Raw genomic sequence first — 144,179 nt, 5'->3', positions numbered from 1 at the left:
TGAATAAAATTTTCTGCAAAACGTTTGAAATGGCTAAATGGCTTTTGTAGCTGATAGCATAGCTTCAGTAGCAGGACTGGGCCAGATGTCCCTGTTTTGCTTTTGGTAGGGCCTAGGGTACTGGGCCCTGAAGACATGAACTGAGGGGGGATGTAGAAGTGGTGCTGGGGCACAAACATTTCCAGGTAGGTGCTTTTAAAGTTTGCAGCAATATTCCTGAATTCCTGTTTTGACTGTTGCCTATAGATATTGATGAAAAGCTCCTTTCATGACAAAGGCAGGAAGCTTTTAACATGAAAATGGTCAAACTGTTGTCACAATTCAAAGCAAATATAAGGCCTGGATAGAAACACAATATAAACATTCCCAGGAGAGCTTCTTGAGACTTGTTATGCAGAGCAATGTTGGCACAGTGTCCCATTTGCAAGGCTAAAAATCAATTTTCTTTTTTTTTTGTAGTTTTTACAATATTCAAGTGACATTTTATTTGTTTTAAGAATCAGTTGCTGACGCACAAGGTTTCTCTGTCCACTGACTCACATCAGATGAACACTTTTAGCAGTCACAAGTATCTGCTCAGCAGACTTGTGTTTGCAATTGAAAAATCAATAATTCATTCATGGTCAAGATAAAGAGCTCAAACCCATTATAAGATTACAACCACCATCAAGACTTTCAATTGTATTCATACTAAAAGAGGAGGAGACAGAGAGTGTTTGCTCCTTGTAGTTTGGTCTACTACCTTTTTTTGACTTTTGGTTTTTTTGGTTTTTTTTTTCCCTAAAGTGCCTCAACAGGCTATCTAAGTAACAACAAACTGGTCACTCAAGTGTTACACTAAGTATTACTTTCAAGATAACTTAGTATAATGAAAATGAAACTTGTTTTGATGGTGATAAAAATGTTTGTTCAATAATGTCTACCATAATTTCCGAGTGCACAAGCAGCCCATGAGTTCATGAAGTAATGTCATTAATTGTTATTTAAAACCATCTCACACATGAAAACCACAAATCCCTCTCTGATTGATTTCATTAATTTATCTGCAAGAGGAATCCCTTAAGGGCAAGGCATACGCAAGAGTTCAGAATAAAATTAGCAAATGTTTAAGATTAAAGGGGAGGCAATCAACTTTGAATAGGATTACAAATGAACAAGTCTCTGTATTTACAATATACTGTAGATATAACGAAAATAGGCCCAAAATGTCAAGTATTTGTCTATTTTGTCATTCTTTTATGAACTTTTTACCTGTTGCTGCCATCACAGATGTTACTGTCTCTTAAATCATAGGTCACCCATAGCATTTTGATCTTTGCCCCCATGCATAACTGAGAGGCTATCAGAAAAATAGTTATTGTTAGCTCCCACTGAGGTGAACCTGTTGAGTGTGTGAAAGGCCACAGCTTTAGGCCTGGTATTTTCTGCAGCCCGATACTCTGACTGCAGAGCTGTCAGCAACCACTGGGCTGTGTTTTCATTTACAGTTTCTTCAGAGTCAAACCTGGTTCTTTTCTTCTCCCTCCTGCCTGATGCACACAGGTTGTGCTGTGCCCGCTCCCTCACCAGGGTGACTGTGCTCTAACCCAGCCTTCTGAAATGATCCAATTAAAAAGACTGCATAAAAAGTTTTTTGCTTTTGGGGTGTTTTGCTTTGTTTGTTTGTTAGAGGGTTTGGTTTTGTTTGTTTTGTTTTTTCTTGGGGTGGGTGGTTTGATTGTATGTTTTTTTAAATAAATTGGAATTTCTCAGGCGAAGGGCATGGCATAGCTCTGGCTTGGTTTGCCTGGGCTCAGCACAGTTGTGTTTATGACATCTTCAGCACTGCTCTGATCATAGCTTGCTGCATGGCTCATGGTGAGGTTTAGGTCTGATCAGCAATATGCAGAGTCCAAAAGGAATAAGAATAAATGCGGTGCTGGTATTAGACCTCTTCATGTTTCAGAAAACACTGTATAGGGAAGATCTCTGGGAATGTCACCACAAAGCTGTCACATTAATTTAATAAATTCCTGTGTTTCCTCTGGTACTTCATAAACTTGCAACTTTTAAAACTCTTCAGTTATGAGGAACACCTGATTGCTTTTTATTGTACTTCAGTTTTCTCTGCTGACTTGTTACACAGTCTGAGCTTATAAAAGGAAACAAAAACAATCAAACAAAAAACCCCAAAGTGTTAAGAATAAATGTAAAGACAAGAGTTAACAAAGACACTTTCTTTATATCACAACCAGGTTATAATGTCATGAGTTTGAAGCCCTTCTGGTGTCCCAGAACTTGAGATCGTGGCTGGTTCTAGAACATTACCATATCAGGTTAGAGTAGATGTCTGTACAGCAGGTGAACTGTTGAAGAAGTACCTGTGGAATCTCTTCCAGGCTTCAGTGATTTGCCTGAATACTGTTGACTTTTTACAACAGTAAGTCTATTTTGCAAATGTCACTTTCCAGCCCCCCCAAAGTAGTGAAAAGTTTATTATAAATTCTTGATTGAAACTGCATGTGCATTGGACATTTAGCTTCCACAGATTTTTTTTGTGTGTGTGTGTGTTCCAGTCAGAAACATCTCCATATTTCAAACATTTTCTAAATTTTAATTAGGAAAACTTCTTGGTTCATACTGGGTACTCATATTTGAAGCCCATTTCCTCCATTACTTCCAGTGTGAAGAAAACCTGGCTGCTCAAACATTCACAAAGTGAACTCATTAGTATTAATAGATCAAACTTCTCAGAGTTTGAAGTGCAAAATTGAGAGGAAATTCCATAAGAAGGAATTAATAATTTTTCCTAAAGACCTTTTCCCTTGTTGGAGACAATCTAACCTCATATTTTAAACAACCTTTCTTAGTCTTCCATTTGATTAAACTTTTTAGCTTAGCTTTCTTGAATTTTCTTTAAAATGGAAGGAAAAGTACTATCTGGGAGATTTCTGAAATGCAGGGCTCCAGCTGCACGAATGTGGATCTGGAGAGCTAAGAATTAAGTGCAGTTCCTCAAAGAATCACTTCAGAAATGTGCGAGTAGACGTGCTCTGCAGCGTAGCAAATCTTAGTCACTTGTGCTTCAGCTTTTGCAATAGCCACGTGAAAAAGAAAGGGTTATTTTATTAAGAGCAGAACAGTTCCCTTTTAGTTCTGTAGCAATCATGTCTCTTTTTTTCCAGTCCATGGAAAGTGTTATCTCAGGCAGCTTTGCGCAGGAAGTTCTGTTTATCACTTCCTCACAGTTGCAGTTTGTCTAGGACTTAAATATATGATATCAGATTGCATCAAAATGTGGGCCTTTGTGTGCTTAACTCATCAAAGGAGTGGACCCTCAGGACTTGATATCGCTTCACTGCATATGCAGTCATGTAACAAAACAAAGTCTATCTAAACAGGACAGAACTATTTCTGTTGGTAGTGCAGCAAAGCTAGCAGAATTGGTGTAGTTTCAGGTATCTGCACTGTTTCACTTCTTGTTTTTAAATTTATCACTTTTTTTTTTAAAGTGACATGGTTTGCCTGATTTTACTATGTAAACTACGATGAAAACCAAAATAGGGCTTCAATAATCAAAAAACCCAAACCCAGCTGGGATTCACTTGTTGCACACTGCTGCGGTGCCTGCTTGTGTTACAAAAACTCTCAAATTTTGAATCCATGTGTTTTCAGCTGGCTATTGTTTGAGCAAATCTGAACTGGTAGATGGTTATCGAGATGACTGTGTCAAATAAGCTTAATGAGATGATGATAAATAGGAACAACACTTAATGTAGGATGTTGGTTACAGCTTATGAACTTGCTTTCCCACCTTTGTGGTCATGTTTCTATTTCTTGTACTGTTGATAAAGGAGTTCCCTCTTCAGTATAGCAGGCTGCATTGCCAGATGTTAGTTTTTCTGGGCAGCCACAGGAAGCCCATTCAAACTCTGTAGCAATGCTTCTGCTCTAAGCAACAGCTCCTCTATGCTGACTCTGGTTTTTAATACCACTCTCTCCCACACCCCTTGCAGTATCTTACTTAACTTTATTGGCACTTTTACTCAACACAAGTTGGTTTTGTGTTAGCTGATAAGTGTCCAGCCGTTTCAGAGCCTGATACCCGCTTGCCAGTCCGGGAAGCTGAAGCTCTGGGTCCATTTCTGCTCCTTCCCACATGCTTCTGGTGCATGTTTTAACTATGTGATAGAAGCAAAACTGAAGAGTATGAAGTTAAGCTGGTGTCCACTCTCAGATCCATGATGTAACATGCTGTTTACTAAAATCTGTGAGGACTATAAAAAGAAGAAAAAATTTGAAATTACTCAGCAGTAAAACGCAAAGTATAAATCTGTTCTCTCTGGAGGTTTCTTTTCTTATGAAATAAAACAAAACAAACCCAACAAAGTTACTAATAGAATGTGAAGAGAGACTGCTTAAATGTATGGGTTGATGAACCTGATTAAGAGATTACTCCAAATCCTATCAAGCAGCCACTGGGGGAGACAGTCAGGGATGTGACCCGAGCAGAGCCATCCTGCCTGAAGGAAGGGGCCCCAGAGCCCAAACCCATAGGGATGACTCAAGCTTCTGGCAGACCCTTTCCTGTCAATCCTTCAGAGCGAGTTGGGAAATAATCCAGTTTTCTAATTCCACAGTTTTCCACTGTGCCTTGCTATGCCAAGGAAACCCTGAAAGGCACTTTATTGTGTCTTCCTGCCTTCAGTTGCTGCCTCCCACCACTTTCCCCACAGGTGGGGTGGTGTGGACCCTAGCAATCATTCAGCAGAGCTGAGGAAAATTTTGAAAGGTGTAGGACATGCTGTTCTGGTTTTGAGAATTGTTGGTCCCTTGTGAGGGGGACACACTCACTGCTGGCCAGAAAACAGGAAACACTTAAAACCAAGGATTTTTTTTTTTTTTTTTTTTTTAAGAAGCTGAACTTTACTCCTCTGCTCTTTCAGTTTGATTACACAGCAAAAGTGAAAGTCAAAGTCAAGATACCACCTCAAAAACTGTCTTGCTGCTACAAACTAAATATCATCTAGTTTTGCTTTGAAAATTAGAAAGAATACTTTGCAGGAAGCAAATGCATGCTGTTGCCTTCTAAAGAATACTTCCATTTTCACTCTGTGTGTGGGAAAAACCTGCTTTTGTTAGTCACTATGGATAGTCACTGCTGTGAATCAAGTTTACAGGTACTAATTACCCATATGGTTTTTTGCATGCAAACAGTTGCACAGTGAAAACTGGAAGTTTTGTGTAGTTCTGCTTTGTGGATCCTCACACTACCCTAAATCTGCACTCTGTAACTCAACTGCCCCCTTTTTTTTTTGAGGAGGGACAGTGACAATAACAATTTGGCTGTTGCTATCTTGGTAATGTTGATCTCTTCTAGTGTTGCTAATTATATATGTTGCTGTTTTCTACATCAGTCAATACAATACTTTTTTTGTTGATATTTTTAAAGTATTAAATGTTCAAGTAGGTGACAGTATCCTATGTGACACTGAGGATGTCTAGTGGGCCCACCACTCCTGACAGTCTATAGCTTGGACTTTGTTGGGAATGGAAGGTCTAGTGAACTGAATTACTGGATTCGCTTCTCCAACTAATGTGTTGCTTTTAAATATAATTGCTTTAATTTCAAGTGTTTTTTTTTTTTTTAATTTGGTATTCCATGCTGTTTGTGGTTTTTTGTTTTTTTTTTTTTTTTTCTGTTGTTGTCATGTAATCATGTAAGATTGTGACAAGTCCTGCTTAAATCCAACCTAGGTTAACCAGGATGAAGAAGCACAAGCTTAATGATTTCTTGGTTTGAGGCTGCTGTAAGACTCCCAGAGATGCTAATGTCTGTTAATTTAAACATTTTATCACCACACTAGCGAGACCATTCACACATTTTCCAGAGACACCACAGGGTTTAGGCTGTTGTCCTAATTGCTATTGTTTAGGCTGCTAACTATTATATTTACCACAAGCTGTTTTCATCTTCTTGTTAGCTTGGTGCTAAACTGGAAGCCAGCACCTATTTTAGCAATTTGTTGGCTTCTGGAAGCTGAAGTAGTTACACTGTAGTATGCAGAGGGGCTTCCTTCTACACATTGTGAGCAAGGCTTTCGCTGTGGTTCCAATGGATGATTTTAAGAAATTTGCACCTGACAGAAATGCAAGGGTCCATTATATAAAGCACAGTATTCAATCTTTCTGTCTTTCTGTATTTTTTTTTCTATTGGGTTGATTTTCTTTTTTAACTTTAAGCAGAGCTGGTTAACCAAGATGTACATGATCATAGTTTTCATGCCTGATCAGGTCCGAACTTACCCTGCAGGGCAGTCTAATAGTGACTGCACAGCCTCAGTTTTTGTCTATTTAGCATCAATCACTTTATCAAAGATGGGTTTCTCTATACCATGGAAGTTTACGCTGCTCAGAATACCACAACATTTGTTCGTACGGTCATGGTGGTAACAAGTCTGAAAAAATACTTCAAGCAAGTGAGGGCTAAGGAGAGAGGCCCTTCCTATTCTCAGTCAAAAAGAAATGGCTGCCTTAATTTTTGACAAAATTTTTCTCATTTAATGTGATTTGGTGTTAGATTAACTTCGCTATTGCTGAAAAGTGCTGTCCCACTTTCTCTCTCTGGGCTCCTTACAATAGGAGCAGTGGCTGTCTGACCTGACAGACAGGCCACTTAAGAGAGTGTCAAAACAGAATAAAACTAAATCTATCAAGAAAACAAATCTGTTTTCTGCCATTCTCATCGCATGATCAAGTGCTGGAGGAAGTCAGGAAACTTGTAACCTGGTCAGTAGATCAAACATTTTGGGCAACAATTCTCTGCAAGTTTCAACTGCTCTTTTGGGCAGGGATACCTTCCACCAGACCCCATCCAACCTGGCCTTGAACACTTTTCTTAAAAGGAGCAGAGTAAGTTTATTCATCGCTCTGTGTGGCTCAAATGCTGTGGTGCTCAGAGCTGTTTGTGAACACAGAGGGGCTCTTTTAGAACAACAACAAAGTGCTGTCACATTTAAATAAACACAGGATTTGTTTTTGTTTCCCAAATGCTTATTGTTATTTTGTTTTAACCTGCTGGAGAACAAGCTGTTGTGTTTGTTTCTGGAGGTCATATTATCCCAGTCCTAAGCAGCTCTGTGTGCATCTGCTGTGGCAGTGTGGCTCCCAGCCAGCCAGCCTGGAATGGGGTGTGCTAGACAGCTCATCTTCTGTAGGGCTCTTACAGGGAGCTATTGAAGATGGACAGTTTTCAGTAAGGACTTCATAAAATGTTTCTTTTGGATTGGTTTTCTTTTAAAACCTAAAGGTCAGGAAATCTTGAGCAATAAACAGTTGCATGGCAGCATGACTTACTAGGCGGTACATTTATATACTATTTGTCTGGATTTATATTTAAGAAGGAAAGGAAGGATTTGACCTTAAGCTTAGAGCTCCTGGCTCTCTAGATCAACTCTTATCATCTCACATACTCTGTGTCTGATGACTCTGATACTCCTGCACATGCAGAACTGCATGGGTATGTACAGAGCCGTACAAGAGCATTATGTGTTTGAAAGATGGGACATAAATGACTGAGATATGAAAACTACACTTGCTGGGCTGGGGGATGGCAAATCAATTCAACTGTCAGTTTTAATGAAGGACTTTTTGCTCTCTAGATCCTTTATTTACAAAAGTGAATAGAGTAAGTGTAGCACAGAGTCAGGTATTGTTGAGGATTCCTCAGTGCTGTAAGAGTCCTCAGCTATTAAATCAAGACTACATCAAGGCCTATGGTCCTCCTTCAGTAAAAAGATACTGGGAGGCAATGATGTCACTTACCATACCATTATAGGTAATAGGTATGAATAGCAATTTATTAACACATTGCCTCTTTTCATGACTTGGCACTTGGATTATGCTGCAAGATTTCATGAGACAGTATTTTGAAGGGCCCAAATAAGTAAAAAAATGAAAATATTTAATCCTGAATGTGGTGTATGTACCATTAGTTGGAAATACAAAGCATACAAATAAAACTATTTGCAGCAAAATACTCAGCAAAGCAAATTGCAAAAGAAAGCCTTACAAATAATGAGATTATCAGGAGAAAAACAATCACAGCTGCCTCAGCAGCTGTCAGATGTCAATTCAAAAAAGACAAGTATTAAAGTCTATGAAAACATCATAAACTAATGGTTTACATATTAGCTCCTACACTGTGCTTAGTAGGAATCCAGACTTTTAAATTGTTCTCAAGCACATGACTAAGCTCTTCCTTAAATAGCTGCTGTACTCACAGGCAGTAATTTGTCTTTGCCATTTCACAATGAGTAAGCTGTCTTTTGAATGATAGCTATATACCTATGTCAGTATATTACCTTGATAAACATACTGTGCTATTCTATTTTTAATTATCTTTTTTTTCTTCTCTGCTTTTTAAATAAGTTGTCTTTGAAAAAACTGTCTACAAAAAGAAGGAACATCTGTATGCACATGTGAGATTAGATAGAATGAAGTTGAACTTAAAGGCATTTTCATCACTGTGTGCTCTAAGGGTGAATTAGAATCATTTGGGGTTGAAAGGAACTGATTACTTTGAACTTGAAGCCAATTCAACATACAAAATTAAGTATTTTTTGCTATAGATGCAAAAAGTGGAAACTGAAATGGTTGGTAGATGCTTCAGAAGTACTAAGAAATCCAAAAGTTGAGGAAGTTGAAGTAAGATGTGGCTTTCAGAACCTGGCACATTTATCATTCTCAGATGAATATTTGACAGGGGTAGGTATGGTTATTGGCTACTGTGATGTGAGGATGTGGAATATAATTGACAATAGACTTCTGAAAACATGTAACCTGTTACTTGGTATGACTGGATATGTTATGTAGGCAAGATTGTCTGAACAGTTACATTGGATTAACATAGTTGTGGATGAGATTCTAAGATTGTATTCAATATTGAGTATAAACCAACTTGAAGGAGTTCAAAATTAGTTGCACAGTTTAAAAAAGCTTGAGTAAGTTAATGTCTTTAGGTCCTTTCCTGGTGAACTATGTTTTTGATTTAGATAGGTCAGTTCTGTTTCAAAGGACTGATAGAAAATGTGGCGTTTTGTGCTACTAATTTCTGTGGGTAAACATACATATGTTCTCACACCATTCATTGCTTCAAAATCTGATTGTAAAGCTGTTTTGAGAGTTTGGGATAGGAGGTTGGTTTGGTTTTTGAGGGTTCTTCTCATGTTGGAGTAGATCTGTCTGCTTCCAGCTTGAGAGCAGGATGCTCCAGAGCCTGTAAAAGCCAGAGATCTGCTAAACACTCCCTCCTTTACAGCCTGTCTGGACCTCTAGAGACTGGGAGTGTCTAGTGACCTCTTACCTCTTACTACTTTAACAACTGGTGACTGAGTGTATGGGTATAGGGGCCTTGGTTAATCACATGCCACAGGGAAGGACAATTCACAATCTTCACCTCCAGATCCTTGGCACTAGTCAGTGAGTGGTTGACTCTTAAGTTAACCAGCCAGTGAAATGAGGAATGTGTTGCTGGGTTTGCTGTACCATTTGCAGAGGGTAAATACAAGTACTCCAGCTAGAAGGATGTGATTGTCTTTTGTTATACTTTATTATATCCTTTTATCTCTCCAGCTGTGAGATACCAGCTGTGCCCCTTTGCACAACTGTGCTCATATATGACATCAAAATAATCTAAATATGTCCATGGGTTAACTTTAAGGGACTCCAGCAGAATCAAATAATTCTGGTCTTGTCTAAAAGATGTCAGTTCTATGTACATATCCTATCCCATGTGTTAAACTCCACTGACTTCTAACCTGTAGAAGTTTTTAACGACATATACTTTAGTATATTTAAAAGCATATATAAACTTCAATTTTTGGAGTTTGTAACTTGTGATTCCATATACTGTCCTATATAGGGGAAGAGTTATGAAAACTATAAATGTAGAAATAATGATTTAATGAATTCTGGAAAATATGGAGCCTATTGGCATGACTTTATTATTGCTCGGACATTGCTGACTCAGACATAGTAAAACTAAGTGGAAAAACCTTTTCCTTTCAATTTTTTCTTTAAGAATTGTTATTAAAAAGAGGTAGTTAACCTAGGTTAATGTTTTTTTTGACACCATTTGTATCACTGGTATTATATATATTTTATCTTTCCTCTCTCTGCCCCATGGGCATCTCTCACTGTTGGGTGGGGAAATTTTAAATATTGCTCTGCAAACTTTTTTTTTTTTTTTTTCCATGTCTGAACTCTGCAATGTTTTTGAGGGAGGAAATCCCAGTTACTTTGTGTTAAGGACTTGGGAAAATTCTTGACCCAGTGGGATATTCAGGGGATATCCAGGGGATATGAGGGTGCATTGTCAGCAAATCCTTCCCACTTCACCCTTTGGGAAATAGTGCCTGTTGGTGGATCTCTGATTTTCTGATCCTTTGAAAATTTGCACTGGGCCAGTGGTCTCACCGTTGTCCTGGGTGCAGCTGGGTCTTGGGGTAGATCACAGAACCCACGATCATCTGTCTGCATCCATGTGGGTGAATCCAGGGACAAGGCACAAGTCTGTTCTATTGGCAGCTCTCAACAGTACCAACCAGTTATCTTCATTGCAATGCCTGACCATGTCTTGGGGCATGGCAGAAGCTGCTGCTTGGTTCACAGCAGTTCAAAAGAATGAGGCCATACTGTTATACCATGGGAAGTTGTCTTGATGGGTGGATGGGAGCTGTGCTGTTTGTGCACAGGGCCACAGAAAAGGGCTCATATGTGACTCATTTCTTAGTGTAAGTGCAGCCTCTGCCTTCCAGAAACAGAAGCCAACTGTACTCCATGAGGGAACCCAAAAATGCAAAAAATGGAGTTCCATAATTCACTTGCTGAAATCAGCAAATGTTAGAAACTATACTATGCATGTCTCTCTTCTTCTTCAAAATGTATACATACCTAAATGGTAAATTTGTACCTGGACTGCCCAGGTATGGTATGTTCATCCCGAAAAAAGTGCTGCAATGACCTCTGTAGATAAGGAAGGAGAACTGAAAGGCTCAGTAAAATGTGGTCCTGAGACTATCTCAAAGATGTTGACTGCCTGTGACATGGGACTTTAAAAGTCTTTAGTAATAAGTAGCTCTGGGTTATACTCAACTATTTAAAGTGATCTTGAAATGCTTGCTGTCTTGCAATCAAAAGGAACTGTGAAGTAAGAGGCAGAGAACCTGGGTCCCTCATTTTAATGGAAGTTTTGGAATTATCTGGGCTCTGACAAAGCAAATCCCACTGTGAATCATGAACACTCTCTAACTCTTCTTGAAAGGGCTCAGCCTAACACTAAGATCCTGTCTCTACCTTATGCTAAGATTTGCTGTGCTTCAGTCCACTCACAAACAAAACAAAACAAAACAACCCGACAACAAGTGAACTTTTCGAACTCTTTAAAAAAAACTAAAAATGTTCAAATTACGTTTTCAAACATTAAACTGGGTTTGAAGTAGCTACTTAGTGGCCAAAGGATTTTGTTTTTCTTTCTCATCTTTAATCTCATTGGTGCTGGAGCATTTTAAGCCGTATTGGCTAATGACTTTTCTTATTAGAACATCAAATAGTAATTTCCCTTCCTCTTCCCTATCTTCACCTCATGCTTTATATTTACTGAGAACAGCAGGTAGCAGGTCAAGTCTGGCATCCAGCCAAAAAGGTTTTTTAGCTAGTGATTCATTAGTGTGTATAAAAATAGCTAACCTTGTTTAAAGGCACTTCTTACACAAGAAGAAAGAGGCTCAATTACTGTATCTCAATTAAAGTGGAGATTAAACATCTTTACCAGGACAATGCACTAATCCTGTGAATCCTATTTATGTTGAAATGCAGTGATATTGGCAATAAACAGCAATTTGAGAAGTCATAACCCAAGAAAATAATTGTCAAGTGACTTTAGAGCTCCCTATAAATTTCTTCTTCGTGGCTTCAGCAGTGTTGTTTAACAGCAGAGTTAAATATTTGTACTAGACGCTCCTGCCTTTAACAGACTAATTAGAAAGATGGAATTCTTTGATTCTATCTTAAATCATTTTAGTTCTAATCTCTCTCAGGCAAAGCCAGCTCTATAAGTTGTGCTAAATGTATTTTTTTCTGAATAGAAACTTTACAGTGTAGCAATAAATTCAAGTACTGGGAAAGTAAACGCAACTGAAGTACTCTTAATGATGCTATTGTGTAGTTATGGTTATAATCCCATTACACAGATCTTTACCTTGAAGGCTATAAATTCTCTGAGAAATTATTCTAATGGAAGGGGCATTACTTAAAAGATTTTGTTTAAGTACAATGAAAAAAAGGGATAAATTACGTTTGAAAAAACAAGCCACACAAACTGAAGTAATAATAATGGGGAGAGGTTAAATTTTGCCTATCATGCAGACCTTCTAAATTTCTATTTCCTAAGAAACCACACAATGGAACCTCCCCACAGGTACTTTTGTTATCTGTATTACAGACATGTCAGGACCCCATTCTGCTCTACACCTGCAAACTTAAAAAATAGTACGGAACCCAGAGTTGTCATTCTGAAAATCTGACCTAAAACCCAGTGAAGTAAATGGGAGACTCTCAATTGATATTAATGATTCGATTCATGGGATAAGTAAGTTTTCCTAGGACAAAAATCAATATTGTCCCACAGAGGTAATGTTTTCATGTGCTTCTATTGATTCTTTTGTTATAGATTACAGGATACCTTGGCACTGTCAACACACGAGGTTTTAACAAAATTATTTGATTTATTAACACCATTTGTTTACCATCTGCAGTAGCAAGTATTTATCAAATGTCAGTAAACAAAAGTTCAGCACAAGGATCACCACAAAAAATTACTTGTTTCACAATCTGAGTTGAAGTTCAATAAGTATGAGCTTTCCTTACACCATTTTATTTCAGAGCCCTACACGATGTACTTAGAGTAAGTTGGGTGTTCCAGAACTTTTTTTTTTTTTCCACCAACTATATCATCAGGTCTAAGAAAAGGTCTTACATCTCCTGGACTACCTTAACTTACTTATCTTCTTTCATGACCATAGGGAAAAGAGCATTGCTGGGACACTATAGTTATAAAAATTATGCCAAACCTATCAAATTAAACTGAACTTACTTAGTCTGTAAGCATCATTCTATTTCAGAAATACACTGTGTTTATAGCATCTGACTTACAAATGCAGGCCCTGGTCCATCATCAACAGAACTGCTCGTGTGGGAAATATTGACAATGCGATTGCTCTGTTCACAGCCCTGTCGTTTGGCTTTGGCAGTTTTTAAAACCAACTAACAACATTCTGTTGTTTCTTGAGAATGACTCCTCAAAGTCTGTGCCTCTCATTAATACTGAATTTTCATACTGTTATTTGAAAAAATAATTCATACAAACAAGCAATTATATGGTACATATAGTACATATATAGTATATATGGTGTACAGCTTTCTTGCTACCTGACAATAATCTCCTATTTCAGTTATCAGACTCCATGTTATATTGTTTCTCAGTTTACTAATAGTCACAAGAAAAATTCCCAATTTTAAAATATAATTTCTTCCCTCTGGAAAGATCCTTTTTTTGCTGTAAGAATATTTGAAACCTTTCTCAGAACAATCCTGATCCAAAAGCAAAACTGCAAGTTATGTCTGGATCATCATCAGGATGCGTTACATTTGTTTCCAAAGCAATGTGAAGCTTAATTTGGTAATTGAATTTGTAATAATTTATCAAATGACCTGTTACAGTATGAACAGCTTCAACAGTTCAGTCAATCATAACAAAAATGTGGGTACCATGTAAATCTTATCAGGATCATGAAAATAATGGGACTTTTGTTTACAAGGTGTCGATTGGTTTTAGAAGCTTTGATAATGTCTCCAGACAGTCAATAAATACAGAGACTCTTACATTGCCAGTAGGAGCCAAACCAAACTATCTAATCTTTTTAAAATGACAGGCAACACAATGAACTTTGAACTTAATCCCCTCCAAACATTAAGGAGACAGTGTAGTGCTTAAAGTACTACTCAAACTCTACATTTAAAAAAAAGTCATTCAGTGTCTGATTTAAACACACAGGGAAATCCAGAGTTAGGGCTGGTTTTCTTTCCCATAGTGCCTGGGCAGTGGTCTGTGGTGGACTCCAAGGCTGCTGGTAGCTTGTCTTGGGCAAGGAACACACCTGTGTGCCTTTTGTAAGCAAGGGTTTTTTTGTTTTGGTTTGGGTTTGTTTGTTTGTTTGTTTGTTTGTTTAAAAAAAACCAAACCCAAAAAAAGCTGAAGCCTTTATTACTTTGTGTCTCTCTTGAGAAAATTTTCCTCTAGGTTTCGAAAGAGATATTGGGGGTATGTTATAGTCTGCATTTCAGGTGACCTCATTTACACTGCTGGGCTCGTAACCTCTGCGAATGACATGCGGTCTTTAAGAGGAAAAGGGAGCCATAAATGTGAAGTTTACATAACACTGAGAGATATAGGAGAAAGGTAGCAGGTAATGGCTAGCATACAAGTTTCTTGTGGGACAGCATTTTCAGGCATAATTAGTCACTAAGATTAATCAGGGAAGGCACGTTTGTCATTTATCTGAAATCTATGAAGCAAGCCAAGACTTCTACAAAATGGCACCTACCACAGTTAAACATTTCTCTCATGCCTGTTAGTAGAGAAGATATGTTTATCTTAAAATTACAAAAGAAAAATATATGAAAATATCAGTATATAGATATATTAAAACATGCTTCTTTTCAGCTTGGCGTGAATTGCATCTTTCTTTGGTTTGGCTTATAAATGTAAGGAATAGAGGAATTAATGCACTCTAACCTTTTCAGTGCATCCCTCTGCTACCTAATGTAACACCTGATGTGAATGATGCTTTGGTTTTGTTCTTGATGTGGCCTACATCTCTCTATTGTCTTTCCTGGGTAACTGGAAGTGACTTGTGTGAAGTCTCTGCTTTTGTTATCAGTTATTTCCACCGAGCAGATAATATTTCCTGAGTTCTTTTCAACACATATCTGAGGTAGATTGCAGGATGCAAAATGGAAAATATAATTTGAATCATCGTTTGGGCTTTAAAGAATAGTTTTCCAGTTATCAAAATCTGTTTACATGTTAAATGCATTTTTTTCCTGCAATCTTGTAAATTTTAATTGCTTAAGGTATCCTCACTGCCTTGGTAAATCACAGTATTTGCATGTGAATGGATTCTAATATTTTACATTATTAACAACTGATTCTGAAGTCAGAAATGTCTGAGGCTCCCACTATCTGTATTTTGCCATGATTAATTATTTAGGCTTGTCTTTTCTGCAGTGCTGGTTGGGCAGGCTATAGTTACATGTTGGCTGAGATGTTATTTGGATGAGTTACATTATCAGGACAGCCTAAATCTTTTAATGGATTGTTATTGAGATATGTAAGGTCTGTATTCTCATTAGATCAACTGGCAGAGGTGAGAAAACATTTATTTGGCATTGATGTCTGGCGTTTTAAAGCATTTTCTGAAATCTATTTTCATACTAATTGCACAAACTGTATCTCAGATTAGGCTCCCACTGTACTGATTTTGCTGATTTATCACAACTTTTCATAGAATCATAGAATATGCCAAGTTGGAAGGGACCCATCAGGATCATCAAGCCCTGTGCAGGGCAGCCCCAGAATCACACCATGTGCCTGAGAGTCATCCAAACTCTTTTTGAACTCAGGCAGGGTTGGTGCTATGACCACTTGCCTGGGGAGCTTGTTCCATTGGTCAATTGCTCTCTGGTTGAAAAAACTTTTCCTAATATCTAACCTAAACCTTCCCTGATTCAGCTTCCTATCATTTCCCTGACCACTGTCTTTTGTCACAGGAATGAAGAAATCAGTGCCAGTCCCACCTTTTCCCCTCACAAGGAAGCCACAGATTGCAATGAGGTCACCCCTCAGCCTCCTTTTCTCCAAACTGAACAATCCAAGTGACCTCAGCAGCTCCTCATAATTCATGCCTTCCAGGTCCTTCAGCATCCTTACTACTCTCCTTTGGATGCTCTCCAACATCATGATGTCTTTTCTATACTGCAGTGCCAAAAACTGCACACAGTACTCAAGGTGAGGCCATACCAGTGTAGAGTAGAGTGGGACAATCACCTCTCTTGATGGCTGGTGACCAGTACAATGTACTGGTACCCCAGTACACAGTTTGCTCTCCTGGCTGCCAGGGCACACACTGCTGGCTCATGTTCAGTTTGCCATCAACCAGGACCTCTAGGTCCCTCCCCGCTGCACTGCTCTCCAGCACTCATTCCCCAGTCTGTCCTTGACACCAGAATTGCCCTGTCCCAGGTGCAGAATTCAGCACTTACCCTTGTTGAACTTCATGTGGTTGGTGATTGCCCATCTCTGCAGCCTGTCGAGGTCTCTCTGCAGGGCCTGCCCTCCCTCAAGGGAGTTGACTGCTCCTCTCAATTTTGTGTCATCTGCAAATTTGCTTAAAATTCCTTCTGATCCTGTGTCCAAGTCATTGCTACAGATGTTGAAGAGAACTGGGCCAATGGTGGAGGCCTGTGGGACCCCACTAGTGACTGGTCACCAGTCTGATACTACCCCATTGACTGTCACTCTCTGTGCTTAGCCTGTAATCCAGTTGCTCACCCATTGTTTACCATGGCTGTCCAGCTGTATGCTGGACATTTTATCCAGGAGGATACTATGAGAGACAGTATCAAAAGCTTTCCTGAAGTCCAGGAATATATCCTCTGGTTAACTTGGTCAGCTAAGTGGGTTACCCTGTCATCAAAAGTTATTAAGCTTGACAGGCAGGATTCCACCATTCTGGATGTGACCAATGATTGTATTGTCTTCCAGGTGTTTTTCAGTATTTCTCAGAATGATATTTTCCATAATTTCAGCAGGAACTGAAATTAGACTAACTGGCCTGTGGTTTCCAGGATTCTCAAATATTCATACAACATTAGACAGCTTCCAGTCAATCTACTGGAATCTTTCCAGATTGCCAGGATGTCCCAAAAATAGTGGAGAGAGGCCTAGTGATGACATCAGCCCACTCTTTGAGGACTCCTGGATGAATGCCATCAGGCCCCATGGTAGGGCTTGTAGGGATCCAAGTGTTGCAGCAGATCCCATACAAGTTTGGGGTCAGCTAAGGGTTGATCCTTGTTGCAGTCGTCTTCCAGTTCTGGGCATTGAGACCCCTTGATTCATCATCAGTGCTGAAGGCAAAGGCAAAGAATGTATTAAATACCTCTGATTTGTCTTTATCCCTGTCGGTGAGGTGACTGTCCTTATTCTGTAAAGGACCAATGTTGTTTCTACACTGTTGTTTCTATGTTTCTTTTGCCATTGACATATTTGAAAACACTCTTTTTATTGCCCCTCACAGTTCTGGCCAGCTTCAGCTCCAGTTGAGCTTTGGCTGCTTGAATTTTTTCCCTACAGTATTTAGCAGTGTTTCTGTATTCTTCCCATGTCACCTCACCTTGCTCCCACTGGGTATTCCTTTTTTGCCTTATTTGCAGGAGAAGATCCCTGTTCAGCCAAGTTGATCTTCTGCCTCTTCTACTTGACTGCTGACATTTTAGGATTTCAAGAGGTTCTTAAGAAAAGTCTAAAAGTGCTTTCTTTAGAATCTTTTTTTAATAAATTTGACTGATGGGATTCTGATAAAATTTTTTTTCTTCTGGTAAAATTACTGGAATTCATGGCACTTTTCCTTTGCAGTAGTACATTTGCGTTATTGACTAATTAGTATTTCCAGAGTCAGAGAAGAGCTATGAGTTTTATAATGGCAAAAAAGAAAGATGCTGAGCCAAAACCTTGCAAGATGCTGTATTGAAAGAAAACCTGAAAATTCTAACTTACTTGAATTCAGGGTTTTTTTCTTTGTAATTTTTTTAAAGCTCATATTAGTCAATCTGATAAATATTGTTTCCTAAATCTGCTCCTCAAAATCACATTACAGAAAAGTCTGAGTTAAAGAGCTACACAACTGATTGCGAGTAACGTCTAATTGTTACCCAGCCAGAACAGAACCTACAATTGCCTGTAAAGTGTATTGCAGCATCTTTCACCCTCTCAGTCTCCTTTGTACATGGTCTGTCCCATCCTCTTTTCTCCATCACATGCTCCCAAATGCATTGTATTTGGGCAGTCCCATTACAGATCCAGTTATAACTAAGATAGTTTCAGGCATTTGTAATTTTTTGTGTATTTGTACCAGTGATAGCAATGAAAGAATTTAAGAAAGCTGAATGTCTCCTATTGGTACTGTGGGCAAAGCATCCTTGACATGTGGTGGATGCGACAGGACGTACAGGCTCACCACATTCACCTGCTGTTGGCTAGCAATATATATGATAATATATATATAAAGCAACCCCACCAACCCCTCCTTTCCCTGGCAGAGCAGCAGGGACCCTCTGGCTTCTCTGGCTTGCTTTGTAGGTGTAGTGGCTGTCTCCCTCTTAGGGCCAAGCTGTCATTGTGCTGTGGTGTGTGCCCTGGGAGCATGCCCAGGGCTAGCCAGGTGACATCTGTGTCCTGGGGTGCTGGATCTGTCCTGCTATGTTGGGTCTGCCTACAGTGATTCTTTCTCAATTTTTGAAGCATTGAGCTCCCCTGTATTGTGTAACAGCCTCCCAGCATGGTCCAAGTCCCTCATGCAACTCTGCTTTGGTGTCATGGAGGTGCTGGTATCCTGCTTTCTGGAATAAGTCCCATTGAGCTTCATACCAAGAAGGTAGTTTAAGGCACAGACATTTTTCCCTCTGATAATAATAGCACTTACTGTATCATTAATTCCCAGCTGTGCAGCAATTTCACAAAGAGTACTTACCAGCTTTCCAATTTTTTAATTGATCAGACCCTTCCCTTACTTTGCCAGACTGCATGTGTATTTATAGTTGTGTAACACTAAAACAGATCTGCCTTTGTTTTTGTGATTTATGTTTTTTTTTTCTTAAACAGGAAAGCATTCATTATCAAATGTTGTGAGAACAATACAGTAACTGGAGGTTATTTTATATGAAAATATTGTTGATTGTTCCTCCCCTAGAAATCTCTTGGCAGCTCACTTCCTGCCAAATGAATCAGCAAAAGCTGCTCATGAAAGTTGTTAATATGTAATACAATCATCCAGCACCGCACTTGTTCCTTATCTATAAAGTTCTTTTGTGATCAATGATTCACATCACCTTTTGATTATAGTCTCAGAGCACAAACAGTTTCTTAATATAAATTAATGGCCTTGGAATTTCTAAATAAACATTCCTTTTTGTTTAGCGTAATTTCCTATTTTCTTACCAAAACAGGGTCTTATTGTAATTGTTCAGTTTTCACTGGAAAAATGTTTGTGGACTGGAATGTTCTCAAAAACAAGCAGTTCCTCTCAGAGTTATTAGTGTTGATTTACAGCATCTGACCTGTTATGTCACTTGAATATAGCTAGGAAATATTACCAAAAAGCAGCTGCTATGGTGTAGTACTATAAGCAATGATTCCTGCCTTCATTTACTAGAATAAAAGGTACTCTCTTGAAGTATTCTTGGCAATTGTTTGGTTTTGTTTTTTTATCTTTCACAGTAATAACACCTAGGTTATCTAAGCAGGAGAAACTGTCAAGGCAGTTCCTCTAAATTTTCTTACCATTGTGAACAGTATTAAGTAGTTAGGCACAGGCTCTTCCTATAGACTTCCTCTTGCCAGGTCTGACCATTAGGATAATTAAAATACCAAGCATCATGCAGTGGTAAGGTAATGTTAATTGTGCCATCTTGCAAGCTTTAGTGAAGCATGAGTGGAGAATGTAGCATAAGCCTGACCTGCAAAGAACGGGTACAAAAATCTATCTGATAATATTCCTTCTTTTAAAGACAGAATTATTTCACTTAAGTCAATAAGGTGGAGTTCTAACTAAACTGAAATAAGAAACTGAGAGACTGAAAATTCCTATGGAGACATTTAGTTTAATTAGTTTCTAGCTAAAGGCATCTAAGTTTATATTCAGACAAGGGATTTTTTTCTCCCCAAAGCATTTAAAGAATATAGACCATAATGAAAATGATCAAACTTCAGCCTGGGTTATTCACATTGCTTTCCACTAAAGCATTTTATTTTGGAATCACGGCATCTGTCAGTCACTCTGGTCCAGCTGACCACGTGAATTTTTGACTTCTGACTTGCTTATACCCCTAACTAGAACAGGGCTGGTTTTCTCAAGAAAATTCTCCTGACTTATGTGAGGAATTTAGATGCTGTGGCTATTTAACACTAAATGTTCTTATTGGGGGGGTAGGGAGAGGAGGGAGGCGAAAGCCTTCCTGTTCCAGAAAATTAATGTCCTCCAGGGCAGCTTCTGTAATACAGCCTGTCACTGCCTGCAAGGAAGTGAAGCCCTTGGGCTCCTGGGGCATGTCCTTGACTCCACATCAGTTCCTTAAAAGCATTAGTAAGTAGAGAGAAAAATTTTGCATCGGTGTTTTGTTCTGCAGAATGATAAAGAAACCACTTTGTAAGGTAGTATCCAACATTATTAAGCCGTGTCACCTTCAAATCTGAAATTCAAATGCTGTGTTAAAATGTATTTTGTCGGAATTATTAATTATTTTATGCTTGTGCCCAGAGCTGGGGCTGACTATTATTTCATGGTTTGTAAGTCGCAATGAAAATTAAATTGTACTTGTTCCTCAGCGGCACTGAGAGTTATGCAAACATTTCCAGTGAGTGATTCTCCTCTCATTCCTGCTGCTATCAGACAGAAGAGCTTCTGTTCAGCCAGTAGTCTCGATGGTCTTATTGACTTTTACAAAGATAACATCAGCACCAGCTGAGGATCTCTCCTGATATTTTTAGGTACTTGTAAGATGTCAATGAAATGGCAAAAGTAGTTATTGATGCACTGGCCTCCTAAAAGGAAAGATGTGTACTGTTTTGAGTAACTTATAAAAATAACAGGTGTAAATGTGCAATAGAATGTTATTTCCTCAATTTTGTGGTGAAGGTTGTTTTATAAATGGCCTAATTCTTAAACCCAGTGTAATTAAAATAAAAAGCAATGTATTTTCAGGTTTTTACTACAATTCAGGAAGTATAATTCACTTCAATGCTCTGAAAGAAAACATCTGAAAAGTCATTTCCCTGCTGGTATGTAATATACTGACAGTATGAAGTGGTCAGGAAAGTAAAAAACCTTAAAAGAATACATTTTACCAGATGCTTGCTAGAGAGAATTTTAGTAATAATGCTTTGTAAAGAGACAGTAGTTCCAGAAAAGTCAGATTTTTAGGCATGATAGTGTTTGGACCACTAAAGCAATTTCTAATACATTTCCTTTGTCTTATGGTGTGTATATATGTTTATGTAATACCTAACAAAACATGTTACTTTTAAATAGAAATAACAGTTTTATATGCAATAACCTGAAGGACAGTTTGTCCTGCAAACCCTTATTATGAAGCACATTTAGGACAATTAAAAACATACATTTGCAACAAAAGGCTGTGAATTATACAGAGGCCTACTACCTAATCTGGGAAAGATTATTTTATAGTTTCTGAAGGTTAATATCAAATTTATTAATGTATCTGAGATGTATTTAATCTGAAAAACCAGTAGGTTATGAAGATCCAAGTTTAAGAAGTAGGTAACCACATTAAAAAGATTTATAACCTCTTTTTTCATACAAAATCGCATGGGTTTATCTCAAAAAAATTTAAAATTCCAAGAATAATTTTTTATGTATTATGAATGAAGAGGCCTAGGAAAGTACCAGAAGTCCTGTTTATAGAGAAAAGTTCAGTGTATTCAATGTGTTGCTACCAGCTCAATCTGATACTCTCTAAGTACTCCATTCAGCCCAGCCTACATTGTACATAGGTTATTCCAGCATAGATTACACTGAATTATCTGTTCTTGCTATATTTTCTTGGAAAAAGATGTTTGATTCTTGGTGGCATAATCTTGAGCACTATATTAATTTGTGCTTCCCGTTCCAGACTTTCAATGGTATATTTGAGAAGAACAACTTTATCCTGGTCAAACTGGCCAGGCTGAGCAACATGGAGCTGTAGTGGTGATGGTGAGGTACAGGTTAGTGCATGTTGGTGATTAGAGGTATTCTGAGAGGTAGAGAAAGGAGCAAGGAACAACATAGAGTTCCCTTTTTCTTCCTGGTAAATCTCTGCTGGCCGTATTCATCAAGAAGCTCAGGTGGTTATTCAAGTTACAGATTAAATAAAATGACATAAAGCACATCTGTACCAAGGCAAAAGATGGCAGTGGTAATTCTATCAGCTCCTTGTTTGCCTGTCCCTCCCAATAACCATTTAACAGGTTTATTACCATCGTGGTTCATCTGAGAGGCAAGCAGAAATGGGTTTGTCCACCAGAAAAGAAACAGGCACAAAGGGAAAAAGAGCAGCTGGTGCAGGTTCTAAGGAGAATTACCTGGCTTGCAAGAGTCCAGTTTGCGGATGAACTTGGGAAGAGAGGCAGCACCAGAGCAGAAGATGCCAGAGAAATTACTAACACCATTGTTGTCTTTGTGGATGGATGTAAAGAGAAAACATCTGGGCAATGACCAATGAAATAATTTGGATGGCACTGTATGTGAAAATTATCTATAGTAATTCCATTTGAGGGTGGATATTTTCTCCTTTCCCTCTTTCCATTAATCATTCAAAATAGATTTCAACTGGGAAAGAAAATTAAACAAATCTCCAATGAATTGATGTTACTAATCTTGCACTGGTAATTAAAAAAAAAAAAAAAGTAATTGACAATGAAATTACTTACTCAGTAGGCTTGACTCTGTACTATAGCACATGCTACTCTTTGTAATTGTCATGAGGGTAAACCAAATTTTTTAATTAACACAGGCAGTCTAGATTTAAAACAGCAGTTCTTGGTCCTTTGGCAACCCATGGGGGTTGGGAAAGAGCAGGAATTAGGGAAGGAGGCAATTTCCAACTTCCTTGGACAAGGCAGTTCCCTAAAGCATTTTTAGAGTGGCTTTGAACTCAGCTGAGGAAAGGAAAAGCTCATGTATGACTGAAAGAATTTGGGCATGTCTAACCAGCACTGAGGTTATAGAAGAAGTGGAGAGAGGCAGAAGACAAATGGAGAGGGGAGCAGGTTGGACAGACAGCATAGAGAAGAGGCAGGATTGTCTGCAGCAGAAAGGGGTTTGGGCAGGTGTTATAAGACACCTGCCTACAGATTTGGGGTCACCTACAGATCCACCACTGTATGCTAGGAGCCTTCTCCACATGTCATAGTCTTACATAGGTTCAGACTGGGTGTAAAACCACTCTGGATTGCCAAGCAACTTAGCCTGGTGTGATTTAGTTCAATTCTGTACAGCCAAGGCACCTCAGCACCCACTTCCAAACTAAAAGAGATGTAACACCAGCCTATTTCTTGATCATTCATCTTTGTATTTGCTTCATTTTACACATTTTTCTTTGTTATTAAATGTATTTATTTCCAGGCATCTGCGCTACGTACAACACTGGCAGAACAGATAATAACGCAAAATAATTTGCAAATAATGCAAAAGAAATTGTACCCAAAGCCTCTGTGATTATCAAAAATCACATCAGAACACCCACAATCATGGTCTGCACAAAGCATCATGTTCCCATCACTGCATCCTATTTTCTTCCAAGCTATCTTGTGTGATGGCTGGGTGTAGATGCCCAGGGTGTCTCTGATACACCTGTGCTCTCACACAGTGGCAACTTATGTACTTTCTTCTATCATGTGAATAAGCTTAAGCTTCACACTATTCAGTGCAGTAATTTTTGCAGTTTCACAGTTTCACCTCATAATTGATAAATTAATACTTAATCTGTTGAATCTGGTGTCTGTTAACAGACTAGACTGAAGTAGTCACGATACCCTTTCACCTGCATTTGTGTGACATCCAGTGGCTGGATGGGTCAATCACAGGCTCCTTTTTTTTTTCTTCTTTTTTTTGCGAAAGGTGTAAAAATGGCTCACAACTATGTTTGGAAAAAAAAAGCAGGGAATACACTGGATATTAATGCTAACAGAGCAATTGCTTAATTATGATTAAAAAATAAACAGGTATTTAAAGCAGCTTGTTCAGGGGAACACATTACAGATTTGTACGTAACTCATTGTAGCCTTTAGAGCTCTTTCCCATGTCTGGTCTTAGTGTTCCGGCTGGGCACTGAGAAATGAATAAACAATGTATCAACCTGGTCAGAAGCAAATTACTTCTCTGTTGCTGCGTGTAGCCCTGGACTGAAACAAATGTCGAAACTTCCATCAATTTTGTTACAAGCAGAACTGAGATAGGAGTCAAATTTTGGTTAAAATAGCCAAACAAGATGGCTGATTTAGAGCCACATAACACTGAGTTAAGCTTCTAAGAAGCTGTTTAAACTGGAAGATCTAGAACTCCGGTCTAGTGTTTGAAACCAATACCTGAAGTTGAAGTGATTGGTGGCAGTTGTGCAAAGCATTTTCTTTGTCATCATCATAATGGTGATAAATCAACAGTAGCATCGCTCTCAACATTTGCACTTTATCCATATTCTTTTCCTTCCATGCAGTTAATGAATTAGTAACAGTTTGTTTGTTGCAAACTCATATAAAAAACAGTTTCCCCAGAGTATTTATTGCCCTCTGTTATAAGCAGCATCTACTAATCCCCAAAATGAAAAGGACATGAACATAAAAGCTTCTCTGCTTTTCCAGTCTGCTTTACAAGGTCAAAAAACCTGCTTCATAAATCCAGGTAACTTACTGTGTGTGCAGGCTTTGCATACAGCAAAAGGAAAACTACATTTAAAAAAAAATAATTAAAATTTCATAATTAATTGAGCATTGATGTCTAGTGTCTAAACACTTGAAAACTGTGTTAGCATTTATTAGTAGTGAACTGTTACAAGGATGTAGAAATATTATTTTTGCCAGTACATTTCCTGTTAAGATAAATAAATTGGACACACACACAAGACTGTGCAGGCTTGGTACTGCACATGAGGCAAATGTTACCAGCAGAGACAGGAAAACAGCAGCTGTGCACCATTCTTGGACACAAAGTCCTCAGGAGTCACGAGGTTAGCGCAGAATCTGTTTTTTTCATGCTTGATTTTGCTGACTACAGAGCTACTTAGTCAACGATAGTAATCAGAAGTCCTTGTTAGACTTGTTTTATGCTAATCCATGGCAAGAAAAAGCAAGTCAAATCTGTCAGAACTGTGTCTAGAAGAAAAGAAAGTATATGAAAATGCCCTTGCTGAGATCGAGTCCTTTGAGCTGCCTCTTGGAACCACCCTAAGGTATGCATTATTTAGATAATATGATATTCTTCATGATGGATTTGTTCCATTCTAAAGCTGTTCTTTTAGCCAGCCCAATATAATAGAAATTTTATTTTCCCAACCCTGAAACCTACAGTAAAGTTGAAATTAATTTCAATGGGATTGGCCCTAACTGAAAAAATACAAACCAAGGTCACCAAGTGAGTTCTTTTCACAAGTACAAAGCTGTCTGTTGGTGAAGGCTGGCTACAGAGTCTCTGTGAAGAAGAAAATTACTCTTAAACATTAAATCCAGGGGAAAATAGCTCTTCTGGCCAGCAGTTTCTAGTTTGGTATTAACAGCTATACTTTAAAAAGACTGCTTCTTAGACTTTTAATAAATGCAACATTTTTAACCACTAAAGATAAAACTACACAAGGTTTTACTTAAGATTCTATTATTGATTTAATTTGCAACTGAAAAAATTTCCTTTGCACATTCATTCCTACAAAAAGAGTATTATATAAAAAAGATTATGATGTCATGTGTCTAAGTATATTGTAAGTATCTGTAGAAGAGTATTAAAAATAGCCTGCCATTGTAGGCATCAGGTTGCTGTGACTATCAGGCTAAAGAAAGCAAACTTAATTTATGCTAAAAAAGGTATTTGTCAATCAATTACTTCAGTCACTGGGTGGGAAATAAAGGCAACGTGGGAAGATTGTTACTGCAGTTGAGTGATTTCTTGAAGGAAATACTACTGCAGTAGAATTTTTCCTATTTTCTTTCTGCAGAGTGCACTATGTAGGCACTTATCTACATTTGGAATAGACCGTGTTGATTTAGTAGGTGTCATCAGTAAATTCTTCTGAATCAACACTAAATATGATACAACCACAAGCTTCAACAAGATATGCAGTCTGTGGTACCACTGATTAACTAACATCCAGGTGTTGCATCAGGGGCAGGAGAGATGATGCATCTGATTACTGTAACTGGAAGGGTGTCAAATACAATTGAAGCTGGCTAGACTTTGATGCATTTATAATTTAAAATGCTGTCAACTTCCTCACTAGAAAAGTACTTCACCCTGAAGTTTTACACTTCAGGTCTATTTCTTTACATTGGCTCCTCACTTGTGCAGAGATAACTTTTCCCAGAAAGCAGGTGTACCCCATCTGTTGAGCATGCAAAACTCAAAGAATAGCAAACTGCCATGTGCATAATTTAAACTGGAAAATGGACTACTCTTCCTTCATTGAAAAACAAAGCTTTGCTGTACCCATGCTGAAGGGTACTGGGAAGCAATATGCCAGTTCCTAGTGAAATGCATGGGGCAAGCACTTTTAACAGATGCACTTCTAGGTTATTCCATTTTTTCCCCAACCCTCAAATTTCTATCTCCTAAAGCAAGGAAGGGCACAAGTCAGTACAGAAGCCCCTGCAGAGCTTTCCTGTTCCGGGCTGGTGCTGGGGGCCGCCAGCCCCACCGCATGCTGCTGCCGCCCTGCAGGCACCAGCACGGCCTGCACATACGTGAGCGGGAGCAGTTAAAGGCAAACCAAATAAATCTAAACCAAACCAAACCAAAACCCACCAACAATCTCAGAAATAAACCACAACTAGTCCAGAGGAAAAGGCTGGGTTGACCCTACAAGTCCTCCAGACGTCTCTGCAGCGCAGTGCTACGGGACGTGGGAAGCGCAGCTGCTCCGTCCGTAGCGTAGCCGGGAGAAAGGTCGGATTTCGGGTGTCCCTCTGCTGTCGCAGGGCGCTGAGGGGGGCAAAGCGAGTGGTGCCAGGCAGGGGCAGCTGCCCGAGGTCCGGAGCGCCTCGAGATGCTCAAGGGCCGGAGGAACTTAGCAGGGATCCCAGGGCGCCCACCTCGCTTTTCTCCTGAAAAGGCCTGCGGGGTAGCGGCGAGCTGAGCCAAACCCGGGGAGCGCGGTCCCGTGCGACCTGCTTCTCTTCGCGTCCCTCCGCCCCCCCTCAAGCCTAGGCCGCTGTCCCCGCTCAGCGCCTGGAACCCGTCCCGAACGACTCCCGCTGCCCCTCACCCGGCTCGGCTGCGGCCTCCGCCCTCTGTCCCTCCCCGGCACCTCCCGCAGCGGCGCGGCCGCCGGGTCCCTCCCATCCAAGATGGCGGAGAGTCTACCCGAGCACGATCGAATCCTGCAGGAGATCGAGAGCACGGACACGGCCTGCGTGGGACCTACGCTGAGGTGAAGGGCTGCGGGGTCAATGCGCCGACGGCGGGCGAGGGTCCCCAACCTTCCCCGCCGCCCGAGGAGCCGCGGCGCGGCCCGGCCGCCCACTCTGACAGCTCCTCCCTAGAGAGACGCCGGGGTCCCCCGCAGCGCCTCCGGCGGGAGCGGCCTCTCCGGGCCCTGCGATGGATAGGCGCAGCCCCGGGGACGCTCTGCGGAGGCTCGACCGCAGCCTCCCGCCCTGGATCCCGGGGGTCCTTCCGCGGGGTGGTGAAGGGAGAAGGGGCCAGCGCCGTGCGGATAAGGAGTGGAGCTAGCGCGGGCGGTTGTCACCCCCGGACCGGCATCCTCAGGGGGAAGGGGGCTGAGCGGAGGGTCCGGCCGTGCCCCCGCCCCGGGGGTGGCCACTGTGTCCGCTGGGGAAGCGGGGCGCTGCCCGGCTTCCGACCGGGGTGGGGGTGGCGGGGCCTCGATTCGGGGACACCGCGGCCGGGCACAAAGGGGGCGGCCAGGCTGCGGGCTCCGGCCGTGACCCAGTGCCCGCTTCTCAGTGCAAGGAGGGTTTCTGTCCTACTCTTAAGACATCCGGCGACTCTCTGAAATGAGCCAGTCTGTACTGAGAAGGGGACCAAAACCGTGTTGTGGGTGGGTGTTTGCATCAGTAAGCGTAGGGCTTCTCTACATGCAACCTTTCTTAATGAAGTCCGAAACCTTCAGCCCCGGTCAGGCACCTTCTGCAAATGTGACTGTGTTCAGATCCATTTCTGCAATGCCATGATTTCAGTGGCTTTTTTTTTTTTACCTCCTTTGCCTCCAAATTTACATACTGCCAAATGGCATAGCCTGCCCGTTGAAGGCCCTTCAGTTTGGGTTTGGGAGAGAAGGGTAGGGCCTGGAGGGAGCAAATTGGGGTATGGACCAGGTGAACGGGTAAAGGAGATCTTCATCCTGGACCTGTGCTGGTGATTTTCTGGTTAGAGCTGTATGAAGGAAGTGAAAAACCATGGATGCTGGCCAAACTGGGGAAACAGAACTGTGAATTTGCATTTTATCTCTTTCTGGGAAGGTTCGTAGAGCCTTTATGTAGGGAACTATATGCAGAGAACTGGAAAAGTCAGTTTTCATGGCAGCATGCTGCAGGGGGATGAGCATGGCGCTACTGCCTTCCACTGACAGGAGATGGTGCCCACTGGAGAGCGTGGGCCCCTCGGGAGCCCAGTGCCAAGAACTGATGGAACAGAAATACACGTTGCATGTGAAATGGGTCGTTTTGCACTTTGCAGCAAATGATTTGGTGGTTGGCTGCTGTAGGTGAGGGTGTTTGGAGGTGGCAGTCTGGACAATAGAGCAAGGCTGGAGTTAATCAGTTCTCAAAGAGCCCGGACAGGGAGTGTGGAGTGGTGACCCAGCCATTTGCCAGGGGCTGCTTGTGGAGTGAGCCTGATCTTGGAGGCCAGTGTGGAGCAAACTGTTCTGTTCTCCCCCTACTGTTGTTTAAACACAGGCAGTATTGGGAGTACAACGGGGAGGTGTCAAAGCCGAGAGCTTAGCAAGAAGCTTCACCTGTGAGACTTTGTGAGCTCAGGCTGAAAGGAGGTAAGATACTTTCAGACTTGAGTTGTTCCTGGAGGCAGTTTAGCTGTGTTTCAGCTAACAAGCTGAGGCAGGTTGGAGCTGATGTCTGTGAAAATACAGACTAAAAAAGTGCAGCAACAAAATGCAAAATATAATTGCAGTGTCACTATAATCTCCAGCATAGAGTTTATATCAGAGGAACCTGCATAAAAGGCATATGGAGAATCAGGCTGCACAGTAGAAGAAGGTGTGTCTACAAGTGTGGATGGGGAGGGATGTAGAATGGGGAAGGGACAATATGAATCTCTTATCCATATTATACATTTGAAATGTGCCCAAGTTTTTATAAATACAAACATCTAGTTCCTCAATTTCTTTACATGGTTCTGTCTTTCTGTTCATATCTCATCTATCTTACCTATCTTGTTATCTTACTTTTCAGAAAGAGTTTTGCGTTGCAGACTTGCAGAATTTTTAGAAAAGTGCACAGTGTTCTGATTTAACCTATAGTGCTCATTTACAAATCAAAAAGAGGAGGCTAAAGAATGCTTATGCCTGGCTGAGTGTTTTGAAAGAACTCCAGCTGAGGTCACAGAAATATGCCGCTACTTTATAAGAACAGCAGTATTTAGAATTAGAAATGTAGCTATCTGTTCAGCTATGCCTGTTAAAATTTGTGAAATGCTGTGTAAAACTGAAAAGTCCGTAATTCCACATCCATTTGAATAAACAAAAGCATGAGCATAAAATGGAGCATTATTTTCTTCACAAGACCTGGATTTTACTTGCTAAACAATATAAATCAAAGGAATGAGCTGAATTGTTCTATGTGCAGTTACATAAGGCTACAACATAAAGTGATCTATTGATTTCCAGTTGTGGAAGCCACTGATACCAGTTCACATAATGGCTGAAATTACATTAATGAAATATTTTTGTAACCTGTGGTTTGTAGTGCTGGGAGAATGTTTACAACATAATGACATGCAATGAAGTGCCAATGAACTTACTTAAGTAGCAGAACAAAAGAGGCAGCTTCAGTTAAGCAGCATGAGGTAATACTAAATGCTGAAGATTTTAAGATATGCAAGATCTTACTTATCCTTAATTTTTCATAGTAGGACCTTAATATCTTCCTAATACATCCATGCTTCATGAAGGAAATGTAATTTTTTTTATTGCCATATGCAGATCCTATGGAAACCTGTTTCTGCTCTTGTTTTTCTTCTGTGTTTTGTTTGCTGGTTTGGTGTAGTGGTCTCTGCTAGGGTGCCATTTCCTACTCTGCTAAAGTACTCTGCTAGTACTCGTGCTTATGACAAAAAAATAATAGCATATATTAATGTATAATGCTTTTGTGTGTAATTTACATAAAAGGAACAACACACAGACTGATCCTGCAGTTCATTTTCTAGTGCTGAGATCCACTCATGTATAGGAATGTGAAGGGCAGGTAGTAGCACTACTTTATAGGAGTAATAAAGGAACAACTAGTACAATTGGAATTATTTACTATTAAGAATAATTTAGCTCCTTAAGAGTGCTTTTTATCTCAAGAAATATAACATTAAAAGATTATATTTTATTAAATTATTTTTCTTTTTAAATTTTAAGTGGATTGATATATTAATTTTAAAATGCTGATGTTCAACTTTTATCTTTAAAGGCAGTGACACTCACTGAGTAGATATAAAGGAGAGTTAAGTTAACTTAAGCCTTTCTTTAAATAGGCAGACTGTGTATATAGCAGGCAGGATTCATTTTTATTTCAGCAGACTGTGAAACTTTTATTTACATCTTTCTAGATTTAGTGGCTAACTAAATTAGAGTAATGACAAGACCTGTTAAAGGTTTGTCATTCTCACCTTTTTATATAACATGTTAATATCTTATAATTCATGCTATATATGTACTCTTGGGCTCTGCAAAACCAGAGACAGTTGTCATCAGATTTCTGATCTATAAAGGAAGAAGAAAAAAGACAAGAAGAAAGGCGATTCCCATATTCCTTTAAAAAAAATAGATGAATATATTAAAAAGTTAATTAAAAAAACCCTTTCACGCCCTCAGTGAAATCCATGGAAATAAGTATTAACAAAATTTCAGGAGTCAATTTTTAAGTGTCTTGACACTTCTTGGATACTCTATTGGATATGTCAGGGTAATTAATAAGACAAATTTAGTTCAGTAGAAAATAATTAACCTTATCTGCTAGTTGATTAATTTTATATTGGTCGAAATAGATACAAGTGGATTTCAATAGAGTAGATGATGTTGTTCAGCCAGTGTCCTGATATTGTACTTATATACTATAGCTAGGAGTCTCTGAGCATCTGTTAGAATGTCATATTTCAAAGTCTGTTTTCAAGAATAAATTAACTCCTAAATGCCAGCTTGAATTTGCAGTGTTCTGTGGTCCCTGTGCACAGTATTTCAGAGGAGTAGCTGCCCACAATCAGTTCATGCCCACAGTCCAGTCACTAGACAACTAATAAAAAAAAAAAAAAAAGGAGGACTTGATGATGGCAATTTTGTAGCTAAGATGAGGTTGAAAGGAGGTGTTATATCTATTGATATATTTGTTAGTGGAATGTACTTTGTGGCTTTGACCCACTGTTGCAGCTCAGAAGTGCTCCTCAAAAGTCAGTGTAAAAATGCTTTTAAGCAACTTCTCTGTTCCTCTGCTCATGAAATCTGTCTTAATCAAGCTATCACCTGGTAGATGTTAGAGCATCTTCTAGGTTGCTGTAAGTTGTGCTGGCCAAGAAACTTCTTTGCAGAGTTATTAGAGGGCCTCTGAGGAAGACTTCTCATTGGCCCTGGCTAGAGGAATCACACTGACAAGAGCTGCTAGGTTGATGCATTTCTGTCTGATGCTGAAATATGCTGTGGGTGACCTTCCACTGACCTAGAGCTGCATTGCACTGGTAAAGGCAGCACTTAACCAGCCAACTGCAAAGCAAAACCACTTCTGCACGGTGCTGCTTTTTCCTCATTTGGATGGAACAGAGTATGGGTGAAGTGTTAGAGGCAATTTAGAACCATTCATCCTGAACTTCTGTCCTTGAGTTGCAGAAAAGCTGAAGGTATAAAGCACACTTCAGTAAGGCATCATTAGATGAATAAATTGAGGAAGAGAAAGTAACAGTAGTGTTCCAAGCAAGACTGTTTCATCTCTTCCTGATTAAGATTTCTGAGAAAACTCAGAGGTAGAAATACAAAGCAAGAATCTAATTCTGCTACTTTTACTGAGCTATGGTACACTTTGCAAGTGCAAGTTCTTTGCCCAGACTGAGTCCCATAATTTGTATTTTGGAGATACTCCTGTATTCACTGAAGGGGTCTGTCCAAAGCCAAGTGATCAAAGTGCCTAAAATACCATTTGGAGTATGAAAGGATGCTCTGAAGCGTAAGCATAACTTGGTTTTACCAGAAGTATACAGTATTATTACTAGCAGGTATTATTTATGTGATTCTTTATCTTCAGTGGCATACTTAGTAAGCAGTAGCATAACAGTATGCATGGCTTCTCTAGATATGAGAAGATAGTACAGCATTAACACAGTTGCAAGCTGAGAAATATTTTTTTCTGAGCACTTGCTGATGGTCTGTTGGGATTTGTCGTGTGGTTATTCAATGGCAAAATGTGGTTGTCCTTATTTTTGCTCTGTGGTCTTGCTTGTCAGATATGATTGTCTAATGGCTTTTTTCTGTGTTGTCATTATTTTTCTTCTGGATTATGAGCCAGCAATTTGTGTTTTTGTTTGTAGCTCAGTCTTGTTTTATATGCAAAGCAAATATAAAATGTCTACTTCATTATGTGGGTCAAGACAGCATAAGAAGAGTGTGTGCTGTAGACTGATTAATCTGGCATTTATATATTCAGCAGCAGAACTTCAGTTCTGATTTTTCTGTAGGCTAGCCTAGTGTTTCAGGTAGGTTTGCCACTCATAATAAAATATATGTCAGAAGGAGATAAGGATTCACTTCCATTGCTGCAAGGTCCAATGTAATACTTCCCTACTTCTTATAAAGTCTGAAAGTGTTTGTGGATAATTGTATCTACATTGCATTTTTGTTGTTAAAAAATAATCTTTAGTTTCAATGTTAAGTTTGTCATGAAATATGTGTCTGCAAATCAGGTTATCGTGATCTTTTTCAGTGTTCATGCATCAGCTTCTGACTTGGGTCTTGCAGTATTTTCCAAAGGGGCAACTGCCAAGTAAAGCTTTAACCCTAACTAGTAACCTCTGTGAAGACCAGGTCTTGACATAGTTCTCTCTGGTTTCACAAGCATTATCAAAGAGCTTGAAATTGTTTCCATGTTTAGGAAGCATGTTTCAAACTACAATAAAGCATTTAAAATAGAGGAATCATCTGCTGAAATATCCAGAATGGAGTACTTGATAGGTGATGTGTGCAGTTTGCATCATGTCTCATTAAATTTAACCTTTGCAGCATTTTAGTGGATGAGAGAAAGGCTGTTAATGTAGTCTACCTGGACTTCAGTAAAGCCTTTGACACTGTCCCCCATAACATCCTCATGGAAAAGTTGGCTGCCCATGGCTTGGATGGGCAGGTTCTCTGCTGGGTCAGACACTGGCTGGGTGGCTGGGCCCAAAGAGTTGTGGTCAATGGAGTTAAATCCAGTTGGCAGCTCAGTCACGAGTGGTGTCCTCCAGGGCTCAGTGCTGGGGCCACTCCTGTTTAACACCTTTATCAATGATCTGGATGAGGGGATTGAATGCACCCTCAGTAAGTTTGCAGATGACACCAGGTTGGGAGGGAGTGTTGATCCACACCTCCAGTTGGGAGGATGGTAGAAAGGCTTTACAGAGGGACCTGGACAGACTGGATCTTTGGGCTGAGACCAACCATATGAAATTCAGTAAGTCTGAGTGTTGGGTTCTGCATTTTGGTCACAACAACCCCAGGCAGCACTAGAGGCTTGGAGTGGCTGGAGAGCTGCCTGGCAGAAAAAGGCCTCAGTGAATTGATTGATAGTCAGCTGAATATGAGCCAGCAATGTGGCCAGGTGGCCAAGAAGGCCAATGGCATTCTGGCTTATGTCAGAAATTGTGTGACCAGCAGGACTAGGGAAGTGATCCTGCCCCTGTACTTGGCACTGGGGAGGCCCCACCTTGAGTACTGTGTTCAGTTTTGGGCACCTCAGTACAAAAATGACATTGAGGTGTTGGAGCAGGTCCAAAGAAGGGCAACAAAGTTGGCGAAGGGTTTGGAAAACTTCCCTTATGAGGAGTGACTGAGGGTGTTGGGGCTGTTTAGTCTGGGGAAATGGAGGCTGAGGGGGAGACCCTATCACTCATTACAAATACCTGAAAGGAGGTTGTAGTCAGAGTGGGGTTGGTCTCTTCTCACTGGTGACAGATGACAGGACAAGGGGAAATAGCCTCAGGTTTCATCAGGGGAGATTCAGTTGGGGTATCAGGAGAAACTTCTTTACAGAAAGGGTTGTTAAGCACTGGAACAGGCTCCCTAGGGGGGTGGTTGAGACTCCATCCCTGAAAGCGTTTAAAAATCGCCTGGATGTGGTGCTTAGGGACATGGTTTAGTACTGGGTCATCTTAAAGATGAAATAGGGTAATAGGGGTAGGACAAGATTGGACTCAATGATCCTGAAGGTCCTTTCCAGCCTGAGCAATTCTATGATGCTCTGATCCTATGATTGGCTCATTAACTGTTACATCAGCTAAATTTGGGAAAGCCATTTGGTATTCATGGCATTTCATCATTGAATTTTCCTCAATCTTAATTTATTTTGTGTCTGTTGACACAGTTTTTGGACATGCCATAGGCACAGAAAATGCATACATTTTACATCCTTCACAACTACCAATCACCTGGGTACTTACTTTCTTGCAGATTTTTTTGGTAGCCAACAGTACATACACTGTACTCTAGCATTCTGTATGTGCTGATGAACCACTGCACTCAGACTTTGCAATTTCCTCAACACAGATACCTACCTGAGGAGTGTTACCATCATTTGGTTAAATATAAGCCTGGTTTTGACTTGTAAGTGCTAGAGTGTCTGCACATGCAAAGCTGAAATTACAGCAACTGCAAGTAAACAAGTTTTGTCATGTTGCATTTTATGTATTATACAAGTAAATTAAAATAATACAAGCTCATTAAAATCTATGAGGATTGATATTTCAAAAACATCAACATAGCTTTGCATCAGCATCAAGTAATCGTATTTGATTTTATCTTGCTGAAGGGCTTGCTATGGCTAGTTATAAAATCTGACTGTTGCCAGTCTTTTTGGCTATTACTTGACAGTGGTTAAAATGCCCTAAACTAATCCCTGTCACCACAGACTCTGATAAAACAATGACATCATACTCAGTTTTATGTTCAGCTTGAAGTAAGCTCAACAATGCATGTCTTCCTCAGCATGTCCATGTCTACCAAGGAATTACTTGGATGCCTGACAAACTCTATGCAGGAAGGAGTTAAAAATCTCTCCTGTAGCATGGCTGAAACCCTTTCTGTACCTCAACCTTTGCCAGTAATGCCGAACTAGTAGGGAGCTTAATACCTCCAACAGCAATTAAGAAGGAGAGAAGCAGGTTTTGAGTGTATGAGTCCTGATGGAAAGACTTCATGTTTGATGGAGAGGACCTGAAAGTTGTCTTGGAACAGTTCTGCACTAGGGACCTACAGAGTGGGCTGTGCCTTTGAAAATATCTTTATATAGCATCAGAAAAGTGTTCAGCTCTTAATATAGTGGGTGGGATTTTCACTACATCTCAGATAAAGTGGTTTGCTTGCAAAACTACAGTGAGTGTAACTCTTGCAGTTCTCCCATGAATCAGAGTAATACAAAATTAATAATTTATGTGCTGTAATACATTGTATCTAGGGGAGATTCTCTTGAGACATTTCAACTTCAAAAAGAAGTGTTTAAACTTTCGAGTATTGCATACTTCAGCATTAATACCCTATACTTTCTATTACAGAAGTTTAAATATTTCTCTTGGTAGTAGCTGTCCCTGGGACTTTCACAGTTTGCAGACCTCCTTATATTTAGGGTAACTTTGATGGGTCTCTACCCTACTGATCTCAGAGTTTTGTTTTTAGGTTAATTTCAACATACAAGCAACATAGCTGTTGCTGTTTTATACTGTATGTTTGTTTCATGTTACAAACTTAAAGAGCTGTAATCAGGTACAAAATAGGTGCTACTTTCTCTGAAAATGTTGAATTTCACTGGTATGCTGGACTCTCACTGTTACCAAAGGCATGAACGGATACTTTTTTTCTGACACTTTATCTATTTATTGAGCAGGTAGAGGACTGAAGTAAGGTAACAAGCATTAGTACAAGTCAATTTCTTCAACATTGTTAGTTGCCTCCCACAGAAAGAAATACTGTGGATTAGTTTTATTTGGGCTTTTGAATTTGTGTCCATGTCCAAGTGGAGGCCAGGGACAAGAGGAGTCCCTCAAGGATCAGTGTTGGGACCAGTCCTGTTTAATATCTTTGTTGGCAACATGGACAGTGGCACTGAGTACACCCTCAGCAAGTTTGCTGATGACACCAAGCTGTGTGGTGTGTCTGATATGCTGGAGGCAAGGGATTGCATCCAGAGGGAAGCAATGCCATCCAGAGGTACCTCGACAGGCTGGAGAGGTGGGCTTATGCCAACCTCATGAAATTCAACAAGACCAAGTGCAAGGTCTTGCATCTGGGTTGAGGCAATTCCAAGCACTGATATAGGCTGGGCAGTGACTGGCTTGAGAGCAGCCCTGAGGAAAAGGACTTGGGGATGCTGGTGGATGAGAAGTTCAACATGAGCCGTCACTGTACACTTGCAGCTCAGAAAGCCAACCAGATCCTTGGCTGCATCAAGAGAAGCATGGCCAGCAGGCTGAGGGAAGTGATTGTCCCCCTCTGTTCTGCTCTTGTGAGACCCCACCTGGAGTCCTGCATCCAGTTCTGGAGCCCCTTTTACAGGAGGGACATGGATGTGATGGAGTGTGTCCAGAGAAGGGCCATAAGGATGATCAGGAGGCTGGAGCACTTCTCCTGTGAAGACAGACTGAGAGAGTTGGGGTTATTCAGCCTGGAGAGAAGGCTCTGAGGAGACCTTATTGTAGCCTTGCAGTATCTGAAGGGGCCTACAAGAAAGGTGTCGATGGACTTTTTAGGATATGAGGTAGTGATAGGACTAGGGGGAATGGCTTCAAACTAGAGGAGGGTAAATTTAGATTGGATGCTAGGAAGAAGTTCTTCACCATGAGGTTGGTGGAACAGGAAGTTCCAAGGAAGTTGTGGCTGCCCCCTCTCTGGAAGTTTTTAAGGCCAGGCTGGACAGGGCTCTGAGCAACCTGATCCATGTAGTGTTGTTTTTCCAAGCCTATTGAAATAAGTAATGTTTGTGACACTGAATGTTCTCTTCTATTTTCCTATGTCTCATGAAGGCTCTACAGAAACAATTGGAATATATTTATCTTAAAGGTTATGTCTAAAGTGCCCTGGATAGGGAAGACAGATTAGCTATAGGTTGAACTAGACAGCTAATTATTTCTCACATGTGTAATAGACATCTGAGTAAACCTTTAAAAAGAACTTGAAAGCTCACTTTTTTCATTATTCCATTGCTCCTAAAATGGAACAATTTATGTTATAGTCTGTGGAAATAATAAGGAAGGATCAGAATATTGCTACATGGACTTCTGTTTCCTGTTTAAATTTCTATGAAATAACATAGGTTCCAACTGTCCAGTGCATCTCTTTAGGTATATGAAACAGATGGCTCACTTGGCATTTTGTTACATGGCGATAGCAGTATCAAAGTGATAGAAACTGGCATTTTCTTTGCTGTCTTTTTAGCAACTATTACAACACAAGATTAGAAAAAAAAAATAATAGTGCAGTACTTGTTTTTCAGTTTCTTGCTTCATGCATCAGTAAGTCACACAAAGGCTTAGCAGGAAGAGGCATCTCCTTGGTCAGCAGTGTAAAAACAGGAAGGAGGAAGTCTATTGCAAATCTGGGTTTACTGATTATCAGTTTATGTTTCTCTGCAGAGGATGTCCATTAACAGCCATCAGCGTGATCCATTGCTTATCCAGCACGAACAATGACTGCTGTAGTGCTGCTACTATAGAATATGGACCCTGCTTATAGGAAGTAATGTTAACTAACAAACTGTACTCAGCCCTTTCCTGCTCATAGAAACAGGATGCTATTAGTGAGAACAATGCAAAGAAATTGCACATCCAGGAAAATCAGGCAAGTAAAGCATAACAGCTAAAGATTAATAAATTTTTTCTGTGATTAGGCCATAGCATGAGTTCTCCTGCTCTGGCATTTTATACAATCTTTTAAGTAGAGCAGTGAGATGTAATTTTGAATACAGACAGCAGAACTGGACCCTAGGTAATGCCTGGCATAGAAAGGCTGCTTAGGTTTTAAGAAATTTGCTTAGTACCATAACTCCAGTTGAATTACAGGAAACACCTGGACATTATTTTATAAAGCTTTTTAGGGTGTATGCAGTAACCTATATGAAATTACTCCATGGAAAAATCTCTACAAAGTTTGTGGTTTGTGTAAACAGAAAGTATCTTTGTATACTGTAGGACAAAGGAAGTTTCTGCACTGTTTCCTGTGAAACTGAAGCGTAAAAGGAGTGTGTGATACAATATCGTGGTTAGCAATGCCATGGTCATAGTCAAAATGACAGGTCTGTTTTAATGGCAGAACCTTAATTTGCATGGTCTGTGTTTTGTGCTTGAATTGATCCCACTGAACTCATAATACAAATTTGAATTTAAAATATTATTTTATAAATATTATATATATATATAATTTTTATTTTTTTAAAATCAAATGAGAAATGGACAGAGATAGAGAACATCTGCTGTGTCACTACTTGCAGAGTGTTGAGAGCATCTCTATCCTCAGGATTTGGTTGCAAGATAAGAATTCTAAACCCATGATTTTCCACAAGTATAGCTTATGTATGTGTATGTTCTGTTTTAAGTATTACTTTGAAAAATTGAATGAAAAATTTATGCCTGAGGTTTTTTGTGGGACGTGGTTTAGCTGATCGAAGTCATCAGCGAAGAAATAATTGTTTTCCCACAATGCTAAATCTGAAGCTCTACAAATTACTGTTTTTCTCTTACATCCCTTAGAGTTCAGATGTTGCATGATCAGGCTTACAGTCCTTGTCAAACTTGTACGAGTGCAGATAGGTGTTAATTCCCACCGTCATCACAGCATTTGTAGAGATGTAACTGGCTGGCACTTACTAAGTGCCAGTACCCTGAAAGCAATGTGTGTATACAGTTTTTAATTGCTTCATAAGTCTTGTGTAATCAGGAAATGAAAGACTTTGTGGCAATGTAGTCAGGGGTGGAGAACCTGAAATTCACTCTTGAAATGGAACAGAACAGGATGGGTTGGGGTGAATGAAAATGGTGGAAGGTGCCATGTCATTGGTGAGGAGCTACTTTGTCCTGTAAAAAGATCAGTAGATTTTTCTTTATTGTCTGATATGGGGTTTTTTACCTTTTATTTTTCTTTTTTTCCAGACTATTTTAGTGGTGATATTTAATAGGCAGTTACTTATCTCAACCAGGAATTCATGTATCTTCTGAATTCTGATTTTCTTACAAATGTATGGAGATTTTATTTTTAAGTAAATACTTCAAGTTAATTTTTTCCTGAAACTTGCTTGTCGTTTATATGTAACAGTTATTGCCATAGATCTAAGGGGCAGAATTATTTTATTTCTCATTCTGATTACTCTTGCAATTTGTTTTTGCATTCTAAACTCCCACCAACTCATTTACAGTAGAAGTTGTGTTCAGCTTTCTGATTTTCTCCTTTTCTAGTAGGAAGGTGATGTAGGTATGAATAATGGGGATAGGAGAGAAAAGCAAATTTGGGTATTTGCTGAACTCTCAAAAATATGTTCAGGCTTTTCTCCTTCCACACTTACTAGTCTATGTGCACTTCCTTTGCCTGCCTTTCCAGTAGTCTGGTCAATATATGAAATGAAATTCTGGATTTATGATTTTTTCTCTGCCTGTATCTTTTTGTTTCCATTCCCCTTAGTGAAATGATTATTGTCTTTTAATCCTATTTGCATTTAATGGCAGTATCTTGGTTGCGTGCACTTAAAAAAATTATGAAATTACAGCAGAAATAAATTTTTGAAGCTGTACTGTAACCATTCTAAAAAGATCTGTGATAGTGTCATAATGCATATGTATGGAGTTGTCATTATATAATGGATCAGATTATTTGAGGATAATTGATTTTTTTAGATTATTATTATTTTGTAAAGGATTGGGTGGAATTCATGGCAGCTTAGGTTTTATGATTCTGGGCTGAATTTCTCTGGAGATCTGCCTTTTTCTTACTCAGTGGCTGGTGGCTGGTATTTTTGTGCATAGAATGGTGCCCTCTGGTGTTTCAACAGACTTTTGCATGTAAACACAAACTGTCAATAAGACCTATTAAAACCATATTTTTTCATTTTGTCTTTCAGTTTTGAAAATAAAATTTACAGATTTTTTGAAGGTATAAAGTAAGATTGTTTTATTTTCTTCAATTGGAAAATAGTTTCATATCTGAAAATTCTCCTTCATTTTCTATTGAGGCCTGAATTCAAATCTGTTTATATTTGTCTTTCTCCCTACATCCCAGCTCGTAAGAAAAGATCAAAGCAAAATTATCCCTGTTGCAGTAATACTGAGGCATTGACTGAGAGATCTTCCTCCTTTAGGTTTAGCTTTCTCTGACTATTCCTAGTTAATTTGTTTTCCTCTTTCAAGTAGTTTCTGTGCTATCTTGTAATTACCTAGACTGGCATTAATATGACTTATATTGTCCAGTTGTTGGGATGATTCAGAAAAAAAAAGTCTCCCCATCTATATACAGAGCTCTGAGAAATACAGACAATCCACAGCCATCCATCAGACAAATCCTTCAGCTCTGCTTGTGTTCATGCGTGCCCTGATTGCTCCGTCAATTAGGAATCAAAATATTACCTGCCCTGTTCCAGATTCACAGTACTGGTGTCTAAGTAGTTACTCAAGTTAATGTTCTCATTCCAAGTTGAAAATGAAGATGGTATGTTTTGCGTTTCATTCTGGGGATTTTTGGTGCCAAAATCAAGTAAAACCTTCTGTCTTCAACGTTAGTCATCTCTATTTTCTTTTTCTTTTTCTCCAGTTTGAAAACTCGTATTGAGAGAAAGCTTGTTCTTCAGACTTTCAGGGTGTGAATCACCCACTAGCAGTCTGTAGGTACTGTATAGATCACAGGTTGGCAGCAATTGTGATACAAACTGATCGTGTCTCAGTTTTGCTCAGTTCAGGTTTGTGCTCTATTTCAGACTACTGGCATCTTCTTCAGGGCCCCACAAAGCTGAAGGGGATCGATGAGGTTTTTCATTCAGAAATGTATATATATAAACAAAGATTAAAAGAACTATATATTACACATATAAAAGTACTTTTGACAGCCTATGCATGCTTTTGCCATTTTGTGACACTTCCCCCTGAGATAGGTGATGGAACTTGGAGATTTTAATGGTAGATGTAATTGTAATACTCATCTCCTCAAGACATGCATATGGAAGAGTTACCATTTTCTCACCTGTCCTCAACATAACTGGCTGTGTGTGTTGTAAATTCTGTTACTTTTTTGACTTGTAATTTAAAAGAATTAGATAAAGGATGCTTTCAGGATTCCATGTCACTCTCCAAGATACTGCAATATGGTCATTTCTCTGCCTGATAGTACTCTGAAAAGTGCAGAACTGCTATTGTGATTGCTTGCAGTGCTATCATCTGTTGAAATGTATGCCTTCAGATAATTTTTTAAAGGTAGCAGTTACTTTATTTAGGTAAGTGGAGGTAATTTTTGAAGTGTATGTATGGAAAATAATGTTCAGTATCAGAAATAAGCCATACTGTACTATGTGTGGTGTTCTATAATGGGGAAATCAGGCATGCATAACCTCAGTTGTGTTTGCAGTTTTGAGGAAAAGCCTAATTTCCATCTATGGCCAGAGATGGCATGGCTCTTTCAAGTACACATACAAAAAACAATGCTTTAGGTCAGGCTTCCTTCTGATGCCTCAGAAATACCATGTGTGTAGTGTCCCAAGACAAGTGTCCCAACCATCTTTAGAAAGTTAGTAAACATGTTTAGTTGTACTTCTACTTCTCATCTAGATCAGGGAGCTATGATACAAAGTGTGACTTTCTTTTAAATACTGTGATGGTTTATTTAATAAAAGTAGTTGTGTCTCAAGAGTTTTTCACTGGTATGTTGAAGAGGGTTGATTAGTTACTGTTTCCACAAGGTGGAGCTATCTACATAGTAATTAATATGGTGTTTACACTACAAGTGCAGCTTAAGGAGCTGTCAAAATACTGCTTTAGATCACGGATCACTGTTTTATTAGTAACCCTTCAGAAAACACTATAATGCAGGACATAAAAAAGTTACTCTTATTTGAATAAGGCATGGTATCTTGTGGTGAAGAGAGTGCGTTGGGATATACCCAGTATTGATTTCTCCCCTTCAGTTTTAAACATGTTTTCTGTATGATTTGAATTAAATATGGTGATAATACTGCTGACAATTACAAGTACTGTGTGCATGTGCTTCCCACTGGCAGGTGAGGGACACTTATGGTCTTCCAGCACAGCCCTTTAAACCTCAGTTGTCCTGGGCAACCTCGAGGAGTCCTTCTCAGGCACTCTGACATGAACCTTAGGAGGAGAGACTGACGTCCCACATTTACTCCTTCCATCTGTCTTTTCAGACTTGGGTGGTGGAATGGATGAGGGATATTTTTCCCTTAGTGAACCACTTTGTAGGTTAACAGCCTTGAGTTTTCCCCTTGTGCACTTCGGAGGAAAGAGCCTGCCTTTCTGTACTATAATCTTATTTACCTATAAATCATAAGCAAAAGGGGATATTCTAGAAGTATTTTATTGAATAGATTTTTCCCTGAGAAAATATGTATAGTAACCAGGTTATCAGGGATTTACTTTCTTCCTTTAGCTGTAGGACTGCTTATTGACTTTCTCATTCCTTTAACTTAAATTTTTATTCTGGGTGTATTGTCCAAGGTCAAAAGAACTCAAAAAGGATGTAGAATCTAGTTACAGTGATGTTTTCCATCTCTCCATTACCCTTTTCTTCCTTTGAAAGGTCACTTTCTTGTCAGACACTCATCTACAGTTCTGTTGAATAAGTGATGATGACTCCATGTCTTGGCATAGCTCAGCTGTCTGGTTAGGACAGAGGATTTTGAAGAATATGGAAAGTCATACTTCTCCAAGAAGACTGGGTGGGAAGTAGTTTCTGTTCAAGAGTTTTAGAGGCTTTGGCTCACTGTTTTCTCGGTCTTAAACATCAGGCTGCATTTCTATAAGCAACACAGAGACCACTGAAACTTCAGCCTTTCTTTTTTCTTTTCCCGAAGAAATCTTAAGATTAAAACATTTTCTTCCATTTTTAAAGCAGCTTCTCCTTATAAATTTCTGGATAAAACTTTGTAATTATGAAAGGAAATTAGACACTAAAAAAGCAATTTAAAGTTTTTTTTAATCTCCTGATTTTTTTTTAATGCTTGTAGGCTGCAGTACAAATATGTTTGTAAATGTATGACTGTGTCATTCTTGTATGGCCACTCTCATTCTATCTGAAAAGCTGCTTCAAAAATTATGTGTCTTTGCTGTTGTTGCTATATCAAGTTATTAATCAAATTTTGGAACTGCCTTTGCCTTACCTTTCTTGTGAGGCTTCACAACTTTGATTTCCAAATACCTCTTTTTGTAATACCTCTTTTCGTACTTCCTCTGCTAAATCTAAAGCATAAAGTTGCCTGCATTTCCTTGGCTCATTCTCATCCTTGAGAATTTTTTCCAAGCTATTTCTGACACAGGTCAACAAACCACACCACTAATTTCTCCTGGACTCAGTGTTTCCTTGTTTAGGTTTCTAAGTGCACTATTCAAAGAATTTGTAAAAAATAAACCAAAAAATCTAATTTTAACCATTCCTGAAAGTTAGATCCCATTGAGGCAGAAGCTTTAGGCATATGCATGTCATGGTTTTGCTTTAGGAGACATTGAGCATGCATAGGAGGCAGCAGGGAGTGGCTGGGATCCCATTCTGCCAGGGATCTGGCTGCACAGTGCTTTGGTCATTCTGGCTGGAAACATCCAGCCCTGATTTAGTTGGATAACTCTGATGCTAGGAGTACCAGAAAAGCAAATTTATATGTTTGCACTTATTTATACTTAGCAAAGAGTGGAATTTGATGGGAAAATGATCCATGCTATTGGAGGTGCTCAGAGAAACTGATTCTTTTGTACTCCTATTTGAGCATTAGGGCATGAGCAACAGACCAGTGAGACTCAGGTCAACCATAATGTAACTGGTTAAGCACCTGGATTAATGCCATAAGGGCTGGGTTCAGTTCTCAGTTTTGTGCCATCTCTTGTTGTTTTTTTTTAATGCTGATTTTGGTGTAGTGGATTACAAATGATGCCACTTTAACATCAAGTTTGCGTACTTTTATTTTTCTTGAAGAGAGAAATTTCGATAAAGATCCTTGCAGAGTATTTTAAGTGGGGGAAAAAGTAAACTTTGGTCTTATTTGTATTTAACAGGTCTGTATATGATGACCAACCAAACGCACATCAGAGGTTTATGGAAAAACTAGATGCCTGCATACGTAACCATGACAGGGAAATAGAAAAGATGTGCAATTTTCACCATCAGGGCTTTGTGGATGCTATTACAGAACTTCTTAAAGTTAGGGCTGATGCAGAAAAATTAAAGGTAAGGCAGTAGTTTTTCAAAGTTTCATGTATAATTGTATTTGATTTTAAAAGAAGGAACTTGACTCTTACTGAAGAATAAGAATTTAGTGATTATCACAGACTCTGGTGTTTGCAACAATTTTTAAGAAGAGGATTATTTAGGATTTGTTATTATAGCTGTGTTGCCTGGTGCAGTAACTTACATTTACAGAACAGAATGTTTTATGATCTCTACATCTTTTTTTTTTTGTTTTGTTTTGTTTTTTTTTTTTTGTTTTTTTGTTTTTTTTTTGTATGTTTTCCAAAAATGATACCAACGTTTTTTGCCTGTCTTAAGAGCTTTTTCAGAAGGTAAAGAACAAGTGATAAACTCCATACTTCTTACACAGGTCTTTTTTTAATCATGCCTTTATATGTAAGATCTTAGGGGAAAAAATTAAGATTTTTATTAGAAAAATAACAATATTACAATTATGCATAAGAAATAAGTTTTCTATCCTGTGAAAAGAGTAGGAGAGTAGGTGGAGTTAGTAGTTTTCATTAGAAATGAGAACTAAGATTCACTCCCAAATCAGAATGCTGAATAGTGAATTATGAGATCCATACCTTTTAGCTCTCTTTACACTTTTGAGAGCAAAATGTGCACACCAGACAGAATGAGCATAGTTCATCAGAGGTTATGATTAGAAGAGCATTATATAAAGGATATTCAGATAACAAGAGACCAAATACAGCGTCAATGAGGTCATTGAGCATCTTTGTTCAGAAATTAATGAGATTTTTAATAAACTAGAATGTGCTTCCTTATTACGATGACCTAATGAGTCACATACTATGTGGGAAAATCTGAGGTCGAGCTTTGCCTGCACCTGCAGCATTAAAATGTTGCTGTGGTTTGGAGATTTCCACGTTTGATGTTAATCAACCACCCAGTGTTTGCATTCAGCAAAGTATGAATGTTTAATTACCATAAAATGCAATCACCATTTCTTACAGACAATGAATGGCCCATAGAGCTCATTGAGGTTATCAAAAAGGGACCAGTGGTCAATTGGGTCAATGATTTGAATTGTTTGACAGACCTACAGAAACAAGGAAAGTTCAAAAATCCCAAGTAAATTTGAGAACTTTGCCACAGAATCTGTTAGAAAGAACTGTCATAAGTAATTGAAGTTAACAAAAGCCCTTTGCGATCAAAAGTTCAAGTTCAAGCTGTAGAGTTAATTTGAATTTGCATTTCTTTGTTCTAAGTTTCTCATGAAGCATGATCTGATTACAAGGGTGAGCAGTCACATCAGGGTAATATATGCATATTTGTCTAACAAAGATGAAATTATTTTTAAGGTCCAAGTTACTGATACCAACCGAAGGCTTCAGGATGCTGGGAAAGAGGTGAGAATATGGTGTTTCCTATGGGGGAATTATGAATATTTTCAACAAATTAAATTTATTTGCATAATTTAATTGTGATTTTTCTTCCCTTTTTAAGAATTTTTAATTTTTTTATTTTTATTTTTAAAATTTATTGTTTTTAATCTAAGGTGATTGCTCAAACAGAGGAAATCATCCGGTGTAGAGTTCAACAGCGGAATATTACAACAGTTGTGGAAAAACTACAGCTGTGTCTTCCAGGTAAGTGATCTACAGCTAAAAGTAATGGCAAATTAAGTAAAGTAAGTAAAAATTGCCAGAATGCAAAATAATTGTATTTTTTAAGTTGTGGTCCTGAAGCATCCAGTTTAACAAAAGAATTGATGGGTTTTAAAAAGATGCCCACCTGTAGATCCCATTTCTTCTGCAATATTTGACCTAAAACAATTATACCACTTAGCGAGAAGACAGCAAGATGCATCAGTAATGCAGACAATGCAGTCACATAGAGCTTTGAATTAATAATATTTTTAATAAGATGAACATCAAATTTGTTGCTTAAGAGGATGAGGTTTTGCTGTTTGAATTCTATAGATAATATTAGTGACTGTATTTCAACGTACTGTTAGTTCTGTCTCACTACAGGAGGTTTTTTCACAAACACATAAGGGCTCTAAATAATGTTTCAGAAAGGTAATATTGTAGGATTGCATGCAGGATTTTATATATAATATTAAATATTAGGGTTGCATAAAGATTTTATCCTGTTCATGATAAACACATGAAAAACATTTGAGAAGTTTTCTTTGTAATGTTTTGTTGTTGACTTCTTAGGAGTACAGTAGGTGGTACTGTTGTCATTTAATGGAGACAGGTCATGGACTGGTAATGCAGATAAAGTCACAGTATGTAGTAAGGGAATGAATATACTTGATATATATATAACGTCTATTGTTTCGTTTAATCTTAATTCTTTTTCATTTCAGAGCTGTTAAGAGTTCAGTGCTTTTTTCTTAGCTGGATTCTAGAATTTTTTTTAATTGTTAGTTACATCACATTTATGTTACAGTAAGAATTTGATAAGGTAAATTTAGCATATTTTTTTCTATGGTTTATTTTGTCCTTTACAGTATATAATTTCCTGTTTTGTTAACTAAAACCACAATAAGATCCATGGGTTAATTTACTTGTTTTTATGCAGTGCTGGAAATGTACAGCAAACTAAATGAACAGATGAATGTAAAAAGGTGAGTAAACTTATTTCTATGAGTAAAATACAACTTCTGTAAATAAACTGGTAGACTGATTGATTATCAAACACGAATGTTAACAAGCAAGTATTCTAAATCCTGTAGTTTGGTGTGTAAAATCTTATTTTCATAATACCTTGTCTGTGTTTCAGACTCTTAAAGTGAACAAACATATTAAATCTAAAAACTTACAGAAGTTCAGTGATTGCCATGAAAAATAATATTTACTTAAATAGCATGACATGTGAAATAGCATGCAGTGAAATTATTATTGTAAAATGTTAAAAAGAATGTAATTTTTCATACTTACACCAGACTAAAAAGCAAGAATAATGAAAACATTTGGGAATAAAGAACTTCTTAGTGTACATTAATATTTTATTAATCTATCATGATGTATTTTAACCAGATTAACAATACAAGAAAAAAGGATGTTCAACTCCATACACCTTTCTTGAAGCCTGTTATTTCTGTGCTAATCTTCTGTGTGCATGGGACTACAGGAATGCAGTGCAGAAAATGTGTTGTTTGTTTTTCTCTCCCTCTGTGACAAATTGACTTGTTAATAAAAAAAATAAATTTCTAGAATAATGGTTGATAACTGGTACCTGCCCAGTTGCTGCTTCCTCTGTTGTGTCTTCACTTTCCATGGTCTCAGAGAGCAACTCACTGCTGCTGTAACCCCTGCCTGTTCTCTCCCCATAGCAGGGTGGCTGCCCCTGCCCTCTGAAGCAGGAATACTACTACTGCTATTTTCTTCTTGATTTCTGCAGCATTATTGCCACCTTCATCCCTGCCTGCTTTTCATGCAGCTTCAGTCACCCCAGTTACTCTGTCTTCCCTCACTGGATTCATGATTGTTGTCATTGCTTATTTGTATGACTGGCATCACTGCACTGAGCTTCTGCTAAAATGTCTGCCAGAACCTGAGTGTCTGCACTTGGAACTAGCTCAGCATAGGCAGGTGTCTGCAGAGCTACTGTGCAATCTAGATTTCCTTTTGGACTGTTTTTCTGGAGTTTTGTTGTCTGGATAGCTACACTTCTTGCCATACCGCTGGACATCTTAGAATCTTCCACAGTGGCCTCTGCATATGGGCAAACTGGCTCTCGAGTTTGTGTGCAGATGTGTCCAAAATGGGTCAGATCTGCTGTACACGTCAGATCAATCAGCATTGCAGCAAATCTGATGCGTCTTTGACATTGGCACACATGGTATCTGTCAGGGTGAACCACTGTGGTAGATCTTATCAGCTAGACTATTGTACACTTGTTTCTCTGAAGAGGATACTGGGCTGACATCTGCTTAGAGTAGCTGGCAGCATGTTGTTGCAGTGCTCTTGCAGCTTCTCAGCAGAAAGATGTAAACAGTCCAGTGCACTCACTACTCTGGTTGGAGAACAGGCTTGCAGGGTGTGCTGTCTGAATCCCACTGCTTTCTTCTGCAATGTGGTCAGTAAAGTGTGCTATATTGCCTGTGGAAAATACAGAAATGCTGGGAGCAAGGCCTGCATTTTGCCATTTTCTTACTCTGTCAAGCAGAAAAAGCACTGTCCTAGTTTAAGGGTTGCAAGGAAAGTTATAGTGCCTAATGTAAACATAAAGGTCACTAAGGTCACTTAGGTAAGAAAAAATTGCAGGTGGCTTTTAGCATTTTGACTCCATGGTCATTAGTAATTTTGCAAAGTCCACTGATGGCTGATGCACTTTCAGATAAATTATTAGTACTCTTTAAATCTGAAACTACATTTCCATTGTTTAAGAAATTGAGGTCTGATAGTTATGGAAGGAGTTATCTGACAGGAAGTTTTAAAAGTCAAAAGAGGATGTACTGAATTGAGGGGTTTGGACATGTCATTGTCATACCATACAAAGATCTAAGGGAGAAGGGAGATGACATAGCTTTGATGTACTATACCTTGAAATCACATGGAGTGCAGAATGTTTAGTCTCTGCTGCAGGCTACTGCTCCACCTCAGGTATCTCTTTCATTAGCTGCACTACAGTTATTACTTTGCCTGTGACTCAACAGTTCCCTATAATACAACCTAGAAGTTGTCCTGTGGAACTTGCACAACAAATTAAAGGAGTGCATCCTAGCCTTTATCACTGTGGTTGGGCAATGGGCACAAGCTGGAACATAGGAAGCTCCATTTAAACATAAGAAAAAACAATTTTACTATGAGGGTGACAAGGCACTGGAACAGGCTTTCTAGAGAGGCTGTGGAATCCCCTTCTCTGGAGATATTCAAAACCTGCCTGGATTCTGTCCTGTGTAATGTGTTCTGGGTGATCCTGCTTTAGTGGGGAAGTTGGACTAGGTGATCTCCAGAGGTCCTTTCCAACTCTGACAGTTCTGTATTTCTCTGACATTCATAGTATCATAGCAAAAACCTGATAGCTGATATATGCGTTTACAAGGAGTTTCTAAACCGATCTTCCTAAGCTTGCTCTGAAGCTTTCCTGGAAAAGTCAGAGAAAGGAGCATCCACAGTCCCCGTCTTAACAAACAATGAGGAATGTTTATTTTAGGCAAAGATAATTTTTCTTATAAACTTTCACCAAGCTTTTTGTAACATTTTCATCATTCCATTCCCTTGCAGTCTTGCATTTTTAATGTTTAAAGGAAGGGAAGAAGAAAATGTGGACTTTATTTTTGTGGGGCAGTTGTTTCAGGAGAAAGATTGGAATTCCATTTCCTTTTCTCCATGGCAGACATCTTTTAAGATAATGTAGAATTTTTGATCGGGAATACATACTGGTTTATGCAGGTAGAATGAAACTTTACTGAGGAGTCCAAAAATCCATCTATTGATAGCAACTTTTGATCCCTACAAACATTTGAACTGATGACACAGAGGTGAAAGGCTCTGTATCCTATTTATCCGTCTCCTGAGCCATGCATAACACAAATTGACAAGAACCAAAGTTATGAGAGGAAGTAACCACAGAATCTGCTCTAAAAGACAGTTGGCTGGGAAGAGTTACGGAAAGTTTAAAGTCTGAGCTGAGAAAGCAGAAAGGGAGATGCGTGGATTCTCCACTGCCCTCCAAAACACCTGGTGGGGGCTGTGCATTTAGACTGGCTGCCTAGGTCTTTAATTTAGAAATAAGATCATCACACATTTTACACAGATCAGTTACTGCAGCCTGTGCATTTGGATTTTGATACGTGTCTCTGGAGAAAGTTCCCAGGTGCTTTAAGAGATTGTGGTCTAAGTGGGCATTGTTAGAACTGGTGTTTTTGCAAATCTTCTTCAATATTCAAAAATCTTCTACAATAGGTACACCAAACTTGCCATACAGTCGAAATAATTAAATAAATGAATCTGCCAAGGTTTTTTGCTGGATCTTCTTGGCTCTACCGTGAGAAGGACTAAAAAGAGAGTATGCTCTTTCAGAATGAGCTTTTTGCCCTGAAATATTTGCATTTGTTTTGTGGCATTACTATAATCTTTCTTCCTAACTGTTAAAAAGGAGTAATTAGTTAGTTAGTTAGTTTACTAAGTCTCATTGAGACAGCCATGAAACCTTACTCTGCTGCCCCATATTACATTCTGATATCTGAACTGGAACAATATGAATTTGATGGGTGGACCACTGGGAGGATAAGGAACTGATGGATGGTCTCACTCAAGGAGCTGTAGTCAGCGGCTCTGTGTCAAAATGGAGACCAGATGAGTGGCATTCTTCAAGGGTTGGTACTTTGGTGCTCTTTAACATCTTTGTCAGAGACATGAACAGTGGGATTGAGTGCACCCTCAGCAAGTTTGCTGATGACACCAAAGGTCAACACAGTGGAGGGAAGGGACACCATCCAGAGGGACCTCTGTTGTTGTTTCAAACTTGTCTTCAGCTTCAAAGCTTACATTATAAATTTTGTGTCAGGGAAAATATTCTTGCAAGATTAGCTCAGAAGAATAGAGGGAGGACTGTTATATTATGTATGTTATTTTAAAAATAGTAACACTGAAGATATTTCTCTAACTCATTTGTAGTCACATGGGCTACCTTCACCTTTTATGATTGATAATATATGATAGGAACTAATAGCGTTGTTGTCAGCATTGGGTTAAATCTATGGAATGTTTTTAAAGCAAGGTACACAAATATACAGTTCTGTTAAATATGGGAAACTTTTAAAATTTAAATCGTGACCTGCAGATGACCTTCAAATTAATAAGACTTCAGGGCTCTATCGGAACAGATGTTAAAAGGGCAAGGTCCTGAGCTCCATATATGTATATAATTAGTAAGGCACAGTAGAATGGATTTAAAATGGATTATGTTAATTGTGATCTTAGAGACAGCATTCAAAACCTTCCAGATGAACTAATAGAGTTCTGATAAGCTGATCCGTATAATCTAAAGAAAAAGCTTTTATACAATTTTGATGCTATTATGGTTTTCCCCAGAAGTCTCACCATGTGGCACTCCTGGTCATTTACTATTAAAAAAACCCCCAAAGCCCCTCATGTAAAACCCCCAGACTCCTTCTTATCTGCAACATTCCCGTTGCCTTATGTACATTTTCTATAAACCAAGTGTATAATAAAGAAAAGCTCCTAATTTACACTTGAAGCCTCTTTACTTGCAGTCTCCTGAAAGCAGTTCTGTTCTGGAATAAAAGAGAAGATTCTTCTCCTCCTCTAGCTATGCTGGATTGTTAGCTTAGAAATCAATGTCTTAATTATTGACAAAAATCAAAACAAAAAAAATGCTCTGACCTTAGTGCTTGTTCAAAGTAGTTGCTTTCTTGGTGGAATATACTGTGTTTTGCCTGGAGAGTAAATATATTAATGGCTTACAGCAAACTATGTTATACTGCTGGAAAAAATACTGCTTGAAATAAGTGTAGCCATGTCTTTTCCAGCTGAGGACAGTGGAAAGAGGCTGGGCTTGAATGGGTGTTCACATATACCTAAAGAAGGCAAATGCATACAGGCACACTTTTCTAAGATTTTTTTTCATTGCTTCTTACATATACTGCAATGTTAGGTGACTGGCAATTTGTGTTTCAGAAAAAAAAACTCATTTTCTTTCAATTTATTAGAACCCTAATAAATTCTGTCTAGAAGGGGAGATAATTGTTATGACTTCAGTGCTTCCGTTGTGCAGGATGCTCCTGTGTGGTTTTAGGACTCTGGTGATCAAAACAGCTAATACCAGAGGAGCCTCCCTAAACTTCTGACTTGGGTCACCCTGACAGTGCACTGCTTTTTTCCAAACTAAATTATTATATGAATGGCTGTCTGTTTCTTCTTTTTTCTTAGAACAGAGTAATTTAATTATATGTATATTGATTGCATGCATGATCTTGATATCCTATGTTTGATAAATAAATTATTTTATTCAAACTGTATACGAAGCTACATAATTTGATTTTTATCTATTTGTAGATACTATTCTGCTTTAAAAACAATGGAACAGCTAGAAAATCTGTACCTTCCCAGAGTTAGCCAATACCGGTTTTGCCAGATAATGATAGAAAATCTTCCAAAACTACGTGAAGAAATAAAGGAAATATCCATGTCAGATCTCAAGGATTTCTTAGAGAGCATTCGAAAGCATTCTGACAGAATTGGGGAAACTGCCATGAAGCAGGTAAGCCAGCCTAACAGGGCGACTTCAGTCCTGTTATCTTCTAAGAACAGTAGTGTCAGTAGTTTCAGATTAGCCCCGAAGATTTGTCTAAGCCTTCTGGTCATCACACAGACCTTTGAGTAAAGATGGAGAGCTGTGACATGCTCGCCAACATCTTGGGTAGCTTCTTCTCCTGGACATGAAGTTGTCAGTTCTATTGGTCCCCGGCTAACACAGGAAGCAGCACTGTGACACCTCAGTAGCATCAAACTTTCTTTCTAAATTTGTATCTGTGTCCTATAGGAGAGGTAGTGCCCCCCACCTCCTGGTAAAGAAAGGAAAAATGCTCAACTTGCAAAAAATTGTGAAATACTTGGAGCAGTCAACTCCTGGACAGTCTGTAACTTGGCAGATACCTCACCAAAACAAAGAGCAGCCTATCTGGCCAGCTGGCAAGGGTGAGACTAAAAGTAGTGTCTAGTTCTTTCTTAACTACTACTAATACAGAGGGCTGAGGTGAGAGCCAGGAGGAGACTGGGACAACTTGAGCCCTTGCCTGTGCCATCACGAAATAGTCTGATAGTGCTTCAAAGCACTGATATTGGGCAAGGTTTAAAGCAGTTAATAGTTTAGAGAAAGTAAAGTTTTCGTTTTAGATTTTCTTGGGCATAGTTCAGGTTGGGCTGGAATTTTGTAACCTAATGTTCCTGTAATATGCATCATGAAATGAACTTAAGGTTATATTGTAACCTTGTTGCATTTACTTCAGTGATGAGCATTTGCCTTTTGCTGCTGGCTGCTCACTAAGACTTAACTGAAGACAGCACACAAGCGGCTGGAAACTCTGTGATAACTGTACTTAATTGAAATATTGATTCTCTGTTTGCCAGTTATGATCAAGAGTATTACAGATTAATTTTTTCCCCCTACCTTTTAAATTGCATTCTGGGTATTAGGAAAAAATTATGCAGAAATTAGCTACTGAACTAATTTATTATCCCAAATCAATAAAGGACATCCTCATTGTTGTAGGCTGACAACACACATCTTGCAGTTGTACTGCTATGTGTAGAATGCCACCACATGTTTCATGTCATACCATATACTCGTTGGTGATGACATTTGCATTATACCCCTCTTTATTGCTACTACTTCTAAAACAGGCACAGCAGCAGAAAACTTTTAGCACCACTCTACAGAAGCAAAATAATGTGAGCTATGGTCGGAATATGCACTTAGGCAGAAGCAGAATTTTAGAATCAAAGAATGAAATTACATTGAAGCGAACGTTTGAAGAAGATGATGAGCATGAAGATGAGGTAACATTATACTAAATCATTATGTCTTATTTGAAGAGAATTTTGTTGTCTTACTGAACAATGTTAGTTCCCCACCTTCAGGGGACAACAGTCCAGATAACCATTTTAGGGGGAAAAACAGTGCCAGAATGTTAGGTGTGTTAATTCTAGCGTTAGCATCGTGTTTCAGTACATTCAGTTGGATAGAACTTGTAATTATTTTAGAATTCAGTGACACTTTACATTCTGCATTACCTGCCCACCATAAAGGTAACTCACTGGAATATTCTGCTATTGCTAAAGCCAGTATTTCTATATTGAGGATTTCAGCTTCTGTTAGAATTCTTTCAGCTATTAAATAGTCATTATCCATAAGTAGAATAAGCGCATATTTAGACCTTTAAATCTAGTAATTTAAACCCCAGTGAAAGGGCTCTGGACTTGTAACACAAATAAAATGTGGTATTGTGGGAAAAGGGTGGGGAGAGTCAAGTAATTAATTTACTTGTTTGTGATAGAACCCATCCATTTTTTGGTTCTTAATAAGAGGATGGGTTCTGTTTGTAATGTACTATATTTTGCAGATTGTATTGGTTTTATGCTTTATATACTTTTCTTTTTCCTTTCTTTCTTCAGGTTTTAACTGCCCAAGATCTTGTAGACTTTTCTCCAGTCTATAGGTGTTTGCACATCTATTCAGTTTTGGTATGTATTAAGGTGACCTCAAAAAGGTATTTTACTTTTTGATGCTGAATGTTCATTTTTGTATTTTTCATTTTGTATTTTTCATATTCTCAATAGTTCCCAAGCAAACAAGCAAGCATATTGCTCCTAGTAGTAGTAGTTCTGGATAAACCAGCTGAGATGGGTCAGCAGGTGTGGCTGCTCTGGGCACAATTGTATGTTTGGTTGAAATGTATGGTAAAGGACACAGTGCAAGACATTAATTACATAAGTATTCTTAAGAATATGTGTAAAATATGCATGTCTGCTTCAGGATTGGTATCAGCACCTCTGCAGTTCTTCCAGATTTTTGTAGGGATATGATCAATATTACAAAATATAGGAATAATCAGTTTGAATCTTGCAGAAATCAGAATAGTGAGGCAAAATAGCAAGCAAAAACTGGAGATAGTGACAGAGAGACTGGATTCAAAGGCAGAGATGTAATAACCCATTTTGGCTGCTGTAGAAGAGGTACAATGCACAAGCTAACAAGAATAAAAACTTTTTTGGAGCAAGTTGGTAAGAAATTATTTATTACTTTCTCATCTTTCATATGTCTCAGCTATTTTTGAAATGAGATTACTTACAGGCTAAGTATCAAGGGTGTGCAATATTTCTAAGTATTGCTAACTCTACAGTCTCAGCTGGACCTCCATTCAAGGATTCTGGCTTGGTTATCTTCTTTCTAAGGAATCTTGTGGCTGTGTAACATGAAAGATTCTATCTTGAATTAATGAGGACAGTGGCTATTTTTTACATTTCTATATCAAGGACATATCCCAGCAAATGTCACCTTCTTAGTGAATTCTCTGCAATGAAACTGTAGAAAATATTCTGATTTTACATACGAAAACATTTTTCAACTCTGCTCCTTCGTATTGAAGAGGAAATCAGGATTTTGTATATTTCAGAATACTGCATAGTTTGTGATTGCAGCTTAATCATAGCAAGAACCGTATGTGCCAAACCAAGACTGTTTTTATTGATTAACAACCTTGCTTTAGAAAGGTCTGATCAATATGAATAAAGAGGTGTAGGGTTTTTAGCCCACGTATTATGTGAGATGCTGTGTATTTTAATTTTACAGAAAACCTTAAACCTTTTGGCATGTAATTTTACCTTTTAACTAAATGCTGTATAGGAGTAGACACCAAGTGTGACTGCAGTGTGAAACAGCACTTGATATACGAGCAGTATTCCTAGAATTTATTACCCAATGTGAACTGATTTATTATTTGGATTGGTATGAGCTCATGAACTTTTGGAAGCTGGGCAAAACAAATGTATTGCTTCAGTATATTTTATCTTGCCTGTCCCTTGCTTATTCAGTGAGTGAATCACCAGAGCTGTTGCTGTATTTGCTGATTGGTTTATAACATCTGTTTACAATAATTGTTATGCTTCAGTTGCTTATCTTGATTGCATAGCATCATGGTCTATAAATAATCACAAGACATTTTACAGCTGCATTTTTGAATGGGGGTTTGAGAAAAACAGCTACATTTTTTCACTTGAGAAGCCTGTGCCAGGGCTGAATAGAGGTTTAGCAGTCAACACAGGATCCAGTACTGGCTTTATGCATGTGAAAACTGCATTGACTTATTTGGGCTGGGGGTCAGTGGCTGGGCTGTCTGATCAGTGTGTGTTAGTACAAATTATAGCAAGCTCTGTGAAGTTCTGCTGCAAAAGAAAGTGTTCTAGTAAATTTGGATTCTGATTGCACATGTGTTTTTGCTTCTAATCCAAATGTTCTTGTACTTTTGGATTTTGTTAGGTTAGTAGTATTTCTTAATATTAAATTTTAACTTTCTGTGTTGTATCTTATAATTAACTTACTATTATTGCTTACCAGTAAGTAATGCTGACTTACTGATACACAATCTCTGTCATAATTTGACTTGAAGATTTTTGGAAGTAATAGAATTCTAAATAGCTTTGGCCTGATAATAAACTAATGAAGTAAAAACAAATCTTAAAAATGCTACAATGCTTTATTCTGCTTGGATACAAATTACATTGCATTCAGTCGGTAGATGAGTCAATATAGCATGATTTTAAGTGGACAGATGGTTTCTACCGAATGATCATCTTAATGAGATGGGTAGGATGTCACTTGAATTCCTCACAATATAGTCATTAGGCACAGAGGGTATTGTATCTTTGAGCACCATGATAAGAGAAAAATCCAAATCCTGACATTATTTTTAGCAATTTCAGAGAGAATAAGCAAATATTAAGTAAAGCTCATGTGTTGATTTGTTTTTCTCAGGCAAAGCTAATCCAGGCATTGTTCAGACGTACCATATATTCAAAGAAACTTTGTTGTAACTTAACTTTACAATGCAATTAATTTCTTGAATAACCTAGGGTATTGTTTTATGAGATTATGAGTTTCAGTTGAAGAGTAGTAGGTTATACACATTGCTTACAAATATTAATACACTTTGAAGGCTGTAGTTTAAAACCATAAATATTGCTTTAAATGCAGTCATTTGTTTGTCATACATTCTGTATACTACTTTTTTTTTTTTTTTAAAAAGAATTTCTGCATATTTCAGGAATGTAAAACTTGTCTGGTGTCAGCTGGAGGTCTGCATGTGGAATAAATGCAAAATATGTAACTTAGTTGAAGAGAATGCTACCTTTAATTTAAGATGTGTCTCTTTCATACTGAAAGAGTATACTTTTATATTTCATATATTTCATATACTTTCATACTTTCATTCTTGTTCTGACTACTCTTGTCTTGTTTTAGGGTGATGGAGAAACATTTGAAAATTATTACAGAAAACAAAGAAGGAAACAAGCAAGATTAGTTCTGCAGCCACAGTCAAGCATGGTAACCAATACTTACGGTTTTGCATTGAGGTGTTTTGCATGGGATGTACCTAATACCTAATTTTTATTCTTAAACTTTTTTTTCTTTTTCACTGAAAGCATGAAACAGTAGAAGGCTATAGAAGATACTTCAGTCAAATTGTAGGGTAAGTTTTCTAAACAGAGATTTATTTCAGTTTTACTATCTTGATTATTAACTCACCTTCTGTTCTCCCGTTGTCCAAAAACTTTGTTCTGCAAGATTCAATTTCTGTACAAATCATGTAGATGGTTGTTGCTGGAAGGACATCCAATGCTTATCAGTACAGAACCCCACAATGACCCTTCAGCAGCCTGGAATCCAGCTGGTGTGAAACAAACTTTGCATTTTGACTTCATGCTGAGCAAAGCAGAACACCAAAACTAACAAAGTGTCACTGCTGAAGTGGAGAAGGGTTTGACTATGCTTGTGTGTGAAAGGGTAGAATGTGCTGTATTATTATAAAACAATAATTTAAACATGGTTTTGTTTTAGTTTCTTTGTAGTAGAAGACCACATTTTACATGTAACCCAAGGATTGGTAACTAGAACATACACTGATGAGCTCTGGAACATGGCCCTTTCCAAGATCATTGCTGTTCTTAGAACACATTCAGTAAGTGAGAAGTCTTGTGACTATTGCAGTTTCAGTCCTCTTACTTTAGAGCTTTGTATATTTAAAGCTGGGATAGTAACAAAGTGAAAAATTACACCTCTCTAATGTTTTCTTTTCCTTCTGATTAAAAATTGCTCAGATTTGGGAGGCAGCCTGCCAAGCTTTTGTTTTTCCCAACAGAATCAGGCTGTGATCCACAGCCGTGGGCTATTTGCATAATCCTCCACTGATTTACAACTCACTGGGCCTTCCAAACCTTGTTTTAGTCCAGCAGTTTAGAATATGCAGAGTTAATCTGCTGTTATTATTACAATCTTTCCTCATTAGTCTCAACTGACCTCTTCATTAGATCAGATTGAATAGTTCAGCTCTGAAAGCACCACCAGGAAATAGTTCCTAATTATCATTCCAAATGCTGTGTTTCCAAAATAAACTCCACCATTAAAACCCTTGGACTTATCTCTTCAGTTCTGTAGAAGTAATATGTTTATGTTAAGTAAAGGTATTAGAAAAATCTTCATGGACATTTGATTATAATTCTGGATCAGCAGAGTATTTTAGTACATTTAAAGTGTGTCCGTTAAACTTGTATTTCTACTTAGCTCCAATGATGCTGAATCTGCACACTATTTCTTATTCCTCTGTGAAAACCAGTGGATTGTCATTGTTCTCTCAGACTGATTGATAGTAAATTGCTTCAGTCTTTACTACTGGTTTTACTTTTATTATTGGAAAAAATCGAGGTGGGAACAAATAGAGGGGAGAAGTTCAGATTTTCATTATTTTGATCACAAGACATTTATTGATCAGTCATACATGAAACGGTCCCATACTTTTTAATTAATTTCTTGGGATAAAGTGACGTATGTTCGGTATTTTTTTAAGCTAAATACTTATTAAGTTAATTGGATGCATATGGATTTATACACCTATGTAAGAATATGGCAAATTAAGGAGTAGAAGTAATCAGTCTCTAAAGAACTCTTCAATGTCTCTTCATGTTGTTGTTCACTCTTTCTTGTTCAAAATGCATAACTCTCATACAAGCCAATTCTGTCACAATCTCTAACATCATCCTAGTATGGACTAATGTTTAGACAAGTGTATTGTGTCTTATGAGGTATTGTAAACCAAACCCTTACTTTATTAAAGTATGCTAAGACCAAAACCTAGAGAAAGGTGAAACAGGCATATATAGTCTCTAACCAATCCTACATTCTCATAGTGCTTTGAATCATTTAAATTTATTTTTTTTTACTTTATCCAATATTGCAGTATTACAAATAGTGAAGCTGAATAAAAGCCTTAGTTGTGTGACTCCATACCTCTGAAAATTGTATTTCAGCCATTTGGTAGAGTAAATAACTTAATGTCTTTACTTTTTACCATCTTATTTGTAATCTGAGCTTATGTAGAAAGTAGTTTACAGTGTTCTTCCCATACAGCTGGGAAACACTGCATAGTAAGTACTAGTTAGACCCAGGCTTAGTGTTCAAAAGAATGTACTGTAGAAACTTCGCTGATGTTGATTTAGCAAAGCATTTTGATGTGTGCTTTTGTTCCACTGAAATAAATGTAATTTGCTGATTTTGAAACTCATTACAACCTACTGATATTTATTGAGTCTCATATTTTTGTTTACTTTTTCTGAACTTTTGTACTACTGATAGTTCATAAAATTTAAACCAATACTTTTATGTAGTGAGACTAAAGAAGACAAGTTAGGGATTAGTTTCTTACTGAGGCAGTCAGATAAAGTGACAAGGCTGGAGAGTTTAATCTTTTTTGCTAAAATTCTTAGAAAATGTAAGTTCCATATTTTAAATCCTTTTAACAAAACCAGAATTTCTCACTTTCAGTCATATTGCAGTGATCCTGACCTTGTTCTAGAACTGAAGAATCTTATTGTAGTATTTGCTGATACTTTGCAGGTACGTATTATATTAGTAATTTAACTGAAATTCCTGGAGTCAAATTTTTCCTTCAGGTGAGTAAGTACAGTGCTTTGGTTTTTCCTGGTATCATATATATGAATCAAGTACAAAATTACACAACAATATTTTAAAAACATATGTATTCAGCTACTGTCCAGTTATTCATATCCATGCAAAATTAATGTTAGCTTTGTAATTGTGTAAGCTTTTGCCATTTGTAATTGCTTTACTTATGATTGTAACAGTAGCATTCCAGTTACCATTAGCTCTCTAGCTAGAAGACCAAATGAAAATGTTTGGCACATACTCTTGTAGTGTTTACCAGACTGATAAAGATTATTTGTATGAATAAATAGGAGGTTAAAATATTATAAAGAATTAAGACAAATTTCATCTTGAAAACCAAAAGCACAGCATTAAGTATTTGGTAAAAATTTGATACGTAATATTCTAATTGTAGAGGTGTGTTTAAAGTATCTTTTGCTTTATAGAAGTGACAATATTGATTATTAAGTCTCAACTTGAAGTCCTGAAGTGTTGTGGTAGGAACTGAGTGTGCTCTGTTTTCCTTTTCTACCTTAGGGCTATGGTTTTCCTGTAAATCGGCTATTTGATCTTTTGTTTGAGATTAGAGACCAGTACAATGAAACACTTCTTAAAAAGTGGTCTGGATTGTTCAGGTTAGTATTTCAAAATAATTGTATTTGTGTTATATGTGTTGGTTTTTTCTTATTAAAAGTTTTGGGATTTTTCTTTTTGTTTGGTTTGGTTTTGGCCTTTTGTTTTCAAAGGAGTTGTAATTCTGGAAGAATTTATTAACTCAGTATTTTATATGAATTGCAGATTGGGTAGGACTAAGGCATTAATCACATGTAACTAATAATCAGGAGAAGAGACATTGAGGATTGCTTCTGTAGTTAATGGAGAGAAGAAAGGTCTCCTAAGGGACGTTGTTGAAGAAACATCCAGGAGAGAAACACCTGTTTTTCCTCATTAGGAACCTATTTGCTCTAGGCTATTGCAATAGGACATTAGCTTCCTAATCTAGGTAATCTTAATTTTTACAGTTAGCTGCAATGTGTATCTCCCTGCCAGACTACTGACATGGACATCTTCATGTTTTTTTAATGCAGGTTGGTTTCCACCTGTTTCTTGTAATGAAGTAAATTGTAAAGCAAGGAATAGGGCAGCTTGGAAATGTACTCAAAAGCCTCTGTATAGATAGAGTATGATACATAAACGTGGAGATGTTGTTATATCGTATTATGGAAAACCTTAAAATTAGAGTGACCAGTTAAATCTCATGTTAAAGGTTCTCATGCTCTCTAGACTCATACTATAGTCAATGGACTAGTAGAGAAGTTCAGGGGGTACTTCAAAAAAGCTGTGGCCATGTGCCTGTTTGAAGTTACCTTAGTCATGGCCTTTCACTATATGCAGCTGTGGTATCTGAGTGAGATACTCTGAAAATCTGCTTTAGCACTGGCAAAGTGTAGGCTACCATAATTAACAAGTATCTCATTATGCTTTATGCTTATGCTCTACTGGAGTAAAGTAGTAGATCTGAAGTTCCTTTGCTTTCCTACAGTCTGAGTCATACTTATTAAAATGCTTTCAGCTTATTTTTCTCCATGATTAGACAGTTTATAAAGAGTAGGTACTTTCAAATTAATCTAGAAATAGTTTGAATGTCTGCAATGATAATGATTGGAGCTTGTAACTTTTTGAAGCTACAAGCTCAAGTGTGATAGTAAAACTCATGTTAATTTACATGTCTTAACATTTGAAAATACTGCAAATAAATTACGTGTCCTCATTTTTTTTCACTTTACTAACTAATTCACCAGGGATATTTTTGAAGCTGACAACTACAGCCCTATTCCTGTAGCAAATGAGGAGGAATACAAAATAGTTATAAGCAAATTTCCGTTTCAAGATCCAGAATTTGATAAGGTAAGGAAAAGTTTTATGTTAATAAAGTTTGCCAAAATCCAGTCAAGCACAGTAAGGACAATAATGATTGTTATAATTAAAAAGTAATTAAAATTTGAAGAGGTAGGTAGACTAAGAGCCTAAATCACCTTCTTTGTGTGTAATTATCCAGTTATAAATAAATATGAAAATTAAAGCTTTAGTAATTTGCTCTGATGCTGGAGTGAATAATGAAACCCATTGTTTTGTAAACAAATTAATAATACACTTTAATTGATACAGTCTTTATGAAATTATAGCACAATTTGTCCTTAATTAGTTAACTTAAATTTTGTTGCAACTCATTTGGGTTAGTAATTCACAGTATATTATATGCTCTAGTATTGCAAAAATACTTGTAAAACAGGGTTCAGTTAGAGACAGTAGCTTTTGTCTTTCACTTTTAAAATTAATTGTCCAGCAAATAAACATGAAAGAACTGTAACTAATTCTGTCATACTAGCATTGCAACAGGAGAATCTTTCATAGCCTCAGCCATTCTTTCACTACAAACTCCTTTCATAGAAAAGTGGTTGATATGTTCTGCTATTCAAATATGGTTTTTGGTTACACTGATGCAGAAATAATAGGCCCATGATGGAGTCTGTAGAGGAAAACTAAATCTAAGAACCACATGGCAGTAGGAGTAACTGCTGTAGTGAGAAAGCTGATTTATAACATCACTACAGATATCTGCAGAAAGTAAAAAGGTATTATAATTCTGTGATTCAGTGGGAATTTACCAGGCAACTGTAACAGCTGAATGTCATTAATACAGCATTGCAGTGAAGATGAAAAACTAAAGGTGGCTTTTAAGCTGATTTTTGAGAAGACTCCAGAGTGTTTGTGGGATGCTGTCCTCCATCAAATTACTTTACTTAGCCATTATAGTAGTAAAATAAGATAAACAGAATGGAAATCCCTTACAGTATTGTAAGTATCCTCCACGCTGGACACTATTTAGTATGACAAACGGTGCTAATAAATTGCAGAGATTATCAACTGGCATTAATACTTTCATCTGCTGGCCTCTCTCACTCTCTGCCTGATGTATCAGTGTGCGTGTATGGACGTCACTCGTGTAGACATGTGTAGTTACATATATGTATGATTAATACAAAAGTTTTGCTCTTATTTCACCAGAAGGGCAACATATTCTCTGTGCCCCACAAATTTAAGTTTTGTTTATCACACAGAGAGAATTTCTGTTTCACAGGAAGCAGTACATTTTGTAGGTATTTTGGGGGCAGAATCTTACCTACTTTTTGGGCTTGTTAGCTTGAGAGTACAGTTGGGAATCAGGTTGGGTTTTGTTTCCAGCTGCACTGGAAACGTCACTGACCAGCTGCATGGCACTGGTAAGTTGCTTCACATCACTCTGTCTCTGTTAATTCATCTGTAAAGCAGGGGTAATGTTTTCTACATATCTCTGAAAAGGCCTTTGAAACCTGGATGTAAAGTAGAACAATGTAATTAGAAAAAAGTCAGCCTGAGGTGCTTTTTTTGAGTCCTTAGCAACTTCTGAAGCAGTTTAGTTGACTTCAGTCAAATTTAGCAAAGAGGCAGAAATGTAAAAGATAATAAATTTTTGTCAACTAGGCAGTGGGGTAGAGGAGGAAGAATCATTGTGTGTCCCTGTGAATCATTGTGTAGAAAGACAGACTGCAGTGTTACCTTATGTGTAACTAGATAGCTGAGAATCCATGTGGAGGGGAAACATAAATGCTGCAATAGCTGTTGTATTCATTTATGATCCCATCCGTTTCACTTCTCTGTCTTGCCTCAAACAGTGGAAGATCCTATGGGGTGGGTTAATTTAACCTACATTTTGATGCTTAAAGAGAACACATACTCTAAACATAGATGTGTAAGTGCAGGCCAGTTGCTGGAGGAGCCTGTGTGGTTGGTAGAGGACTACTTTCATTTCATGTGTCTCCGTTGCCTTCTACAGATTAAGGGGAATTTCACCTTTGAAAATGTCTTTTTCACTCCATTTAGTGTAAAAAGAGATGAGCATGAGTGAGTGTCTCATTTTTAACTGTAGGTTAGGTTGAATCACCCTTGCAAGTTTATCATAGAGGTTGCTTGCAGCACACTAGGCAGAATTATGACCAAAGACTACTAGGTGTTTAACATTTTGTCCATATCTGGACAAGAGTCTTGTATGCACTCTGTTGTTAGACTGAGTGTGCCAAACTCTCATGGTTTGATTATATGATCTCAATTTACTCCTTTTTTGTATTCAGAAGTGAAATAGTTGGCTGGTGTATATGTTGGGTCTCTTTACTGCTGCCTAATCTAATAATCAGAGTGTTGTGCCCTCCTGTATTCACCAGACACAGTAATGGATAAAAAATTTCAACTCTTGGGTTGTTGAATATACAAAGGTTGAGGCTCGAGCTCTCCTGTAAAAATGTTTTGATGATTCAAAATAGTTGTATGTAACACCAGTTGTTTTATCTGCAAAAATTAGTTGTTTAAATCAGTTGAACAAATGTTTGAAGTATTGTTAAAAAGGTTTGCTATTGCTGTTGAATGACATGGAAGCCTGGCACTTATACCACATATTTGTCACACCACCTAATCTTAATTAAAGAGGTATGATCAGGAGCATCTCAAAGTAATCCATTTTGTGTTGTTTTGTTTAATATTCAGAAGATGAGCTGCTGTTAATTAATGCCTTTTTTAAAAGAGAAATGGAGTTCTCCAGCTGTTAACAGCATTTTTAAAATTATTTTTCCCATTAGTCATAGAATAAACAGACAATTATTTTGAATATTTCCAAAATTATGTATTCAATGCAGAAATATCTATTTGGTATGTGTAGATTTAATTGAGTTTGTTTCTTTTTGTCTTTCTAAATAAAATGTCAGCTTTAAAATTGAAGTAATAAACATTATTTTATTTTATATATATAATAGATATACATATATTATATATAATATATATATTTAGTCTTACAGACTACTAGTATTTTCCAACTGTTAGTTTAAATTTTTAAAAAAGAATTCAAACTACTCTGGTTTTGTTAATCATTGAAAGAAAGTAAATATATGATAGTAAATTTACATGCCTAAACATTCTCAAGATGCTTGGAAAATCCCAGGTGTACTGAACTTCTCTAATCCCCCTTTTTTAAAAATTCTGCTTTCTTTGGCAAAAGCATGTTTTCATTTTTGAATCTCTCATCCTACTTGTATCTGATCATTCAGATGAGAAGTTGTTTGAGACCTGTGTCTTAATATGTGTTTGTAAATTGCTTTCTACAGAGGGAACTTAAGTTAAATAAATTCTCTAAATTTTAATGTAAATAAGTGGTGAAGTCCTATTTGAAGAGATGTAGAAGACAGCCCTATGCATACCACTGTTTCTATTTGATGAAAAGCGGAAAAGCTTTAAGTATATTAAAATACTGATAGTGTTAAGTGGCTTTTCAGTTGTTGAATTTATTATCAAGCTCTCCTTAGAATCAGTTTCATGTGTAAAATAGTATTTTCTTTTATTTTTGCAGCAATCCTTTCCAAAGAAGCTTCCAATGTCTCAGTCAGTGCCTCAGATTTATATCCAGGTTAAGGAATTTATTTATGCAAGCCTTAAGTTTTCAGAGTCACTTCACCGCAGGTGAGTTTAAAATATCAGCATTGTGACTATCAAGTAACCTATAAATTCCAAGTGACCTAAAAATATTTATAAAATTTTAAATGTATTTTCTTGTGTATGTGCTACCTGTGCTTGATTCATAATTTACATACATAATTCTCTTTATTTAATCTATGATTCCCAATGCTATAGCATGTATTTCGTGTATATACAAAATACAGATACACACAGATCCTTGTCCATTTGGGTGAAGGTAGCTTGCCATGGTAAGCAGTCTAAAACACTACTGAGGTTTTGAAACAGTATTAACTGGTTTGAATAATCTAGAGATTTTATTTATTTAATAAAACGTCTGAGATTCGAAAAGTACACTTTGATACTGATCCTTTGAGAAATGTGTGAAATATCCTATCACTCCACGTGGTCTTTCCCTTCTCAGTGCTTTCAGTTTTCTTAGAAATTTCTCCTCCAACAAAATATGCCATTTGTGTGCTTTTTGTCTTCCACTTTATTCTCATGGAAAGCATCACAGTTGTCCTATTTCCTGTCCTCTTGTGGCTTTCAAAAGCTTAGTTTTAATTACATAAAATAACATTCATAGATCTGAAATCTGGGAGATATTCATGGCATTCACCCACTTCTCCACTGTTAAATATGTAAATCACTTGCTTTCACACATTTTTAATTGATACTGTTTATAATTTACATGTACTAATGAGCGCATGTTGACCTCCTTAGTGACTCATTAAAACCCACAAATTACTCTTTCCAAACTGCTGTATCAATAAACACGTCCAAAATCTAAAAATAACAGGTTTTGCTTCGGTGTTGGAATTCAGTTAATGATAAATTGATAAGTAAAATAGGTGTTCTGTGATGTGTATTTGATCACAGAAGGCTTGAAGCAACCAAAATTAAATTATTGAAATGAAAAAATCCCTTTGCAGTAGAAAAAATAATAATTAAGTATTACTGTCAAAGTATCATCATACAACAGCATAGTCATAAAAATAAATATTTTTTTCAGCTCAACAGAAATAGATGATATTCTGAGAAAATCTACAAATTTGCTGCTTACAAGAACTCTAAGTAGTTGTTTACAGAACCTAATTAAAAAACCTCATATAGGTTTAACAGAGGTAAGTTTTTAAACATATTCAAACTTTTTAAAGACAATTAGTGCCAAAACTACTCTTGTAAATGTAGATACCCTGTGTTATTAAGATTGGTGGAAGAAAAACAAGCAGTGTTTGCTTTAAAATAGAAAAAGTGAAAGATGAAGTATAGAAAAGCACCATTGTCTGTCACATACATAATAAAGAGCAGAGCTGAGCGTAGGTGTAAGTATATTTACACAGGGATGCCTTTTGAGAGGAAGGTGACAATGAAAGAGTTCTGTGTCCTGTATGATAAACAGAGATTTGCAAAAAAATAAGCTGAAGACTCTGAGTGCTTTGGTTGCATGCAGAGTGTATTTCACATGGTCTGCTCCTGTGTAGCACTTAGTCGAACATTGTTGAGTTTCTTTTTCTTCGTATGAAAAAAAAGAGGGAGAAGAAGAAAGGGGGAGAAAATCTTCACACAAACTGTGAAGTTTGAAGTGAACCTATCAGATCATGAAATCTGAAGTCTGAAGTTGATTCCAAACACATTAAACTTTTTCTATAGTTATTGCAATTCAAATTTTTTAAGGTTTGTGCATGCTGTTTCTTTACTGAGACTCTTGGTTTATTTTGTGTATTGGACCAGATAGCACTGAGACAGCAAATGAGTCTGACCAGTCACTGCAGGTACATGTGATGTCGTGCTTCAGCAGGTACCTACTGAAACATGAGGAGAAGGATGTGAACTGTTGCTACTAGAGCAGTGTCAGGTCATACTCATTGTTGTTTTTGAACTGCAAGAAATTAGGAAAAAGGTCTATAAATCATATATTACCATATTAGTAAGATGAGCCATACCATTTTTCTGAGACATAGATTTCTATGTTCGTGACATTTGTACCAGTATATTTTCAAGGATATTCAAGGAAAATAAATTCACTAATATTTTTTGAGGTGTTTCATTATCAAGTCAATAGACATTATAAGAAAAATGTTAAAAAGAAAATACTTATAAAGCAACACATTAGTGTACACTAAAACAGAAAACATGCAGTGATACTTTAGATATAATATACTGATATTTCAGTTACTTTGCACTATTTACATTGTTTACATGTAAACTGAATGTGAATGCAGGTCTTGCTTATAAAGCCATTTGTCATGTACAAGCAGATTGTTATCTTTGAGGGGGGAAGGAAGGAGTTCATGTTACTTTTGATACTCGCTAATTTCAGAAAGCATCATTCTGCAGACAATTTTGTGTGGTTTTTTTAATTACTTTTTGCAATATTTTACTTTATTTTCTCTTAACTTTGAAGTACCTATTGGATTTGTTTCCTTGAGTAGATGTCTACAGTCTTCATTTTTTAAATGGCATAATTTTTGTGTAAACTATAGTATTACCCTGTCGTTGTGTTTGCAAGCAGACTCAAACACCTGCACTGAATAGGTGATAACCTGAAGTACTGTAATTAATTTATAGTAGCATTGTTGTTAAAATAAGTAACAATTTACAAAATCAAATTGCAATGGGTGATACATGGGTAAAATTGCAATGGGTAAAAGGATTTTTACAAGAACTTTTTGCCTCTTGTAGCTTGTTCAAATCATCATAAACACAACACACCTGGAACAAGCCTGTAAATACCTTGAGGATTTTATATCAAACATTACTAATATTTCACAAGTGACTGTACACACCGCAAGACTTTATGGACTTTCTACATTTAAGGTTCGTATACGTCGTATGTTACGTGATTATGTCTGAAAAGTTGCATTAAAATCACTATAAATGAAACATCTGAAACCAAAAGGGGTGAGGGCAGCGATGCGTGCTTTCTCATTTTTGACTCCAAAACAATTCTGAACTGTTAAGAATTCAGTTGTAACACTGACCAGATAAATACCAGTTTTTTATGTTACTGGTATTATCTGAAACATGTCACTACATGAGAAGCATTGATATTCTTTTTCAGATGCATCTTTTATTAATTTACAAAATACCAAGGTGAACTTAACTGCACCAGAAGCTTTCAATAGATTAAGCTTCAATTTGTGTAAGAAATCCTCTTTCTGACTAGACTTGAGTGAGTTCAATCCAAGTATTTTATTAGTTATATGTTTTTATTCTACAGTAGAAATATTTTGTGGTACATTTTCAAATTGCCTTAGTAATGTTAAAGCAGAATTAAAAATTGGCTACAAAGCATAAATTATTCTGTCATCCTTTTAGAATTATTTTATTTATGTGTCCTTTAAATTTATGAACAATACTTGTTAAAATTATCAGTGGGGACTTGACCGTTTCTAATGAATGGCAACTGCTTATCTACACAAACTTTTCCCTGACATTTTTCAGAAATGGCAGACGTATTTAAGTATCTCAAAAAATTAAAGGAATCATTGGTGATACATACTTGGCATAGAGAATTGTAATTTCAACAGCTATATGGTTACGTTTTATGTCCTTGGCAGAGCAAAAACCATGCCCTCCTGACTTCACAGAGGGACTGAAGCCTTAGTCCCCTTTCAGTCATAAAGCAGACACGTGTATGGCTAATGAGAAAGCTGCATGTAAAAATGAAATTGCTGAAAAGAACTTGTATACAGTGTCAGGTAACTCAAGATGACTGCGATTTATCCCTAAGATAAATTAGTTTAAATTCTGAACCTTGCTTATGAAGTTTTATGTCATAATGACCCTAGTAAGCTCTAAAAGAAGATCCCAACAGCAGGAGCAGCTATTGCTGAGTGCCAGGGTGGTTTGATCTCAGAATGCTGGGTGGCCCTACATCAGAAACCCCCCTGTGCTGTCTCACTAGCAACAGGTGTAGAGAGGCTTTGAGATCCTTCATGCTGTGGTGGTGATTGAGCATGAAGGTGCCAGATTCTCTTTCCAGCTCCAGATGATTGTGTACATGAGAGAAATAAGTTTTGGTATTCGTATACACAAAATATGGCCAAAATTATTTCATGGACTAGGTGTGGCTGAGTAAGGTGGGGTTTTTCTGTTTAGAATAGAAGCAGATGTGTATGTTTGGGGGTTGTTTTTGGGTTTAATTTCTGAAAATTAATGAAAACCTCATGGAAGAAGAATCTTATATAGGTTACCTAGTGCCATTAATTCAGCCAGTGCATTGCCTTCTTAGTCACTTAGGGCATTTATACAGAAATTTTTGAAACACAGGTAAACAAAGAAAAAACCTACAGAAAAACAAAAACAAAAAACCAAACAAACCCACAAAACAAACAGAAAACCAACCCCCAAAACCTAGAACATGATCAGGGATTCCAAAGCTGGAACTTGAACTTCAGTTATTTGGCATTTTTCAATGTACACTGAAACAAGTGAGGGTGATTTCTTCTATTGATGGGATAAAGAGAACTAATCCCATTGAGAATAGTTTTGGTTTCTGTGCTTCATTTTTCCTCTTGATGCAAAATGTTAGTCTATTCTATTATAATATCCCCTCTGACACAGATGTTAAAAAGGTAGGTAAGGTGGAATAAGACATCTTTGCAAGATGCTTGCCAGCAATTTTCCCATTAACTGTCACTTGTTCTGCTAAGGATTTGAAGGACAAGAGAAGACAGAAAGATTCTGGCCTAGCAACTCCTTTGCTCTACCAGCTCTACTAATTTTGCTCACTCTTAAAATCCAGACTGCTTTTTATATAGCAATGTAGGTCAAGTGTGCCTTTGATTTTGCACATGTACAAAAATGTACATGATTTTTTGCACATCAAAATCGTTTTGATTTTGCACATGTACAGTGCAAAATCAATGGGACCACCCATTCATGGGTGGCCAATCAATACAAGCAAAACATTTAATACAGCTACAGCCTTTGATTTTGTTAAGAAGCACATTGTTCTTTATCCTTGAATTTCATTAATAAATGCAATTGAAAGTTTACACTGTTCTGTGCTGATTGCTTGTGCTCTAAGTTTTGTTTAACTGTACTATAAACTCGGTTCTATTGGAGGGAATCACAGAATATCTGTGTTCAGTGAGCGTAGGAGCAATTCCCTTTGGAAAAATACAGAAAGAACCCTGGCAAAGAAGTTGAGAATTCTTTTTTTATAGTTTGTTTCCTCTCTTTCCCTGGAGAACTTGTTAGCACCATGTTCTTCACTTAGAGTAGAATATTCTTTTCTTGTTAATCCCTTTTCCCCCCCTTTCACTGTTTTAATAAAAAACAGCTCTCAGTTCCCCGACTGGGCACTCACAGAGTTTGGTATGTTCTACTGATATTGAATTCATCTCCTGGTGGCAAACCATGTCAACTAAATTCTTTCTAAGTGGTCAAAAAGCTCCTTTTATTAGCATCATTGATCACATTTATATTCCATGAGATAATATTATTATTTCTTCTACACTGTTTTTTTAAATAGAAGTCCTCAGATATATTTCATGGCTGCTATTTTAGAGGGCTCTTTTCTAATTTTATTTTTGTGTATAAGATTTCATTTTAAGATGTCCTTCACACTCCAAGGATTGTTTCACATGGGTAGAAATTTAAAAAAAACAACAAACAAACTTGTTTCAGTATGTCATATTTTAAAATTGTGTAGTTTCAATATTTATAGCCACATTTTCCAGCTTTGGATGTTTATTGCTCTCCTTTGTTTGAATCAGCAGGGACACTGAGCATAAATAGAAGTGTTTGCAGATCTAGTCAGTAGAACTTTTTCAGCCTGCAGTCAAAGCATTGAGCTGTGTGATGGCAGTTGGAGAGTCAGATACAGATGGCATCCTGTGTAGGGCTTCAGGACATCCTCTGAGAGAAAAGCTATTTAACAAAAAATGTGTCATTTACCCTTTGCACTTTCATAATGAGAAATCTGTCAAGCCTTCAGAAGGTTTTGATGCAACTTTGTGACCACGTTAAGAGATGGAATTAGTTCACTTGGCTCGAGAATGTATTCCAAATATGTATAGTGCAAACTCACTCTTTCTCAGTTTGTGCATGGGATTCACACTGCTGCTTCTCAGAAGCAACTTCTGGTTTTGAAATCTAATTGCTTGTCCCTTTACAGTTATCTCAGGGAAGAGAGGCAGCGCTTCTTACTTAAATTATTGGCAGCCTGCTGCTCCAGTTGTAACCCAATAACCAAAGCAAAATAAAAGGTAGCCAAAAGCAGGCTTCCAGAAAAAAGCCTGAAGGATTAGTCTTGCCATTGCTGATAAATTATCTTAGTTGGTAATGTTGATACAACCACTCCATAAATAATTCCATTTTAAAACAAACAAAAAAGTGCAAACAAAACCCACAAGCAATCACACAATAAACAGATATATTTGCAAGTTTTATTATTATAGGTTGCTGAAACTGAGGTCTCAATGTTCTTTAGATACTTCAAACATAGACACATGACCTTAACTGAGGTTTTTATTGTCACAGCCTTTGAAAAAATTGTGGTTGTCAGTATCTACCTTTATTTTATATGTTAAGAGTTTGCCACATGTTTATGCGTTGTACTGGGAGAGCTGTTCTGTGGAAACTTTTTACAAGTTGGTTTGGCAGTAAAAATTCTGGGATTAGGGATTTGCACTCGAATATCTCTACATGGCAGAGCCACGTGCTTGCTCACTTGCTTCTGAAGTGTCTCACAGCCTGGAGCCTGGCTGAAGACTGAATATGACACACTCAATGTGATGCCACATTTAAGCTCAGATCACTTTGATTTTTTTTTTATTTTATTTTTCCTTTTTGCCTTTCCTCTTTACATCTCTCATGAAGTGCCATGTTTTTGGACTGCTTTCTTCCAGAGGAAACTGGCAGTGGGAATTTCGTCCACTTTTGTGTTGTATATCCAGCCTATTTTTAGTCTCTAAAAGGCTTCAGCAACTGACCAGGTCACTTTTAATTAAATGTTTTACTTGAATTATTTTTCAAGATCAGTGAAGAATGTTTCATGTATAGCCCAAAGTAGAACATAGAATTAATGAGTATCTTTAAACTCCAGGCTGACAAAAGCATACCTTTCCAGCAATGTATTCCTTATCAACTATCTCTGCAAAGTCTCAGTGCACCTATGAGGATGTCCCCTAAATAAATGAGGCAGATAGATAGCATAGCTCTTGCTTCACAGTAAAGGGTAAACTTTACCTCTTTCCTCATCTGGAAAGTGGAATCTGGGTGTTGGCAGAATAAAAAGTAGGAGTGGGGCTAAGCAGGGGAGTGCTCTGAACATTGGTGTGTAGCGATCAGGATATTTAAAGGAGAATGAGAAATTATGAATATTCTTCAGATATGCAGCTTAAGAATTTAATGATATAAATATATGATTGCTGAACCTGCAGCCATAATAGGTAAAATAATCATGTTTTTTCATTGTTTTGTTTATTGGGGTTGGTAAATTTGTAAGGCTGAAATAAAGGTGCTTTTTGTGAAGAGAGTAAAGCAATTGCTTTGTTTCCACATTTAACTAACTTTCATTTGTCTGTCAGAACAAGTTATATTGTAGGCTGTAGGTGTTATATTGTATATATTGTATATCTGTTATAAACACTCCTAAGGTATACTTTTTGGGAGTATTTTAAAACCTACAGCCTCAGAAGTTGAAGTACTGATTTAAATAAGACATTTTTAAATAAAAGAAAAACACAATACTTCAGTTTCATTGATGATTGTGATCTTATTTGCATTCTAATAATATTTTAGATTTCTGACAAGTGCACATGATTTCTTTTCAGGATGCAAGGCATGCTGCAGAAGGAGAAATATACACAAAACTTAACCAAAAAATAGATGAATTCATTCAGATTGCTGACTATGATTGGACAATGTCTGAATCAGATGGAAGAGCCAGTGGATACTTAATGGACCTTATCAACTTTTTAAGAAGCACATTTCAAGTTTTCACTCATTTACCTGTAAGTCATCAAAATTAAGTTTAGTTTCAAACTATTGGAGTATTATTTTGTTTTAAAACACTATGATTTTTAAGATAGATGTGATTTTTAAATTGTGTACATACTGTCAGATGTATTTTAAAATTTGTACTTTCAGATGTGTTTCAGTATGGTGATGATTCTTACCCATGCTAATACTTACTAATGTAATTAAAAGTATTTTGTAATATTGTTAGTAACAGCTGATTTATACATAGTGTTAGAGCTCATGCAGTTCTCAGGTGGGTTTTTAATTAACCACATTGGTTCTTTGTACAAGCAGTGCATAACTGATGCAAATCCTGCTTTTGCACATAAGATTATGGAGGTCTTGGGTTCTCTATGGTTTTTAATCAGATAGTTTTCATAATGAAAAAAAAAAATTCTAATTAACTGAGCTTCACTGCAATTAATCCTTGTTTATATTTAAATATATCCTGTGTTATGTTGTCCTGGATAAAAGAGTACTGTCAGCCTGTTTTATATACTAATTGTTACATTCTGTTGATTCTGTTACATTCTGATTTCACCTTGCTTTAAGACAAAAAAGATTATTTCTAGTTTGATTTATCATCATAATAATTGATAGCTTAATACATCTGGATTAACTTGAAGAAGTTACTTTCTTTCAAGTTACATCTTCTTTTCATCATCTTGTCCTTGATTGCTACTGTCACAGTAATGTTTGAGTGCTTTTACCCACATGCAGTACCTATAAATAATAAGTTCTAAGGCACAGAATATTCTGAGGCTCCAGACTGGAAGTAAATGATAATTTCTGTATGTGCAGAGCATGGTGGGCTTTTCTGGTCATTCAAATCTCATGTGAAGAGGCTGTGATTCTTCAGGCTTCTTTTCATTTAACTGACCCAAGACATAACCCACTCAAAATGTGTCGAGTAGTATTGCTGTGAATGGGATGTGTAAGGCATGTGCTTCTGTGCCAGATCATTTTAGACATTTTTGATTAAGAAGAGCAACTTAGTTAAATTAATTATGACTTAACATACAAAGCAGTGTGAACAAATAGCATTGCTCCACAATGGCCATATGCATATAACATTTAAGGGATGTGCTGTGAAGTGTGGGAGTAGTGTTCAAGATTAGGATATGCAGAAGTTTGTTGTGTATGTATATTGTGACATAGTTGTTCAGAAATGAGCCACAGACAGAATGAAGGAATTTGTTAAGAGGGAAAGAAGCAGCTGGGGCATTACGACTTGAAACCTTTGAAAGAAATAGAAATGTGGGTCTGAGGAATCAAGTCAACCTTTGGAGAAAGCTACTTCTTATGGAGAGATTATTCTGTAATTTCAGACTCTGGTCAGGTAATAGACAGAATCTAGAACTGTATGGACAACTAGTCTGATCTGGAGTGAGGGTTCTTATAATTTTTGACTTATCTTGTTTATCACACCTATTTTGACTTGGCCAATTGTAGAAACATACTGTTGTATGAATATTGTACATGAGCTGCAGAGGTCATATGAAAATCACAGAATCACAGAATTGGAAGGGACCTCTAGAGATCATCTAGTCCAGCTCTCCCACTAAAGCAGGATCACCCAGAGCACATTACACAGCACTGCATCTAGGCAGGTTTTGAAATTCTCCAGAGAAGGGGACTCCACAACCTCCCTGGGCAGCCTCTTCCAGAGCCTTATCACTCATAGTAAAAATGGGTTTTTTTATGTTTAAATGGAGCTTCCTATGTTCCTCCAGCTTGTGCCCATTGCCCTTTGTCCTGTCACTGGGAAATACTGACGATATGTATCCAGTTTCATTATGGTGATTTTGGTTAGATTTGTAATAAAAAATATTTTAATTAAGAGAAGATTTATAAATATATAAAGCATTTCCAAAAATAAGCCTGAAACTTGGTTCCATAACTCATTAAAATTGTAAATGTTTTTGACTGCTAAACTAAGCTAGATTCTATATGCCATAGTTAAGTTTTAGTATTCATTTTCATTAATGGATTATTCTATCAATGTCACAGCATCATCTCTGTAATAACTTTCCTACGGCTGGTAGAAAACATTTCACTGCTTAAAAACGGTTCTCAGAACCTTTTCTGTAATTAGAACTCAAAGAACCCAAGTCTTTGCCACTGGACATAATTTTAGTAAGAAAAAGAGCAGGAAAAGAAGAGGAATCTACTCTTCCAACCTTAGCATATCCAATCATGTTAGAGAATACTAGGGGCACTAGTTGGCTGTACTGGTTCTTGTCTTGTTCACAGGGTCACTGACTTTCACTTTGATAGTGTTTTGAACTCCCATCTTCCTGTGGAAGTGTTATAATATGTTCTTTAACATTTTTTTGATGCATTTGGTTTCTGTTTTTAGAATCCTCTCTTAAATTTAGCAGTATATGTTAGCTGTGTAAGTGCTCAGGGATGTGTCTCCTTTTGTGCTTCTATGTGGGGCTTTACTGAAGTATTTCTGTACCAATGTAGAAATAACTTGTAAAAAGTACATCTTATGTCACATATCTCTTTTATGCAATTTATGTTACTTTTATTGGAATGTTATAGGTCTAAATTGGGTAGACCATGATCTCATTTTTTCTGAACCTATTAACTTTGTGGCACAACTTAGATGGGGTCTGATATCTCCATAGAATTAGGTTTTGTTTTGGTTTGTTTGTTTTTTTTTTCTTTTCAGTTTCACATCTCAGTTTTCTCCTCTGTGTTTGTGTACTGTACTGAAGACTCAATTTTGGAACAGAAAATAGCTTTATTCTACTATGCAGTTATATTACTATGAGCTTTATGTTAAAATCCAGTAATGGGTCATGCTACATTTAGACTCTTACTGTTCCAAGCCATGGTAAGTCTGGCTTGAATAACGTATGTTACTGACATACAGATAGCCTCTGCAAGCCAAGATGGTAAGCATGGCATTTATTTTTAAGGCTAAGTATACTGGAATATATTATCTCATAAAAAAAATTTTTTGGAAAGGCTGTTGATAAACAGATGCTTCCTCATTGTGTGTTTGCTACTTTGATAATTTGACATATGATTTCTTATCACAGAAAAACATTTTATTACCAAATTCTTATTATTTAAGTTGTGAACTCTTTGTTTTGCCTCAACAAAATACTATATATATTCACAAGCTTAAAAACAAAATTAAAGAATTATGTAGCTGTAATTTTGATTTTTGAAGCTTTTCCTTACCTTTTATTGCTACCAGTTTTTTATTCCTTTTTTTGGTTTTGTTTTTTTGGGTTTTTTGATGTTGACAGTACATCTTAAATTTTTTTTGTTTTGATTGCCTTACTGGTTTCCTTCTCAGAACAACAACAATGACCATGCAGCTATGTCGGTAAGTAGATGCAAGATGAAGAAAAAGCATGATGTGAACTGAAAAACTATGAACTGCCTGCAGGCTTATTGCTTCAATTTTTAATCATGTAATAAAATGACCCCTCTGTTTTACTGATGATTTGCTGTACACCTTGTGTAGCTGCATGCAGATATCTGGTTAATGACTAACATTGGGCTTTTGTACACTGGGAGCCCTAAAAACCTTGCAGAAGGTTGGTGGGATGTGCCTTCCATCCCAAATGAGATAAATTAGGAGACTGTTAGACCTTCTGGAGGAGAAGTCAGGTATCAAAATGCAGCTGTGAGACATGAATACAGATTAAGGGTGAAGTTTAGATACAAAGTGAAAGAACCACTGAAAGCTCCATCCTTTCTCTGCTGCATCTGCCTGAGATCAATTAAATGTGTGTTCTCGTGGTTTTTTAAATATTTTTATTTTTTTAACAAGATGATATATTGCATTTAAAATTTCTTCCAAGCCCTGATTATTTGCTGGTCATCGATTTTTGTTTAAAGTCTTTCTTTCGATTTGGCATAAGCATTTCCATGATAATGAAAGTGTTGAAATTAATATTCTGTTAAGAGTGGCTTCTGAATACTGAATTTCTGAACTTACTTTTACTAATTTTCTCTAATAACTCCAATGTGGTTGAATCTTGTTGCTGTAAACTACTAATGTGAACAAATGTGTAAGGCACTTGGAGTGCACATTGTGGGAATAACTCCCTTTGTTGCTACAGTCAGGAAAGCAGTCGGCTGAGGAGCAGCACTGAGGATCTCGAGAAAGGCTGTAGCAATGGGATACCAAGCTGTTAGGGGCCTAGGGTACATGGATTACAAATGGAAGTTTAGGGGGGTGAATTAGTCTGTTAAAGAAAAGGCTGGGGAGAGACCTAGTGGCAGCCTATGACCTCTTGAAGGACAGAGTCAAAGGTGGTGGAGCCAAACTCCTCTCCCTTGTTGGTAGGACTGGCAAATTCACATGGCTGTAGTCATAGGTAGAAGCTTGGGAAGTGGAGCTTTGACATTAGGCAAGAAGCTTCCATGAAGAGAGCAGTGCAGTGTTGCAGTGCAGAGAGTCTGTGGAATTCCCATCCTTGCGTTGTTTGAAGGCTCAGACAGGAAAAAGGACAATGGGTCTGAACTGGTATTGTTGGCAGTAATCTTCCTCCAGATGGAGACTGGACTAGATGACACTGGTGGTTCATTCCAATGAGCATTTCTATGAGAAGGTACTAAGCCTCATGTTGAACTATCAGACTAATAAGTGTCATGAGCAGTAGGAATATTGAATATTTTGTATAGAAATATTTCTTGCTAATGTGGAATAGATGTCAGCATGCTGGTTGTGTCATGACCAAGCGCTGACAGAATTTCAGTGATGCAGAGCTTAAAGGCTGAATTGCTTTTGAAAGGTTATAATTTTTAAGTCATGCAGCCTTCAATGGTTATGTTTTCTCAAGTCAGAAGAATTTAGTCCTTTCAGATTTTTGTCTTCAGGTTCTTTTTTGTCCTATTTTAAGTTTATATTGCAGTTTATAGTACCACTAGATACCTCAAATCAAAAAGCAAATTAGAATTTCATTGTATAGCCATTAATGTCATTAAATCAGTTGGATTATCAAATTTGTGATTAACAGCCTGCATTTTTTTAGTTTTTATTTTGAACAGTTAGAGAAAAATCATACCTTTTATTTCTAGATCAGTTAATTTGAAATTATAGATGGTGTAAATATGTGTTTCTAATATAAGTTAAGAATTAGCTCAAGTTTTATTCTAGATATGTTTTGTCAATACAAAATTAATATTGGACAACTCTGCAAAAAATGATTGTTGAAAAGTAACAGTTACCAATTACTTTCAAAAAGGTATTTTTTAACATTTTCAGTAGTAATTGGGGCAGAGACTGGAAGTAAAAATGAATCTTTAAAAGCCTATTCGTGTTTTTTAATATAGTTGTATATGCAGGTAGTTCAAAAGTTTGATTTTAGTCCCAATGTTAAATAATAATATGCCTTAGTTATTGTGACTGATAAAATTTGTATTTTTAGTTTTTTTTGCATTTTCAGAATTTTTTTCCTTGTTTAATATTGTTAAATTAGTTCTTCAGCTTAACTTCTTAGATTTAAGATTAGTTGTGTTATTTCCTTTTATGCTGAGCATGAGAGCTTGTTATTGTATTGTGTGATTGGCAGCAAAAGCTTAATTTCACATCTTGCAGTGAGGGTGAAGGGGTGGTAGTTTTCTGCAACTATGTTAAAAAATTGAGTCCACAGCCTCCACAGGCTACTTAGAGAATGGGTTTTACTGATCTCTCCAAGTGCTGCTTCATGCTGTCTTTGATTGGCACAGCCTGGCAGGGAGGATGGGTGAATCTGTCACTGGCTGGTTAATTGTGTGGCTGGTCTCAGCCTGACATCAGGTCTTGGACTCCTAAGTGGCTCAATACAAAACAAATTAGCAGGTTGTAGTCATATTTCTCATTCTATATGCTCTGACTTTGTTAATAGCAATCTATAAATCATATTGACTGACACCATAGTGAAGGATGAAAGCTGCTTTGAGCCAGCTTGCATGGGTCTTAGAAAGCAGCACCACAAAGGTGCCAAGGAAGGATGCATATGGCTGACCCTTTGGGAATTTCCTAGGAACCAAATGTCTATGGCAATTGTTCTTAGGAGAAAAGCTTTTGGGTCTTATAAAAGAGGATTTAATATGTCAGCAGATTCTCTTTGCAAGCTCCTTTGAAATATAAGAAGTTTGTCTAAGGGTTTTCTCTTTTTACAAACTTTGTATTTCAGCAAAATGTGAAGGCTGAGTGAAAAAAAACAGTTGCCTTTAACACTGTTAGCAGGTGCTTTTGCTTATAGAATAGGGTCCTTGTTTCTAAAACTTTACATTGGTTGAGTGGAAGAATAGGTTTTGTAGATAGCAGCAATTAGCACAGACACAGCAGAGATAATAGTGGTGTCTCCAAGTGGGAAGAAACTGGAATGAATGTTAGCAGCCTGCTGAATCTCTGCATGCTATTCAATGTAGGTGTTTAAAAGCTAGATACTGTAACCATGGCCATTCCCCTTACAAATAATAATAGTAATTTAAAAGCCCAAACTGGCAAATAATAATTATTAGGAATGTTTTAAAGCTAACCGAAATTTGTTTAATTCTGGAAAAGGCACCTGTTCTTAGGATGCTCACCAATCTTTAAATTTCCTCTTCAAAATGCATTATGAAAAAAGTGGCAGGGAGTTGTTTAATTGGTGTATGGTGGAAGTCTGGTGAGAGAGTTTTAACTAGGTCTTCACTGTCAAACACAAAATTGAATTTCGTTCTGTTCTTTATATTGTACATACTTTGTTTTGAACTGGAAAACACTGAACTTTGAAGAAGGTAACAGTAAAATTCACATTTCTGTCAGTTGAAATTCAGCATTTTTAAAATTTTTATTTATTTCTTTATTTATCTAAGTAACTTGTTTTTTTCTCTAGAGTTAAGAAAATTGAGTGGTAAAATTTTATTCTTTGTTGATGTGTTATGTGAACAATAAGCCTGTAGTTCAAGTTACATAGTTGGAAATAGTTTAAATGTCAGGATGCTTCTATTGTATGAAATTTTAAAATAAGCATTAAATATACATCTGTTGATGCTTACTGAAAGCTCACGTGGCTTTTACCATGTCATTTCTGTATTGTAACCATTATCGTGTGCTCCAGTACTATTAATATTTGCCAGATTATAACAGCTAACTACAGATACTTGTGAAAAATATAAAATTCTGTCTTTTATTTAAAATAATAGAGGAATATACACTGTTTGCATTTAGTTTGCATATAAAATTAATCAGTTGTTAAAATTTTTCTTGACAACCTATTATCCAGTTGAGCTTTTATTACACTATAGTGGCAGCATAAATAGGACTTGGAGCTGTTCAGAGATGCACTCATTTTTCCATTAAATCAAAATGACATTTCCATTAAATATTTCAGACCTATTGCACTGTAATTAAATGAACTGTGGCCCATTGGTTTGCCTTCTCACCTCTTTTTTTCCTCTTTTTTTTTTTCCAATTCTCATTGATACTGTTCTGCTTGGGGAATAGAGCTGCATGTCTCCCAGTGTAATTACCATTGGCTTTGGGAGACTTTTAAGCATGCTGTTCTTCATTGTTTCTTACATTCCTTGTTGTCAGTTCATCTATTTTGGTCAAAAATGTTATTTGGTTTTCAGAGGCTTTCAATTAAGAAACTGACATTTCATTTTAGATATAAAGCTCCTAACAATTCAAGATGTCCTCATGCTAAAAAAGCATTAGCAAAAGCCATTTAATGTTTCAGTGTGGCATGTGAGGAGAGGGAATGCTTTTCATTGTATTGTCTATATTTTAATTACATTTTAACAAAGAATGGAATTTTAAATTACAAAATATTTAGGGCCAGATTTGCTTTCTATTATATGTATACACGAAAATTCAATTATATGAACAAGTTGGCTTATTAAGGACAAGAACTGACTATTCAGATGTAGGAGCATAACTTTCCAAACTTTTTGGAACAGTAAACTGGTATCTCTCATAATTTTTCATTGCTTTATGTGTTTCTGTGAATCAACAGTGGATTGATCATCTTGACTTTGCAGAAAACCAGCTATGGAATGACTGCTTTAGAGAATAGGTGTCATCACTTTATTGATGGATATAATGATAGTGGTGTGTGCTCCAGTAGGTGTATTATGTAGTTATGATTTCTTTCATGTAAGTTTGTTAATAGTTACTTTTGTTTCCATAAATATTCTAACAGAGATGAGATTTGCAAAGCATAGTTTGAGTACATTAAACCACAGAGATTTCTATTATTGCATTTAAAAGCCAAGAGTGCTCTGCACCAGAACACTGCAGTGCTATAAACAGAATAGTGCCATTTGGTGGGGTATTTGATCTTTATTGGTTTTCTTAGTTCTAAGGTATAATTTTTATAACTTTCAGTTCTTTCTGTACTAAATTTTTTATAATTTCTCAAATTAATTCCTGATTTTGTGCTTTGTTTTTTGGCCTTGTTTGGAAAACTACTTGCCTCAATTACATATAAATCATAATGAGAAATGTTACTAACGAGGCTGTGATTGAAAAATTGTTTCTATTTTGTACAGCAGGGGGCTTCATTTCATTCTGTAAGTAGTTGATTACTGATGGTACTGACTTGTTAGGAACCTGAAATGATGGTGGATGATGGTGGATGGCGTTACAATTCTAAATAATTTAGCAACAAGCTTTGAGATGGAATTCAAGCAATTATAGTGACAATAATTAGCACTAGCTGTTACAATAAATGCCCTAACTGAAAGCAATGGTTTTGGCTTACATAAAGTTTGGCATTGTTAAAAATATGCAGCATGCTGATTTTCATTTCAATTCTGGTTTCTTTCTGTTAGGGTAAAAAATTAAAATAAATAAACCAAAAAAGCTCTTCATATGCTTCATGAACTTATATTGTTATTACTTTGAAAATATCCATGTGTTTATGAAAACTATTGCATTTCTGGATGAAATATTAGTAATTGCTTTAACATATATTTTATTTAGATCCCAAACTGATTTAATAGAAACAGGTCAGAAAAATAACAGCAAGTGTGATCTTTCTCCTTCTAATCTAAGTCCTATATCATCAAGACTTTGAATATGTATTAAAAGCAAATCAGATGATAATTTCTTGAGTGAAATATCATTTGCTTCTATCTTAAAACCTGTTGCTCTTTCTACTAGGGGAAAGTGGCCCAGACAGCTTGCATGTCAGCCTGCCAGCATCTTTCAACATCCCTAATGCAGATGCTACTGGACACTGAATTAAAACAAATAAGCATGGGAGCAATTCAGCAGTTTAATTTGGATGTGATACAATGTGAACGTAAGTAGGTGTTCCACTATTCTTGTATATGTCTGTCTTAATATTGGAAAAAAATTCTTCAATTTAAGCCACATAGTAACCTTGTTTCTGTAATCTCAAGGATCCAACTGAACCACGAATCTATTGTTGACCCTACTGGAATTATAATTGCAGTATCCGGTAAAAAGACTATAGTCTATTACCAAATTGCATAAAACCACTACATAAACATAATGCTATTATAGTTGAGGGGAAAAAAAAGTTCAGATGTTTATGAAATTTTACCTTAACTCCCACTTGAGTTTATTTATTACGATACAAATTTTAAATATGCTGTTATATAGGGTTTCCTCCTAAAATTATTGTTGCCATACTCATTTGTAAACATCAGATCTTTAGTCTCACTATTCAAAACAGGGCATCAGAATTGTTTTATAAAACTGGTTCAATGCAGCATTGAAAGCAGGATTCATTTCTTCATATTTTATGAAGGTTTATCTGTGTGAAGGAGGTTTGCTTCCATAATGTGTCAGTGTTATGGATAGGTTTTAGGTCGGGTTTTACAGTTGATGACTGAGATACTCGCTAGCATGTTGTGGTTTGTTCTTTTTTTAAAGTGAGTACTTTTAGATTTTTATGCTCTGTTTTTTCAAAGCATCTTTCCTCATGTCTTTGTAGCACGTATCTCAATGGTGACAGCTATACAACGGGGTAGTTCTGCACATCATAACCTGATATTTCTAGTTTGGACACATGAAAAAACTTAAGACTATTCAATTAGCAGCCACCTATGGGAAACTGAAAACTTGATTTCAAGCAGTTTGTTTTGCATCACAAAGGGTTCTTGAGGGAGTCTGGGGGGAAGAGTGAAGGCACATTTTTGACATTTTTACTATGTGCTTGTCTTTTCTTCTGCTGCCTTACTTGTTACATTTTTACTTTTTCACTTTTAGAAAGCTTGATGTTGCAAATTTAATAGTGTTCTTTTCTGGTAGGTAGGTAGGAGTTATGAATTGCTGCACCCACTACACAGTCATCTGCCTTCCAAACAAATAGTGTAACAGTGAGGAAAGCTTGCACAGTACCATATTGCTCCGTTTCTAATATTTCAAATATCATCTGTGAACAACACCTTGCTTCTCTGCTTGATAGAGATCACTGTTTCACTCAGGAATTTCTAGCAGAATAGGGGATAAAATGCATGCCTTGACTTTCACTGCAAAAACAGTATGTTCAAATGAAGTAATGGATTGTTTTCAAGCCTTTTTCTTCTCAGACTTTGCCCTGTTATATACCATCCTAATTTCTATTACCGCTCTACCCTCTTTGGTTCATTCAGTCAGTGAATAGATCTTAGTAGAATTTTGTTTAATCTAACAAGAAAATATTTCATGATTTTAAGATTAAATGTAACCTTAAGACAACATATTTTGTATATGTAGCTGTTATTAACTACACAAGCTGTGCGAATGGCATGGACAAGACTTGGGAAACCTTGGGTCAAAAGGAGAACATTTCACTTAGTAACTTAAAAGACTGAAAAACGTGTTCTTTCCACCACTGCATAACTTCTGGTGCGGGCTGTACAGCAAATTCTGTTCTATTCATTCTATTCTGCAAATAAAATAAACTTTAATTTTTCCTTTCTGCAAAGCTTTTCAAGCATGTTAGAAAAGAACTGGTTTTGCACAGAAACCCTTTGAGTAGTTTAGATATAACTATGGAATCTTGTCAGAATAGAATGTGACAGATGAGATTTTACAATCTGGAATAAGGGATTGACACAGGGTTTTGCTCAGACTGCTTTGCTGTTGTGGTTTCATTCATAAGGTCCATCACAGGCACATTCCAGACCTCACTGTGATGCCTGTGATTTATGTTCTTGCTCATCACCCTCCTGCAGCTTTATTCTTTGACACTTTGGATTAATGGGTACGACAGTGACATTTCAATTAGTGCTTAGAATGTGCAAGTAATTCACAACTGCTGGGTAGCTTGCTGGGTAGTTACCTACTGTACTGTATACATGGGATTGACATTTTACTTAAACACAGTGATATTTAGATGCATTATGAACTAAAAATTATGTGAGGTGTAGAAAGTTATGAATAGCTGAATATTCAAATTCAAAATTCTCAGCAATATTCTAGATACTTATTCTGATCTTTAACATCGCGTTTTTATTTTTCTAATATGAACTGGAGATCTAACTAAAAGCAGAAAAATGTGATTACTGGTCAGATTTTTTGTTTCCATTAAAAAGCAATCAACAATGCAACCAGTCACCCAAAAACCTATTAATGAGCAGCAATCTGTTAAAGTCAGTGAGTGCTGAATTTCTTAGACACAAGAAATATATGGAATTGTAAGTGAATTTCCAAGAAAGTAAGGTGGAGGGGAAGCAGGTGATCTTGCAGTGAAGTCTGGAATTTCATTATCCTGCACTGCATTTCTGTGTTAAGTACCTAACTTTAAAAAGCAGAGCAGAAAATCACAAAGTAACTGATACTTTTGCCTAAGAATTGTAACAGTATGAAGTGGTCTTATGGTCTTCTTGCTCTGCTTCTAGTAAGTATTTTATTTTCCTTCCAGATATTCCAAACGCTTTCAATTTTATTTCAGTTTTGAAGTATTTATCCACTGCCTTTGCATATTTTATAACTTAGACCAGTGTTTTAACTCTGTATTTTACACAATTTTTTCTCAGTTGTGTTCTTCCACTAGGATGACTGGGATTCTTACAACAGTATGCAGGAAAATAAAACATATTAGATCATACTGAATAAAACCCAAAGGAGAGTCTTTTGCTTGAACATTGCATTTCAGCATCCTGAGGAGGAAAATTGGGTGGGGAGGCATTTGCCTTTTCTGGAAGATGAAATTCAAATGAGAGTTGCTGTATCTCACTTTATGAGAAGCAAGGTGTACATAAAAAAAAAAAAAAAAAAAAAAAAGAAAAAGTTTATCAGAGACACCAGCCATATCTAGATACCTTACATTAGCATTTTATTAGGAATTAGAATTGCTGGAAAATCTGATTGCTGGAAGAGTTATAAATTTTTTTTATAATTTGTATGTTGTAAGTAGCTGAATTGTGTGACAGTATTAATTAGCAGAAGGTATGGTTGAGTAGGCATCCTTCTTCATTCAGACATGAATCTGTGCCAGGATGAAAAGGTTTTGGGTCCTGCCTATAAATAGGCATGGGTTAGCAGAAAATTAGCATGAAGCAGAATGCAATATGCCCTCCTAACCAGCCGTGTGAAGAACTTCCAGACAGTCTCTCCTTTTTCACACGAAGGTGATCTCCAGAAGCTAAGGAACCCAAATCCTGTTTTTCCTTGAAAAGGCACAAGATTCTTCTCTGGAGGTCCCTCACTTTATCTGTCTTCTTTCCCATCTAAGAAGTCAGGTTAGCATAGCTCACATAAGACACATCCTTCATCTGCCAGTCACATATAGCAGTGAGAGAATGAAGGGAAGCAGGCAGAGCTGGCTGGGAGCTGCTGCTGGGGACAGTGCTGGGGACATAGCTGGGTGCAGTGCTGGGGGCAGTGCTGGGGACATGGCTGGGAGCTGCTGCTGGGGACAGTGCTGGGGACATGGCTGGGGGCTGCTGCTGGGGGCAGTGCTGGGGGCTGCAGCCCGGCCAGCTGGCAGCCCCCTCAGTGAGGCTTCTCTCCAGGCGTGTTTGAACAGCTGGGCTGCAAAGTGGCTGATGGCATCTGAGATGGGCACCTGATTCTCCACTCTTCCTCTAAAACTAGATTTGTAGCTTTGCTTTCCTGCCTTTGAACCAGTGCTATGAGGCTGAGGTAAAACTGTCCTTATTTAGGTTTTGATCTGAAGTCTGGACTCTGATTTTTAATTTCTGCCATTGAGCAGCAAAACTATTGGTCAGACCAACAGAGAGGCACTCACACATGGTGGCTAAAATATGGAGTTTTGAGAGAGTAAAATGAAGAGGCCTGTTAATAAGTCTAGATGTGCGTAGAAATTCAGTAAAATTCACAGCTATAGATGTCTTAAATTCCATTTTAGCACACACAGCCTTTTTCTTAAGATATCCCTTGACACAGAAATTCATATATGTCTTCTGTACAAAATTTAATTAAAATATCAAAGTACTCAAAAGAAAATGAACTGAAGTCATCTTTACAATATTTAAATTTACCATTCTTGTGTATATGTTGCCTCCCAGTATTATTACATACATTTTTTTGTTAGGTTCTGTCTCCTGTAAATTGCCAAACTGGCTATTACAGGAAGTACATTAAGTTTGTATATATTGATGACACATGTGCCAAAGATTCTGTTTTAGGTAAGCAAAAAGTTCTACACAGAATTATCAAAGTCTAGGGAAAGTAGACATTAAAAATCTTGTAAATACCAGATTATCATAATGCATATTTTCAGTTTATTTTCATGAAAACATTGAAGTTTCTGTTTCAAACTGCCAGGCAGCTCATGTGACAGTTTAATGGTGATATTTGTGTTTTCACTCTCTCAAATTATGAAACTCCTGAATGCTCTTAAGCACACTAAAACAACCAGCTAACCAGTCCCTTACAAATTGTCTTAGCCTATAATGAAAATAAGGGCTGAATTTTTTACAATATGTACATATTTTGTGAAATATGTACATATTTCATTACTATCTGGAAAAGAACCCTTAGGATGAAGACATGTTAATCGTGTTCATATAATATATTCCTAGCATGCTGTGCAGGAGAAAATGTTTAATTAGCTTTGTAAAATTGTTCACACAACTTAAAAATTGAGGCTGGGGGAGGGAACTGTCAGACCTTTGTGGCAAGCAGATTATCTTTTTTTCCTTTGAACTCATTAAATTGAAACCAATTCTACTGTAGTCAACTGTCAGGAATGGCCCAAATATAAGAATAAATCCTTGTGTTATAATTAGTGGCCCTGGGGGTTTAAATTAATTGATAATATAAAATTGTAGGTAAAGAGAACAAAGCAAGTCAAAGTATCCCACTCTAGAAAGGTATCTTCCAAAGTATAGTGCCAATGGCTAACTGAAAAGTTTTGCTGCAGAACACACATTTTGGCTATATTTACTTTTCAGTTCTGTAGCTATTCCTTTGCTGTAGAGCTTCCTCCTCCCAGTGCTACCATTGTGGAGTGGCTGGAGATGCTCAGATTCTAGTGGGGAAAGCTGGTCACAGTGTACTGTGTACAAATGGGAAGTTATACAGGATCAGATACAGATGACCCTTACTGTTCAAGGTACCTTTCTTGTTTAGGGGATACAGAAGAGACCCTCGTGTTTATCTTCCTTTTCATGGTGTTGCCACAGCTTCACAGCATACATACCTCTTTTTTAGCTGTTCACTGTGGGCATCACTAGAAATTCCCTGATGTAGTATAGTGTTTGCATTTTAAATGCTATGTTTAGCTCACCAAAGGGGCCAGAATCCTGCGTCTGTCTGTCCCTGAAGAAATGTTGATCCCAGTGGCCATTAAATAGCAGCCATGAAGACACACAGCCTTTTAGCCTAGGACATTCAGAAGGGTGTTTTCATAGACCTGGAGGTCTTTTGTTCTTCTCCAGGTTGGTGGTTGTACAAATTGTTTTCTTTTTGCTTCTTTACAGAGTTTATTATTAAGCAAACTCTCTCTAAAAAGATGCTGGGTTTAGGTTATGTTTTTTCTACTGTGTTCTATCTTTTTTTTTTTTTATGTATAAAGTGTCTTTTTGGTAGATTGAAATTCCCTGAAAAGTCCCATAGAAATAGTTTTACTTACAAAGCAGGAAAGCCAGACAATTTAAAATTCAGACTTCAATACAGTAACGAGTGAGCATTTGCCAATGATTACCAAAATTTGTCTGTTACATTACAATATTTTCCCTAGGGCCTTTGATTGTTATTTTTCATTCCTTTATTTGATTAATCAAGTCATATTCCAGTTTAATTAATTCTCTTATTTCATGAGTGTCCATAAATTTTTTTGCGCTACTGTAATACAAGTAGTAAATTCTGCCCCTGTTGGTAAAGCTGCTAATCTGGTACTACATTCCTCTATTACTAAGCTATCGTTAGATATTCTGAGATCATCTTAGAAGCTTTATGTACTACTTAGAATCATTATTTTCATTTACATCAAATTCCACAGAACCATTTCTAGATTTGTAAATAGTCTATCTGAATTCATTAGACTGCTTTGAATTGAAGCCATACATTAAGAGTAAATTACTGAACCCGTTTGTTTGCCATCGTGTTATCCTAGACACTAGTGTCTTTTTGGATATTGCTTTTGCATCGCAATCCAGATTTTATATCTAGAAATTAAAAAAAATATTTTAGGGGTTTCACATTATTTTTAAACATTGCTAGGAGTTCTTAGGACACAATAGAGATATCTGGAAATGTTTTGGATGTGTATGTTCTGTTTCCTCTACTACTGAGTGCAATGTTCTCAAACTTGAAAAAAAAAAGCAACCTTTCACTGTCTCAGATGATACCTTTATAAATTAATTCCAATAGCATCTACTTTGTTTTTGTTAAGAGCTCTTAGCTGCGTATAAGAAAAATTCTCCTAAACTCCTTTGACATAATATGTCTCACTTGAGTGGGGATATGAGGCAATGGGAGCTTCTGGAAGTGTATTGGTTGTAAATGCATGACTGGGATAAGAACAGCAGAAAGTATACTTACTTTCTATAAGTTTGAGGATTACTAATTATTTCCTAGTTTAAGCAAATAGCTGACTGTTCCTTTTTATTACCATGTTATCATTTCTTAAAATTTTGAATATAGTTTTGCCTTCCTATTTTGACAGCCTTTCTTTGGGTTCAAGGAGAGCAGAAGTTCATTATTGATAAGCTGCCCAAAAGGCAGTGAGGCATTTCAGGTCTGCACTGACTGTGGCACATAGATCTTTCCACCTGTTGACTACATATTAAACAAACTCCCACTTTAGCTTTTTAATGTTTGGCTAGAGGTGGAGTTTTATAAAGCTGATGCTATAACAAAAGCAGATGTTTGAAGATACGTTGACAACCATGGAATTGGTATTATTTTGAAATCTTTTAGTAATCATTCACTTTAGGCAAAAAAAAGATAAAATGTTGGCTTCTGTGTTTGCAACATTACTACTCGTTTAGAATTTTAAGCAAAATTCCTAATAATACTCCTAAAAAATGTTATTCTTGAGGATTATTGGAGATGAAAAAATTACGGGAAAGTTGTTTGTTGGTGTGTTTGCTTTTAATCACTGTGGGTTAATAGTTATCATTTATTTCTGTCAAACTTGTTTCTGTCAAACTAGTATTTATGATACATAGATCTAGATTTTCTGTTAATTTTTTTTTTTTTAAAGTCAACATCCATAATATTCTTGACCTTTCCTTGCAGTGTTTGCTAGTTCTGAGCCTGTGCCAGGATTCCAGGGAGACACCCTGCAGCTAGCTTTCATCGACCTCAGACAAGTAAGACACTAGTTGTTGTTTTTTACCCTACTAATTTCCCCTTTAGACCAACACTGAAGTTATTAAATTAAAGAACCTTTCATGTTTTAGCATTCCCATGTAATTAGTTTTGAAAAGTGGTTATTTGAAGTGTTATTAGAGGCACTATTCCCTATAATTTAGCATAAAACTGTTTCTCTAATATGTTGTTAGGGGGCACTGTGCTACTGGTGGTGCTTTTACATGGAAACAGGATGGAATTTTGGTCCTGGCAATTTTGTAAAGAACCTGTGACACCTTTTTGCAAGAGCTTACATGTTACACTGGTGTGTCATGGCCCAATTCCATTCTGAGCAATTGCTCCTGTCTACAAAACTACTCTCTGGAAAGCAAAATCAGGCATGGTATTCTTTTAAATTATTGGAAAGAAGTTTTATTCCAACTGTCTGATCTTTATTCTATATGAAATATAATTTTAAATGCCTTAATGTTGGAAGAACTCTTCCACAGTTCTTGCCAAAATGTGTTTTTTTCCAGACTAAAATCTATCTATCCTAATTTCATGTAGTTATTTCTGTTCCCTGCTCTCTGTAAATTCAGACACATATCTACCCACAGCAATTAATTTTCATAAACTTTTCATATGTGAAGTTTTTGGAAATTAATAAGTATTTCATAAAATTACAAGTGTAAGTGTCACTTAAATAGTGAAATGAATCCTCAACTGCACATGGAAATTCTTTAGCTTCCTGCAGATGATATTTTTCATTACCATTATGAGCCTGTGAAAGTCATCAGAAAATAAGAGAAATGTAGAAATAATTCTATACTGAATTATCTGGATAGTAATATTATTTTTTATTTTAATAGTTTAGTAGGTTTTTCCTAGCAAGGTAATGAAAAGACATTTCAGAATTGAAAATTCCTGAGGCAGTAAATTCAGATTTCTCCTTATAGTTAAAGAACTTGATTACAGTGTATTTTGAAATAAAAAGTTAAAAGGCAGAGTCGTCTGACATCCCCACAGTAATATAATTATGAACAAAATCTACAGTGGGATCACCAAGGAGGAGGATATAGGATTGTGGCCATAAGATTTGTTCACGTGATTTGTACCCTAGGAGTTCCAGAATTCAGTATGTGAAGATATACTCTGTCAGACTTCAAATATACAAGTCTTTCCTTCACTAGCAGCCTTCTGCTTTTGGATTCTTTTTTATTCTCCTTTTATTATTTGTGTTAGAAGTGACTGAACATCTTCCAATTTGTATGGCAAGAGTTTAGTTGAAAGGAAATGATGCTGAGAAACTTTGGCACCATTTCTGTCATCCACATAAGTGGTATAAGTCCTTGCAGAGCCTGTGTTTGTTTCAAGGGAAAACATGATTACCAGCTATGCAGGAGGGCAGAGTGTGTACATACCTGCTACAGGAAATAAATATTATTTTTGTATGTTTTAAGCACCAGCTCTTGAGTATGTCAGATAAATAGTGATCATGTTGCTTATGGAAGCTCTCAGTTTATGTTACCAACTTGTATTTAGAATTCTCTTGGTGCGATGCTCTGTATGCCATGGGAATCTAATGAATTTTGGATATCTTATAAACAGCAAAAGTCTGGGAAATCCACTTTAGGAGGTTGCAGTTGAAGCTTGTAAATGTAGACTAATTCTAGCTTTTTTTGGTTTTGTTTTTTATGATATTTTTGCATGCCTCACCAAAAAGAATTGCAAGCACACATTAAAAACATTTACTATTTAGTAAGGATTTGCAGTGTTTTCCCTCTTTTACTTATTTGTGATCTATTTCTATCTTAATAGAGTGGATGACAGTTCTTTTCAAGAATACTTAGAAAGGCAACAGAGCCTTTTTCAGAAAGTTCTTATAAAAGGTCATGCTTCTGTTTCTTAGTTTAAATTTGATACTTTTTCATGAATTGCAGGATATGAAAGATAAGGAAGTGGGTCCAGTGGTCAGGTTTTACCTGCCCACCCGGACTGTGCCCTAAGGTCAAACTCCTGATACTCGCTGTTTGGTACAGAGTAGCTGATGACAGGTAGGGGCTGATACAAGGGTGAAAGCTTGAACCGTATCAAAGCTAAAAGGCAGGAGATTTGGGACTCAGCGAGAGACTGTAGCTAAAAGATGGATCAGCAGGATTGCCCTCTTCTTAAAAAGCAGCTGACCTGCAAGGGAAAAGACTTTACCATCCTGCCAATCACATGGTTGCTAATGGAAGCCAGTTATCTCAACAACAGCTTACTCTCTCCTACCAGGGCGGTGTTGAAGATTAATGAGGAATAGGCAGTACAATATTGTAGTCTTTTACTAAAGAAAAGTCAATTTAAAAGGAGCCATCTTTGAAGACAAAGAGGGAAGAGCTACACTTCGATGATTACTAGAACTGGGGAGGAGCAGCTTTGAAAAGAATTGCCACAGATATTTTCATCCTAGCCGTTCCTGAATCCTGTCTTTCCCTGAATACAATGTATGGACAGCATGTTGTCCCCAGCAATCCCACTTCTTCTTTTCTTCCTTCTATAGACGTAGAGAAGCAAACAGAAGGAGAAACAATTGGCATGAGAAAGAGTTGCTTTTGAGAACACTAGTTAGCAGGAAGCTGTAAGAGGCCAGGCATCCTGAAGGGGCTTACCAGTGTCCACTCTGATAGGCCACCTCTTTCTTATTATGCTCTCCCCTCTTATGGTCTTGTCATACTTAACGTGTTCCTTAAAGATCTTAGTAATCTGTAGAAACCCTGGTCGATTCAGATTTTTCACAGAATTGTCTCAGTTGGAAAAGACCTCTATATCTATATATATATATCACCCACTAGCATAGTCTCATATGCCTTGAACTGCCTCATCTGCATGTTTTTTAAATACTTCCAGGGATGGTGATTCCACTGCTTCACTAGACAGCCCATTCCAATGCCTAACTATTCTCTTGGTAAAGAAATTCTTCCTCAGATACAGTCTAAACCTCCCCTGGTGCAACTTCAGGCCGTTTACTCTAGTCCTGTTGTTATTTACTTGAGAGAAGAGGCTAGCACCCACCTCCCTACAGTCTCCTTTCAGGTTGTTGTAGAGAGTGATAAGGTCTCCTCTTAGCCTCTTCTTCTCCAAACCAAATCCTAGTTCCCACAGCCTCTCTTCATAGGGTTTGTTCTCCAGACTCTTCAACAGCTTGGTCACCCTTCTCTGAACTCACTCCAGCAGCAAAAAGTCCTTCTTGTAGTGAGGGGCCCAGAACTGAACATAGGACTCGAGGTGAGGTCTCACCACTGGTGACTACAGGGGCACGATCACTTCCCTTCTGGTGGCCACACTACTCCTGACACAAGCCAGGATGCTGTTGGCCTTCTTGGCCACCTGGGCACACTGCTGGCTCATACTCAGCTCGCTGCTGAGCAGCACCCCCAGGTCCTTTACTCCCTGGCAGCTTTCCAGCCACTTCTCCCCAAGCCTGTAACTTTTCATGGGGTTGGTGTGACCAAAGTGCAGGACACAGCATTTGGCCTTGTTAAACCTTATTTTATTGGTCCAGCCTGTCCAGGTCCTTCATGTGCTGTTACCAGAATCATAGTATCTCTGCATCTTACAGAAATGACTTGGTGTGGGGGACTAATCTCACATAGTGCATTTGTTTACTATTCTGTTTCCTAAGAAATTTGATACAGGTTCATGGTTCTGTACAGATGCTTAATCGTGTCTTGCCTCTTGCCATTTGTCTTAGTACATGACATACCTAGGTCATACATACTTGCACCCTTTCACTTCACTTAAAGCCACCGAGGGGCAGGTCAGCTCAGCAAGATGATTATCAGAGTGGCAGTACTGCTTTAAAGATGCTGGTTTGTGACATCTTGTGATGCACCACTCTCTGAAGGTAATTTCCTGCTGCTGTCTATACAGGGAGTCTGGGTAAATAGAGCAGTGGCCCAAGTTTAGGTAGAATGAACTTTTGGGATTTTGCTACCAATTTCCCAGGTCTATTGGAATTAACCTTCAAAAGTAAGCAGGTCATAGTCCTACTTGAGTTAGTCTCTGAGGAAGCTCAGCCTCCAACATAAATCAGTTTTGTCCTGGTTATTTAGAGCCTAGAGTCCTAGGCTCTTTAGTGCCTAAGGACTAGGGTTACAGTTCTGGAATGTAAGTCAGTTTCTTGGACATCCTGGACACTTAAATACTGTGAGGAAAAGGCCTGAACCTTAACATTTTTGCATTATTATTTGGAGGCCCAGTGTAGTGTGTAGTGTGTAGTGTGTAGTGTGTAGTGGACAGGACTGATAACCCTGTGGTTGCCTGAGAAGTCAACAGTTGCTGTCCTGGGGCGGTCTTGAAATCAAACATTTGACTATAGAGTTAGAACATAAGCTACAGATGTAGCTTGGCTTTTCACTTTAGACTTCACAGGTTGTCTCTAGTGTTTCTGTCTACCACAAGCATTATTTCAGTGTCAGAAAGACCTTCCTCCTTTACTGTCTGATCTCAGACAAGTACTCAGCTAACTTGATGATTGTATAATTTCCTTATTTTCACAGTAGTGGCGAGAACTGTGTCAGATCTGTCTTCTTTTTGCACTTGAGTACATGTTACCATCCAGTTGCTGTCAGTGCTGGGCTTGCAACAGGGGATGCCTTCTCAAGTGAACATAATCCTGTGCTGTTTGGTTGCTTGTTCATTTCCTTTGTAAAGCATTTTGTAAAGAATTGTTGCAACAAATATTGCTAATTTCTGTATCATAGTAGTGTAAATCTATTTGAAGAAGAAATTTCTTACTAGTTCTTAATATAGTCCTCCTATGTCTTCTTTGCTTCAGAAATAACTTGTAGGTAGGAGCTGTGTAACTTAAAAGGATTGTTTGACACTAAAGGCAGACTGACAGCTCAGTCTTCTCCAGTGTTTTGTTTTGTTGCAGTGTTTAATTTGAATTAATTTCCTGTGGTAGTAGCTGCATTTCAGCTCTGACTTTTCTCTGATTTCCCCCAATGTGAAGCACACCAAAGCTCACACTGTCTGTGTTCCCTGTGGAGAATACTCTTGACCCTTTCAGTAGAGTTCAGAGAATAACTTGCAGCCTGTTGCCAAATAACTCCTGGAGGGCAATAGCTCTAAAGGTGTGCTGTGGCTTCCTTTACAAGCTGCCAGCTCACACAGTGCCTAGATTTTGAAATGAGTACGGTATAGCCATCCCTGGCCTCTACTCTACAGAAGAGTCTTGAAAAAGAAAACATCAGGATTTTCCAAGAGGGAGAAATACTGAATAGTAGATTTAGGAGTAAATCTTAAACATTTCAGAGTTTAAACAAAAAAGTAAGCCTCTCTTTCATAAGACAGCAGTTTGAATCTTTTATTAGCAAGTAGTCTAAAATATTTCATGTTTTGCTTCCTGAGGGAAGTGATTGTTGAGACTTTAATCTTCACAGAAGCTCTTTAACAATGTTTACTGATCCCTTTCCTCCCCCTCTATGCACTCCTCAGCTTCTCTGAACAAGCAGAGGAGCATGTGTAACATCTGTAACATGAAGCCCAGCCTCCAGGTGCTGTGTAATGGGATTTGAGCTTCTCTAGTTTTCAGTGCAATGCTGCTTATTCAGCTAAAGAAAGGAGCTCAGATTTCAGACAGCAACAAAACGAGAGTTGCACCTCCTTGGATTTCAAACCATAGATCCTTGCTTTGCTGGGGAAGGGCAGAAAATTCTTGCTGGCCTTCCTCTTCTTCATAAAATGACTGAACTAAAGCAGAAGGAGGGTTTGAGGCACACTGGACAAAACAAGGACACTTCAAGGAGCAACAGCTGCATCATACAGGGGTAGCAGGCATATGCATACCTGTGCTTAAAATTATATTAATTTGACTATGACTGTGTGCTAAATGTGTGTTAGCTGGCTTGCAGGAACACACAATATATTTTCAGAGTAGCATATTCTTAAAAGTAGATGGGAATTCTTCATATGAACATGACAAGTTGTAAGCATGAGTATTCCCCAATGAAATCTTTTACTTCTGATTTCTCCTTTTCAGTTGGATTTTTCTGAAGCCTGTAGGTTCAGAGGCTCAGATCACAAGTTGTGTATATAGATGCTTGTGAGGAAGATAGCAATCAGTGCTCTGTACACAGAAGCAAGCCAGCTCATTATTGGGGTGGGATTAATACCTGCCAGCTGGTAAGAATGAGGAAGCTTTAGAAACAAATGCACAGAAATTAGCAACGAGGGGTCAAAAACAAGCATGTCTTTGGATACACTATCTTGATAAGGATTTGCAAAATCAAAGTGGGATGGCAAGTCAGTCGTTTCCTGGTAATAGGTATTCTTATCCTGTTACTGCCAAGAAATAAGAGCACACAAGCCAGGTTATTAGGTGTATGTGTGTTCTTTGGGAAACTAAGTAATTCATCAAATTCAGTGCAAAACAGATGTTATCCAGTATAACATCTGAATGCCCCTTTTTCAGCTGAGAAGGGCAAATAGCATGCTGATAGCATAACAAGTCTAGATCCTGGCCTAGTGACAATGAGGGGGCATAGCTGAAAATAGGCTTTAAAAACTTAAGTGTACAGATGCTGTTACTTCACTTCAGTAGCCCTATCAGTACTAAGATGATATACATATGCCCATTTAACTACAAGATACACACTTCCTTCTATGACAAAAACTGTACCAGTTTCTGGAAAGGTATAATCCTAAAAATTGAATGTTATCTCCTATTTGGCAGTAAAAAATTCTGTAAGTACCTAAACCACGTAAGCTATGAAAAACAAGAAAATACTTCTTCTAGTTGTTTCCTTAAACTTATTCATTTGGGGATACAATTATCTTAATTCTCCACTTGCTGAACTAGATATGCACATGAATTCGGTGAACTGGCAGGAAATCTGTATTGTGTATCTAGAAAATATCAGAACAGCTCAACTTGACTTAGAGACTTTAAAATAACAACCTTTGCATAAGAACATAAGCCTACTTGAACAAGAGAAGGGGGGTTGTTGTTGTTAGGTGAATTTATAATTTTTGGAGCTAAGACAGGAAATGGCAGTAATTGATCTCATTTGTCTTGTGCAGTAGAAACACTACCTTATAGAGCAGTGCAGGGGAGTTCCAGCTTCTAAATACTACCATCACAGACATTATTAAAATTTCACTGAAGGGTAAGCAAAAACTGCCATCTGGACTATTTAGATGGATATATGACTTGCTATCTGAATATTAGCAGCTGTCACATTTAATCATCTTTCAGCTCTTCTGAGACATCAGTACTTTCACAAGACAAGGTTTATATATAGTTTATCAACTCATTCAAAACCTACAGAGATGCTGTTATGATAAAAACTTCATACCTCTGGAGAACTTGTCTGTTCAAGAAAGGTCATCTCATAATTGCAGAGGAAAATCCTATAAGATCATGACCTAAATGGCACTAAAATGGTATCATTGGTAGTTTAAGTGCATATCCTGATTATACCCCGTCTATAATGTCAGAACCCAGGGCCTTCAGTTTTCTTGGGTGAGATACTGAATTTCTTTAATAACTGCCATGCAGTGTGTCTGAGAGACTATTTATGAAGCAGTCATTTCAGAGGACGTTGTAAGAGAAAGCACTAAATAAATTTTATTGCAGAAGGTTTTATTCTTTTGCAGGAGGATCTCTTGGTAGAAAAGTTTCAGAAGGCTCATTTTCAGATAATTTCTTAATTAGCAAATCTCCTTTGAATTAGAAGAAATGGAGACATGTGCCTAATGTATTTGTAAACTCCTTTGTAAATTCTGATATACATCCCTTTCAATGGAATGAAGTTTCTCTCTGGTTTTCTTCCACTAGCAGCTTTCCTCCCCATCTGATCATTACCTTTATCTTTGTCATGTAAGAAATTATGAAAATTCAAAGAAGGAAGGTTTGGGTGCATGACTTTCCTGAAGTTTGTGAATATATTATATCAAGCTGTTGTCTTCCTGCTGACAGCCAGTTGCTTCAGGATCTCTACCGTGGTGTCTGTGCGCTTCTGTAGCCCTGAGCTGATGGATGGAGTTCAGCTTTGGAGCCCCCAGCTCCACAGGACTTCCTCTGAATCCCATGGGTGGTGTGTGGTTCTTATGACAAATGGATGAGCATTGTTGATTGAACAACACAAGTGAAGAAAATAATTGTCCTTCATGTTACTTGTTATTTGTGTTTCCTTAAGATCTATGACTCCACGTCACCATGCACAGAGCCTTGGGTCTGGTAGCTGCATTAGTATATTCAATAATTTCTGCCCCCAAATTACTCACACCCTACAGCCTTAGCTAAGATGGTATTACTGGTATGTAGTATACAGTGGGCAACATTACTAACCTACAGATTTTGCCTTCAGTACTTTTACAGCATAGTTAGACTCCATTCCTTCTATAAAATATCTGTCAGTCACAGGCAGCAGACAGAATATCCCATTTTTCCTTTTTCCTAGTTTCTTCTGTGGAAAAGAAAGTCCATCTCTTCTTTTGCTATAGGGCCAATGTGAAATTCAGTTAAATGGAAAAAATCTTTTACAACAAGAAATTAAGGATTGTTCTCTGCTTCAGAACAGTAACAACACAAAGAAGAAAGTACATAGACATAGTATGGCAAGGACCTGAATAAGTGAAATGTAGTTGATTAATGCTTATTCATTTGGATCCTAGTGTCTTAGAACAAAAGACTGTATCTTCAAAAGCTTTTGTACAGTATTTAGCATAATGTGAGACTGATCTTCAGCTGGAGTCGTTTAGAAGTGCAAAACCACAAATAATAATACATTGTTTTGACTCTGACTACCTCTGGTCCATCAGTGAAGTCTGGGTGATTTAAACCCTCATATATTCTTTCTGTTAGTACAAGTATAATAGTAGGCAGCAAAAGAAGTTATTTAATTTCATTCTGTTATGTAAGTAGTAGTTTTCTGGTTGAAATGAACTAATTATAGTATAAGTGATTTGACTGAGCCAATTGTTCTAAAGCACAATTTTATATCATACAGGCTTCAAAGTTAACTTGTGTGTCTTTTATGACTGTGTCTGGTTTGGAGCAGTTTGTCATCCTGCAAGTTGCACTGTTTAAAATAGAAATAACAAATAAAATTTATACACAAATTTCAGATGTTTTAGAACCTAGAGAAAAACTCTTGGAGGGGACTTTCCCTAGAGCATTAGTAATAAAGAGGCAGCACAACTTAAAAGACCTCAAGATCTCACAATCAGAGACAGTCTCATGATGGGGAAAAAACAAACAAACAAACAACTGAAATGCATAAAATTAAAACATAAAAAGTCACAAGATGAGTAGATAAGAGCAGTAGATGATAGGGAAAAAAAGAACTTAAAAATAAGGACAAAAAAAAAGAGGAAAAATTCTGTTCCTCTCTATAAATTATCTTTATTGTCCTTATCGTTTTCTTCCTATGATTATAATTTTCTGTGGTTTATGCAGATACCCATTAAGAACTTCTTTTTAAACAGTAGAATTTGAAGATATGCTTTTACTCAAAGAAAAGAAAGGACTTTCGGTGCAGATTAGTGGTGTATAAAGTCTGTGAATTCATCAGGTTGCCTTATTCCCAGGAGAACAGAAGCTTCCCAGTTTCAGTGGCATGCCTTCAGGAAATCCTTCCTGGAGGACACACAATTAGCCTGCACCAGAGTGCACAGTGTAACATGATGCATTTAAACCAGGAGGTAGTTCTCATCTTTTGACCCTGTGTCAAACATGTCAATTGAGTAGCTTACCTGAGATCTGTAAGGGAACATAGGCCATCAGATAGATGTTTTCCCATAGAAAGAAACATGCAATAAACACACAGAAAAAAAATGCAACTTAAAACCTGACTTATTTCCAAAGTAACAGAAAAAGTGCTGAGCTAGCCTTTGCAAGGGGCATAACTCAGTGCATTCAGATTCTCCTTTCTTTTTGCCAGTTAAAGTTTAAATAAAAATCTTAGCCCCTACTTATGTTGTATGGGAAAGACATTAAAATAGCACTTTTGTTTTAAGCACTAACAAGATACTCAGGCCTGAGAAAGTATAGATTTGATAAGAACCTTGAAATCTATGGCCAAGTGTTAGTTTTGCAATGGTAATATGTTCAGTATAGCCTCTAAGTCTTGCATCCACTGGCATAAAGGATGCCAAGTTTAAAAAGTTCACAGCAAAACAGAAAAATGTTAAATAATTCCTAGACAGAAATAGACTGGTAGCTGGGTGGAACTGGATAGCTGGGAGAGTGAAAAGGCACAAGCTGAAAACTCAAACAACAGTTTAAAACAGTCCCTATAGCTTAATTAAATAAAACCAATAATGCGATTTAAACTTATTTGAGTTAAAATTACTTTAATAAGGGTGTTAATTACTAGAGGATTAACACTGCTTACATGTGATAATAGATGTGATCAGTCAATAAAGGGTGAGAATAATGTTCGTTTAAGAAGCAAAAGAATCTAGCACAGGATTACTCACCAGAAGGGGATAACATTTCAAAGTGGCAAGAAAATCAAGGGAAGGGGTTTTCAAATTGCATGAGGCAATAGGGGCTGAATTGTGCCATCACTACTTAGCAGAAGTTCCATGTATATTGGAAACTATTGGAGTAATTATTACACTTCACACAATACATAGTTTGGAAATCTTTCTTACTGAGCAATTGTAAAAACAATTTTTCAGATGAAACTTTGTAAGAAAATATTGTCGTTGAAGAATTATAAGAGAAGGAATATTCTAAGACAAAAGGACAAATTCTAAGGAGAATAATTTGTTGAAGATACATTTCTTAGAAAAGAAATAATATTGGACTGTTGATATTAAGCAGAAAGGTTTTTTCTGAAATGTTTGCAAACATAGAGGCAGCAGAAAAAAAGGTCTTTTGCAAAATGCCAACAGAAGCAAAATTTGATTTTTCCAGGTGTCTTGTTACTACAACTTACTGGGCTCAGAAGCCTTTGCTAAACCAAGTTATCTTGACAAGAAAAACAAAAACAAGTAATTGGATGTTATACTGGCTGCTATACTTGCTAAAAGGTTTTTTAGTAATTTGATAAATATAAGTGTGTAAGTAAACATTTTGTAGTAGCTGAAGAAGGAAGTGAAGGTTGTCCTGTAAAGAATATGAAACTTTTGTATAGTGATTTTGGCTTTGCTTTTAACTTGCCTATATTTACATTCCTGAGCTACTGATTGTGGAATTCCTAGTCCAGTGGTTCCCGGGTCTTGTATAGCTTTCCCTAAGGGATGTAACCTCATCTGCTACGAAGGGTGGTTATCCAGGCATACCCTGAATGCACTGCTTTGGAAGAAATAACTATCTGTTTACAGCAAACTCAGGATGAGGACATCTGTATGTCTCTGTGTCTTATGGATTACACTGGATTTTTGTTTCTGTATGCAAACAAAATTATTCTGATTTCTGGGCTTTTACATCTAAGATTTCAATGGCTTTTCATATATTCTAACTCAGCACCCAGATTCAGATGACATATTTTATTGATCAGTTGCTATAATTGTATCTGCTTTTTGAAGAGCCTGTTCAGAGATGGCTACCTAGGAGAAGGGCACAGACTGGGTTTTTTTTTGCTTAAATTTAGGTTTAAAAATTTGTTTAAATTTAGATTTGCAACACTGTGAGAACAACACAAATCTTAACAATAAACAAACAAACAATTAAAAAATAATTAGGCTGTTTTGTTGAAACAAACTGCTTTTCCCTACCATGTGTAGAGGCCTGGGTTCCCTAGGTGGAGTTAATGTGTTTTGTAGTGCACACTGGCCTCTGTGGAGGCCAAAATGTTGCAGAATCAAGAGATGCTTATAAACCTTACAGACTGGTTGTATATCCTGGAAGCCTCTGTCTCTTTAACAAGGTCATTTCAGTATTTTTCTTACATCTCTGGTGTTTTGGTACAAGTCAGAAAATGACAATAAATAACTGGAAAGCTAGGAAAAGGAAAATATACTGCTCTGCCACTGAATTGCTAATTCCCAGTGGCCAGGTGGGCTTCCTGGATCTGTTCAATGAGCTTCAGCTTCACAGAAAGATCTGGTCATCACCTCTTGTATGAGCACAAGGCTGATGCCATGGAGCTGTGCCATGCTTACTTGTCTTCCCAAAGGCATCAGTTCACATTTTCACATCAGGGCTGTGTATCTAGGACACCTTCCTTCAGTCCTAGAAGTAATCAAACTGAAACGTAAACTTAGTTCCAGGGTATGGCAGTCTGACTTTATGTGTGTGTGTACAAGGACAGTTTGGGTTAGTTAGTCAGAAAATGACTTTTTGTGGTTTGGAATGTTAACTGATCTCTGGCAGGACTGTAGACATCTCAAGTTATTGACGTGGATATTACTAAATGTGTTAGTTAGCACAAGAGTGTTCAATTCTAGAACATAGTGTGCAACTTGCAGTGAGATTGTTTTGTGTTTAAATTTTATTCCAGTTATACCACGATAGATGATTTTTAACTAGTCCCACCTTCTCTAAACCATTAACTTTCAATAATAGGTCTTAACATGCTTGAATACAACTTCTGAGTGAAATGACTCAAAATGATCTTTACTGGAAGGACTAAAATTACACAGTTTTAAATCCCCTAAAATGTATTGTAAGGTACTGTGCCACATCACATGCCATCATCATTTATGGCATTATTTCAAAGACAAGCAAATACTCAAAAGCATGTTTGTTACAGAGCTCATACATCTAAAAAAATTAAGTTTGCATAAAAAAAACTCTAAAAAATACCTCTTCAGTTAATAATGTTTTTTGTAACTTTCACTCTGTAAGTGCTATTGCAAATCTCTGTTTAAAAAAGAGAAAACCACGAGCCAAATTAAAATGACAGCCTAAACTTAGCTGAGCTACATTAATAATTTAAAAAACTGAAATAGTATTTTCAAATCTTGTTCGAGTCAGAGGTGATGTCCTGGTTTTGGGGACTGCACTTGTCACCCCTGCGTGCTGAGTGTGTGTGCCTCTGTGTCAGATACTCAAAAACAAACAAAAAGATGAAAGACCTCACCATTGCATAATACACAATTTTTAATAAAAAAAATATTTACCATTGACATATTTTTATGCTTTGTCTAAAAGCACTTTGTGTACCGCCTAATGGGCTTGACAGGAGCAATTTGGCCTGAGACGGTGCCCTCTGGAGCCTGACTGTCTGCCAGGCTCTTGTTTTTCAAACTCTTACTCAAAGGACAGTTCTTTTGCTACTAGTCCAGCTTATCCTTTAATGATGATGAAAAACACACTTCATAATAAACATTTGTGCTATAATGAAACGAATCTTCTCTGAATATATATTACTTGTTGCTATGTTATGTATCGCGTAGGACCTAGCTATTTGTATTTTCCTTGGTGATGATTTTTCAGTGACTTTCTTCAGGAGTTACATCTTGGGCTGCTTGAAGTTTTAATGGGATTTGTAAAAATTATGTTGTGTCAGCAAGTATTTATATTAGGCAGGCCCAAGTTCATTTGAAGTGCCAAAGAAGAAAAAATGTACTTGGGCTTGCTCATGAATACAAGACCAGGCATCTCTCAGAACATACCTCAAGGTCCAGATTTCAGGAAAGAATTTTGCCCTTTAGAAGAATTTAGACTATAAAGTATTTTTTTTGAATACAAATAACTTCATTTTTTCTTAGCATAACAACAATTTCCAATTGTTTTGCTGTCATAATCCCTGAGTTTAAGCAGTATACAGTTAAAAATATGCTAAAGATAGTATTCCTACACTCAAGATAGTGACAGATGTGATTTTCACTTACAAATTTGAAACAGATGAAACTATTTAAATATAAAAGTTTTTAATTCTTGTGCACATTTAAAAGTCCCCAATTTGGGCACATTTTCTAAATGCATAGTGCTTAAAAAAAAATGGAAGTTTTAATGCAGTGGCTTAAAAACTGCAAGACGCTGTCTTTCTAACACAAACTATCCTTCCTTTGAAAATCCAGGGCTCAGTTTTCAAAGCATTGCCTCGGAATTTAGCCTGCGACCCCCATTGACACTAATGGGAATTGCATAGCTAAGACCCCATAACATCGCTTTGAAAATGCATTTGTTATACCAATCCAGAAAAAGGGTAGCATAAACTATAGACACTCACAGATCAAGAGATCAATTTACACTTTGAAATACAAGACCAAGGTGTGTTATTCCAGTTATGTGATCAGTAGGGGGGATTTTAAAATTCACCACATTCACAAAATAAGTCTCCAGGAGTAAATAAAACAAAATATTTTGGCAAGTGGCAGGCAGACTTGCTAACCAGGCTAACAAGGTATTTGTCAGCAGTAAGGAACACCCACTGATTAAGTGATAATTGCATTTGGCTGTGCTATTCTACAGTTAGCAAACTGTCTTTTTTTTCCTTCTAAACTCAACATAGATATCTAGATCTTAAAGACTTCTGTTGTTCCTTTGTGACCAGGAACACATATATTCAGAGAGAACAGAATTTCTCTTTGTCCAGTTCTGATTCAGTTCCATCACATTTTAGTTTCAATCTAGTAAGTGCTTTCTTGGTGTGCATTCTTTAATAAGCAGGGAAATAGCATTTGGTGAACTAATGGAGATGTTATTTTTATGTTCACGCAAAGGTTTTTGTCAATCAATTGGAAATAAGCATATACCTGTGTAACATACATTAATGTCTAATGGTTCATGGAATATAAGCAGAGACCAAAAAGTGTGTCACTGTGTAGCTGTGTTACTGCTCTGCCTATGTGTCCCAGTCATGGACCACGGCCCCATTAGGCTGGGCAGAGTATAAATAAGTGCTTTAACAAAAGGAAGAAAGCATTGCCTCAGAGTTCACAAACGGCTGAGATTACAGCTCCGCTGAGAGGTTAATGTTATGTCAGAAATTATGAAGCAACCGTGATTGTGCTTGACAGGCTGCTTCTTCAGTCACTAAACTCATTCCTTCTCCTGAATAAAAGGTGTGTATTGGTACAGTGTGAGCTCCTTGGGGTGAGGAATGTTGAGGAGTGGAATGTTTGTGAGTTTTGTTAGTTTACTGTGTTAAAAATTAAAAAGTCCCCTTCATCTTTGGCGCTTTTAAGATCCATGCCCCAATACACATAGTAATAATTGAAATACTTACAGATTTCTATTGCTTTATCTTAATGAATTAAATTGTATTTAGCTAACAACAGTCAAATGCTATGCATCTTGTAGGACAAAATTGCAATGTTGTTTCCGTGTTCTTTCCTAATAAAAGACTGGGCATAGCTTGCAGCTGCATATGCTTGGCACTGTTCATTTCCCAAAGGAGTTCACCAGTATTCTAGGCTTTGGGATTTTTTTAATTGAAGAGGTCAAAATCCATTATATCTAAATTTCAAAGAATTTACCAATTAGCTGTAGTCTGTGATGCCCAGCAGGTGGCTTTTATGCTATTAAAGAGAGATTGTTTCCATCTCTGATCAAAGCAAAAACAAAACAAAGGAAAATATAGAATATTTTGCTGTACACGCTGCAAAACACATGCTGTGTAAATTATAGATGAAAACTGTACATGACAGACTGTTCAGTCATACCACTTAAAAAAAAATTCTCTATATTTTCACATTAATCCTTATGAGGATTTTAATGGTAATGTCTAAATCTGTTTAGGTTACTGATTAGCTGAGAAGATTAGACAGCCTGCTATTTTCCAAAACAAAGATTTTAGCATTTTTTATTTAAAAGTAAAGGTAAAAATGCGCAATTAAGTAGATTAATGAATTTTCTTGAAGTAAACTTAGAATAAACTGGAGCATGCTGGAATGTCACAAGAGGCAAAAAAGTTCCAATTTACACTTTTCAATGAAACTAAACTTCCCTACTTTTTACCTACTTAAAAGAATGTGTGTGACCTTTTGACCCTTTTGTTATCCCTAGCTCAGAAAGGCCTTTATTCAGTAAGGCTTAGGTATAAAAAAATAAAAAGAGCGTTAATGGCGTAACAGTCCTTTCTGATCACCCTGTGTAAGATGTTTATGCAAAGTGTCAATAGAAGCAATTGGCCTAACAGTGTGACAACCTGCTTTGCTTGGAAATGGGCTAATCTCCTGTTTGGGTTATCCAGAGGTCAGGTAAGGATTTCTTTTTTTGCACTCCTTAGTGCATGGGCACATAACGTGCAAACAGTTCAGGGCAGAAATCAGAAGCGACTGAGCCCACGAATGCCACAAAGATTTTTGCCTTTTTTTTTTTTTTTTTTTTTTTTTTTTTTTTTTTTTTTTTTTTTTTCCCAGTCTTGCCCTTTTTTGTTTTCCTAATTTTTTTTGTTTTTTGTTTTTTTTTATTGTTTTCCAATTCCTGGTCTCATGCCTGAGAATCTACTTGAGCATATGACAGACATCTAACGATCACAGGGATTATACCAATATCATTGTTTGCTGCTTCACTTTGGTGGTGGGGTTTTGAGCTGGTTTTGTTTTTTCGTTTGCTTTGTTTTGGTTTTGTCTTGTTTTTTCAAACAGGCATCATCCCACTCTTATTTGAAGTTCACGTGGAAACCTACTTTAAATCTCAGTTTTAGAGGGGTGCCCCTGTTGCCCTGTCACAGCAGGCTGGAACTCAATAAGCACTCAGGCAAACAGAGCTGGCCGGGCAATGGGCCCTGGCGGGCTGCACGCTGTGAACTCCTGCCTCACTGAATCAGCTTCTGTGTGTTTTTATAACTGCCTGTTTTTTTCCCTGTTAATTATGCCCCAAGGCTGTGGAAAGACAGCATTTATCTATTTCAACAGACTGAGCTGCAAGTGTTCTGACATGTTTATCAGGCAAACTGTACCTGACAAAAGGTAATTACACATGCAGTCAAGTGCAGAAGTAACTGGATGATTAGGGGTTAATAAACTGTTTAGCATAAGGAATATTCAGCTTGTGAGCAAGGAATGAGTCAGGGCATAACTGACAGTGATACGTTAAAATAATTACTTTTCCTTTGGTGGAATATTTGACTTTACAGAAAGGTAAGCAGGATGTTGAGTGTGTAACTCCTCATTTTTATATCCAGCCCCTGAATTTCTGGTGCCTATTGTACAAGCAGAGCTATCTGCTGGCACTCTTACTCCAGAAGAGATCAGGGCACCATTCCAAGCTTTACTAAACTGCTTTGATAATTTACAATTAGGATTTACAATTTATTTTACAACTTTCTATGATTTTTGGAGCATAACCAACATGTTTGTTGTTGTCTGATGGACACTGTCCCCGTTTCCTTCTACAAAACCCTCGTCTCCTTCTGTCTGTGTTGCTGTATTGACTCTGTGCACATCTAGTTCCCAAAGCTGCATTCTCTTCCAAGATTATTCCTGACAGTTGCCCAAAAGTAAAAAGGAAAGGGCATCTCTATGATATTTGAGGATGTGACAAGAGGCTCAAACAACACTGAAAAGGCCGGATGGTCAATTTCAGCAGTTCTCAGTGCACAAAATTCTCACATAATTACAACATGGCCTAAATACAGCACTATGGCTGAGCTACTTTTTACTGAGCAATGATTACCAGTAATTTCTAGCCATCCATGGCCATATCTTCTAGATACTAGGAGAAAGTAAGAGTACTGACATTGGGGAATAGGTGCAAATGCCCTATTTGAAACCGGAATTCTGTCCCTAAATTCTTAAGAACTTTTTTCTCCTGTACCATCAATTTGTAATGTTCTGTGTTAACCAAACCCATTAGCTGTCAAGGTCTTAGGGCCTCTTGTAACCAATTTTTTTTCATATCTTTTACTATAAAATTGTTGTGTTTAAAATATGTCTTGTATTCTATACAGCTATCTAACACAAGAGATTATTACAGCCTTTATATGAGTATATAAACATATATATAAACATTTTTTCCAAGTGGTGTTTATGTCAAGCAGAAAGAGCTTATGTTAGACATAAAAGGTATTTATAAAATACATAGACTTGACCAAAAAGTTAGAAGGTCAAAGTATTGTAGAGCATAATTCAAAATACAAGTGCAGATATCTGTAGTGTTAGACGAATCTATGTGACTAATAAAGTGGTGATTTGCAAAGCCAATATTGTTTCATATACAGTAAAAGGAACATGCTCCTTTCTGAACATCAGCCCTAATGGTTCTAAGATGTTGGATAAAGGGCCTCCTTATGTGTTGGCAGCTTTAGAAGAGGCAAATTCTCTAGACAGAAGTACCCAATCTACCTTCTGAGTGAACATTCTTCTGTAGACATTTACTCTGATGTAGTAGAAAGGAAAAGGTTGTTCCTTTTTTTTTTTTTTTTTTTTTTTTTTTTGTAATGAGTCAGACACATACACACATATACACATTACTGTGCAAATTATTCCTAGCCAGAAGGACTTCCCTTGGAAATCATATTCTTCTTCATTATAAAATTCTCAGGTGTAGTATTTCCTGCCTTAGCTTATTCTTATCTATCATGGTTGTTATGGGATAAAAAGACTGCAACGGTGCCATTGTTCCTGAACAGCAGAGTATATCTTGTTTATTAGGTGCTTCACAGTGTTTCAAATGTGTGATAAACTGGTTCTGACAGAACACCTTCCTTAGGTAATGATCTGCACTGCTGCCAGACTGTCAGAGTAGCAGGGGAGGTTGCCTTTTGTTCCAGTTTCAAGTATTTTCCATACAGCAGAATAAATTTTTTTGCATGTGCAAAGTAAACTTTTTTTCCTACACTGGTGTCAAGGCAAACTATTCACATTCTAAACTTGAAGATGTTTCAGCCAGCAGTTCCAATGTAACATGCTGCACTGTGCAGATTTTGATTGATTTTTGAAGCAGAAAAATACTTATTACCAGGATCTAGTCTGTGCATTTCTTTTACTACAGTACTCATTGTTGTGGACCATTCCATGCTAGAAAATAATTCTCGTTTTCAGTTACTATCTGGCTAATAATGTCAGTTTTAGAGGATAAAATAGTAGTTGGGAAACATTGCTTTAATTTAGCCCTTAATATTGTTGGTTATAGTTACCACAATAAGAACTATTGTCACAGAACCAGAAAATTCTCTTGTACTTCATGTTTCACATCTGAGAAGCCATAGGGCAAGCTTGTCTGAACTTAAATCCCCTGAATGTTTTGTTTGGCGTTTTTTTATTATATTATACTACACTCTCTTTTTGGCAAAATCAGTCATTTATTATTAGATTTGTCCTTGACACAATTTCTCTTTTTCCACATTAGTAACAATTACAGTATTTAAAACTGCAGAGATTTACAACCTTGTTTTATTTCAGCATAACTTAACATGTCCCATGTGCTATATCTCTGTAGTATGAGTCACATCAGCATGTCAAGCCAAATCCACAAAGTATTTCATTATATATTCACCTTGAGTACTGCGTAACATTTCCAAAGGCTCTTCCCTCTCCTTGTGGTTTTGTACACACCTAGTCCCTGTCACATTATAAAATCACTTGAGTATGCATCTATTATGAATGAAAATACAGCAAAATGATAAAGAATTTGTGGTGGGTTTTCCCTCCTCTATTGAAGAGCTGGCTAAGTTTTAATGGTGAATTTCATGGAGCTGTATGTTTGAATGAGCATGAATTAAAAAACTGACTTTTTGCATCTTCATGTTCTTATTTTCAGCAATTTTATATACAACTTTCAAAATAACTTTATCTTTTACTATCATAAAGATTGTCTACCAATGAATTAGGTAGACCAGTCCTTCATTATCAGCTTTGTCTTTCCAATAGTGTAATAAAATCTCATTAATTACTCGATTTTTGAATAAAGGAGCTATCTTCCAGATCTTATACTTGTGGCCAAGACAGCCCCACTCTAATAAAGGTCTTTCTGTATGAGGAAGAGGAATAAATATGCTTCATTTAAAGATGCCATGTTATTTTTTAGCAAAAGGCAGTATAAATCACAGAGAAACAGAGTAGCAGAAGCTGAAGCAGACTGTGGTGTTTTGTCATGGCTGCAGGTATGAAGGTGACTTAAGGCTTGTGCTTGAGGTTTTGTACACACCTAGTCCCTGTCACATTATAAAATCATCAATTTGTCTGGGTGGGTTGAAGTTATTGAAATTGCCAGTGTTGGTAAAGAAGGAGCAGTATCCAGTGCACTACCTCCACCTTCTCAGAAGACAGGTGGTCAGGGGAGGTCTGATGGACCCATAAGCGGAGCTGGAACTCTGACCTTTTCCGACTCAAAACTAATTTCCCCTTCCAGTGTGTTTACTTCTGAACCAAATCTGAAGTCTGAGGAAAAAGATGGAGATGTGACAAACATTTAGCATTCCCATGTGATTATCCTGGGACCAGCAGCTCCTTTCTGCTAGACTGTCCTTGCTGCCATTGGCTGCTCACCAGCCTGCTCCCTTCTTAAAGTGCCTGCATTGACTGTACATCCACCAAGTGCCAAGTCAGATGCAGGTGATACCAATGGTCAGGACACAGATCCAAAGAGCTGCACACCAGGCAGCTCTTGCCCACCCACAGTGTACAGTACATGCTGTCAAAGCCCATTAGGTACAGCAGTGTGCCACAGCACAGAACTGCAGCTGTGAGGGGGACAAACCATAGCTGTGCACAGCAGCAGTCTGGCCTCCAGCAGTGTCTGCAGCTCTGTCAGATCTACTCCAGCAGCAGGGCATGTTTGTCACAGTGTGGTCTCTGAACACATGCAGAAGGAGGGAATGGAGTGATGTCTGAGTGACATGTGTCATTTGATTGAATGTCCCTGGCCCTTTGTTAGCTGCCAGATGTAATGACAGCTGCTTTAACTTAGGAGATTTATTAGCATGAGGCTGGTTATGTGCAGCTCTTTGACCAAGTGTGGAGCAGGGAAGAGGCTCTGGGTACATCCCTCTTTCTTGCCAATAGTCTCTCAGGTTGTTTGGAGCCCTGGAGTGCACAAAATATGCTTCATGTTTTCTTGGGACATTGTTTTACTTCATATGTTGAAAAGCAACAGACTCCATCATGGTCTGTTTGGAGGCCTCTAATATGCCCACCTGTGCTTGATCAATTAACAAATGAGGTGTAATCTTCCACCCCTGCTGTCACTGTCACTGAGATATCCTTCAGCTACAACACAATCAGATGGCTGATTCAAACACTTAGAGTATGGTATGATAATTGCTGGTGCAATAGTTTCAGTAAAGTTTCTTTGAACTTGTCAAGCACTAGAATTCTGAGAGTCATATTTGGCTTTGTGCCCATGTTTCTAATGGGACAGGGAGCTTCAGGTTTGTATAGTCATTAACCAGAATCCTCAATTTCAATCTTACAATAGGGATAAGAAATGAAATTTTTCACCATTGATCTAATGAACACAGTTGCTGCAGGACCATTGGCATTGTCCTTTCTTAAGCACTATCTTCCATGTGGAGACTGTGACAAGTGGCATTATAATTACTAGTAATTTGTTAATGAATTCTGTTTACTTCTCCATAAGATAGATGGAACGTGAAGTCTCTGTATTACATAGTTTGGGTTCCTATGGTTGTCTTCTTTATCTTCCCAGGTTTTGTGTTGTGCATCTGCTTGTCTTGCTGTTCTTTTGATCATGCTTTTGGATATATCATACAGCCTCTATGAGGCCTGGGCACTGCTGCCTGTTACAGCACAGGTAATAGCAGCACAAGTAACACGCAGCAGCAACTGAGGCCTTGAGTTTCACAAATGCTGCTAATTCTTGAGTTTTTGGAACCTTTCCAAGTCTGTTTGCTTAGTGATGAAAGGCATACTCTCTTCTCTTCAGGTCAGTAGGAGAATTGATAGTGCCCACCCTGAGAAGGTGCTTTATGAGAAAGAAGAAAGTAGAGTTTGATCTTGACAGCTATCATGGATATGTAGTCAGTAGAGAAATAGCCTCCTCACTTTTTAAACACCTTTCTCTCAAATGAGATAGTCAAATGTATAATCTAGATGTCACTGCAGTTTTTAATGGTCTCTGGAGAACTTTAGAATGACAGAGGTCTGTTACAAAGTCAGGAAATGTTACTATGTGTTAATAAAATACTATACTACATGTATGGAAGCAGTAATTAAATAGAAAATAATTTATTCAAACTAGAAACTTTATTTGAAAATAACATAAGAAAGGGGTTAGGAAGTGGAAAAATTCTGAGGATAAAGGCAAATAAATTTGAAGCTCTGAAGACCGTGTGTGTGCTTTTAGTTTGTAGTTAAGTTGGTGCTGTTATTTTTGGGAGGACCACTGGAGGTCTGCTTTGTTTTATCAGGCTAAGAAGTTTAAGTAAGGCAAGGCTCTCAGAGATGCAGTCCTTCTTCACTGAGTATCCTGATAAGTCAGAGGAGGGGGTGCCTTCTGCATCCTTGCTGGCAGGAGCAGCGGCCGCTGCTGTTGTGCCCAGGCTGTAACAGCTCTAGTCTGCCTTAGCAGATGCAGATGTTTAAAGTGAAAATGGTTCTTTATTTAAATAGCAAAATGGTCTGGCCTGCAGGAATCTGGTATGTTTCTTAAAACGGTTTTGTTACAGAAAATCCTGTTCCATCCCATCTTTCTAAGCACTACTGATGTAGCAGAGGCTCCAGGTTACACTGAGAACCCATCTCAGCAGATCAGCCATGGTTCCTGCCAGCTGAGGCAGAGTGTTGCTAATGGTTCCCCACACTTATTTTAGCAATTTTAATTTAGCAATTTTAGCAATTTTAGGCTAACACAGGGATGCCTGAGGACAAGCCCACGTTAGCCCTCAACAATAGGACAAGGTGAGGCATGGGATGGTGGGGGGGTGTGAAGCTGGAGCACCCCACCAGTGATGTCAATGGGAACAGGGCCCGCAGGTAGCCGTCGTGGGAAAGGTTCCACAGAGCCGGTCTGCCTCTGTCCTGACCCTGAGCAGCCTGGGCAGGGCTCCCGGTAGTGCCTGTCCCGCACCTGTGATGCAGAGGGGGAATTAGGCTTTGAGGGCTGCGACAGTGCTGGCTTCTGGATGGAGTTCAGGCATTGCATCTGCTTTTAAAAGCAGGCTGTTTGGTTGCACAGCAGCTCCGAGATCATGAGACCCGATTCGAAGCTGCGGACAGATGCAGGGCTTTTTCTTCCACCGTTTAAGGTTTTGGGGGTTGTTTGGGCCAAGAGAAAGCTCAGGGCTTGGGACTGAGTCATAAGGATCGGTCACCGTGGAGAGCGCACCAGGGGTTGTTTTAATTCACTTAATTGAGGCTACCTGGACCGCTGGTTTAAATTTCTGTGGGCAACAACAGACACCAGTATCCCCTCTTCGTTTCCTACGGTAAAGCAGGGTCCCGAAACACCAAAGCGCGAAGCGATAAACATCCCCTCTTAGGGCCGGACCGGCGCAGCCACCTCCCAGCACGGAGGGGGCGAGAAGGCGCTGGAAAGGAGCAGGTGAAGGGGCTGTCGGCTCCCGGCGAGGGGGTACGTCTGGACCGGCCCGGCCCGGCCCGGCCGAGGCGCGAGCCTCCTCCCCGCAGAGCGAGTCCCTCACCCGCCTCTTCCCCCCAACCTCCCCCCAGCTCCTGGACCTCTTCATGGTGTGGGACTGGTCCACCTACCTGGCTGACTACGGACAGGCCACCTCCAAGTACCTGCGGGTCAGTCCCAGCACGGCCCTCACGCTCCTGGAGAAGTAAGTGGGGGGCCGGGGTTGCCGGCGCGGGGCTCCAATCGGCGGGGCGGGCAGTTGCGGGCAGGGACGGCACCGGCGCCGCAGCGCTCCCAGCCCGGCACCCACGGGGCAGATGCGAGGCCGGGGCCGCGGTCCCGGGAGCTGCGGCGGCGGTGTCCCGGCTGCAGCGGTGTCCCGGCGGCAGCGCGTCGCTGTCCCGGCGCGGAGAGCCGCGCAGAGCCGCGGGCGGTGCCGCAGAGCCCGGAGCAGCTTGCGGCCGCCCGAGTTGTCGCTTCAGGGAAGGGAAATGCCTGGGGCTTCGCCGGGGTAGGGTAGAGCCGGTGCGAGTGTCTCGGCTGGCCCGGCGAGTGGACTGGGGAGGACAAGGTACGGGAAGGTGCGTTGCCGCCGGCCGAGCATTACCGTGCTTCAAAAACTGCATCAAAATATCTTGAGATTTAGAGGCATTTTCTAACACTGTTTTCTTTCCTCTTCTGCCTGCGATGAATGTGTGTTTTGTAGAGTCCACAGAGGGTACGTATCACCGATATTGTGACAAAATATTGTTGCCTGAATTTATTGTATGTCCCGAATTTCGTTTTTAAATCTATTGGTACCGGAGATCAGCAAAAATGATACCCGGTAATTTGCTGGTGAACAAAACACCACTAAGCCTGAACTTCCCATGGGAGCAGATGATACTAACGGGTTTTGTGTTCTGATTCTCTCCTAACACAACTGGTAGGGTGTCCTGGTTTTGTTAAACCGTGACATAGGGTCAGTTTCCTCACGAATTGAAATTTCATAACATTTTGGGGAGATTTGTGAAGTAATATTTGTTAAAAAGAATTCTACGTTGTGGAAGTTTAATTTGAGAACACACAGATTACAGGTTTTGTAGTATTTCTGCTCACTAGCAGGAAGATCAAAATAATAAAAGCAAAATAATTTTAATGGTAATCTTTCTCTTTTAAAATTATCTCCCTAACATATCTGTATCAGGTGCTTTTTAATTATTTTTAAATTTTTATTTCTGCAGAATGAAAGACTCCAGCAAAAAGAACAACATTTTTGCTCAGTTCAGGAAGAATGATCGTGACAAGCAGAAGCTGATAGAGACTGTAGTAAAGCAACTTAGGAGTTTAGTGAATGGTATGTCCCAGCACACATAGACCTTAAAATCGACAGTATTTAATCACACCCAGAGGTATTTGTTGGCCACTATTTCTACTAAGCAAACAGTGCAATCATTTAGGACATTCAGTTGACTGAGTAAAGGAAAAATGTAGTAAATGGCTTGTACGCAGTCTTCAGCAAACAATTCTTTGTATGTATTTTTAATGGATTGAATACTATTTTGTATATTGTAAACAAATTATGAAAAATGAGGCTGTACAATAAAAACCAGCTCAATCATATTGTACATGGAACAGCTGAACTGTAAATATGTTATTTAAATATCTGTAGACATGGTGTCCAAAATTTAGCTCCTGGTAGGAATTATTTGAGAAATGTTCCTTGCTGTTTTTCTAGATAAATCCTAATTTAATGATTTTTAAGCACTGCAATACTCGCGTTTCAGATGCCGCCTATCATTTTCCTGAGTGAAATGTATATTAGCCTTAAAGAGACTGGACAGAATTTTGTATACCAGATTTTGTAGTCTGGAGGTATGAAAAAATCTTCTGATTTTTAGTACCTTTGAAAACTACCTGAGATCTAGACTTGATATTTATTTAGCACTTGGGCTTTGTTCTCCACAAGGGTTTATTCTTGAAGTTGTGAATGTAAATAACCATTTTAGTTCTTTATAATGTGACTTTTCAGTTTGGTTTGGTTTTGTTCCTCAGGGTTACCATTTCTAACTGTACTTTTGTAAGACTGCGGGTTCTCTTTCCCAGGTCGCATTAAGGAATAGATTTGCCACTGCTGGTTTTGTGCTGCATCGGTTTGTCAGTATGCTCTTTTTACCCCCAGACCCATCCCAGCAACTAGCATTTCATCCCACCATGACCTCTTTACACTGTCCTCTCCTGGCTATTTTAGACACAAAGAGAATGTCTAACAAATACAAACCAAATGTAAAGTGTAAAATGTACATTTTCGCTGTATTTTTAAGGTATTGATGGTCTAAATACAGTGATACAAACCTCACCTATATTCCTGTTTAATTTCACACACTGAACACACTGCAGAGCTGATTTCGTGGGAACCTCTCAGTTCCCGGCTCTTTGGTGATTAACCCCAGAGCAGGCAGGCAGTGGTGCGGGCGGCCCCGATGGTGGGGTGCGGGTCGAGGGCGCTGCGGCAACCCCCGGGCTGGCTCTGGGCTCCGGGGCTACCGGGCAAGGCCGCGCCTTTGGAGCGAGGCTGGGACGATCCTGAGACGGGAGTCGCTGCCTTCCTCGGACGCCGGGAAGGGGTGGCCCACGGGAGGTCTCGGGGTCCCAGCGGGGCACGGGGCAGAGCCTGCCGGTACCTCGCGCCGAGTGGCAGCCGTCCCGCCACGGAGGCGGCCTGGCAGGGTGGAAGGAGCCCTGAGGGGCCAGGAGGGGGACCGGGCCCCCCGCTTCGGGGAGAGAGGGGCTGCCCCGGTCTCTCCCGCCCCCCTGGCAGCCGTCCCCGCGCCCCTCAGTCACTATCCCCCGTTCTCCCGCTCCAATCACCGCACTTGGCCGCGCTGCTTAAATATGCAGCAGAGACGTCATCTCCGAAGGTGGTTCGGGCGTAAGTGGCCAATATCTATATAAATGTGGCCCGGCAGAGAACCGGCAGCAGGAGCGAGCGGGGCCGGAGGGGCAGCAGTCGGCAGGCCCAGCCACGGAGCGCCCGCCGCCGGTAGCGAAGTCGCAGTGCGCTCGGTCCCCTCGCATTTGACAGCCGCTGGGGCCGCCCCCCGAGCTGACCGAGGCCCCGGGGCAGGGAGCTGCCGCTGCCCTACTCCCGCCCCGTCTCCCGCTGCCCGGGAGGAGGATGCCGGCAGGGCTTTCCTGGCCCGAAGCGGCGGCGCTGGCGCTGCTCGCCTTGGCGCTGCTGATCACCCTGTGCCGGCACCTGTGGGCGCTCCGCTGGAGCCTCAGCCGGGACCGCACCAGCGCCCTGCCCCTGCCCAAGGGCTCCATGGGCTGGCCCTTCTTTGGGGAGACCCTGCAATGGCTACTCCAGGTAAGGCGCAGTGGGACGAGGACAGGGTGGGAAGGGGCTGGCGAGAGCCCCGGCCTGACCTGTAGCTCGTCCCCAGGGCTCCCGCTTCCACAGCTCTCGGCGGGAAAGATACGGCAACGTCTTCAAGACCCACCTACTGGGCCGGCCGGTGGTGCGGGTGACGGGTGCTGAGAATATCCGCAAGATCCTGTTGGGCGAGCACACGCTGGTCAGCACGCAGTGGCCACAGAGCACCCAGATCATCCTGGGTTCCCACACCCTGCTTGGCTCCATCGGAGACCTGCACCGCCAGCGCCGCAAGGTGAGCCTGGAGGCTGCCTCGATGGCACACAGCCCAAGTAGCACCTCCTGCCCAAACTTGGGTCTTGGTGGCACATGGAACCTGCTACTTAACCACCTGCTTCTGTTCCTACCCTTCTTCTCCTAGATCCTGGCCAGAGTGTTCAGCCGCACTGCCCTGGAGAGCTATCTGCCACGGATCCAGAAGGTTGTGAGCTGGGAGCTGCGGGGCTGGTGCATGGAGCCAGGCTCCATCGCAGTTTATTCCTCCGCTAAAACCTTAACTTTCCGCATTGCAGCTCGGATTCTTCTGGGACTCCGCCTGGAGGAAAAGCAGTTCAAGGACCTGGCCAAAACATTTGAACAACTGGTGGAGAACCTCTTCTCCTTACCCCTCAACATACCCTTCAGCGGGCTGCGCAAGGTACTGACACCTGCCCCGCTCCCTTTGCCTGGGGTGGGGCCAGGCCTACCCAGGGACACTTCTGATGGGCCAGGACACCTGCAGCACCCTGTTTCTGGTCTGAGGGCCTGGCGTCTTGCTCACCTCAGCTATCTCTCTATCTCTCTGCACTGCTCAACTTCTGCTAGTTGGCTTCCAGCACTGCTGCAGTTCATTGTGCAGCACAGAGCTCCTCTCCTCCCTTATTCCATATATTGCCTCTCTTGCCTCTAGTTAGGCCATCATGTCAGGTCTTTGTCCTATATGATCCCACCTGGACTCCTGTCAGCCCATGACAGGGAGTCCATGGGTATGAGCACAAGGACTGGTGAGCACAGCATTGTTCAAACTAACTGAAATGCATTCCCTATGCATCTCAGGGCAGTCCAAGGACCTCTTATGTACCTTGGTCCCTTGTGACCCAGCAGCAAAGGACAGTGAGGGTTCCCAGAGAGGAATACAGCAGAGGGATTGTCTTTTCTTTCAAGCCACGGTTACTTCCCTGCTGTCCTTCCCCTGCCCTGCCTGCCTTCCCATATCCTGCTCTAGGTATCAGTTCTGTGTCCCACGCCTCATCTCCCACTTCAGTCTGTGTTCCCATCTCTGACTTTGTGTTCTTCACCCTTACCACAGCTCAAGTCTCCTGCACTTTTTAGGCAGACCTTGCCTGGTCTTATTTCCACTGTGAGCTCTTCCCCACACAATCACTTTTCCCAGCCAGTCCACCAGTTCAAAGCTCTTGTCTTCTCTGCTCAGTTGCCCTTTGCAGGTTGTCATCAGCATGAGCTCAGTCCTGTCCCTCCTTGGTCATTCTCAGGTTAGGCATATCTTGTCTGATCCTAAACCAATCTCTCCAACTTTCATTTAGCTTCCCTTGTCTTTCCTCTTGCTCCCTACACTGTTTCCTTTTTCTCATTCCCACCTCAAATCTCAGCCTTTGTATCTTCCCAGCATCTGGGCACAGCCATTTTTCATCCAAATCTCTGGTCCTTATGGCTTTTGCAGGAGGCATCTTGATACAGAGCCTCAATGACTCTCTCCATCTTGCATTTGCAAAGAGATTGCCCATCACTTGACTTGCTGAGACCTTGCCTAAATGTTCTGCTGCACAGGAGTACAACACAACTAGAGGTGATTCACTGGGTGTGGTAAATGTGTCTTCTTTATCTACTATATCCCGGCAAAGCCACTCATTTGTTCCTGTCTCAGATGTGTCTTGCTGCTTGGACTCAGTTTCATTAAGTTATTTCTTCCTATCCCTTTGGGCAGGCTTCTTTTGGACCTGACGTAACTGTGGATTTGTTGAGCACAGCTACCTCTGGACTTGGTACCATGAGTTTACTGTTTTCTTTTCCTCTCATAGTGCTTCTTAGAACTTGTTGTATTTGATGCACGACAGCAAGGCAACTGAATTTGCAATATTTCCTCCCAAACTGCTGCCTCTTGCAAGGCTCTGGGGCTGGACAACAGATTAAACAGTTCTTGCTGTTACAGATCCTGGGATTCAGGACTGCCACGCTTGGGGTCCCCTCGTCTCTCTGGAGACGGGGGCAGTTCCTGCGGTGCTCCTGAACTGTGTCTGCCTCCCACAGGGAATCAAAGCACGGGACATGCTACATGAGTTTATGGAGAAGGCTATACAGGAAAAATTGCTGAGAAACAACCCAGAAGATCACAGCGATGCTCTGGATTTCATAATTAACAGTGCCAAGGAGCATGGCAAAGAATTCACCATGCAGGAGTTAAAGGTAAGGGCAACCCCTTGCAGTGTCCTTTATGATTGGCTATTTGAGAAACCTGGGCTAAGGGACAGGAGAAGGGCTGTGTGTGGACCCACCATCTCCTGCCCTCTTCTTACCAGCTCTGAGGACACCATCTCCAGCACAAGTGAGAAAGCCTGGACTTGACATGCTCATATGCTCTTGTAGGATTGTGTCTCTGCATTAGAAGAGAGCTGGTATTTAAAAAAGGAGTAATTGCCTCCTCTGCCTTTCCTCTTCATGGCCACCAGGCATAAATAAGCCTGACTTTGGGTGCTGGTAGGATTATGTGCTGTGCTAAGGCTCTGGAGGTCAATGTGCATTCAGTAACCTCCAAGATACTATCTTGGAAATATTTATAGTTAGTTGTGTGCTCCTCAAACACCCCGCTGCTGCTGGCATAGTGTAGGGTGTAGATCATGGACTGTATTCCTCAGGGCTCTCTTGGTACCCAGAAATCTGAGACAATATATCGCAATGGGGCTAGGGATGGGGCAATGGATTCCTGGTCATTCCCTATCACCTCATCATTAGTCAGGTCATTTAGCTTATGGATTTGTGTGATACATCACTGTGGTGTAGGGATGAACCCAGCAGTCCTTTCTGAACCAAAACTATCCACTGAATGTGAGGAGTATTTTGGCCAAAGATCTTGGGAAAGACTTGTCGCTAGTACTGCATCATTCATAGCTCCAGGTCACTTGGTGTCAGTTAATGACAGCTGACACTGCAGTTATATAATAAGTTTTGAAGCATAGTTGCAGCAACTGAATAGTGTTTAAAAGTATTGAACACACGTAATTCTACCATTTATTTAGGTATTTAAGCAAAATGTCTGAAGACTAATGTTTTATAAATATTTTGTAAAGGTGTAATCTCTCAATCTGTAAAGTATTTGAAAGACTTTACAGTGATTGGTACAATTAAAATCATAGCACCATAGAATCATTAGAACAGCATATATTACCAAAATAATTTTATTCTAGTTATTTATTGTATTATTTATTGTAATATAATGTTTTTATTATATTTTTAAAAAGTAATTGCCAGGTTCAAAATGTACTTGATTGTGATTGATTAATCTGATTAATCTGTTAGTATTTACATGAATGTTACACACAAATAATTGCATCATCTCTCATTATGTCCCTGGCTTTGACCACAAGTGGAATGAGGGGATATTAAACATAACATGGAGTAACATGGCAGTGACCCCATGTTCTGTACTTTGCAGTTAGAAATTTTCTACCTTGACTGTATTTAACAAAATTATTTGCAAGCTAAACTGCCTATGCTTGCAATTACAACAATATTCTCCACTCTAGTAAAACAGTACTAGAGCTCTCACCCAGTGAAATGGTGTAATTTGAGAAAAAGTCCAAAGCTGTCTCAGAGTTGTGAATGTATCTGACTTGGAGAGACACTCTAACATTGGCACACAGTAGTTACTAATTTGCTTTTTGTTTTAATTAATTTGAAGGACTGTTTCCCCATAAATACACTTTGATTGGCACTGCTGGCATGAACTCAGCAGGACCCTTGAAATGTAAAGGTCATTAAAAAGATATCACTTTGTCAAAAGTGCTGTTTAAAAACATTTACAACCTTCAAAGGATTTAAAAACAAAAATAATCCTATGTAATAGTGCTATCATGGACTGGATGCATGAAGTTGTAATGCCACCAGTCCTGCCTCCCAGGGTGGGAATTTGGGCTGTAGCACAGGGAAGCACTGGTGAAACTGTGGGAAGATGCTGCCTCCAACTCACCCCTTATGTTGGCCTTGTAAATGCAAGAAGGGAAGGTCAGCAGCTCAGTGTCACAACTTATGTAGCAGCACCGTCAGAAGTTGATGCAGAGAGTCATAAGGGTTGTTATTTTAAATTGTAGAGACTGCCCTAAATTCCTTGCATGTTATTGAAATGTCTTGGGTTTTAATTGCAAATAGTGGAATTGAGAGATTTCTTTTCATCTGGGTCTTCTACCTTCTGAATGTAAAAATTCCTGCTAATGCCTGCAGGAGGTGTGATGGGAGTTGATGGGGATCTGTTATTTCAAAGGTTTTATTTCAACTGAAAGATGCCCTTGAGAGCTGTTCTTTGTCAAAAGCCTCTAGTTCAGGAAATATATGGCACTGGGGAGGGTAGCAAAGAGTAATCCTTATTACATTACCCCTGACCCTAGCAGACTTGGTTCCAGATACCTTCAGGCTTCAAGTGTCCTTCCCTATCTTTTTGGCTTAAACTCTCCAGAAACCAGTTGTGTCAGAGCAGTTTAAAATCCAGACACATATCTGTGTGAAAGGAAACCGCTCATTTTCCCTGGGCTCTGCTTTGCCTCTGGGATGGAGCTATTAGTGCTCAGTAGTGCCAGCCAGGTCCCAGCCCCTCCCAGGGTGGCAGTTCTTCTACCTTGGGCCTTTCCCTTGGCCTCAGTGCTCCCAGCCCAGCACTGCAGAACCAGTGGCACCTTCAGATGTTGATGTTAAGTTTGGACGTTATGTTTGCTGTCAGAGATATGACATGTCCTAACCCAGCTCCAGGAAACCTGTAACTTTTGGGAAACAATTTTGAAAAGTTTATCACAGGTTGCTGTGCTTCAAGCTGTAAAGCTTGGAATGTGATCAAGTCCCTTGCCTGGTGTGTGCATCCCTGTGGCAGAGCTGGCTACAGCACCTCCTGGGCTGACCTGCTGTAGCAGGAAGGTCTTTCTACTTCCAACTCTGCTGGTTTGAGTCCTCTTACAAAGAAACAGTCACTTAAAACTGCAGAAGGATCAAATGCAGCCCATTTTATATTCTAGTGCATCTAGGATATATGCATAAATTCACAGCCACATAACCCCTAGCTGTGCAGAAAGGTAAAAGGTGGGCACAAAGGGGAATTGGCAGATGAAGGTAAAAAGCATAATGCTTGAAATGAACTTCACTCAGTATGCTAAAATGCATGTTGAAATGCTTCTTTAAAATCTGTGAATCTTGGGAGGAAAGCTCAGAAGAGCTGGATTGGAGGTCATCTCAATTGTGTTTCTTCATTGGTCACTTGGCAAATGGATGTCCAGTTCATACAGAAATGGAAGAACAAGGGTGTCTTGTTTTGGTCCCTGCCAACCCAGAGTGGGTGCAGCTCTATGGAGAGTAGAGAGCAGGAGTAGCCAGGGCCCTCTGCACAGGGACAAACCCTGCAAAATTTGAAGTCTGCATTGCAACTAGTTTAAAATGGCATTCAAATCTGTCACCTTCCTTCCTCTCCCAGGAGGCAGCAATTGAGCTCATATTTGCTGCTTTTTTTACCACGGCTAGTGCCAGCACCTCTCTGATCCTTCTGCTGCTGAAGCATCCCTCAGTGACTGAAAAAATTAAGCAGGAGCTGATGTCTCACGGATTGTACCAGCAGAGTGAGTGCTGTGCTTCAGGACCTTGCTCAGATACCCTGACATCCCAGAGTAGGCACAGCAAGAAACCACTTCTCTGCCCCACAGCTGAAAATGCTCATGAGGACCAGAGCCTGCCCCTGGGCTCAACAGAGGAAGGTTTGCCTCAGGCCCATGTCCTGCTGGATCCCATCCTGCCCCAAAGCAGTCACTGTGCTTGCCCCCAGCTCCAGGCATCATCAGGGCAGAGCTGTCCCTGCCCCACAGACATCAGCCTGGAGAAGCTGAGCCAGCTGCGCTACCTGGACTGTGTGATCAAGGAGGTTCTGCGGGTGCTGCCCCCTGTCTCCGGAGGCTACAGGACGGCGCTGCAGACTTTCGAGCTGGATGTAAGTGCCTCCTCAAACGCCAGCGAAACTGCTAAGGAGCTGCAGCCCGCCACTTCCTGCAAAGGCCACTTGTCCACAGTGGTGGTGCTTAGCAGCGTAGCTCAGGGGAAGGTGGCATCCAGCAATCTCCATGGGTCCCAGCTGTGCTGGGAAGATAAGGAGCTGCTGAGCAGATGTGCTGTGTGGTGGGGAAGTCCTCAGGTACCCCCTGCTCACCCTCCACTAGCTCAGCCAGCTGCGCAGGTATGTAAAGCTCCACTCCTCCCCTCTTCTCTCTTCCCCCTCAGGGTTACCAGATCCCCAAAGGCTGGAGTGTCATGTACAGCATCCGTGACACCCATGAGACAGCTGCTGTCTACCAGAGCCCCCCTGATGACTTTGACCCTGACCGCTTCAGTGCTACCCGGACGGAGGCTGTGGGCCACTTCCACTACATCCCCTTTGGTGGAGGAGCACGGAGCTGCATCGGCAAGGAACTGGCACAGACCATCCTCAAGCTGCTGGCCATCGAGCTGGTCAGCACTGCCCATTGGGAACTGGCCACCCCCAGCTACCCCTCTATGCAGACCGTGCCCATCGTGCACCCTGTTGATGATGGGCTGCAGCTCTACTTCCACCCCTTGCGGCGCAGCCGCAGCAGTGAGGCCTGAGCCAGGGGTACGCTGACCCACTCTGCCCTGGCATCGATGCCCCTCCACAGCTGCCAGGGACAGGTCTCTGCTGCATGGGGTCACTGCAATGCAAAACCCCACAGTCTTCTTATTTTTCCCCTCCTGGTGTGCGAGCCAGTAGGGAGAGTCATGCAGAGTCCTGCTCCTGAGCACCTGGATGAGCCTCAGCCCCAGCCCCAGCCCCAGCCAGGGGAAAAACCCACTGAAGCTGCTGACAGGGAGCATCCTCCATAGGGGCTCAGCCACGCCCTGCCCCACACATGTCTCCAGCCACCAGGGATGGGGAGCTAAACTCCCAGCCCCACAGCTAAGGCTCCCAGAGCTATTCTGTCCCAGGATTCTCTCCTGTGAGTGTTGTAGCAGAGAGTCACGACAAACATCCTGCATGCTGTAGCTTTTTAGATGTGAAAAGAGGGAAGATGGGGGAACTCTCAAGGAAAACACAAGCCAGGGCTGCCCGTTCCATGGCATCATCTGTAGCTAGAATAATAGAGTGTAAAGTGGTTTTTCTTGTAAATATTTAATCTCATTCCTGCACTTCCCATTAGAGCTGGCACAAGGAGAGTGTCGCTCATTCACTCAGTAGTAGTAGCCATGTGTATTGTGCCTGACCCCTGTGCTGCTGCTTGGGGTCTGCCATGAAGCCCACCTCTGAGGATGCACTTCCCAGCCTGAGGGAGAAATTAGAAGCAGGGTAGAGGGCTTTGAGAAATAAATATTTGCAAAATGGACATTTCTGAATGTATCTGATTTGTAGTGTAAAATCCTCTCTGTTCCTGATTATACTGTTCACGTTGGAGAGGGAGTATTTGCAAGGTGAAACACGGCCCATAGTGGCTGGCTGGCCAGACTGGCCTTGTCACCTCCCACAGTCTAGCTCTGCCAGGGAAAGTGCCAGGACAGCAGCTCTGTGGGGCCACCCAGGGGGTGATACCAAGCGCTAAGCCTGTGCTGAAGACACTTTTTTAGTTGGTTTTTGAGTACCACTTGCCTCACAGAGACATGGGGTATTTCTCTCCCATGTAAAATGAGGTGAGTCCTGTTGCTGGTGCACTGATAACAGAGCTGGGGCCAGGTCCTTGCAGTGCTGCAACATGTTTATAAGCTCCTTTCGGCTTCACCAGTGCTCTCCACTGTCACACGGCGTGTGTGGAAGCAATGGGGTAAACCATCCACTTTCTCCCTCCAGTGCATCCTGAGCCTGGTGCCACAGAGTGCTCTGCGTGAAGAAACAGAAGAGCTCGACCTGCAAAGGCAGAAATGTGGCACAGGCACAGAATCCCCTTGGAAAGGCACTGGGGAGCTCCCCTGTATCTCATTGTCCTGCTTCAATGCCAGACTACAAATGACCTTGCAGGGCCGGTCTCCCTTGCAGGTCCATGCTGGGGCACCGCAGTGGGCCTCAGAGGCTGGCTGGTGAGCATGCTACCTGGGGTAGAAATGCAGCTCCCGAATTTGACAGGTCAAATCTGGAAGAGGTTGAACTGCAGAGCTGAATAAAATGCAGGTCGACCCCGTAGTGAACCAGAGTCCCTGCCCCTCCTGACCTTGTCCTGAAAGGTGAATTTTTTGGCTATCAGAGGTGAAATCAGTAGGTGGTGGCTGCAAGCGGCAATGGCTGACTCGTCAGCAGGAGCTGCTAGTGTGGCTGAGACCTGCGGGCGACGCAGGCTCCCACCGCAGGCAGGGCCGCGCCTACAGCGCCCATCACCGGGTGCGGGAGGGCCGGCGCTTCTCCAGCAGCGTACTTAAAAATTACCCCGAGCGCCAACGAGCCCGACAGCCACCGGCTGAAAAATGTAACATGAATATCTTAAAAAAAAAAAAAAAAAAAAAAAAGAGAGAAAAAAAAAAGGAAAAAAAAAAAAAGAAAAAAAAAGGACTTGAAATTGATTTTGTTTGCAGATAAACACGAGCATTTCCAAATGAAGTGTAATAATTGTTACTTGTCATCAAAGTTTGTTCATATTAGGCTGTTAATTTCTTGACCCTCTTCCAAGATGTTTTTAATTATCCCTTTCACTCTCTTGCATTTGATTCTTTTCGAGACGATGGCTGCAGAATACACAGCTGGGGAGATAATAAAGCCTTCCTGTGGCAATTATCGGTGCTCAGGCCACCGTATCTCGTTATTTTGATAGACAGTGAACTTGGCGCAGTTGTCGGCCGGGTTCACGCAGATGTCACGGTCCGTGTTGTAGGTCACAAGCAGGTCAGCTCCCGGCAAGGGAAGAGGGCCGGGTCAGGGCGCGGCCGCCGCTCCCGGGCAGCGCCGGCCGGGCTCCGCAGAGCCGCACCGTACCCCGGAGGCGAGGAAGTAACCCCGAGGGGGGCAGAATTGGGGTCCCTCTTGAGCAAGAGGCTGCGGAGGCGGCATCCTCGCTGCAGCGAGGCATCGTAAGAGCACGGATGGTCTCATGTGATGCGCTGATTGTCAGAAAAATAATAATTAAAAGTGACATCTTCGCCCGTACACAAACACACGCACAACTTCCAGTGTTTATTGAGCTTGTCTATGAGCACAAAAGCAACATGGAGAAGAAGAAAAAAAAACTGAAAGGAAAAAAGGAAGCACGGTAGTTTATTGGTAACAGCTGTAACCGGCAGGGCGCCCCGCGCTCCCGGCCGCACTCCGTGCACAGGCGCCCCTTTCCCCATCGGCCGCGTCGTGCGCCGGGACACAGCGGCTGCCACAGCGACTGCAGCCTCCCCGCAGCCCCGCCGACGGCACCTATTCTGTCGAGCTCCTCCTGGCCGGATCTGCTGCTCAATTCCTGTGAGGAGCCCCCGGTTCCCACCCGACGGCTTCGGGAAGGAGATCCTCCGCGCCGTGGCTGCAGGCGGGGTGCCAGAACAGTGCCGAGACGCTGCCGAGCCGAGCGCTTCTTCCCGGCCGTGACAGCCAGCGAGCCCCGGGCGAGGGCGAGCAGCGGATGCCTGGGAGAGGAGCAGGGCATAGCGGTTTGGGTGTTTTCTTTCCGCGCTCACCTCCCTTTCCCTTGCTGACCCGCGCTTGAACCTACATCGGCAGGGTGAGACGGACTGCTGCTGCTGCAATTCCTTCCTCCGTGGCCGGGCAGAAATACAAGCCGGGCCTTTCGAGGTGACCCAGAGGACAGCGGAGGCTACTCCACCGATGCGGCAGCATAGTTGCAGCTCTGCCCAGAGGGCACCGGGCGCCCCCAGCACCGGGGAGCGCCCGCCCCGTCCGGCCGCAGCTCCGGCCGCTGACTCGCCGTTCCCGGCCGGCGGCAGCAGCGGGCGGGCGAAGGAGCCCGGCAGCTTGCAGCGCGCATCGGCACCGTCCGCGGAGCGCCCCCGGGGGAACGTGTCTCCCGTGTGCTGCTGCGGGACATTTCTCGTCGCAACCCGCTGGTCGCTAAAGAACATCGGCCAAAAGTCCGAGGAGGCGTCCGGCCCCTGGCTGTCAGCTGTCGGCAGCGTCCGCAGCCCGAGCGCTGTGCAACGGGGAGCGAGCCCCGAGGCCGGCAGCACCTTTCCTTGCCCGGCGGCTGTCTGCGGCGGGCAGGATGCGCCGCGCAAAGCAAATAGTTAAAGATTTCGGGGGGAGGAGCCAGGCCGCAATCCTCAATTAAAGATGAACTTTGGGTGAACTAATTTATCTGACCAAGGTAGGGTGGGCAGCAACCTGGGAAGGGTATAAAAGGCGGCCCGCTGCTAGTCTGGCGCGCACACTTGGAGCTCCCGGGGGGTCAGACCGAACCGGACCGGACCAGGCTAGGCGAGGCTAGGCTAGAGTAGGTGAGGTTAGGTTTCCAGCCATGGGCTTCTCCGCCCTAGTTGCCAGCGCCTTGTGCACCTTTCTGCTGCCCCTGCTACTTTTTCTGGCCGCCGTCAAGCTCTGGGATCTTTACTGTGTGAGCGGCCGCGACCCCAGCTGCCCCCTCCCGCTGCCCCCGGGCACCATGGGGCTCCCCTTCTTCGGGGAAACGCTGCAGATGGTGCTGCAGGTAAGGCGAGGCGATGCCGTGAGGAGATCCCTTCCCTTGCTGCCGGGAAGGGAGATACGTGGTGAGAGATATGCCCAGGTGGAAAGAACTGCTCTCCCTGCCCTTTCCTCTCCTCCTTTTTAAAATGTATTTTTATTATTTCCCCACTCCCCACGGTCCAGAGGCGGAAATTCCTGCAAATGAAGCGCAAAAAATACGGCTTCATTTACAAGACTCACCTCTTCGGGCGGCCTACGGTGCGAGTGATGGGTGCCGAGAACGTGCGGCACATCCTACTAGGCGAGCACCGGCTCGTCTCCGTGCAGTGGCCCGCCTCGGTGCGCACCATCCTGGGCTCGGGCTGCCTTTCGAATCTCCACAATGGGCAGCACAAGCACCGCAAAAAGGTACAGTCCGGACGGCGGGCGGGGAGCGGGTGTCGCCGCCCCGGGCGCGGCGGCTGAGCCTGTGTCCTCTGTCTCCTCCTCCTCAACCCCCTGGGTAGGTGATCATGCGGGCCTTCTCCCGGGACGCCCTGCAGCACTACGTGCCCGTCATCCAGGAAGAGGTGAGCGCCTGCCTGGAGCGGTGGCTGGGCGCCGCCGAGCCCTGCCTGCTGGTGTACCCCGAGGTGAAGCGCCTCATGTTTCGCATTGCCATGAGGATCCTGCTGGGTTTCCAGCCCCGCCAGGCCAACCCCGACGGTGAGCAGCAGCTGGTGGAGGCCTTCGAGGAGATGATCCGCAACCTCTTCTCCCTCCCCATCGATGTGCCCTTCAGCGGGCTCTACCGGGTAAGACTTTGGGCTGGGAGGTGAGGGGATGCCCCTGCATCCAGGACAGCAGAGAATGGATGGAAGGGATGGCAGTCAGGTCAAAGTTCCACATTCTCTATGCTGCCTGGCCAGGGCTTGCGGGCTCGCAACGTCATCCACGCTAAGATTGAGGAGAATATCCGTGCCAAGATGGCCCACAAGGAGCCTGAGGGTGGCTACAAGGATGTGCTGCAGCTGCTGATGGAGCACACTCAGGGTAACGGGGAGCAACTCAACATGCAGGTGAGGTTCCCCAGGGTCAGATATGTCCCTTTCCCCTCTGTTAGCAGCACAGGTATCTTCTGGGGCCAAAAGAAGAGAGCAGCAAGTGTTCCTTTTCCTCATTAAATAACCTAGCTTGGGTGCACTGGGGTGCAGAGGCTGCAACCAGGCTGTTGGATAGGGTGCACAGGACCAGGGCCATGTCCACGGGGAGCATGATCACTACCCCCATCCTGGCCCCCCCGGTGCCTGCTCCAGTCTGGGAGCAATGCATAGTGTTGTGGTGGTAGAATGGGCCTGGTACAGATATTTGTTTGGAGTCTGTCTTATCCTTCCTCTGTCCTCTGTGTAAGGAGTTGAAGGAGTCTGCTACAGAGCTACTCTTTGGGGGCCATGAAACCACTGCTAGTGCTGCCACGTCGCTGGTTGCCTTCCTAGGACTCCACCATGATGTCCTGCAGAAAGTGAGGAAAGAGCTGCAGGTGAAGGTGTGTGTCTTCCCCAGAGCCATTTTACAGGAGGGGGCAGTGGGAAAGTACCCCTAGGAGAGGTGTCCTAGACAGGGCTCCCCTTGACCCTGTCAGGAAAACACCACTCACTGAGAGGTGGCTGCTTTGCAGTGCTGGGAGGCCTGGACACTTGCTCCATAAATGTTATAGCAACATCTTGCTTTTTAGGGGTTACTGTGCAGTCACAACCAAGAGAAGCAACTGGACATGGAGGTCTTAGAGCAGCTGAAGTACACAGGTTGTGTCATCAAAGAGACCCTCAGGCTGAGCCCTCCTGTTCCTGGAGGATTTCGAATTGCTCTCAAGACCCTTGAGCTAAATGTAAGTGGGGCTTGGGTTTGACTTCTCAGCACAGCTGCAAAACACTAGAGCATTCATGTAGCATGTCTGCCTTTGAGTGACCTGCAGGAAGCCAGGGGGGAGGTAGGGTGCATCAACATGTCTGGTACTGACACTTCACATTATTTCACACAGCGAGGTGCTTCATGTCTCCTCTCTCTTCTCCTGATAGGGTTACCAGATCCCTAAAGGTTGGAATGTTATTTACAGTATCTGTGATACCCACGATGTGGCAGATCTCTTTACCAACAAGGATGAATTTAACCCAGATCGCTTCATGTCCCCATCTCCAGAGGATTCATCTAGGTTTAGTTTCATTCCTTTTGGTGGGGGCTTGAGGAGCTGCGTGGGCAAAGAGTTTGCAAAAGTCCTTCTGAAAATATTTACAGTGGAGTTGGCTCGAAGCTGTGACTGGCAGCTGCTGAATGGACCTCCTACAATGAAAACAGGGCCCATAGTGTACCCTGTGGACAATCTGCCTACCAAATTCATAGGTTTCAGTGGCCAAATCTGAGATCTGAACTCTTGCCTACTGCTGGATTTCTATATGGCATCCAATATGTACATAGTAACTTTTTATAGTGACAAAGGCCTTTAAATATTTAAAACTGTAAATGTATAATAGTTATTTATGTCTTCTAAATATTTCAAAAGGCTATGGTATTTTTCCCCAAGCACTAAAATTATGGGTCTCAGATTCATAATTAAATAATGTTATTTCTATAGAAATATGTTTTACCTATTTAAAGATCATATCAAAATCTGGCCAGCTAAGCATTTGAAGACATTTCATGACACTGTATGTATTAAGAAATATTCTTAAAGGCATTTGGAACAAAGGTAACTAGCTACTCATCCAAATTACCCAAAATGGTTATTGTTTGAGAATGTTTTCAGTATTACTTGTGTCTGTATCTTATGTTAAATGTTTGAATTTTAAGCTTGATAATAAAGTTTATTTTTTATGATCCTCTGTATGATGTGTGTACATTAGAGAGCAGTTTAACTAGTGAATATAAAGGTTATGAATTTAAAGTCAGATCTGCATTTTTGAATGTGCTATTTGCTAATTTTGTGCTCATAACTTCCCCCTGTCTCCCACCACCAAAGTGATTGTCACTTGAGACTGGTCAGTTGTTGGAAGGTATAGTTTGTAAGTGGCAAGAGCAGCACAGAAACACCCACTCAAAGTATGAAGTGGCACAAGTCTCTTATCAAGCACATCATCCTGAGACATAGTAAATAAGAAAGAAAAGCTAAGCATAATAATAATATGTAACATAAGGTTTTCTCTGCAGCTATAGAAAACAGGTTGAGAATAAAAAAATCCATAGGTCCTCCCATAATACTGCAGAGCTGTGTAGAAGCCACTGGATCATGTTCTGTGAGTCTGCTGGCTTGGAATCTTGACTTACTAAGGTGTCTCTTATCAGCCAGTAGAGCAAATAAAATCTGCTGGGATTTCTTGAAATGTGATGACTCTGACTAGTTCAGAGATAGAACATACATTTGTTTTAAGAACTTCTTTCCTGGAATTCAGCAAAGTGAAAACTAAAAGGCAGGTGCTAATTTGAATTGATTAACAGGGAATCAACTGTTAAGATGCAATTCCCTGGCGGTGTGTAAGCAGGGCAGATAAAATGCCCTAGGCATGACCCCTGTTTTGGCTTAACCATAAGATTTTTCCTGCTCCCCCCCCATTACTACACCTATTAGTCTTCCCTGAAAAGTCAAACAACATGGGCTGGCTCTATAAGCATCTACAGAATAAACCAATGTAATCCAGTGTCACAAACAGCACCATATCGACTCATTGATAAATTTTTTTGTTTGCTTCTGGAAAATAGTCACATTTGCATTATTTGCTCTCCCAAAGTCAAAATTAAGGACAAGAGTTCAGTTGCTCAAAATCACTGCAGGTGTTTAGTAGCACTTATGAGGTTTTGATTTTATTTTTTTTTTTTAAGGAGTGTTTCAATAGGACATCTGATATGTTTTCAACTAGTCTGTTAAATACATAAGCTTTTAATGTAAAACCTTATACATAATCTACATATGAGCATACCAATCAAAACATTTTCGTATTTAACTTTTTGAAGTCCGCAAATTCAAAAACTATTCTTTTAAGATTGTGCCTGAAGTATTCTTGCCAAGCTTTAAAATATTAAATAACTTTTATTATGCAAGCCTTTTGCACCATTATGCTTTCCAGGGATCTGATAAATAATCTCAGTTGGAAACCCCTTTATTACAATATGGTAGCAGAAAATTGCAAACCATGATCTGGATTTGGAGGGGATCTGAAGTCTGGAGAACAGCAAGACTTTTTTTGTATCCCTAATTATAATTTTTCTCCATAAAATTACAGTGTTCTGCAAATCTAAAATGTGCTGATATTTAAAAATGTTTTGTTTATTTTTAATTGACGTACTTTATATGCAGAAACTTTTTGCATGATCATATTATTTTAGTATATATTTTGTTTCTGTAAAGAGTGAGAATTAAGTGCTGTCTAGAGAATGTGTAGAATAGGAATATTTTCTCAGTGTAAATCTAAGGTCATACATGCATTTCTCTGTCAGGTTTGCAAGGCTTTGTATGTTTGGGAAAAAAAAAACTTAATTTGATTTTGTCTGGATATCTGGGGGTACATCCTCAGCTGTTATAAATCATGACAACATAACCAAAGTTAGGCACTGCTCCTGTATAATTTATGTAGTTAAATGGGCTGTCGCTGCTGTGTAATTTAGGCATCTTGGAGTTAGTTTTAAACAAGCTATCCCAAAAAATGCTAGCAGTGTACATGCAGTAATATGGAGCTCAGCGTGGATTTATAACTAAAATATTTGCCCAACATTTTGAGCAGGTTTTACAGTCTCTGCTAATCGCCTCTGTACAGCTGTATCTTGACAGCTTAGATTCTGGCTGCAAACCAGCTTCAGGTGAGCTCTGGTATGATTTTATGGAGCTTTGCCTTCTCAGCCATGGCTGTTGTGAGCATGTGCTGAGACTTTGGCTTTCATTTAGGGGCTATCTGACTTCTGTACCCCCAGTCCCTACCCCTCTTAATGCTGGATCCAGAAACTGTTCCTGCTGAAAAGTTATCTACTAAAACCCAATTGGTTCTGAGCAGAGGGGGGCCTCGCTCCAGCTCCTTGCATGACTGTTGTTTCTGCTGGAGCAAGCAGCTGCTTCAGCCTGCTAAGCTCTGACAGGTAAATCCTATAGCCAAACTCTAGCTTTCTTTTGCAGGTGTTACCAGCTGTTACTGCAAGTGACTTCTGCTCCAAGGCTCACAAACTGAAGAAACACATTAAAGGGCCAAGTTTAATGAAGAGCACTCATTCCCTTCCTGTAACTGGGTCTTTTCTGGGGGGGGTATTTCATGTTCCTCCTCTTAGTTAACCTGTCATTTAAAATAATTTTCTTTACTATATCTCCAAGAAGAACACACAATTTAGTAGGTGCTGTGCTTTAGTCTCAGAGTAAAAAGTCATGGTTTATATATAGTATATTGCTCTTCTCTGAGGGTAAGGTGTTTTACTGGAACCCACTCTTCTCCTAAACCAACATGAATAATAGCTCCTGTCAGCCAACAGCATCTCTGGTGCTTAGAATTTTTGAACTAGCTATGTGATGCTAAATGTGTGGTCCCTAACAATAGTTATATCAATTCTTGAATAAAAATTACATTGGAGAATGGTATTGGTATAAAATGATGTTGAGGAATGCTACTTGATCAATTCCTGATTTAAAGGCAATAATATTTCCATATAAGGGAAGAACAGGTAACAGTGAATTTTAGTAATGGTTGTATGAAAAAGAAAAAAAGCTGTTCAAATGAATGCTGAAGGCTCATTGCAAAAAAAGAAAAAAACCAACTGATTGTTTAAAAGTAATTTGATCAGGTTCAGTTATTTTGTCCTAGTGAAAAAAATTACCTGTTACTTTCAGCAGCTGAGCCAGGAAAGGCTTTTTTTTTTTTTCTTTTGGCTCAGAAAAGCACTTGCAGAGAGGATGGCCTTGTATGCTTAAGATACACTTATCTTTTCTGAAATTATATGTTATTTTTAACCTTTACTACAAGTCTCTTCCTGGGCCTTGCAAGAAAAGTGCCTGAGAAAAAGGTTCTTCTTTCCACCCCATTTTAATTGGATACTCTCTTAATTTATTCTAGTCAGTGATGCATCAAGAACAATACTTAATATTGTGTAAAAAATTCCATCCCTGAGTTTCAAGCACTATCTGCCTAGGTGCTGTAAGAAGTTATTAAAACCGCTTTTACAAATTTGGGTCTGCTCATATTTGAGAGGACAGTGTTGTGTTCTGATAATTCTACACATTAGCAGAGGTGTTCAGAGTGAATGCTGATCAAAGAATATGCCTCAGTTGTTTGAAAGTAGTGTACGTAAAATTGGACCCCTCAATTCTTCTTCCCCTTTTATAAAGCATAATTAGAATTTATTATTATGTGGTGTAAATTTGCTGTCCATCACAAAAGGAGTTGCCCTTCTTAGTCCCTGAAACTCCAATTACTTTTGACTTAATCCCAAATATGGATTAAGTAGCCCAGGTGCGAGCAACCCATTGCAGAATTTCTTTACCTTAGTGTTACCGCACACTATCTTCCCTAGGACAGTCCAAAAGGATCCTGTGCAACATTACTGGCTACTATAGCAGGTGGTGTCTGTGCTGAACCAAACTGCACTCTGACATTTTAGCAATATTTTTGAAATTCTAATTATGTGTATTTGTCTTCTCTCTTATAGCAAAAAGCAATGGGTAGGTTTAGATAGCATTTGTTAACCCAGATAGTTTTGTTTGCCAGATGGTTTGTATTGTAAATTCTCTGCCAAGTTATACATCCAGCAGGCAGTGCAAAACATATACAGATTAGCAGCAACGATTAGAAAAGTTTACCAGTTGCAACCATTAGAGTGATAGATTAGGAGAAGGGAAACATAACTGGCAGCAAGTTTAGAGAAGGCTCATTACTAGACTGGCTTCCTTCACTTGTTTAATAATGTCTTATGAAAAAAGTTACATACGAAGTTCAATGAATAATGCAGCCTTCATTAAGTTATGTAAATGAATGCAACTTCGTGGGTGGGTTAGAAATAAAATATTTAACAACTATGTTTAGATCCAAAGAATAAGAGCAGCGGAGACATCTTTCAAAGAATCTCAGATTAGAATACGTAAAAGGTAATAGAGAAGAGAACTTTGGTATTAGGACATCATAGTGCTGTTTTAATAGCTGTTTACATCTTTCCTTTCATTTCCAACATAGGCAGGGCACTATATTAAGTATTCTGTTAGTGTTATTTATCAGCTGTCCCAAATACACAATTTGTCTTGTGTATGCTGTTAGTGCCCCAGAGACATCTGCAGAACCTGTGTGATTTGCAAGGCTAGAAGGATCATTTTAGCAAAACTGACTTACGAGGTACTTGTTTGCCAGGTCATTTTGTTCACAAACACACAGTCATTCATACACGGGTTGATTTCGATGCATTTTTTAACTCTCAGTTTATGACCATTCAGGAAAGCCAATGTCCCCATGGGTTAAGTTTCTGTTGCCTGCTCTGGTTTCAGTGGTAAGTGCTGCACTAACCCAAGACACTGCCATACAGGATAGCTGCCAGAACATGAGAAAATTATAAACCAAGGACTAAACAAGATATTGGCAATATGATTTCTTACCACACCCACAAATGCCAGCCTTTCTTATTCCTCCCCCAGAAGGTAAAAATCTTACCCAGAAGGTAAAAAATTGTTGGGAATGAATTCCAGAGCTGAGGGTACCTCCCAGGATGTCTTCAGAGATAAAAATAACGAGAAGGCAGTCCCATTTGCACTCTTTTGAGTAGGTGGAAGGTCAGTAACTATCTGAGGTGGTTGGGAGCTGAGAAGAGATCTGAGTCCTGGGCACTGGTACAGTCAAGTACAGCTGAGACTTTAAGGATGGGATGTGCACAGACACACATCTACCAGCCTGTATTGTCATCTTTGCTAATGTTGCTTCAAATGAAGTAACAGGAATCATTGTTTTGAAGAAAGAGTACAAACTTATTAGTTTTTTTTTCCTGCTTTATTTGTATAGGGTCAGCATTAATTCAGTATATCTGTACCTCAGAAACATGTTGCTTTTCTGTGTAAAATGTCAGCAGAAGCATCTTTTTAGGATTAGAACTGAATTTGTAGTGGAATGATGGTAGGTCTTGTTTTTTTGTCTTGCTTACTTTCTTGACTTAAAGAAGCAAGGTGCAATGTTATGCTTTACCTAATAGCATTTATTTGATATTTAGAGTCTCCTGAAATAGCAACCTGTCCTTATCCTGTGGGAACAGGAGAGGACTGGATAATGCCCTGCTAGCTATAGTAGTGCCAGCCTACTGTAATGGATTGGGTTGGGTTTTTTTTCCCTCTCACAAGTCAACATCACACACCTACTCAAAAAACACCCTGCTTTTCTCTAAAGTTTCCTTTGGAAACATAGGGACCACGGTGTCATCAGAAACTGCTCCCAGACCTGGCAATAGCCTCCTCTTTTGTTAATTGTCCTTTGTTGCTCCCCTCTCTCCTTCCATTCTTGTCAAAGGGGACCTGCTAGCAAGGCAAACAGCCTCACCACTCCAGCACTGCACCACAGCCCTGGCTGGGTAACAAACAGGTGATTTTCACCCTAGAGTCATCATTATTGTCTCAACTTTTCTTGTTCTTTGGTGTCTTTATATTAAATATACATCACTAGTGTTAATGATGCTGCCTACAGCACTGCAGCAAGCTAGTGTGTACATTATAAATCTAGCAGTTAAAGAGAAAAGTTCATTAATCTTATCAACAGGTTGGCTGAAGTAACAGCATGCCACAACCTTTTTGCTCATTTTATGAAATGAAATGGCTCAAATTTGGGGCATTTTTGAGGGAACCTTTTGTGTAACTGGGGCTGAGATCACGCTGGTCACTAATTGCCAGTCAGCATTTCTAGAAAAAAAATTCAAGTTTCAGCCATGGAGACATACATACAAAATTAAATTTTAAAGAGACGAGTTATACTCCTGTGAAGTGTAAGCATCTAGCTTTTATGGAATTGTGTTACTGTTCTCCTGGTTTCTATACTGTTAGTACATTTTTGTCACCTGTTTATTGATGTGCTTACTATTAAAGTATTTAGAAGGAGAGAGAGCAGATAGGCCAAGCATGCTGATGAGGAAAACCGGGTATTCTTAAGCGGTCAAAGGTACTACTTGTTTATTTTGGTGGCTCCTTGGTGATTGTTCTTTTCTCCTTTTATTAACCTGCAAATGGATTAGTCCTTGTAAACCAAAGAGGAGAGACCAGTGCACAACCCAATGCCCCAGAGATAAGGTCACAAAGAGGGGACGTGTCCCGAGTACAACCTCGGAGAAGAAATAGAAGTCTGAAGGCATTTACACTAGGCTGCCATTGCGCTTTACTAACCCTACTGTGATTTACTGTATCAGTTCAACTGCTGACACCTTTATGTCTCTCCCTCCTATCCCAGCAGGCCACAGAGACACAGTCCATGATAGATGCTGGTGAACTTTTCCTCTGATCACCTTCTGAAGAACTTTCCCATAATCTATTGTTTTCTATCACAGTGGAAAACAAAACAAGGGTTTTTTTTTTACTTTCAGTTACCAGCTATTTTGCCCTAACTTTAAAGCAATGTACTGAATTTATTACATCAGTGTGAAAGAAGTTTTAAACTCCTGTCTCTTTATCCTACTCCTTGAACTTAACATGGTTCAGAGTAAATCAACGTAATTGCTGTTAGACCTACATTGTTGCAGGAATGTTTTATATTCCATGTTGTTAGTTATTTAGAACAGTTAATTGAAATTGCAAACATAAAAAGAGTAAAGCTACAGTTATTTTCTTAAGTTTTTTTTTTTGTGCCTGTGGCTACTGTATGAATTATATAAAGAGCTAACATTAACTTTAATGTAAGACCAAGAGTGTCTGGAATATCTAAGAGAGAAAACAGATGTGCATTCAAGGCAAATATTTCTTTTAATTGACCATATAATCCATAATGAGTTCCTATATTTCTTGAGAGAAGCAGCTTGTCTAGCATTCTTCTCTGTAACTCAAAAATAGTTCACAAAATGTTGCATTTGCTTCTAAATTAATAAATGATATGGGCAGCACCTGCTTTTGTCTCAACAAAATTCAGCGCCAGTGTTAAAGCATGAAGGGGAGAAGAAAGTCACAGTGACATTAAGAAGGGGAATACTGAAGAGAGTGCCTTGGAATGGAGAAAGGAGGAGACTGAGCTGCAAACCTTCTCCTGCAAGAGTTCTTTTTCTGAGCCTGGTTTCCCTGCTACTGCAAAGCACTGAAAAGGTGAGCAGAGATGCATGTACAAGCAAGCTTGTTCTGCATACAGAAGTATCAGTAGTGTACAATAGGGAGTTAAGGAGCAGCTGGACTGGGAAGGAGATATCCTGGAAAACCAGTCAACACCTGCCAGTAATGTTCTGATGGCAATACTGATCAGTTTGATCCTTTCAGCAGAGAATTTACATTTGAGGAGGTCTCAAAATGTTCCCAGATGTGTTTTAATTGTCTTCCCCAAGGCTCTCTGCCCACTCCCAGTTGTGACAATACAGCAATGAATTAATCATCTAGTTCTTGTATTTTGATGACAATGAACTCTTTCTGTTAAAACAGGATTTTGAGGGCAGTGGCCCATGAGGCCCATTTCTAGTGTCAGGCTAGCTTTTATGCTAAAAGCTCCTCTTCTGTAGCTTGACTCAATATGTGGGACAGTGGCAAGTTTAGGAAAGGCACAGGGAAGGAAACAATAGGTGTGAAAGATCTGGGCAGGATGTAATCATCTACGAACCAGGCAGATTTCACACCGCTATTAAACCAGGGACTTTCTCTGAACATGTGGGACTGACACCCTGTGTCTCAGCCCCGCCCTCTGGACGGTAAAAGTGATGCCATTGTTACAGTGTTCTCACTGACAGCTACTTCCCGGCAAACCCTCAGAAAAGGAGATGTTGAAAAGGAGCCCTGAGATGCCTCCTTTGCAGGACTTGTCCCTAACACAGCTCAGCCAGCTGAGCAACTGTACTGTGACTGTGCTGTGCTGGAGATGCTTCTCTCCTTGTGCCCTGACAGAGTTTCATAAGGCCAGCAGGCTCATTTCAGGGAAGGTGCAGCTTCAAACTTTACAGAGAGGTTTGTTTCTGACTGCAGGGGGGCAGGGTTGTAAACAAAGCTCTAGGAGAAAATGGGGGCTTTGGTCCCCAGGGCTGCTGCCTTGGTAAAGATGCCTAGAAGGTCACCGTTTAGTTGCACCTGTAAGACACGCCAGTGATGATGGCCCCAGAGCTTTTTACTTTATAGCTATCATGCTTGAGGTGCTGTAGAGTGGTGTATTCTCAAAGTATTTTTCTTTTGATAACTACTTTCTTTTTGTTAGCATTGCTGCAGAGAAATATTTGGCTCAATGTCTTTTAATAAATTAAGTCTGTCTTCTAATTCTTTCTTCATATACTGAACTTTACACTGCTCAGAGCCCTGCTTTTGGGCTCTGCTATATCACTGTGTCTGTCTGCAGTTTTGAAACAGCAAAAGTGGCAAAACTACAGTAGTGATATTACAAACCAATCTTTTATTCGTGAATTACTTTCAACCACCTGCTTGCTTTATCTGAACGGCCTGAAGTCTGCAGCCAGGTTAGGTATAAAAATATTTACCCATTACTGACCATAACAGTGTATGTAGTCATATATCTAGTTGTATAAAGTCAGGTAGAGATATGTAAAATGTTGTGTATTTTCACATTTCACACTAGACAAAGAAATACAGACACTATAGAATTGAGTTTGACTTGTTGCCTCTAAAACACAGTGTGTGTGTCTCACCCAGTTGCTGCTCTTGATTTGCTTGCTTTTCCCAAAGGCTGGAGGAAGCACAAGGATTTCAGAAGAAGCTTCTGGATCAGACACATCGTTCTTGCAAGCCAGTGAAGAAAAGGGGCAGAAGCGGGGTCAGGCCACCAGCTGTGTCTGCCCTCCTGCCTGCTCAACCTCTTTGGACAGAAAGGACTTAAATGTGCTAAGAAAACAGTAAGTGGGAGGAGTAGAAACCCTACCCCTTTGCCTGCTGGTTTTGCTGAACTTTGCAGCTACAGTAGGGTGAGCTAGTGCGGGCCCAGGGCCACATCCCTGACAGCCTGTTCTCGTCCTCCTTTGACCTCCTGCATAGATCCCTAATATCTGCCCCTGCGCTGTGATTTCCCTCCGTCCTGCAGATCCTTGGACAGAGAGTAAGTGTGGTTTTGTGTCCCCTCATGCTGGCTGCACCTCTCTCCCCTGCACCAAGTTTTCCCCTCATCTCCCATAACAGTGCTTGGTGTGCCCCGGTGTCTGTCACTACACTGCCTGTCTTTACTCCCATCTGAATTCCCTTCCCAGCCTCTTATCCCTGGTGAAGTGAAGGCAGTCTCTCCACTCTTTATTTGTCTGGGAAATAGCTCATTTAACTGGGACATGGAGGATGGGCAGAGATGAGAAAGAGCTATTGTTATGCTGAAAGCAGTTAATGGGTGCCACCAGACACTTGTGTGATCTACAGACTGCACCAGAAGTCCCTTAAGATGTGATGGTGCTGCCCAAGGCAGTTCACGCTTCTTCCTTGCCACTCTTCTGATTTTTCTCTATTTGAAGATGGGTCTGGCATGGGTCTCCCCTATTCTTCGGCATTCTTTTTTGATGGATTGGATGGGTTAGTCAAAAGACACCAAGCTACAAAGTGAGAAAGACTCTCAGATTCATAAAAGGCCTGACAACAGATCATCAAAACCTGAGACTTTGGCTTTGGACGGGGGTTTGGTGAGCTGGACAGGACCTGTCCTACATGGGAAGGACTGACAGCTATAGCTGCAGAAAGGGCTCTGTGTCTTCGTGGAATTAGCTGTGCACTGGGTGGCTGTGTGGGGGAATGTGGGACTTGGTGACTTGGGCCCTTACTTTCTCTTGAGTATGTGCCTTGAGAAAAAAAAAAGATTCCCACTTTTCCTGGAAAAAATTATTTTATACTTACAGGTATACCTTTTAGACTGGTATGGAAGGTGCCTGCTTCCATATTCCCTGAGATATGGAGAAGGTACTTGAAATAAATCTTGTAAGAAACAAGGCAGCAGACATATGGAGTCATTCAGCTATGAGTCACAACCAGCCCAGCTCAGCAGTGGCTGAAGCTGTGAATATATCATTGTCCTTTAATAGTCTAAGAAAATGAACTTTTGATCCCAGTCCTGTTTTAAGTAAACAGATGACCCCATCAAGCAACACCATCCCCTTTGGGAGCTCAACAGAGGCTAAAGCTGGCAGTAAAAGATCTGCCATTTGCAGTCATTGGTAATCGGATGTGAACTTTTGTCCAGGGGGTGGTGGTGAAAGGACACAGGAGGAAGCAGGAGGAGCGACCCTCAGGCCTTACTGATTTTGGTAGATTTTTTTTTTTTTTTTAAAAAAAACCTCTAATTCCTTTCGTCACAAAGAATTTTGGAAATTAAGAGTATTATCCATTAATAACTCAGAAGAAAAGGTTAGTAACCCTGCCTGTATCCCCTAGGGACTGCCTGTGCAGTGGCAGGAGAGAGTTCACAAATGGTTCAGCTGAGCTCTTTCTCTGCTGAGAGGACTGTAGTGGCAGCCCAAGGCCCGGCTGCTTTTAGTTTGAGTGGTGCTGAAGAATGATGGTCAGCACACGTGCAAGCTTTGGGCCTGTTGATCTGAACTTGGTGATAAAGAGAGTAAGTGTTTCTACCAGAACTAGCACACGGATTGAACTCTTTCTCATTTCAGTGCTAGAAACCAAAAACATATTGCAACACATGTGCTTTAAGGATACCATGGGCCACTTCAAATTTGATCTTAAGAATGTTTTTTTTCAGGAACAAGAAAATTTGCCATGTACAAATCTGTTTTTACAGATTACAATTTTCTTTGCTAAGCCTAAATTATTAGTCTAAAGTTAAGGACTGCCTTATACCATAAAGGATAACCTTTTTTTGTTGGGGGAGGGAAGGGAGCTCCATGGCCTTTCACCTTCCAGCTTTACAAGCAAAGCCAAACTTCTGGGCAATCACTGTGCAAAATGCTTTTTCCCTCCCCCTTCTTGCAGTGGTGGCTGCAAACAAAGGTCTTTAGAGCTGGCTGCCCCAGACTTCAGGACTTTTAAGGGTCTTTACTTGACTGGAGATCAAAGGTTTCTCCTTAAAGAGTTTATCACTCAGACAAATACTCTGCAGTTAGCATTTCAAACTGGGCTTACAAGTCAAATAATTTAGCAATTTCTTCTAACCATGTGGCCTTATGCAGAGGCTGCTGGATGCCAATTATAGCATCACTTTGGCATGGAGTGCAGCACTATCTATTGAGTGTATGTATTGAGAAATGTGAGCACCCGTTTCAGCATTCTTTACTGCAGAGAAAAGTGGTTTTCACATATTTTGAGTAGGTCTCAGACTGCTCAGATGGGGCTTGAGTTTCCTTCCTGGGACTGATGATTCCTCACTTGTCACCTTCAGTATGCCTCTTCATCTCTGCTTCTGCAGGAAGTGTTTTTCTCCTTCGAAAGCACACAAGGTGTGAAGACATATAACTGGATGGTGGGCACTATTATCATTGGTGTACAGTGTAGTAATGTGACTAAAAAAATGTCTTAAGCATTGTTGGGGTGTCCCTAAGCATTAATTCTTCTCTATCCAAAGTTGTTATCAGAATGTCCTGGTGCATCAGAAGAGATTGCTTGTTGTGCTGGTGTGTACTGGCCGAACCAGTACCCAAAATGCTGTTGTAGGCAAACCTGTACCAACAGCTTTTCCATGTTAGCTGCTTGAGTCCAGAACTGGTCTAAATATTACACATCTTTCCACCCCATGGAGGGACACTCTGGTCTGCCTGCCAACTGCAGAGGCACAGGACCTGGCTTTAGCTGGTTATTCCAGAATGGAAACATTTTATGGAAGCAGAAACTGATCAGTGGGTCAGGGTTTTTGGACAAAGGGCTGAATACTTTCTCACAGCTTCTGTTCAATGAGTGATACTCAAAGCATTTGGGCAGCATTATTATTAATAGTTTAGCTGGCTAGCTGTTTTCAATGGAAAGTGCAAATGAAGTAAGGAAAAATGGCATACGTCACGGGTAATTTGAGTCATATGTTTTTTGCAGGTGAACATTCCATTTGCTATGTGCCAGTTGTGATATAAGCTGAGATGTTCAGGATTATGGGTGACTGAGCACTAAACAGAAAAACTTTGTGTTGATATTTAAAAAAATCTTGTGTTCTACCTGCACCTATAGGTATGTGAGAGGTTAGTTAAGGACTACTTTTCATTTAGGACAGTGTTTTTTTATTTGAGGGGATATTAGGTACAAAACACCACTTCTAGTATTACATGACTATAATATCTTCTCAGCATACTGTTAACCTAGCAGTGCTAAGCTCATAGGAAGCACTTCTGATCATCAGACACTTTCCCTCACAGAGACAGTAATTATTTTCTAAATTATCAAGAAGCATATGGCTTCTGTTTGCCAGGCTGGCAGTTTGTACAAGAGGCCAAGGCTATTCATCCAAACACACTGACTGTGTGAGAACTGCAGGCTGAGGAACACCAATGGTGTTTCAGCTTTCTCCTGACCAGCTTCTGCATGTTAGCCTGTCCTTGTCCAGTGTCTCCACCATGCAGAAGGCTTTTGCAGAACAAGATGACTCTAATGAGGTAACTATGTCACTTCACAAGTAGGGAAATTAATTTCTAGAGGTCTGACATCCAGTGTACTTTCAGGAGCAGCTTCTGGAGATTGTAATGAAAACAAAAGCTTGCCCAGTTCTTCTGGGAAAAACTAGTACTCAGTGGTTTTTCTGAAGCCTTCAGGAATAGGTAACAGATATGTGAAGGCAGTAACAGTTAACTCGTT

The 144,179-nt window shown here is 39.4% G+C and overlaps 3 protein-coding genes across 9 annotated transcripts; all 3 read left to right on the top strand.

The window, feature by feature from the left end:
- The first annotated feature begins 25,096 nt into the window (after positions 1-25,096).
- On the top strand, positions 25,097-116,451 carry EXOC6 (exocyst complex component 6). 5 transcript variants are annotated; one of them, XM_030453098.1, is made up of 24 exons: positions 25,097-25,320; positions 44,742-44,913; positions 46,239-46,286; positions 46,436-46,526; positions 47,467-47,512; positions 52,914-53,118; positions 54,261-54,416; positions 55,032-55,100; positions 57,877-57,960; positions 58,059-58,105; positions 58,474-58,594; positions 60,454-60,525; positions 61,111-61,208; positions 62,376-62,481; positions 66,011-66,120; positions 67,127-67,238; positions 68,800-68,934; positions 73,902-74,081; positions 77,402-77,431; positions 83,192-83,333; positions 90,692-90,765; positions 114,206-114,318; positions 114,820-114,831; positions 115,337-116,451. In XM_030453098.1, the coding sequence occupies exons 1-24, from the start codon at positions 25,205-25,207 to the stop codon at positions 115,467-115,469; spliced, it is 2,472 nt and encodes an 823-aa protein (XP_030308958.1). In that variant the 5' UTR covers positions 25,097-25,204; the 3' UTR covers positions 115,470-116,451. The 5 variants fall into 5 exon arrangements, with proteins under 5 accessions (XP_030308958.1, XP_030308959.1, XP_030308963.1 ...); XM_030453101.1 differs by lacking the exon at positions 25,097-25,320 and adding an exon at positions 27,156-27,504; XM_030453099.1 differs by lacking the exon at positions 77,402-77,431.
- An 819-nt stretch (positions 116,452-117,270) lies between these two features.
- On the top strand, positions 117,271-124,914 carry LOC103535954 (cytochrome P450 26C1). Its single transcript, XM_030453319.1, has 6 exons — positions 117,271-117,462; positions 117,539-117,763; positions 117,890-118,165; positions 119,776-119,931; positions 123,197-123,703; positions 123,991-124,914. The coding sequence occupies exons 1-6, from the start codon at positions 117,271-117,273 to the stop codon at positions 124,351-124,353; spliced, it is 1,719 nt and encodes a 572-aa protein (XP_030309179.1). The 3' UTR covers positions 124,354-124,914.
- A 2,716-nt stretch (positions 124,915-127,630) lies between these two features.
- LOC103535955 (cytochrome P450 26A1) lies at positions 127,631-130,971 on the top strand. Of its 3 annotated transcripts, XM_030453192.1 has the most exons (7): positions 127,631-128,345; positions 128,507-128,731; positions 128,830-129,117; positions 129,232-129,381; positions 129,714-129,848; positions 130,038-130,190; positions 130,381-130,971. In XM_030453192.1, exons 1-7 carry the CDS (start codon positions 128,157-128,159, stop codon positions 130,720-130,722), a joined length of 1,482 nt encoding a protein of 493 aa, XP_030309052.1. In that variant the 5' UTR covers positions 127,631-128,156; the 3' UTR covers positions 130,723-130,971. The 3 variants fall into 3 exon arrangements, with proteins under 3 accessions (XP_030309052.1, XP_030309053.1, XP_030309054.1); XM_030453193.1 differs by lacking the exon at positions 129,232-129,381; XM_030453194.1 differs by lacking the exons at positions 129,232-129,381; positions 129,714-129,848 and having other exon boundaries at positions 127,633-128,345.
- Positions 130,972-144,179: the final 13,208 nt, after the last annotated feature.

This window comes from Calypte anna, chromosome 6 (assembly GCF_003957555.1).
Source record: "Calypte anna isolate BGI_N300 chromosome 6, bCalAnn1_v1.p, whole genome shotgun sequence".
In the NCBI taxonomy this organism is placed as follows: Eukaryota; Metazoa; Chordata; class Aves; order Apodiformes; family Trochilidae; genus Calypte; species Calypte anna.
This window is presented reverse-complemented; position numbering and strand designations above follow the sequence as displayed.

Bases quoted from the DNA above. Each gene is read 5' to 3' on its own strand.
- LOC103535955 (XM_030453192.1), top strand. From the start codon at position 128,157: ATGGGCTTCTCCGCCCTAGTTGCCAGCGCCTTGTGCACCTTTCTGCTG. The intron at 128,346-128,506 runs GTAAGGCGAGGC...CCCACGGTCCAG, and splicing joins CGCTGCAGATGGTGCTGCAG to AGGCGGAAATTCCTGCAAAT. The intron at 128,732-128,829 runs GTACAGTCCGGA...CCCCCTGGGTAG, and splicing joins AGCACAAGCACCGCAAAAAG to GTGATCATGCGGGCCTTCTC.
- LOC103535954 (XM_030453319.1), top strand. From the start codon at position 117,271: ATGCCGGCAGGGCTTTCCTGGCCCGAAGCGGCGGCGCTGGCGCTGCTC. The intron at 117,764-117,889 runs GTGAGCCTGGAG...TTCTTCTCCTAG, and splicing joins TGCACCGCCAGCGCCGCAAG to ATCCTGGCCAGAGTGTTCAG. The intron at 119,932-123,196 runs GTAAGGGCAACC...TTCCTCTCCCAG, and splicing joins TCACCATGCAGGAGTTAAAG to GAGGCAGCAATTGAGCTCAT.
- EXOC6 (XM_030453098.1), top strand. From the start codon at position 25,205: ATGGCAAGAAAAAGCAAGTCAAATCTGTCAGAACTGTGTCTAGAAGAA. The intron at 47,513-52,913 runs GTGAGTAAACTT...ATCTATTTGTAG, and splicing joins GAACAGATGAATGTAAAAAG to ATACTATTCTGCTTTAAAAA. The intron at 67,239-68,799 runs GTAAGTTTTTAA...TGCCTCTTGTAG, and splicing joins CTCATATAGGTTTAACAGAG to CTTGTTCAAATCATCATAAA.